Here is a 144,179-nt window from a genome sequence, read left to right on the forward strand (position 1 = left end):
TAACCCTAACCCTAACCCTAACCCTAACCCTAACCCTAACCCTAACCCTAACCCTAACCCTAACCCTAACCCTAACCCTAACCCTAACCCTAACCCTAACCCTAACCCTAACCCTAACCCTAACCCTAACCCTAACCCTAACCCTAACCCTAACCCTAACCCTAACCCTAACCCTAACCCTAACCCTAACCCTAACCCTAACCCTAACCCTAACCCTAACCCTAACCCTAACCCTAACCCTAACCCTAACCCTAACCCTAACCCTAACCCTAACCCTAACCCTAACCCTAACCCTAACCCTAACCCTAACCCTAACCCTAACCCTAACCCTAACCCTAACCCTAACCCTAACCCTAACCCTAACCCTAACCCTAACCCTAACCCTAACCCTAACCCTAACCCTAACCCTAACCCTAACCCTAACCCTAACCCTAACCCTAACCCTAACCCTAACCCTAACCCTAACCCTAACCCTAACCCTAACCCTAACCCTAACCCTAACCCTAACCCTAACCCTAACCCTAACCCTAACCCTAACCCTAACCCTAACCCTAACCCTAACCCTAACCCTAACCCTAACCCTAACCCTAACCCTAACCCTAACCCTAACCCTAACCCTAACCCTAACCCTAACCCTAACCCTAACCCTAACCCTAACCCTAACCCTAACCCTAACCCTAACCCTAACCCTAACCCTAACCCTAACCCTAACCCTAACCCTAACCCTAACCCTAACCCTAACCCTAACCCTAACCCTAACCCTAACCCTAACCCTAACCCTAACCCTAACCCTAACCCTAACCCTAACCCTAACCCTAACCCTAACCCTAACCCTAACCCTAACCCTAACCCTAACCCTAACCCTAACCCTAACCCTAACCCTAACCCTAACCCTAACCCTAACCCTAACCCTAACCCTAACCCTAACCCTAACCCTAACCCTAACCCTAACCCTAACCCTAACCCTAACCCTAACCCTAACCCTAACCCTAACCCTAACCCTAACCCTAACCCTAACCCTAACCCTAACCCTAACCCTAACCCTAACCCTAACCCTAACCCTAACCCTAACCCTAACCCTAACCCTAACCCTAACCCTAACCCTAACCCTAACCCTAACCCTAACCCTAACCCTAACCCTAACCCTAACCCTAACCCTAACCCTAACCCTAACCCTAACCCTAACCCTAACCCTAACCCTAACCCTAACCCTAACCCTAACCCTAACCCTAACCCTAACCCTAACCCTAACCCTAACCCTAACCCTAACCCTAACCCTAACCCTAACCCTAACCCTAACCCTAACCCTAACCCTAACCCTAACCCTAACCCTAACCCTAACCCTAACCCTAACCCTAACCCTAACCCTAACCCTAACCCTAACCCTAACCCTAACCCTAACCCTAACCCTAACCCTAACCCTAACCCTAACCCTAACCCTAACCCTAACCCTAACCCTAACCCTAACCCTAACCCTAACCCTAACCCTAACCCTAACCCTAACCCTAACCCTAACCCTAACCCTAACCCTAACCCTAACCCTAACCCTAACCCTAACCCTAACCCTAACCCTAACCCTAACCCTAACCCTAACCCTAACCCTAACCCTAACCCTAACCCTAACCCTAACCCTAACCCTAACCCTAACCCTAACCCTAACCCTAACCCTAACCCTAACCCTAACCCTAACCCTAACCCTAACCCTAACCCTAACCCTAACCCTAACCCTAACCCTAACCCTAACCCTAACCCTAACCCTAACCCTAACCCTAACCCTAACCCTAACCCTAACCCTAACCCTAACCCTAACCCTAACCCTAACCCTAACCCTAACCCTAACCCTAACCCTAACCCTAACCCTAACCCTAACCCTAACCCTAACCCTAACCCTAACCCTAACCCTAACCCTAACCCTAACCCTAACCCTAACCCTAACCCTAACCCTAACCCTAACCCTAACCCTAACCCTAACCCTAACCCTAACCCTAACCCTAACCCTAACCCTAACCCTAACCCTAACCCTAACCCTAACCCTAACCCTAACCCTAACCCTAACCCTAACCCTAACCCTAACCCTAACCCTAACCCTAACCCTAACCCTAACCCTAACCCTAACCCTAACCCTAACCCTAACCCTAACCCTAACCCTAACCCTAACCCTAACCCTAACCCTAACCCTAACCCTAACCCTAACCCTAACCCTAACCCTAACCCTAACCCTAACCCTAACCCTAACCCTAACCCTAACCCTAACCCTAACCCTAACCCTAACCCTAACCCTAACCCTAACCCTAACCCTAACCCTAACCCTAACCCTAACCCTAACCCTCCTAACCCTAACCCTAACCCTAACCCTAACCCTAACCCTAACCCTAACCCTAACCCTAACCCTAACCCTAACCCTAACCCTAACCCTAACCCTAACCCTAACCCTAACCCTAACCCTAACCCTAACCCTAACCCTAACCCTAACCCTAACCCTAACCCTAACCCTAACCCTAACCCTAACCCTAACCCTAACCCTAACCCTAACCCTAACCCTAACCCTAACCCTAACCCTAACCCTAACCCTAACCCTAACCCTAACCCTAACCCTAACCCTAACCCTAACCCTAACCCTAACCCTAACCCTAACCCTAACCCTAACCCTAACCCTAACCCTAACCCTAACCCTAACCCTAACCCTAACCCTAACCCTAACCCTAACCCTAACCCTAACCCTAACCCTAACCCTAACCCTAACCCTAACCCTAACCCTAACCCTAACCCTAACCCTAACCCTAACCCTAACCCTAACCCTAACCCTAACCCTAACCCTAACCCTAACCCTAACCCTAACCCTAACCCTAACCCTAACCCTAACCCTAACCCTAACCCTAACCCTAACCCTAACCCTAACCCTAACCCTAACCCTAACCCTAACCCTAACCCTAACCCTAACCCTAACCCTAACCCTAACCCTAACCCTAACCCTAACCCTAACCCTAACCCTAACCCTAACCCTAACCCTAACCCTAACCCTAACCCTAACCCTAACCCTAACCCTAACCCTAACCCTAACCCTAACCCTAACCCTAACCCTAACCCTAACCCTAACCCTAACCCTAACCCTAACCCTAACCCTAACCCTAACCCTAACCCTAACCCTAACCCTAACCCTAACCCTAACCCTAACCCTAACCCTAACCCTAACCCTAACCCTAACCCTAACCCTAACCCTAACCCTAACCCTAACCCTAACCCTAACCCTAACCCTAACCCTAACCCTAACCCTAACCCTAACCCTAACCCTAACCCTAACCCTAACCCTAACCCTAACCCTAACCCTAACCCTAACCCTAACCCTAACCCTAACCCTAACCCTAACCCTAACCCTAACCCTAACCCTAACCCTAACCCTAACCCTAACCCTAACCCTAACCCTAACCCTAACCCTAACCCTAACCCTAACCCTAACCCTAACCCTAACCCTAACCCTAACCCTAACCCTAACCCTAACCCTAACCCTAACCCTAACCCTAACCCTAACCCTAACCCTAACCCTAACCCTAACCCTAACCCTAACCCTAACCCTAACCCTAACCCTAACCCTAACCCTAACCCTAACCCTAACCCTAACCCTAACCCTAACCCTAACCCTAACCCTAACCCTAACCCTAACCCTAACCCTAACCCTAACCCTAACCCTAACCCTAACCCTAACCCTAACCCTAACCCTAACCCTAACCCTAACCCTAACCCTAACCCTAACCCTAACCCTAACCCTAACCCTAACCCTAACCCTAACCCTAACCCTAACCCTAACCCTAACCCTAACCCTAACCCTAACCCTAACCCTAACCCTAACCCTAACCCTAACCCTAACCCTAACCCTAACCCTAACCCTAACCCTAACCCTAACCCTAACCCTAACCCTAACCCTAACCCTAACCCTAACCCTAACCCTAACCCTAACCCTAACCCTAACCCTAACCCTAACCCTAACCCTAACCCTAACCCTAACCCTAACCCTAACCCTAACCCTAACCCTAACCCTAACCCTAACCCTAACCCTAACCCTAACCCTAACCCTAACCCTAACCCTAACCCTAACCCTAACCCTAACCCTAACCCTAACCCTAACCCTAACCCTAACCCTAACCCTAACCCTAACCCTAACCCTAACCCTAACCCTAACCCTAACCCTAACCCTAACCCTAACCCTAACCCTAACCCTAACCCTAACCCTAACCCTAACCCTAACCCTAACCCTAACCCTAACCCTAACCCTAACCCTAACCCTAACCCTAACCCTAACCCTAACCCTAACCCTAACCCTAACCCTAACCCTAACCCTAACCCTAACCCTAACCCTAACCCTAACCCTAACCCTAACCCTAACCCTAACCCTAACCCTAACCCTAACCCTAACCCTAACCCTAACCCTAACCCTAACCCTAACCCTAACCCTAACCCTAACCCTAACCCTAACCCTAACCCTAACCCTAACCCTAACCCTAACCCTAACCCTAACCCTAACCCTAACCCTAACCCTAACCCTAACCCTAACCCTAACCCTAACCCTAACCCTAACCCTAACCCTAACCCTAACCCTAACCCTAACCCTAACCCTAACCCTAACCCTAACCCTAACCCTAACCCTAACCCTAACCCTAACCCTAACCCTAACCCTAACCCTAACCCTAACCCTAACCCTAACCCTAACCCTAACCCTAACCCTAACCCTAACCCTAACCCTAACCCTAACCCTAACCCTAACCCTAACCCTAACCCTAACCCTAACCCTAACCCTAACCCTAACCCTAACCCTAACCCTAACCCTAACCCTAACCCTAACCCTAACCCTAACCCTAACCCTAACCCTAACCCTAACCCTAACCCTAACCCTAACCCTAACCCTAACCCTAACCCTAACCCTAACCCTAACCCTAACCCTAACCCTAACCCTAACCCTAACCCTAACCCTAACCCTAACCCTAACCCTAACCCTAACCCTAACCCTAACCCTAACCCTAACCCTAACCCTAACCCTAACCCTAACCCTAACCCTAACCCTAACCCTAACCCTAACCCTAACCCTAACCCTAACCCTAACCCTAACCCTAACCCTAACCCTAACCCTAACCCTAACCCTAACCCTAACCCTAACCCTAACCCTAACCCTAACCCTAACCCTAACCCTAACCCTAACCCTAACCCTAACCCTAACCCTAACCCTAACCCTAACCCTAACCCTAACCCTAACCCTAACCCTAACCCTAACCCTAACCCTAACCCTAACCCTAACCCTAACCCTAACCCTAACCCTAACCCTAACCCTAACCCTAACCCTAACCCTAACCCTAACCCTAACCCTAACCCTAACCCTAACCCTAACCCTAACCCTAACCCTAACCCTAACCCTAACCCTAACCCTAACCCTAACCCTAACCCTAACCCTAACCCTAACCCTAACCCTAACCCTAACCCTAACCCTAACCCTAACCCTAACCCTAACCCTAACCCTAACCCTAACCCTAACCCTAACCCTAACCCTAACCCTAACCCTAACCCTAACCCTAACCCTAACCCTAACCCTAACCCTAACCCTAACCCTAACCCTAACCCTAACCCTAACCCTAACCCTAACCCTAACCCTAACCCTAACCCTAACCCTAACCCTAACCCTAACCCTAACCCTAACCCTAACCCTAACCCTAACCCTAACCCTAACCCTAACCCTAACCCTAACCCTAACCCTAACCCTAACCCTAACCCTAACCCTAACCCTAACCCTAACCCTAACCCTAACCCTAACCCTAACCCTAACCCTAACCCTAACCCTAACCCTAACCCTAACCCTAACCCTAACCCTAACCCTAACCCTAACCCTAACCCTAACCCTAACCCTAACCCTAACCCTAACCCTAACCCTAACCCTAACCCTAACCCTAACCCTAACCCTAACCCTAACCCTAACCCTAACCCTAACCCTAACCCTAACCCTAACCCTAACCCTAACCCTAACCCTAACCCTAACCCTAACCCTAACCCTAACCCTAACCCTAACCCTAACCCTAACCCTAACCCTAACCCTAACCCTAACCCTAACCCTAACCCTAACCCTAACCCTAACCCTAACCCTAACCCTAACCCTAACCCTAACCCTAACCCTAACCCTAACCCTAACCCTAACCCTAACCCTAACCCTAACCCTAACCCTAACCCTAACCCTAACCCTAACCCTAACCCTAACCCTAACCCTAACCCTAACCCTAACCCTAACCCTAACCCTAACCCTAACCCTAACCCTAACCCTAACCCTAACCCTAACCCTAACCCTAACCCTAACCCTAACCCTAACCCTAACCCTAACCCTAACCCTAACCCTAACCCTAACCCTAACCCTAACCCTAACCCTAACCCTAACCCTAACCCTAACCCTAACCCTAACCCTAACCCTAACCCTAACCCTAACCCTAACCCTAACCCTAACCCTAACCCTAACCCTAACCCTAACCCTAACCCTAACCCTAACCCTAACCCTAACCCTAACCCTAACCCTAACCCTAACCCTAACCCTAACCCTAACCCTAACCCTAACCCTAACCCTAACCCTAACCCTAACCCTAACCCTAACCCTAACCCTAACCCTAACCCTAACCCTAACCCTAACCCTAACCCTAACCCTAACCCTAACCCTAACCCTAACCCTAACCCTAACCCTAACCCTAACCCTAACCCTAACCCTAACCCTAACCCTAACCCTAACCCTAACCCTAACCCTAACCCTAACCCTAACCCTAACCCTAACCCTAACCCTAACCCTAACCCTAACCCTAACCCTAACCCTAACCCTAACCCTAACCCTAACCCTAACCCTAACCCTAACCCTAACCCTAACCCTAACCCTAACCCTAACCCTAACCCTAACCCTAACCCTAACCCTAACCCTAACCCTAACCCTAACCCTAACCCTAACCCTAACCCTAACCCTAACCCTAACCCTAACCCTAACCCTAACCCTAACCCTAACCCTAACCCTAACCCTAACCCTAACCCTAACCCTAACCCTAACCCTAACCCTAACCCTAACCCTAACCCTAACCCTAACCCTAACCCTAACCCTAACCCTAACCCTAACCCTAACCCTAACCCTAACCCTAACCCTAACCCTAACCCTAACCCTAACCCTAACCCTAACCCTAACCCTAACCCTAACCCTAACCCTAACCCTAACCCTAACCCTAACCCTAACCCTAACCCTAACCCTAACCCTAACCCTAACCCTAACCCTAACCCTAACCCTAACCCTAACCCTAACCCTAACCCTAACCCTAACCCTAACCCTAACCCTAACCCTAACCCTAACCCTAACCCTAACCCTAACCCTAACCCTAACCCTAACCCTAACCCTAACCCTAACCCTAACCCTAACCCTAACCCTAACCCTAACCCTAACCCTAACCCTAACCCTAACCCTAACCCTAACCCTAACCCTAACCCTAACCCTAACCCTAACCCTAACCCTAACCCTAACCCTAACCCTAACCCTAACCCTAACCCTAACCCTAACCCTAACCCTAAGGTACCCTAACCCTAACCCTAACCCTAACCCTAACCCTAACCCTAACCCTAACCCTAACCCTAACCCTAACCCTAACCCTAACCCTAACCCTAACCCTAACCCTAACCCTAACGGTAACCCTAACCCTAACCCTAACCCTAACCCTAACCCTAACCCTAACCCTAACCCTAACCCTAACCCTAACCCTAACCCTAACCCTAACCCTAACCCTAACCCTAAGGTACCCTAACCCTAACCCTAACCCTAACCCTAACCCTAACCCTAACCCTAACCCTAACCCTAACCCTAACCCTAACCCTAACCCTAACCCTAACCCTAACCCTAAGGTACCCTAACCCTAACCCTAACCCTAACCCTAACCCTAACCCTAACCCTAACCCTAACCCTAACCCTAACCCTAACCCTAACCCTAACCCTAACCCTAAGGTACCCTAACCCTAACCCTAACCCTAACCCTAACCCTAACCCTAACCCTAACCCTAACCCCTAACCCCTAACCCTAACCCTAACCCTAACCCTAACCCTAACCCTAACCCTAACCCTAACCCTAACCCTAACCCCTAACCCCTAACCCTAACCCTAACCCTAACCCTAACCCTAACCCTAACCCTAACCCTAACCCTAACCCTAACCCTAACCCTAACCCTAACCCTAACCCTAAGGTACCCTAACCCTAAGGTACCCTAACCCTAACCCTAACCCTAACCCTAACCCTAACCCTAACCCTAACCCTAACCCCTAACCCTAACCCTAACCCTAACCCTAACCCTAACCCTAACCCTAACCCTAACCCTAACCCTAACCCTAACCCTAAGGTACCCTAACCCTAACCCTAACCCTAACCCTAACCCTAACCCTAACCCTAACCCTAACCCTAACCCTAACCCTAACCCTAACCCTAACCCTAACCCTAACCCTAAGGTACCCTAACCCTAACCCTAACCCTAACCCTAACCCTAAGGTACCCTAACCCTAACCCTAACCCTAACCCTAACCCTAACCCTAACCCTAACCCTAACCCTAACCCTAACCCTAACCCTAACCCTAAGGTACCCTAACCCTAACCCTAACCCTAACCCTAACCCTAACCCTAACCCTAACCCTAACCCTAACCCTAACCCTAACCCTAACCCTAAGGTACCCTAACCCTAACCCTAACCCTAACCCTAACCCTAACCCTAAGGTACCCTAACCCTAACCCTAACCCTAACCCTAACCCTAACCCTAACCCTAACCCTAACCCTAACCCTAACCCTAACCCTAAGGTACCCTAACCCTAACCCTAACCCTAACCCTAACCCTAACCCTAAGGTACCCTAACCCTAACCCTAAGGTACCCTAACCCTAACCCTAACCCTAACCCTAACCCTAACCCTAAGGTACCCTAACCCTAACCCTAACCCTAACCCTAACCCTAAGGTACCCTAACCCTAAGGTACCCTAACCCTAACCCTAACCCTAACCCTAACCCTAACCCTAACCCTAAGGTACCCTAACCCTAACCCTAACCCTAACCCTAAGGTACCCTAACCCTAACCCTAACCCTAACCCTAAGGTACCCTAACCCTAACCCTAACCCTAACCCTAACCCTAAGGTACCCTAACCCTAACCCTAACCCTAACCCTAAGGTACCCTAACCCTAACCCTAACCCTAACCCTAACCCTAAGGTACCCTAACCCTAACCCTAACCCTAACCCTAACCCCTAACCCTAACCCTAACCCCCTAACCCTAACCCCTAACCCTAACCCTAACCCCTAACCCTAACCCTAACCCCTAACCCCTAACCCTAACCCTAACGTACCCTAACCCTAACCCTAACCCCTAACCCCTAACCCTAACCCTAACCCCTAACCCTAACCCTAACCCTAACCCTAAGGTACCCTAACCCTAACCCTAACCCTAACCCTAACCCTAAGGTACCCTAACCCTAACCCTAACCCTAACCCTAACCCTAACCTACCCTAACCCTAACCCTAACCCTAACCCTAACCCTAACGTACCCTAACCCTAACCCTAACCCTAACCCTAACGTACCCTAACCCTAACCCTAACCCTAACCCTAACCCTAAGGTACCCTAACCCTAACCCTAACCCTAACCCTAACGTACCCTAAGGTACCCTAACCCTAACCCTAACCCTAACCCTAACCCTAAGGTACCCTAACCCTAACCCTAACCCTAACCCTAACGTACCCTAACCCTAACCCTAACCCTAACCCTAACCCTAAGGTACCCTAACCCTAACCCTAACCCTAACCCTAACCCTAACCCTAAGGTACCCTAACCCTAACCCTAACCCTAACCCTAACCCCTAACCCTAACCCTAACCCTAACCCTAACCCCTAACCCCTAACCCCTAACCCTAACCCTAACCCTAAGGTACCCTAACCCTAACCCTAACCCTAACCCTAACCCTAAGGTACCCTAACCCTAACCCTAACCCTAACCCTAACCCTAACGTACCCTAACCCCTAACCCCTAACCCTAACCCTAACCCTAACCCTAACCCTAAGGTACCCTAACCCTAACCCTAACCCTAACCCTAAGGTACCCTAACCCTAACCCTAACCCTAACCCTAAGGTACCCTAACCCTAACCCTAAGGTACCCTAACCCTAACCCTAACCCTAACCCTAACCCTAACCCTAACCCCTAACCCCTAACCCTAACCCCTAACCCCTAACCCTAACCCTAACCCCTAACCCTAACCCTAACCCTAAGGTACCCTAACCCTAAGGTACCCTAACCCTAAGGTACCCTAACCCTAACCCTAAGGTACCCTAACCCTAAGGTACCCTAACCCTAACCCTAACCCTAACCCTAAGGTACCCTAACCCTAACCCTAACCCTAACCCCTAACCCTAACCCTAACCCTAAGGTACCCTAACCCTAACCCTAAGGTACCCTAACCCTAACCCTAACCCTAACCCTAAGGTACCCTAACCCTAACCCTAAGGTACCCTAACCCTAACCCTAACCCTAACCCTTCGGGATCCCTCGCTTGAGTAAACCCTAACCCTAACCCACGACTTGGGATCCCTTGCTTGAGTAAACCCTAACCCTAACCCACGACTCGGGATCCCTCGCTTGAGTAAACCCTAACCCTAACCCACGACTCGGGATCCCTTCGGGATCCCTCGCTTGAGTAAACCCTAACCCTAACCCATGACTCGGGATCCCTTCGGGATCCCTCGCTTGAGTAAACCCTAACCCACGACTCGGGATCCCTCGCTTGAGTAAACCCTAACCCTAACCCACGACTCGGGATCCCTTCGGGATCCCTCGCTTGAGTAAACCCTAACCCTAACCCACGACTCGGGATCCCTTCGGGATCCCTCGCTTGGGTAAACCCTAACCCACGACTCGGGATCCCTTCGGGATCCCTCGCTTGAGTGAACCCTAACCCTATCCCTAACCCACGACTCGGGATCCCTCGCTTGAGTAAACCCTAACCCACGACTCGGGATCCCTTCGGGATCCCTCGCTTGAGTAAACCCTAACCCTAACCCACGACTCGGGATCCCTTCGGGATCCCTCGCTTGAGTAAACCCTAACCCTATCCCTAACCCACGACTCAGGATCCCTTCGGGATCCCTCGCTTGAGTAAACCCTAACCCTAACCCACGACTCGGGATCCCTCGCTTGAGTAAACCCTAACCCTAACCCACGACTCGGGATCCCTTCGGGATCCCTCGCTTGAGTAAGCCCTAACCCACGACTCGGGATCCCTTCGGGATCCCTCGCTTGAGTAAACCCTAACCCACGACTCGGGATCCCTCGCTTGAGTAAACCCTAACCCACGACTCGGGATCCCTCGCTTGAGTAAACCCTAACCCTAACCCACGACTCGGGATCCCTTCGGGATCCCTCACTTGAGTAAACCCTAACCCTAACCCACGACTCGGGATCCCTTCGGGATCCCTCGCTTGGGTAAACCCTAACCCACGACTCGGGATCCCTTCGGGATCCCTCGCTTGAGTGAACCCTAACCCTATCCCTAACCCACGACTCGGGATCCCTCGCTTGAGTAAACCCTAACCCACGACTCGGGATCCCTTCGGGATCCCTCGCTTGAGTAAACCCTAACCCTAACCCACGACTCGGGATCCCTTCGGGATCCCTCGCTTGAGTAAACCCTAACCCTATCCCTAACCCACGACTCGGGATCCCTTCGGGATCCCTCGCTTGAGTAAACCCTAACCCTAACCCACGACTCGGGATCCCTCGCTTGAGTAAACCCTAACCCTAACCCACGACTCGGGATCCCTTCGGGATCCCTCGCTTGAGTAAACCCTAACCCACGACTCGGGATCCCTTCGGGATCCCTCGCTTGAGTAAACCCTAACCCTAACCCACGACTCGGGATCCCTCGCTTGAGTAAACCCTAACCCTAACCCACGACAAACCCTAACCCACGACTCGGGATCCCTTGCTTGAGTAAACCCTAACCCACGACTCGGGAACCCTTCGGGATCCCTCGCTTGAGTAAACCCTAACCCTAACCCACGACTCGGGATCCCTCGCTTGAGTAAACCCTAACCCTAACCCACGACTCGGGATCCCTCGCTTGAGTAAACCCTAACCCTAACCCACGACTCGGGATCCCTTCGGGATCCCTCGCTTGAGTAAACCCTAACCCTAACCCACGACTCGGGATCCCTTCGGGATCCCTCGCTTGAGTAAACCCTAACCCTAACCCACGACACGGGATCCCTTCGGGATCCCTCGCTTGAGTAAACCCTAACCCTAACCCACGACTCGGGATCCCTTCGGGATCCCTCGCTTGAGTAAAACCTAACCCTAACACTTGGGGATCCAGCCCAAACCCCAAGGGTTAGGTTTAGGGCTGGGAAATGGGAGAGTATAGAAACCCTAACTCGGGATCCCTTCGGGATCCATCACTTGAGTAAACCCTAACCCTAGTCTTCACATGATCATCACCACACACAAACTGACTTGTCCAGCCCCTGTCCTCCCCAGCCCTCTCCTTATGTCCAGGGGTAGTCAGACAAGTTGAGGTGATTTTCCGGCCTCCCAGATGTGACAAAGGAGCCTTGTGGATTCAGAAACTACAGGGGGTCATCAAGAGACATACATACAGTCAGGCTATAGACATACAAAGCAACAAGAAAAACACTATCAAAATTAGTGAAATCGAAATATATACAAAATGATATCCACATAGCACATCACACCATCACAACCTCTCACCCCATAATAAGTGACCATGCCAGGAGGTCTACACTGGCCTCTGGCCTGCTCATTTTAGTCCACATTGCTCAAATCCTTTATAATTCCTTGTACAGTGGCAGGGGTAGGTCAGCCTGTGGATCCTATGGTTCTTCTTGTCGAGACAGTCAAACAGCATTCTGGTGTTGGCTTCCCTGCTTATATTGGATGGAGAAGCTGTAGGATTGTAAGGATAAGTTCCACCACAGCAATCTTCCATTCTCCCCAGATACGCGCTTCAGCCATGTGAGGGGGTTGTCTGTACCATTTGTAAAGTCTCTGCCATACAAGTATGGCTGCAATTTTTTTTTAGTACCCATACGATGGCAAGGCACTCCTTTTCAATAGTGGCATAGTCAAATTCCCAATCCAGTTGTTTCCAACTGGCAAAAGCAACAGGATGTTCTTCTCGGGTGGCATTCACTTGGCCAAGTATTGCCCCAATTCCAAAGGTGGATGCATCTTTCTGCACGAGGAACCTGTGCTTATAATCAGCGGCAGCCAAGACAGGAGCAGTGATGAGGGCGGTCTTTAATGCTGAAAAGGCATCCTTACATGCAGTCGTCCATGTCGCAATCCGAGACATGTTCTTGCGGGTCAGGTCGGTTAGGGGCTTGGCCAAGGTGCAGAAGTCAAAACTAATTTGCGATAGTAACCAGCAGTTCCTAAAAATGCAAGTACCTGCTTTTTAATCTGGGTTCTACACCAGTTGCTTATGGCTTCCACCTTGGGAGGCTCAGGCCTTAGGGATGGCTGAGGTGCAATACCTTGGGCATAGAGTAGGGGGTGGGACCCTATTTGGCACTTATCTGGGTGAATGGTCAGTCCTGCAGTAAGGATACAGTCAAACACTTGGGCATAGTGCTAAACATGTTCCTCCCAGGCGGTGCTAAAAATGGCAATGTCATCCAAGTAAGCACAGGCAAAGTCCTGACATAGATCGACTGTTAGAACAACCAACCAGTCTCTGGAAAGTAGCAGGAGCAGTTTACATCCCAAAGGGCATTCCCAGGAACTCAAAAAAAACACAAATGGAGTAAGATAGGCCAAGCGCCCTCCGTTAGGGATATCTGCCAGTTCCCCTTGCTCAAGTCTAACGTGGTCACAAATTGGGCACTGGCCAGACAATTTAATAGATCACCAATCCTGGCCATGAGGTAAGGAACACTCTTGGTGGCATCATTTAATCATCTGTAATCAACACAGAATCGTGTTGTACCATCCTTCTTGGGGACTAGGATGACAGGAGAGGCCCAAGAACTGTGAGATGGATGAATAACTCCCAGTCATTTCATCTCCTCCAGTTCATTTTTTATCATACCTTGAACAGCCTCTGGAACCCAGTAGGCAGCTTGCTGGATGGAGCGTTGTCCGGGGGTTTCCACATGGTGGCTGATGAGAGTAGTCGTCCCCAGCTTTGAGAGGAAAGCAGCAGCCCTCAGCCTTAGTACTGCAAAAATATCGTTCTTTTGTATATCCGATAAATCGGAGCCCAGAGGGACTTATTCCTGTGATCCTCCCACTTGGGCAGCCTAGAAAAGATCATAGAGACACTCATTGCCGGCGCTAACACTAGGGGGTTGACAGACGGCTACACCAGGCAGAGATCAGTCATGGTAGTCTTTCAGCATGTTAACGTGGATGGTTTTCTGTTGTCGACTACTAGAGTCCAGAGTCAAAACATAGTTAGGCTCATTAATTTTCTTGACAACCTGATAAGGGCCTTCCCACACTGCTTGAAGCTTATTGGCTGGGGAAGAAGTTATCATGAGCACTTGTTGTCCTTCCATTAATTCTCAGTTCCTCGCATTATGGTCATGCCAAGATTTTTTTGGTTGTCTAAAGAACGACAGAAAATGGCCAGTCCAAAGTAGCTAGCTGGGAGAAAATCTCTGAACTCTAAAACATAGGGAACGATGGGCATTCTGGTATCGGAGATCTCTCTCTCTAAATTAAATGTTCTTTCAGAATAGTGAGGTCCACAGACCTTCTGGCTAAGCAGTAGTTTGAAGGGAGAGAACCCTGTGGACTCTTGGGGAACCTCCCAATAGGCGAAAAGGAGATGTGGCAGGTACTTTTCCCAGTCTGTCAACATCAGCAAGAACCCTTACCACATTTTTTAAGGTTCCATTAAAGTATTCACATAATACATTGGTCTGAAGTTGGTGTGAATGGCTCTAACACCACAGGTATGCCATAGGGACTGGACCAGATCTGACATGAACTGAGGGCCTTGAGCCCATAATATTTCACTAGGAAACCCTACACGGGTAAAGATGGTAGCAAGGGCCTCGGCTACCTTTACTGCTGTAAAACTGGACAGGGCCACAGCTTCAGGATACCTAGTGGCATAGTCCACCACGGTCAGGATATATTTTTTCCAAGACCAGCTGGGGTGGGCCAGAAGACCTGTGATGTCGACAGCTACACGTTGAAATACTTCAATTATGGGCAGGGATTGCAGGGGTACCTTATGTCGAGCTCCCAGATGACACATTGGCTGGCACACATCGCAGGTGCGGCAATAATGGGCTACTGAGTGCAAGATGCCAGGCCAGTACAAACTTTAGGCAAGTCAATTTTTAGTCCTTTTCCTCCCTTGATGCCCACCCAAGGAGATGTCATGGGCCAGTTAGAGTAGCTGTGCCCTGTACTTCTGAGGGACAAGGAGTTGCCTGGTCGTTGCATCAGGGTTGTCCTCGTCAATGACCTTTGTTACACAACAGTGCAGTCAGTTTTCTTCAGTGAAGCCATCCCCATTATCTCCCATGTGCCCATTTTCTGCCTTTCGCCTAAGGGCTGCTAAGGTAGTGTCACCCTCTATTTCTCTCAAAGACTCCTCTCTGTCCCAAGACTCTCCCAATGTAGTAGCTATACAGTAGATAACATAGGATCCACCATACAAAATAGGTGATATCACAGCCCACCTACTCCTCCCTGGACAATCACGTCTGCCCATCACACTCTAACTCTGCATAAAAAATTCTATTTAAAAAAAGGAACCTACAATTGATCAGAAGCTTCTGTGAGGAGGACGAGGAGTGCAACGAAGGGACAGCACAGAAGTGTATGTGCTGCATATGGTTTCCACGTCGCCCACATAGAGATCTCCCTACTAATATATACGGAGTACACTGAAGACTGGCCAATGGTGGAAACAAGACTCCTAAACACAAGACCCCGACCCAAACTGTTCCCTTTAAACACGACGCCTGCATGGATGGTTCCCTTTAAATGAGACCCCTCCACAGACAGCTCCCTTTAAACGAGACCCCTCCACAGACAGTTCCCTTTAAACGAGACCCCTCCACAGACAGTTCCCTTTAAGCGAGACCCCTCCACAGACAGTTCCCTTTAAACGAGACCCATCCCTGGCAGTTTCTGCATTTTTTCTGCACATCAATAAAGAGTCTCAAAATGAAAACAGAGTTTATTAATTGCATCCAACTTGTTACAAAAATACAAAACATCAGTTTAGAGGGTCTGCGTTACTCTGAGAATTTTATGTGTGTAATTACCCTGCAGAGATGAGATCCCAGCCCACAGACAGACGCGGCTCCCTTCAGAGATGAGATCCCAGCCCACAGACAGACGCGGGTCCATGCAGAGATGAGATCCCAGCCCAAAGACAGACGCGGGTCCCTGCATAGATGAGATCCTAGCCCACAGACAGACGAGGATCTGTGTGCAAGAACAAAGTCAGGAGAGTTTCAGCGTGAACCAATCACTGCAGTGCAGGTTAGAAATGCAGCGATCTGATTGATTAGATTAAATTACTGGCATGAATAGCTCAGGAAAGTAATAGGAATGGACTTAAAGGGAACCTGTCAGCAGGATTGTGCTCAGTGACTACAGACAGTGTTATGTCAGCACCGTTATACTGATTACACTGATACCTGTCAGCAGGATTGTGCTCAGTGACTACAGACAGTGTCATGTCAGCACCGTTATACTGATTACACTGACACCTGTCAGCAGGATTGTGCTCAGTGACTACAGAGTCAGGTCGGCGCCGTTATATGGATTACACTGATACCTGTCAGGATTGTGCTCAGTGACTACAGACAGTGTCATGTCAGCACCGTTATACGTTATACTGATTACACTAATACCTGTCAGCAGGATTGTGCTCAGTGACTACAGTGTCAGGTCAGTGCCGTTATACTGATTACACTGATACCTGTCAGCAGGATTGTGCTCAGTGACTACAGACAGTGTCAGGCCGGCACCGTTATACTGATTACACTGATACCTGTCAGCAGGATTGTGCTCAGTGACTACAGACAGTGTCCGGTCAGTGCAGTTATACTGATTACACAGATACCTGTCAGCAGGATTGTACTCAGTAACTACAGATAGTGTCCGGTCAGCGCCGTTACACTGATTACACTGATACCTGTCAGCAGGATTGCGCTCAATGACTACAGACAGTGTCAGGTCTGTGCCGCTATACTGATTACACTGATACCTGTCAGCAGGATTGCGCTCAGTGACTATAGTTTCAGATCAGCGCGGTTATACTAATTACACTGATACCTGTCAGCAGGATTGCGCTCAGTGACTACAGGCAGTATCACGCTGACGCCGTTATACTGATTACACTGATACCTGTCAGCAGGATTGTGCTCAGTGACTACAGTGTCAGGTCAGCGCCGTTATACTGATTACACTGACAATGTGATCAGGATTGTGCTCAGTGACTACAGACAGTGTCAGGTCAGAGCCCTTATACTGATTACACTGATACCTGTCAGCAGGATTGTGCTCAGTGACTACAGACAGTGTCAGGCTGAGGCCGTTATACTGATTACACCAATACCTGGTGATGAATCCCTCTTGTGGTGGTGTTTAATCTTTATTATCATTAACTCAAAACTTAAAATAACGATTCCACAATAACCACAAGACGGATTCATCACCAGGTATCGGTGTAATCAATATAAAAGTGCTGACCTGACACTGCCTGTAGTCACTGAGCACAATCCTGCTGATAGGTATGATTGTAATCAATATAACGGCGCTGACCTGACACTGTCTGTAGTCACTGAGCACAATCTTGCTGACAGGTATCAGTGTAATCAGTATAACGGCGCTGACCTGACACTGTCTGTAGTCACTGAGCACAATCCTGCTGACAGGTATCAGTGTAATCAGTATAATGGCTCTGACCTGACACTATCTGTAGTCACTGAGCACAATCCTGCTGACAGGTATCAGTGTAATCAGTATAATGGTGCTGACCTGACACTGTCTGTAGTCACTGAGCACAATCCTGCTGACAGGTATCAGTGTAATCAGTATAATGGCTCTGACCTGACACTATCTGTAGTCACTGAGCACAATCCTGCTGACAGGTATCAGTGTAATCAGTATAATGGTGCTGACCTGACACTGTCTGTAGTCACTGAGCACAATCCTGCTGATAGGTGTCAGTGTAATCGGTATAACGGCGCTGACCTGACACTGCCTGTAGTCACTGACCACAATCCTGCTGACAGGTTCCCGTTAATAAATAATTGTAACCTTCGATGTACTTGGCAGACGACTCACCGACAACACACAAATACAAACCCTGATGTAACATAAAACAATACTATTAAGTATCCCGGGGAGGTCAGAGGTCTCCGCTATATTTTGGGTGTGCCGATAATTAGGAGTCCCCGGAGACCGGCAACATGTACTACACTTACCCTTGAAATTTTTATTTGTACCCACCCACCAAGTAGTCGGAGAGAGGCAGGGAATAAAACGGGCAAAAGGAAAGGGCGTTAAAGGGTCTGTCGATTCTTGGAAACCCCCTTGTAAAGACTGGGCATATTGAATTTCAGCATGCCTTATCCTTTTCCCCCAGAAGAAAGTATAAAGATGTCATGCAGCAGCTCCCTCCCCATTCAGAACACATGCATGATCGGCCAAGACGAGCGTGTATGTGTATAGGGAGTGTAGGAGCCATAGGAACTATATATATATATATATATATATATATATATATATATACACACACACAAGAGTTAGAATTTGTTGAAACACCCCTTAAATTCTCAAAATGAACAAACCCCACTATATGCAAAATAGAGCGCCCATCTTGGCTGATTGGCTAATAGGGAGCGTGATTACTTTAGACTGAAGGTCATCCTTCATGGCCAACCATCAGAGGTGGAAGCGCAGCTACACAGCAAGGAATAAGATGGAGCAGGTGTAAAGGGTTAACATCTACACAGACTCTTATCGCTGCCATGTATGCTATACTGAGAACGGCTTTAAATGAGCAAGAAATACTCAGAACGCTCAGCGCGCCGATAATGTGGATTAGGCGGGACGTGTGTGACGGCTGCCGGGTGTCGTATAAAGCTATAAATACAGACAGAACACATGGAGACATTCAAAATCCTCGCCATCATGTACCAGGTCCGGTCCAGTCAGGAAGACACAGGAAGGATGATCCCTGACAGAAGGGGGCGCCATCCACAGGGGCTGCAGAGCAATGTCAGAAGTTGGGACCGGGAGAAGACGGCTCCGAATGGAAAGGAAAGCGTCGCAGCTGCTGCTCTATTGCCGGCTTCAGGGACTGAAAACACAAAACAATAGCTTAAAGGGATGTAGTTTAATATCAGTAGATATCAGCAGAAAACAATTATTAGTTTACAAATAACTATAATATATTCTATATAGGGGGAGCACCCTGTATACAGAGATACACGATAAGATCCCATCTGCAGCCACCACTAGGGGGGAGCTCCCTGTATAGAGATACATGATAATATCCCATCTGCAGCCACCACTAGGGGGAGCTCCCTGTATACAGAGACACATGATTAGATCCTGTCTGCAGTCACCACTAGGGGGAGCTCCCTGTATACAGCGATACATAAGATACTGTCTGCAGCCACCACTAGGGGGAGCTCCCTGTATACAGAGATACATGATAAGATCCTGTCTGCAGTCACTACTAGGGGGAGCTCCCTGTATACAGAGATACATAAGATCCTGTCTGCAGTCTCCACTAGGGGGAGCTCCCTGTATACAGCGATACATAAGATCCTGTCTAGTCACCATTAGGGGGAGTTCCCTGTAAACAGAGATACATGATGAGATCTTGTCTGCAGTCACCACTAGGGGGAGCTCCCTGTATACAGAGATACATAAGATCCTGTCCGCAGTCTCCACTAGGGGGAGCACCTTGTATACAGCGATACATAAGATCCTGTCTAGTCACCATTAGGGGGAGCTCCCTGTATACAGAGATACATGATGAGATCTTGTCTGCAGTCACCAATAGGGGGAGCTCCCTGTATACAGAGATACATGATAAGATCCTGTCTGCAGTCTCCACTAGGGGGAGCTCCCTGTATACAGAGATACATGATAAGATCCAGTCACCACAAGGGGGAGCTCCCTGTATACAGAGATACATGATGAGAATCTGTCTTCAATCAGTACTAGGAAGAGCTCCGTGTATACAGAGATACATGATGAGATCCTGTCTGCCATCACCACTAGGGGGAGCTCCCTGTATACAGAGATACAAGATAAGATCCTGTCTGCAGTCACCACTAGGGGGAGCTCCCTGTATACAGAGATACATGATAAGATCCTGTGTTATGAATGAGTCACCGAAGGAGGAAAAAACAAAAAAAAAAAACAAGCCAAAGTCCAGAAAACCGGAGAGGTTAGACCGGGATGGCTGAACTCCATAAAACAAGGTAAACAAAACTAAAAAGTTCAATAGCAGAGCAAAAACTTATCTTCGGGAAGCAGGAATCAGACTGGTCTCCAAGAATCCAGCAGAGAAATCACCAGCGACTCAGAAGGGCGTCGGCTGCCTTATATCCAGTCAGAATTTCCTGTTACCCAGTCATCATCTAGCAGACTAGGTGTTTGGTAATCAGCCTCAGTACCTTCCTTCGCCAGAAGAGGGAGTTCATCAGACATCGACGGTGAAGGGGAAAATGAACTCACAACAGTACCTCCCCCTTGAGGAGGGGTCACCGAACCCTCATCCACGCCACCAGGGCGATCAGGATGGGCCCGATGAAAGGCACGAACCAATCTTTCGGCATGAATATCGGATGCAGGGACCCAAGAATTATCCTCCTGGCCATAACCCTTCCATTTAACCAAACACTGGAGTCTCCGCCTAGCCAGGCGAGAATCCAGTATCTTCTCAACCTCATATTCCACATTACCTTCAACCAATACCGGGTCAGGAGGTGCCACCACAGGAACTACTGGCTCAACAAACCTCTGTAACAGAAACTTATGAAACACGTTGTGGATCTTAAATGTAACAGGAAGAGCCAATCGAAAAGAGACTAGATTAAGAATCTCCAAAATCTTGTAAGGTCCAATAAATCTAGGTTTAAACTTTGGAGAAGCCACCTTCATAGCGATATTCTTTGATGACAACCAAACCATATCACCCACCTTAAACTGGGGACCAATGGTCCTATGCCGGTTGGAAAACCGCTGGGCCTTTTCCTGGGAGAGAGACAACTTATCCACCACTTGGTCCCAGATCTGGTGCATTCTCTCCACCACAGTGTCAACACCTGGGCAGGCAGAAGGCTCCACCTGCCCTGAAGACAATCGAGGATGAAACCCAAAGTTACAAAAAAAAAAGGTGACATCAAAGTGACAGAACTAGCTCTATTATTTAAAGCAAATTCGGCCAAGGGCAAAAATGAAACCCAATCATCCTGATCAGCAGAAATAAAACATCTCAAATATGACTCCAAAGTCTGGTTTGTTCTCTCCGTCTGCCCATTGGTCTGAGGGTGAAACGCAGAGGAGAAGGACAACTGAATTCCCAGCTTGGAACAGAATGTCCTCCAAAATCTAGACACAAACTGAACTCCTCTGTCAGATACACTGTTCTCAGGAATCCCGTGCAAGCGAACCACCTGTTGTAAAAACAAGGGCACCAACTCTGAGGAAGATGGCAACTTAGGGAGTGGTACAAGATGGACCATCTTAGAGAATCTATCACAAATCACCCAAATAACAGTCATTCTCTGAGAGACAGGCATATCAGAGATAAAATCCATTGAAATATGGGTCCATGGCCTCCTGGACACCGGCAAATGCATCAACAACCCACTAGAGCGAGAACAAGGTTTAGACCAAGAGCAAGTCCCACAGGACTGCACAAAATTCCTGACATCACGAGACAAGGCAGGCCACCAAAAAGCCCGGCTCACCAAATCTCTAGTACCAAAAATACCTGGATGACCAGCCAATGCAGAGCAATGAACTTCAGACATCACTCTCTTCCTCCACTGGTCAGGAACATACAATTTTCCAATGGGACAACGCTCAGGTTTGTCCTCCTGAAACTCTTCCAGAGCACGTCTCAAATCGAGCGAAATGGCAGAAAGAACTACCCCCTCACCCAAGATGGTAGCAGGCTTGGTCACAACAGGAGAATCAGCAAAGAAATGCCTAGAGAGGGCGTCTGCCTTGACATTCTTAGTGCCCGGAAGAAAAGAGACCACAAAATCAAAACGTGTGAAAAACAAGGCCCACCTAGCCTGTCTAGGATTCATGCGTTTGGCCAACTCCAGGTAAATCAAATTCTTGTGGTCAGTAAGGACCACGACTTGATGTTTAGCTCCCTCCAACCAATGTCTCCACTCCTCAAATGCCCATTTCATGGCTAACAGTTCCCGATTCCCCACATCATAGTTACATTCGGATGGGGAGAACTTTCGGGAAAAGAAAGCACAGGGATTCATTTTAGATGTTACAGGATCTTTTTGGGACAAAACAGCTCCTGCACCAATCTCAGAAGCGTCCACCTCTACCTGAAACGGGAGTGAGACATTAGGTTACCGCAAAACCGGAGCAGAAGTGAACCTTCGCTTCAGCTCCTGAAAGGAAGAAACAGCCTCCGGAGACCAATTCAGCACATCAGCACCCTTCTTAGTCAAATCAGTCAATGGTTTGGCAATACCAGAAAAATTAGCTATAAATTTATGATAAAAATTTGCAAAACCCAAAAATTTCTGGAGGGCCTTCAAAGAAGTGGGCTGAACCCAATCATAAATGGCCTGTACCTTGGCCGGGTCCATTTCAATAGTTGACGGAGACAAAATAAATCCCAAAAATGAAATCCTCTGTACACCAAAAAGGGATTTCGATCCCTTGACATACAGGGAATTCTCCCTCAAAATCCGGAACACAGTCCGAACATGTTCCACATGAGAGTCCCAATCCTTGGAAAAGATCAAAATATCATCCAAATAGATGATCAAAAATTTATCCACCAAGTCTCGGAAAATATCATTCATGAAGCACTGGAAGACAGAAGGGGCATTAGTGAGCCCAAAAGGCATCACCAGGTACTCAAAATGTCCCTCCGGAGTATTAAACGCCGTCTTCCATTCATCCCCATGCTTAATGCGAATAAGATTATACGCCCCCCTGAGGTCAAGCTTTGTAAACCAGCAAGCACCTTTAACTCTGGAGAATAGATCAGAAATCGGGTAACGGATACTGATATTTAACAGTAATTTTGTTGAGGGAACGATAGTCAATACAAGGCCTTAATGACGCATCTTTCTTAGCCACGAAAAAAACCCAGCACCTAAGGGTGAAGAGGATGGTCTAATATGACCCTTCTCCAACGACTCCTTAATATAGGATCGCATAGCCTCGTGTTCGGGTACAGATAAATTGAAAAGTCGACCCTTGGGAAATTTACACCCAGGGCTCAGCTCAATTGCACAGTCATAACTCCTATGAGGAGGCAAAGACGCAGACTCATTCTCACTAAATACATCATAATAATCAGCCAAATAGTCAGGAACATCATGCGACTGGGGAGAGGTGGAGAAAACAGGAGCATCACTAAGGGCACACCGACAACCCCAACTCACCACAGACACAGATTTCCAATCCAAAACTGGATTATGGATTTTCAACCTGGGAAACCCCAGAACAATGGTATCATGCAAATTATGCAACACCAAAAATCTGCAATTCTCTTGATGTCTGGAGCGACCCACATTACCACCTGGGTCCAAAACTGAGGTTTATTTTTCGCCAAAGGAGTAGCATCAATACCCCTCAAAGGGATAGGCGTCCGCAGAGGTGTCATAGGAAATCCACAACGTTTAGCAAAATCCAAGTCCATCAGGTTCAGAGCTGCTCCCGAATCCACAAAAGCCTTAGCGGAAAATGTGGACAGGGAGCAGATCAGAGTAATAGCCAGAAGAAACTTAGGTTCAACACCACACACAGCAAATGTGTGTGCAAAACGTTTCTCTCGTTTAGGGCAGACAGAAATAATATGCGAGGCATCACCACAGAAGAAACACAGCTTATTACGCCTTCTGAACTCCTGACGTTGCGCCCTAGACAAAACTCTATCACATTGCATAGGTTCAGACATTTGTTCAACAGGTGGCAACACCTCTCATGCGCCGATCAACCTGAATGGCTAATGACATAGAATCGTCAAGACCAGAGGGAACAGGAAATCCCCCCATAGTATCTTTTACGGTTTCTGACAAACCCTTCCGAAAGAGAGCTGCCAAGGCACCATCATTCCAGGTAGTAAGGACCGCCCACTTTCGGAATTTTTGACAGTACAACTCTGCAGAATCCCGACCCTGGTTCAATGCCAACAGGGCCTTTTCAGACTGATCAATAGCATTAGGTTCATCATACAACAACCCCAAGGCTTGAAAAAATGTGTTTACATTAGTAAGAATAGGATCATCAGGTTTCAAAGAAAACGCCCAATCCTGGGGATCGCCGCGCAGCAAAGAGATGACAATTTTAACCTGCTGCGCGGAGCTCCCCGACGAGTTAGGCTTCAAGGCAAAAAATAATTTACAATTATTCTTAAAATTCAAAAATTTAGACCGATCCCCAAAAAACACATCAGGAGTAGGGATCTTTGGTTCAGCAGCATGTGAATGAGCAAGATAGGCGGAAATTCCCCGCACTTCAGCAGTGAGCTGCTCCACACGATCAGACAATTGCTTCATCTCCATTGAGGAAAAAAAAAAAAAAAATTCCCCCTACGGCCTCAGAGACATAAAGGAAAAAATATACACAAAGAAAAAAAAAAAATTCTGACAAACTCTTTTTTCTTTACAATTCTTTCCTGCTAATTAGTACCCTAGGATCTGCGGTATGGCTGGTGATTCTGTTATGAATGAGTCACCGAAGGAGGAAAAAACAAAAATACAAGCTAAGTCCAGAAAACCGGAGAGGTTGGTAGCTATCGGATTGCAGACCCCTGATCCTATCCACAACAACTAACAGTAGCCGTTGGGGGTTCCTACGATGCCCTAGACCCCTCGATCACAGCCGGAGAACTAAATAGGCCTAAAGAAAGAAAGGGGAAATCTAAACTGCCCCAGAGCAGACCCCAAAGCAATAGGCAGTCCCCAACATACAATGACGGTGAAGCAAGATGAAAACACTAACACAGATAGAAAGATAGGTTGAGCAAAGGGGGAGCTCCCTGTATACAGAGATACATGATGAGATCCTGTCTGCAGTCACCACTAGGGGGAGCGCCCTGTATACAGAGATACATGATAAGATCCTGTCTGCAGCCACCACTAGGGTGATCTCCCTGTATACACAGATACATGATAAGATCCTGTCTGCAGTCACCACTAGGCGGAGCTCCCTGTATACAGAGATACATGATAAGATCCTGTCAGCAGTCACCACTAGGGGGAGCTCCCTGTATACAGAGATACATGATGAGATCCTGTCTGCAGTCACCACTAGGGGGAGCACCCTGTATACAGAGATACATGATGAGATCCTGTCTGCAGTCACCACTAGGGGGAGCACCCTGTATACAGAGATACATGATAAGATCCTGTCTGCAGCCTCCACTAGGGGGATCTCTCTGTATACAGAGATACATGATAAGATCCTGTCTGCAGGCTCCACTAGGGGGATCTCCCTGTATACAGAGATACTGTACATGATAAGATCCTGTCTGCAGTCACCACTAGGGGGAGCTCCCTGTATACAGAGATACATGATAAGATCTTGTCTGCAGTCACCACTAGGGGGAGCACCCTGTATACAGAGATACATGATAAAATCCTGTCTGCAGTCACCACTAGGGGGAGCACCCTGTATACAGTTACATGATAAGATCCTGTCTGCAGTCACCACTAGGAGGAGCTCCCTGTATACAGAGATACATGATGAGATTCTGTCTGCAGTCACCACTAGGGGGAGCTCCCTGTATACAGAGATACATGATAAGATCCTGTCTACAGTCACCACTAGGAGGAGCTCCCTGTATACAGAGATACATGATGAGATCCTTGCATGCAAAGAGGAGAACAGAGCAAACGGGTGGATAGAGTAAAAAATCATTTTTTATTAATTTAGTGCATACAAGTAAGACTGCAAGTAATGATAGATAAAATCATGAAAAAACACCACAGGATAAGGGAACAGAGACCCCCAGGGAAACAGACAGCCACCATGCATGAAGTGGCACGCAAGTGCGTAAGGTTCAATAATAAATGCCACCTCGCTTCATCCACCTAAGGATCCCTGCACCGCAATATGTAAGCATAGTGGTACTCCAAAAGCGCTGAGTGCGCCAAATATAAAGAGCAGTATCTTACCGGGGATGGAGGCAGGAGCTGAGTAAACCCGGGGCCAGGTGGGGGAAAGCCCGACGCGCGTTTCGTGTGTGTATAGACACACTTTCTCAAGGGAAGTATCGCGGGAATAGGTGAAGGACCTTCTTATGCCCCATGTGACTATGTCACGTGGTTACCAGTGAACCAATCAGAATGGTTTAAAGCGGCGCATGCGCGCTGGGCACTCCAAGTGCCGGCGATGCAGAGGCAAAGCGTCACACATTACCCCGGGCTAGGGGGAAGGGGAAAGTTCCCGAAAGCCCAGAGGAAGGCGAATTCATTGGTTCATGCGTCCTCTGCCCACAACCCTTCCAACATAGGGGCCGTCCCGGTCGGACAGTTCTTACGGATGAGGTGGATCTGCTCGTCAGATGCCAAGTTCGAGGTGCAATCGGCCTACTTGAAGACACGGTTCTCGAGCCGAGGGTACTCCAACAGAAGCATCAAAAAAGGCTATTTAAGAGCAAGAGCTACTCCACGCGGTAGTCTTTTGGAATCTCGTAACAAGGCCTCTCGATCAACCATTGAAGGACCTATTAGGTTTATTTCTACATTTAATCATCAATGGGAAAACATGAGGCAGATCCTTATTAAGCATTGGTCGATTCTTGGGACCGAACCTTCCTTGGGTCCATCGTTGGGACAATATCCCTCAATGACTGCAAGGAGGTCTAAAAATCTCAATGACCTCCTTGTTAAGAGTCACTATCTCCCTGTGTCAACTAATCCGTTTGGATCTAGGGGTCCTACATTTGGCTCCATACCTTGCGGTCACTGTCTTGCATGCACAAATGTCCTACGCTGCACCACTTTTACCTCTTCCGATGGACGGAGACAGTTCGATATTCGCCATCGAATTTCATGTAGCAGCACAAACGTGATTTATTACGCCACATGTGGCTGCTCAAAAATCAATATCGGTCTCACGTCCAGAGAACTTAGGAAGAGGGTGCGTGAACATGTGCGGGACATTTGTGCATCCAAGACAGTGACGGACCTCTCTCTTCTCAAAACTTTGCCTCGTCATTTTCGGCAGTACCACAATGGTGATCCCATTTCTCTTAAAATCAGAGGTATTGACCAAGTCCATTCTAGGGGTGAGAGGTGGCAATTATAAACGGAGATTGGCCCAAGTCGAAGCTAAATGGATCGTCACAATGGACACCATGACCCCTAGGGGCCTCAATGAATCGTTATCCTTCTCCTCTGTTTTGTAGGTGACCCCCTCTTTTTTGCAATATCCATATATAAATTTTTTTCAATAATTTTGTTCTATATTTTTGCCCTTTCATTGTCCTTTGTTATTTCCCATTCCAGCTATTGGGGTTTCCTTTTATTTTAATATATATGTTTTATTCATTGTTTTATTTTTAATTCTCTTTTTCCCTAGTTTTCTTCTGGACCTATTTGTGCCTCGATGTATACCTATTGTTTTGTTGACCTGCTCATGGCGTGTCCCTTCTTTTTATACTATTGTATGGACACTACATTTCGCACATGGATACAAGATTGGCATTTGGAGGACATCGCACTTTTATATATATGTATATTGTATTTTTTGTATGATTATTTGTATTTTTCTATTATGATCTTATAGTCCCATATATACATACATGGAGGACACTGCGCCCTTTATATGGATATGGGATTTGGTATTTTGAATGTTTTCTATGCATTATATATAATTGTATCTTATATATTGTATGATCTCCGATATATGCTTATTATGCTAATATTGTCTCCTGTTACTTGTCTAACTATGCATGTGTGTCCATAGTGGTTGCATCCATCCAGTTTATGTCCATCTTTGTGAACCTTTCTATTGTTAATGCCTGCTACTTCATGGCCTTGGTTGTGCGCATGCCCGTTGTGCCTGCTTTTATTCGGCGATGGGGTGAGCGTCTCTTCGCCTTCCTCTGGGCTTTCGGGAACTTTCCCCTTCCCCCTAGCCCGGGGTAATGTGTGACGCTTTGCCTCTGCATCGCCGGCGCTTGGAGTGCCCAGCGCGCATGCGCCGCTTTAAACCATTCTGATTGGTTCACTGGTAACCACGTGACAGTCACATGGGGCATAAGGTCCTTCACCTATTCCCGCGATACTTCCCTTGAGAAAGCGTGTCTATACACACGCGAAACGCGAGTCGGGCTTTCCCCCACCTGGCCCCGGGTTTACTCAGCTCCTGCCTCCATCCCCAGTAAGATACCGCTCTTTATATTTGGCGCACTCGGCGCTTTTGGAGTACCACTATGCTTACATATTGCGGTGCAGGGATCCTTAGGTGGATGAAGCGAGGTGGCATTTAATATTGAACCTTACGCACTTGCGTGCCACTTCATGCATGGTGGCTGTCTGTTTCCCTGGGGGTCTCTGTTCCCTTATCCTGTGGTGTTGTTTTTTCATGATTTTATCTATCATTACTTGCAATCTTACTTGTATGCACTAAATTAATAAAAAATGATTTTTTACTCTATCCACCCGTTTGCTCTGTTCTCCTCTTTGCATGCATAGATTGACTCTGGAGTGGGTACTTTGGGCTTCTCTGCCTAAGGGGGGCTGTTTGTACAGCCTCACCTCTTTGTTGACATTTGATAATGTCACTGAGGTTTGTGCATAAAATGATGAGATCCTGTCAGCAGCCACCACCTGGGGAAGCTCCCTGCATACAGAGATACATGATAAGAACCTGTCTGCAGTCACCACTAGTGGGAGCTCCCTGTATACAGAGGTACATGATGAGATCCTGTCTGCAGTCACCACTAGTGGGAGCTCCCTGTATACAGAGGTACATGATGAGATCCTGTCTGCAGTCTCCACTAGGGGGAGCTCCCTGTATACAGAGATACATGATAAGATCCTGTCTGCAGTCACCACCAGGGGGAACTCCCTGTATACAGAGATACATGATAAGATCCTGTCTGCAGTCACCACTAGGGGGAGCACCCTGTATACAGAGATACATGATAAGATTCTGTCTGCAGTCACCAATAGGAGGAGCTCCCTGTATACAGAGATACATGATGAGATCCTATCTGCAGTCACCACTACGGGGAGCTCCCTGTATACAGAGATACATGATGAGATCCTGTCAGCAGTCAGTACTAGGACGAGCTCCCTGTATACAGAGATACATGATAAGATACTGTCTGCAGTCACCACTAGGAGGAGCTCCCTGTATACAGAGACACATGATAAGATCCTGTCTGCAGTCACCACTAGGGGGGAGCTCCCTGTATACAGAAATACATGATAAGATCCTGTCTGCAGTCTCCACTAGGGGGAGCTCCCTGTATACAGCGATACATAAGATCCTGTCTACAGTCACCATTAGGGGGAGCTCCCTGTATACAGAGATACATGATGAGATCCTGTCTGCAGTCTCCACTAGGGGGAGCTCCCTGTATACAGCGACACATAAGATCCTGTCTACAGTCACCATTAGGGGGAGCTCCCTGTATACAGAGATACATGATAAGATCCTGTCTGCAGTCTCCACTAGGGGGAGCTCCCTGTATACAGCGACACATAAGATCCTGTCTACAGTCACCATTAGGGGGAGCTGCCTGTATACAGAGATACATGATGAGATCCTGTCTGCAGTCACCACTAGGGGGAGCTCCCTGTATACAGAGATACATGATGAGATCCTGACAGCAGTCACCACTAGGGGGAGCTCCCTGTATACAGAGATACATGATGAGATCCTGTCAGCAGTCTCCACTAGGGGGCGCTCCCTGTATACAGAGATACATTATAAGATCCTGTCTGCAGCCACCACTAGAGGGAGCTCTCTGTATACAGAGATACATGATGAGATCCTGTCTGCAGTCTCCACTAGGGGGAGCTCCCTGTATACAGAGATACATGATGAGATCCTGTCAGCAGTCACCACTAGAAGGAGCTCCCTGTATACAGAGATACATGATGAGATCCTGTCAGCAGTCACCACTAGGAGGAGCTCCCTGTATACAGAGATACATGATAAGATCCTGTCTGCAGTCATCACTAGGGGGAGCTCCCTGTATAGAGATACATGATAGGATCCTGTCTACAGCCATCACTAGGGGGAGCTCCCTGTATACAGAGATACATGATAAGATCCTGTCAGCAGTCACCACTATTGTGAGCTCCCTGTATACAGTTACATGATAACATCCTGTCTGCAGTCACCACTAGGGGGAGCTCCCTGAATACAGAGATACATAAGATCCTGTCTGCAGCCACCACTAGGGGGAGCTCCCTGTATACAGAGATACATGATAAGATCCTGCCTGCAGCCACCACTAGGGGGAGCTCCCTGTATACAGAGATATACATGATAAGATCCTGTCTGCAGCCACCACTAGGGGGATCTCCCTGTATACACAGATACATGATAAGATCCTGTCTTCAGTCACCACTAGGGGGAGCTCCCTGTATACAGAGATACATGCTAAGATCCTGTCTGCAGTTACCACTAGGGGGAGCTCCCTGTATACAGAGATACATGATGAGATCCTGTCAGCAGTGAGTACTAGTGTGAGCTCCCTGTATACAGATACATGATAAGATCCTGCCTGAAGTCACCACTAGGAGGAGCTCCCTGTATACAGAGATACATGATAAGATCCTGTCTGCAGTCTCCTCTAGGGGGAGCTCCCTGTATACAGAGATACATGATAAGATCCTGTCAGCAGTCAGTACTAGGGGGAGCTCTGTTGTGAACTCATTTTCTAGTTTACCTCTGGCTTCTGGTGAAGGTGGTGGAGCTAGCTGTGTTGACAGAGGAGTCGTGAGTTCTCCAACCGGGCTCCCTCTAGTGGTGACAGTAGGTAATGAAGCTGATCTAAATGGCACCTGCCACCTGAGGAGGAGGACTGTGAGTGGACATCAGGAGTCTCTGACTGGATTTACGACAGTCGAATCCCTAATTTTGTGCTGGTGATTTTTTCCTGCCCTGAGGTTGTGGTTTCCAGTTCTGTTCCTGCCTTCTCAAGCTAAGTGTGCTCTGCTATTTTTTCACATGAGATTTGATCTGATTTACTCAGTTTTTGTGGTCAGCCAGCCCCTGCTGGGGCTGTGCTGAATTTCCATTCTTATGTCTCTGTTTATGACAGTTTGCTTTTTGTCCCTGATCAGAATGGTCACTTTTTGCTCTGTCTTCAGAATATACCAGAGTGCTGATATAGGGAACTGAAGTCTAGCGACTTCAGGGTTTTTGTTATCAGAAAGTGTTGGACATTTTTTGGCAGGGTTTTGTGCGTGATTGCAGACAGCACCTTTCCTTTCCCTTCTAGTTAGTGTGGGCCCCATCGTTTGTTCAGCCTATTTTTCTATCTGTGTTTGTGTTTTCATCTTGTCTCACCGACAATACATGTTTGGGGGCTGTCTATTGCTTTGGGGTCTGCTCTGGGGCAGTTTAGATTTCCCCTTTTCTTGCTTTAGGCTTAATTAGTTCTCCAGGTGTGACGAGGCGTCTAGGATCATCGTAGGTACGCTCCACGGTTACTGCTAGTTGTGTGGATAGGATTAGGGGTCTGCAATCCGCTTAGTTGCCAACCTCTCTGGTTTTCTGTGGCTTAGCTTGTTTTTCCTCCTCGGTGACTCATTCATAACAGAGCTCCCTGTATACAGAGATACATGATAAGATCCTGCCTGCTGTCTCCACTAGGGGGATCTCCCTGTATACAGAGATACATGATAAGATCCTGTCAGCAGTCTCCACTGGGGGGAGCTCCCTGTATACAGAGATACATGATGAGATCCTGTCAGCAGTCAGTACTAGGAGGTGTCATTTCCTTGGCACAGATACAATGCAGTAAGCGATCAGGTGCGGTGACTTCAGACCTGACAACTTACTCGCTATTAATGACGATAGACAGTTATGATTTTCCAGTTCTTTTCCGTAGATTTTCCTTGGAGCGCTCGTCCCTTGTCGCCTCCCCGTCTTCTTCCCCATCCTGCTCTTCCTCCAGCTCTTTCAGGAGTCTTGCAGCTTCAGGAGTAAGATTTTCTGCAATAACACGGGGATATAAACTTTTACAGCGAGGAGTTATTGCATATAGATGGCAGATGACAGTGATCAGTTTCCGTATACCGGAGGTGCAGAACCTTCTCTGCATGCCTCTGCTGACACCAGGTCGCAGCTGCACCAGTCCCAACTCATTAAACCCAAACTTACAGAATTACCTTGGACAAGAGAAGTACTGGGGGCGACTCTCTTCCTTTAGGCTAAGTGCACACGTTGCAGAAATGCTGTGGAATTCGCCTGCGTTCTCCCACTAAACACAAGCGTTCTGCAAGTGATTGACAGGTCACACACAAGCACAGCGTCTGACAAGTGTCACCACCTGTTCACTATTGATACGGCCTAGCAGCATCAATAGAAAAAGATATTAACATTCTAATAAAAAAAAATAAATTCATAAAAAAAAACGGGGATATACTCACTCTCTGTCGTCCCCCGGAGCCCTCCCGCTCCTCTTTGGCGCTGGCGGCAACTTCCGCTCCCAGGGATGCATTGCGCGAATGACCTCTGATTTAGCATCTCGCACAACCACTACGTCATTCGCACAATGCATCCCTGGGACCGGAAGTTGCCGCCAGCGCCAATGAGGAGCGGAAGGGCTCCAGGGGCCGACAGAGGGTGAGTATATCCCCATTTTTTATTTTAATTCTATTTTTTACAGGGATATGGTACCCTGGGCCTGGAGGACAGTCTCCTCTCCTCCAGACCCTGGGTACCATCCGCACATGAAGCGCTCACATGCGTAAAGTGTGCGTTTCAATGCAACCCTATGGCGGTGGAATCGCCGCGATTCCGCAGGATGGACATGCTGAGGATTTTACCGCTATGCGATTCCGCAGTGGAAAAATCTGCAGCATTGGCACTGCAACTGCAGAATCCCATAGGATTGCATGGGAATGCATTTTTTTAAGCGTTTCCACTGCGGTAAAATACGCAGCGGAAACGCTTAAAAAACGCAACGTGGGCACACAGCCTTAAGGTAATCTGTCCCCGGGACGTGTATGACCTAATAATATGGGCATACAGGTGGTAGAAATGTTACACTCGTCCTACCTGTCTCCTCATATTAATGGTCTTGTTACATTCTGTCCCCTCCCCGGGACGTGTATGACCTATTAATATGGGCATACAGGTGGTAGAAATGTTACACTCGTCCTACCTGTCTGCCTCATATTAATGGTCTTGTTACATTCTGTCCCCTCCCCGGGACGTGTATGACCTATTAATATGGGCATACAGGTGGTAAAAATGTTACACTCGTCCTACCTGTCTCCTCATATTAATGGTCTTGTTACATTCTGTCCCCTCCCCGGAACATGTATGACCTATTAATATGGGCATACAGGTGGTAGAAATGTTACACTAGTCCTACCTGTCTGCCTCATATTAATGGTTTTGTTACATTCTGTCCCCTCCCCAGGACGTGTATGACCTATTAATATGGGCATACAGGTGGTAGAAATGTTACACTTGTCCTACCTGTCTGCCTCATATTAATGGTTTTGTTACATTCTGTCCCCTCCCCAGGACGTGTATGACCTATTAATATGGGCATACAGGTGGTAGAAATGTTACACTTGTCCTACCTGTCTGCCTCATAATAATGGTCTTGTTGTGGAGAAATTTTATATTCTGTCTTTATGGTAATGATTTCCTCCAGTCTCCGGGGCGTGTGGCGCTGTAAGAAATCCCTGCCCTCATTGTAATACTACCTCCCTCCCATCAGTGTCAGTTTTGGCCTGGAATCCCACACCTGCGCCCTGCACTCCCTCCACAATACGTACCTTATCCTCTCTTCTGTGGGGAATGCATTGTGATCTTCTGTGCAGGCGACTTCCATTCCAGTGACCTCCAATGTGCGCACCGCTAATCTGCTCTCCCCACTTCCTCCCTGCATAGTCATGTAGACATGGTTCCTAGTGATGACTATGCAGGGAGGAAGTGGGGAGAGTACATTATCGGCACACACACAGAAGGTCACAGTGACTCGCCTGAGCAGAAGATCCTGGAGTGCAGGGCCAACAGAAGGGAGGAAGAGGTATTTATTGTGGAGAAAGTGCAGGGCGCAGGCGTGGGATTCCAGGACCGTAACTGACGCTGATGGGGGGGTAGTATTACAATGAAGACAAGGTAGGACTGGTGTAACATTTGTCACCTGTATGTCCATATTAATAGGTCGTACATGTCCCGGGGGGGTGACAGATGCCCTTTAAAAGTATTATATTTGTCCAGAAATTATTTTTGCAATAGGATTTCATCATAAACGTTGGGGCGTTTGGATTCTGCATCCTCTATGCATCACCGTCCATAGACTGCAAGTACTGTGATACACAGCGGCTGTACAAGACAATCGCTACAACATTTTTAGTTAAGTCCTGTGACAAAATTTATTTTTAAGACAAAATATGCAAATAAGAAAAAAAAAAAAAAACAAAGGTCCAGAAATTTTTTTTTTTTTTTTTTAAAAAAAAAAAAAAAAAAAAAAAAAAAGAAAAGTTATGGACACATTCAGGGACTTTCAAAGTGCATCTAAATAAGTTTGGCAATTGGGTTTCCCCCATGATTTTTCCACAGTGGTCGGCGCTCAAAGCACTGCAGTAAATCTGCTACATATGGGTGATCTGCTCATCGCCCATATGTAGCAGAGCCGTTCGAGTTGTGCATGCGTCAAGCCTCCCATGGAGACTACTGAAGCATGCCAAAAGTAAAAAAAAAAAAAAAAGTTTAAAAATAAAAAAAAATAAATTAAAAAAAAAAAACGTTCAGATCACCCTCCTTTCGCCCCAATCAAAATAAAATTTAAAAAAAAAAAAAAAAAAATCACATGCACATATTAGGTATCTCCGCGTTCAGAATCGCCCAATCAATAAAAAAAAGGAGTAACCCGATCGCTAAACAGCGAAGCGAGAAAAAAATTAAAAACGCCAGAATTACTTTTTTTGGTCACCGCGACATTGCATTAACATGCAATAACAGGCGATCAAAAGATCCTATCTGCACTAAAGTGGTATCATTAGAAACGTCAGCTCGGCGAGCAAAAAATAAGCCCTCACCCAACCCAGATCACGAAAAATGGCGCAATTTTTTTTTTTTTTAGCAAAATTTGGAATTTTTTGTCACCACTTAGATAAAAGAGACCCTAGACATGTTTGGTGTCTATGAACTCGTAATGACCTGGAGAATCATAATGGCAGGGCAGATGTAGCATCTAGTGAACCTAGCAAAAAACAAGCGTGGGATTGCACTTTTTTTGCAATTTCACCACTCTTGGAATTTGTTTCCCATTTTCGAGTATACGACATGGTAAAACTAATGGCGTCATTTAGAAGTACAACTCGTCCCGCAAAAAATAAGCCCTCACATGGCTATATTGACGGAAAAATAAAAAAGTTTTGGCTCTGGGAACGAGAGGAGCGAAAAATGAAAACGCAAACTAGAAAAAAGCTCTGGGAGAGAAGGGGTAAAAGTCCCCTTTCAGCTGATTTAAGACCACAGACCACACTGGAGCGGAGCTGAACTTTGATGCGGTCGTAGATTAGTTAGGCTATGTGCACACGCTGCGGTTTTTGCTGCAGATCCGCTGTGGTTTTGGCCGCTGCGGATCTGCAGCAATTCTGCAGACAGTGTACAGTAGCATGTAAATCTATGGGATTTACATTCCGCTGTGCACATGCTGCGGATTTTTAACTGCGGAAAAGCTGCGGCTTTGAATCCACAGAATGAAATGACATATCACTTCGTTTCTGTGGATTCTGCTGCGGTTTACCATCTCCTCCATTGTAGAGGTGATAAACCGCAGGTCATTTTACGTGCGGTTCCGCAGATAAAAATCCGCAGCGTGTGCACATAAAGACTGAAAAAAAGGAGTCACAGATCTCCCGGAGATTCTCAATTCACTTGTTCTGCAGCGAAACAGATCTTGTAAAGAACAACGGGGGGGGGGATTTCTTTTTTATTGAAAACCAATGGCAAAAATTCTCTTCCAACCCAAAATCCACAAGCAGCACGCGTTCCTGTGGATGGCGCGCTGGCGGCAGATGTGGCCACTCACTTGGGTAGCTGAAGCCTTGAGGTCGCTGTCTCTTAGTTGGACACAGATAATCTGCAACAAACACCAAAACCTGCAACCAAGCGAAGAAATGATTAACCGTACGGCCCCGGAGAGTCACGAACGATGACAGTCTGATGCCCACTATTCCTGCAAGACCCCCACTCCAAGGTGGTGCCCACTCCTGATGCCAGCCGTGCGAGTCAGCGATGGGAGCGGTCGCAGCTTAGAGCTCTCCCGCCTGCAAAACGGCTTGTAAGCAGAGAGCGCCGCAGTGCTGCGCCCACTGAACACCGGAGCCAGCATGAGGAATAGCCCTGGACCCCGAGGGTGTAACTGGAGCCATGGGGGACGCAGCTATGACCCGCAGACAGCAGCGGGATGCTGAGGGCGGCAGGCTCCAAGATGGCGCCGAGGCGCTGGAGGACGTGACAAAGGAGGATGCAGCCTGTGCCAGAAGGATGGCGGCGGCCGGCCCTGAAAGGTTTGCGCGGGTGGAGGTGGAGGAGTGGTCCGTGCATGAGGAAGGGGGAGCTGGAGGCAGGGACAGAAGAGGATGAGGAAGATCATGAGCAGGTCTGGGGAGAGCCCATGGTGGGGGATAGTGACGAATCTGAAAGCCCACATGGGAGAGTAGGAGCTGGCCGGTCAGGAGTTAATGCTGCCTCCGCTATCCGTGAGCCCACTATAAAGCAGGTCTTTTGTAAGCAAACCCTTACCGCGCTGACTCAGCAGGTGCATGGCATTCAAGCTGAGAAGCTGAACATGAGGGCGGCTATGCCACGAGCAGATGCCAGGACTGGAGAGGTGGAGGAACGGGTGGGTCCTGCAGAAGGCCCAGAAACAATGTGCCACACAACTGGCTGAGGGTACTGCCAAAAATGATGGCGAACCGCTCGCGGCGGAACAATACACGGATTGTGGGATTCCCGGAGAGAGCTGAAGGCCCCAATCCTACTGAATTCATAGAGAACAGGTTATTACAAAAAACTGGCGCTGACGCACTCCCCAAAGTGTTTGTGGTGGAAGGAGCCCACAGAGTACCACTGAGACCCCTGACCACCGGCGCAGCCCCTCGCACCATTCTGGCCGAGATCTTGGACTATCGTGATAGAGACATCATTCTGAGGAAAGATTTTAAAGACATGATGACTGATGGTCAGAACATCTCCATTATTCTGATTATTCTGCAGCGGTTCAGAAACTAAGGATGAGGTTTGGTGAAGAAGAGGCCGACAGGTTTCGGCATCGCCGAGGGTGGTGGCCTTTGAGAAGGTGCGTTTTTTCCAGTCCCCGGGGGAAGTCACGGAATGGATCGAACGCAACAACAAACAGCTGCGAGTCTTGGGAGCTGGCTGAGTGGTGTCGGTCCTGAATGGTTTTTCTGTTTATGAACATCTCATTTTTAGGACTGTCACCTGTTGGGTGGTGACGCGACGGCGGCGGCGAGCTACTGTAGCTTACCAAGAGGATTGTTGGTGTTTGAACTGTTTACTAAAGGCGGGAGGAGAGGCGTAGTCACAAACTTTATAGTCTACTAGCTGAAGAGCCCAGCGCTGCCCGGGCATAGAAACTGGTTAGTTATAGCAAATTATAATTATCCTCCATCCCATAGTCCCATGCCCATATACCCATCATACATATCCACCATCCCATAGTCCCGTGCCCATATACCCATCATACATATCCTCCATCCCATAGGCCCGTGTATCCTCCATCCCATAGTCCCGTGCTCATATACCCATCATACATATCCACCATCCCATAGGCCCGTGTATCCTCCATCCCATAGTCCCGTGCCCATATACCCATCATACATATCCACCATCCCATAGGCCCGTGCCCATATACCCATCATACATATCCGCCATCCTATAGTCCCGTGCCCATATACCCATCACACATCCTCCATCCCATAGTCCCGTGCCCATATACCCATCATACATCTTCCATCCCATAGTCCCGTGCCCATATACCCATCATACATCTTCCATCCCATAGTCCCGTGCCCATATACCCATCATACATATCCTCCATCCCATAGTCCAGTGCCCATATACCCATCACACATCTTCCATCCCATAGTCTCGTGCCCATATACACATCATATATATCCTCCATCCCATAGTCAACCATTATGACATCATAATGAGGGGCGGGGCTTGCAACCTATGACGACATCAGCGTCGCCATGGCAACCATTATGACATGATAATGAGGGGCGGGGCTTGATACACACATTTTCCCCCATTATGTAGATAGGGGCAAAACTGTTTGGTGAATTGGAAGGCGCAGGGTTTATATTAGATATAAGGCCAGGTTCACATTGCGTTTAACCAGCCCGTTCAACGCATAGCGTTATGCTATACCCGCTAGCGCAGATGATTCATCAGCATAGCGGTGACGGAGCCTCAGACGCTGCAGCCCGCGTCCGAGGCTCCGTCTTTGCGGCATGAGTCGCGATGCACCCGACAATGGAGGGCAATGGCAGCGTTAACGGACTGCTAAACGCAGGGTGACCCCGGCCTAAGAGAGCGACTTGTTAGGGTGTAACCGTAGAGGAGGGTGAAGGAGGCTGGATTTAGGCGCTTTTACCCCCTCAGAGAGACGATAAACTTTCTAGGGTGAAAGGGGTTAGGAGTATAAGTTTGAATGGGGGTTTTGTTTGGTGCGAAGGTAGGGGAGGCGGAGAACGAAGGGGGAGAATAGACTGTGAGAACTGGAGCTCTTTTGGGTACTAATGTCGGTCATACAATATGGCTAGACAAATCAAAGTAATTGGCTGGAATATTCGGGGCCTTGCTGACAGGAGTAAGAGAGCGGCTGTACTGCGACATGTGCTCTCTCCTTTAAACTGTCCATTTTGCGTCTGATAGAAAAACACACCGGGTCAGATACAGGATTGGGGTTTTTGGCTAGAAAGTGGATTCGGCATTCCTACCATGCTGCATACTCTAACTACACAAGAGGGGTCTCGGTCCATACCTCGGTGCCGTATGAGGAGGTGGACCTGCGGCTAGATAAGGATGGACAGTATGTGTATACAGCGTGCCGTGTGTATACAGCGTGCCGTGTGTATACAGCGCGCCGTGTGTATACAGTGTGCCGTTTGAAATTTGATGAAATACTACAATCCAGCCATGGCCGATGCTGAAATACCATCGGGGATGGCTGGAGACACCGATCTGACCCCCCACCACCACCACCGACTGACGCGGGCAATCAGCCACCGCCGTCATCATTTGCTAACCCCCCCAAGACCTGCTGTGGCTCCCGGTGTGCCGCCATCCTGGACCATTGGCACCGCCATCTTCCAAAATTGGGGGCGCATGCGCAGTGTGCCTGTCGATTAATCCTATCACAGTGATTAAAAATAAAAAACAATAAATCACCCCCCTCTTATCACCCCCATAGGTAGGGACAAATAATAAAATAAATAAAATATTTTTATTATTCTATTAGGGTTGGAATTAGGGTTAAGATTAGGGTTAGGGGTGTGTTTGGGGTTAGGGTTGGGATTAGGGTTAGGCTTGTGGTTGGGATTAGAGTTACAACTGAGGAGTTTCCACTATTTAGGCACATCGGGGGCTCTCCAAAAGCGACATGGTGCCACCATTGATTCCAGCCAATTTTGCGTTCAAAAAGTCTAACAGTGCTCCCTACCTTCCGAGCCCCGACGTGTGCACAAACAGTGGTTTGCCCCAAAATATGGGGTATCAGTGCACTCAGTAAAAATTGCACAACAACTTTTGGGGTCCAATTTATCCTGTTACCCTTGTGAAAATAAACTGCGGGCTAAAAAAATCATTTTTGGAGGAAAAAAATGATTTTTTATTTTCACGGCACTGCGTTATAAACTTGTGTGAAGCACCTGGGGGTTCAAAGTGCTCACCACACATCTAGATAAGTTCCTTGGGGGGGGTCTAGTTTCCAAAATGGGGTAATTTCTGGGGAAGCTCCAGTGTTTAGGCGCACAGGGGCTCTCCAAACGCGACATGGCAAGTGCTAAATATTCCAGCATATTTTCCATTCAAAAAGTCAAATGGCGCTCCTTCCCTTGGGAGCCCTGCCGTGCGCCCAAACAGTGGTTTATGACCACATATGAGGTATCAGTGTACTCAGGAGAAATTGCCCAACAAATTTTAGGATCCATTTTATCCTTTTGACCATGTGAATATATTGATGCTAAAAAAATTTGTTGGAAAAATTAAAATGTCCATTTTTTCCTTCCACGTTGCTTTAGTCCCTGTGAAGCACCTGAAGGGTTAATAATCTTCTTGAATGTAGTTTTGAGCACCTCGAGGGGTGTAGTTTTTAGAATGGTGTCACTTTTGGGTATTTTCTGCCATATAGACCCCTCAAAGTGACTTCAAATGTGAGGTGGTCCCTAAAAAAATGGTGTTGTAAATTTTGCTGTAAAAATGAGATATCGCTGGTCAACTTTTAACCCTTATAACGCCCTAACAAAAAAAAAAATTTTGGACCAAAATTGTGCTGATGTAAAGTAGACATGTGGGAAATGTTACTTATTAAGTTTTTTGTGACATCTCTGTGATTTAAGGGCATAAAATTCAAAGTTGGAAAACTGCAAAATTTTTAATCTTGTTGCCAAATCTCCATTTTTTTCACAAATAAACTCAAGTTATATGAATGAAATGTTCCCACTAACATGAAGTACAATATGCCACGAGAAAACAATGTCAGAATCACCGGGATCCATGGAAGCTTTTCAGAGTTATTACCTCATAAAGGGACAGTGGTCAGAATTGTAAAAATTTTCGGGGTAAATGGGTTAAAAGAGGTCTGGATCCACATGATGAGAGCATTATACTGCCTCTGTACAAATCCCTGGTTAGACCGCACATGGAGTACTGTGTACAGTTTTGGGCACCGGTGCTCAGGAAGGATATAATGGAACTAGAGCGGGTACAAAGGAGGGCAACAAAATTAATAAAGGGGATGGGGGAACTACAATACCCAGAGAGATTAGCAAAATTAGGATTATTTAGTCTAGAAAGAGACGACTGAGGGGCGATCTAATAACCATGTATAAGTATATAAGGGGACAATACAAATATCTCTCCGAGGATCTGTTTATACCAAGGAAGGTGACGGTCACAAGGGGGCATTCTCTGCGTCTGGAGGGGAGAAGGTTTCTCCACCAACATAGAAGAGGATTCTTTACTTTTAGGGCAGTGGGAATCTGGAATTCATTCCCTGAGGAGGTGGTAATGGCGAACTCAGCCAAGGGGCTCAGGAGAGGCCTGGATGTCTTCCTGGAGCGTAACAATATTGTATCTTACAGTTATTGTTAGGTTCTTTAGAAGGACGGAGATCTGGGGATTTATTCTGACAGAATTTTATAGGCTGAACTAGATGGACAAATGACTTTTTTAGGCCTAACTATGTTACTATGTTATATGGGGGTCTCCAGTAAATAGATGGACAGGGGTTGGGGCATATTGGGGCCACCTGAACTCCATAAAAGCTTCGGCCCTATGAGCACCGATGCAATACCAGCCCCGTACAGATGGGAGCAGCACTGTGGCAGGTACTCCTCTCTGCAGACCGTGGGGTCCTGTGAATCAGAGGGGGTTTCCGGGTAGAGACCCGCTAGGAAGTCACAATCTCCATTTCATAGATCTTATAAGATACCAATGACTTACCATCCCCAGGACCAGACCGAGGAACAGGGTCATGAACCCGAATACGATGTAAGACCCCCAGACGGGAAGGCCAACGTCTTCCACTAAATAGTTGTGGCAGTACTGCAAAGAAACGGATGATCAGGACGGGAACGATCCGCAACAACCTGCGGCTGCTGAGTGACTACGACTCGCAGCTAAGGGCCTGCAACCGCTGTGTAACTGTCAGGATCTCTGCTGGCTGTCAGTCGTGGGTGTGTAACTGTCAGGATCTCTGCTGGCTGTCAGTCGTGGGTGTATAACTGTCAGGATCTCTGCTGGCTGTCAGTCGTGGGTGTATAACTGTCAGGATCTCTGCTGGCTGTCAGTCGTGGGTGTGTAACTGTCAGGATCTCTGCTGGCTGTAGCTCATGGGTGTATAACTGTCAGGATCTCTGCTGGCTGTCAGTCGTGGGTGTATAACTGTCAGGATCTCTGCTGGCTGTCACTCGTGGGTGTATAACTGTCAGGATCTCTGCTGGCTGTCAGTCGTGGGTGTATAACTGTCAGGATCTCTGCTGGCTGTCAGTCGTGGGTGTGTAACTGTCAGGATCTCTGCTGGCTGTAGCTCGTGGGTGTATAACTGTCAGGATCTCTGCTGGCTGTTAGTCGTGGGTGTATAACTGTCAGGATCTCTGCTGGCTGTTAGTCATGGGTGTGTAACTGTCAGGATCTCTGCTGGCTGTCAGTCGTGGGTGTGTAACTGTCAGGATCTCTGCTGGCTGTCAGTCATGGCAGAATCTGTGCTGTAAACCCGCGAACCCTCCCGGCTGAGAGTACAATACTGTGTGTACCGAGCACCCAGACTATTACACTGGAGCAAACTTGATGTACTTGGCTCCCCCACAGCCGCTGCTGGTACATTGGAGCCCACCGGAATGTACCTACCCGAATCCACACCGACAGCTGGAACAAGGTGGACATACCGCTCATCCTGCAGGGAAGCAGATGGGGGGGGGGGATACATTATCTTACTATATCGCACGGCCGAGGCAGACGAGCCCCCCCGCTACCATGAGCCCATACCTAGGTCGTAGCGGGCTTCCTCCCCCAAGGGGCTGGATGCTGGTATCTACTTACAGCAGTGAATCGGGGCTGAACCAGGAGGACACGGCCTCCACCGCCTCCCACTCCTTCTCATTCACAAAGCTGATGAAGTCCTTGTGGGTCCGGGGGCCCTGGTACTTCCGGAAGACGCCATCTTTACAGCTAGACATAAGGTAAGAAATGATGCGAGTCCTCCGCCGCTCACAGATTACGGGGGTGCTCTATAGTACCTCTCAGCTTCCAGATTTTCTTTAATGGGGTTGTTTCAAGAAGGTGACCACCTGTCCATATAAAAATTAGAGACATCCCCATCTTCGGCCTGCCTCAGCGAGCTGTCCAGCCTTCTTCATCTTAGGCTAAGTGCACACGTAGCAGAAAATTTCTGCTGGAAAACCTGACTCCATTCCCAGAAACCGCGCGTTTTTTCTGCACGTTTTCAGCGCGATTTTTGCGCAGAGAATGCGCATTGTAAGCTTTTTTTCCGTGCGTTTTCAAGACGCATATAAATAGCCAGAAACGTGGAAAAATCCGCGAAATTAATGAGCATGCTGCGTTTTTTACCGCAAAGCAGTTTTTTCACGGTAAAAAACGAATCAATATGCACAAAATGTGCAAAATGCATAGAAATGAATGGAAAGCTTATTTTTAGCGGTTTTATTGGGAAAACCGCTAAAAAATGCTGTGTGTGAACACAGCCTTACTCATCTGCCTTCCATCTGAAAGGCTGCGGTGTAATCCTACATTTCTCCAGCAGAGGTCACTGCAGGGAAAACATCTGGTTGGCAGAGGCTTCCCCTGATAAGAATGTGGTCGGAGGCGATCAGATGATCACCATGGAATTACATTCTTTTTTTTAAGGGGTTGACTAATGACACAACCCCTTTAATACAGTAACATACTGCTGCTCAGGATGTAGGTTCTGAACATGATTTATTCTAAAACCAAACCGGGTTTACAGCTTGAAGTGTCGGAGTTATTTAGTATAAGCGCCAAGCCCCGCTCCAGGATGATCCTTATAAGAGGGGTTTGCTTTAAGGCAGCAAGGCCTGTACATCTGCACACCTCGGGGTACACGTACGGCTCGGCCACCCTTAATTGTGCAACCTGTAAACTTAGAGAGGAGGATAGAAAACCTGACCCAATACAAAGGCTGCGTTCACACGTCACATTTTTTTGCGTTTTCTCAGCGGTTTTTAACTCGTGATTTTGCCGCGAAAACGCAAAAAAACAGCATCCCATACAATCCTATGGGATTCCGCAATGCTGTGCTAATGCTGTGGATTTTCCCGCAGTGGAATCGCATTGCGGGAAAAAACCGCAGCATGCTCATTAATTTGCGGAATCGCGGCGATTCCGCCCACATAGGAATGCATTGTTCTGCTTACTTTCCACATGTGGCTGTGCCCACCATGCGAGAAGTAAGCAGAACATGTGTGGATGGTACCCATGGTTCGGAGGAGAGGAGACTGTCCTCTGGGCTCTGGGAACCATATCCCTGTAAAAAAAAAAAAAAAGGGGTATATTCACCTTCCGACGTCCCGCGCAGCATCCTCAGGCCTCAGCGATACATGCAGCAGGCCCCGTTCCCAGTGATGCCTTGCGATGACCTTTGCTGACGTCGCTGTCTCGCGATGCTGTAGTGGCCTCGAAAGAACGCAACGTCAAAGGTCATTGCCGCAATGAATCCCTGGGAACGGACCTCCGGAGCATCGCGGAGGCCTGGGGACGCAGCACGGGATGCTGGACGTTGAGAAGAACACCATTTTTTATTTTTTTTTAAATTATTTTTAACATTAAATCTTTTTACTACTGATGCAGCACAGGCCGCCTCAATAGTAAGAAGTTGGTCACACTTGTTTGACGAGTGTGACCAACCTGTCAATCAGTTCTCCAAGCAATGCTACAGATCGCATGGAAAACGCTAGCAAATCGCTAGTTTTTCCGCGGGAATTTAAAATGCGATTTTCCCGCAGAATGGAACTCCGGAATTCTCGTGGTAACTTCCGCGGGAATTCCGCTACGTGTGAACTTAGCCTAATACTGCTGGCAAGACGCCTAATAGTGCTGGCAAGACCGGTACACGGGGCGTTGCTGAGTGGGAAGCATGACATATACAGAGCTCATACCCACATCCACCCTGTCTGTATACTGGGGGTCAGATCCCCATCTAGTATATGAACCCCATCCTTTTTCAGGTTGTCAGGCTGAGGATTCATGCAGTAATATACAAACACACAAGAAGAATAAGTCTTTTGCATCTGTTTTCTCTCAGAAAGGAAATGTAACATCAACTGTTCTTCACTGTCCTATTAAGGGAATAGAAGAATCCAGGATATCTATAAACAGAAAGATAGTGAGGAAACACTTAGCTAACCCAGAGTACTGAAGGAGATAGCAGAAGAAATTTTTGAACCCCTCTTCATAATCTTTGAACATTCTTGGAGAACAGGAGAAGTCCCAGAAGACTGGAGAAGAGCAAATGTTGTTCCTATCTTCAAAAAGGGGAAGGTGGACCCAGGCAACTATAGGCCGGTGAGCCTGACTTCTATACCAGGAAAGATCTTTGAACAAATTATTAAACAACATGTATGTCAGTACCTGGATAAGAATGAAGTGATTAAACAGTCAGCATGGGTTTGTAACTAATAAGTCATGTCAGACTAACTTAATTTCCTTCTATGATGGAATCACTGATTGGGTGGATCAAGGAAATTCTGTAGATATAGTATATCTTGACTTCAGCAAATCATTTGACAAAGTATCTCATACAATCCTTATTGAAAAAATGACTAAGTATGGAATGGATAAGGCAACTGTTAGGTGGATTCATAACTGGCTTAGTGATCGGACCCAAAGAGTGGTCGTAAATGGCTGCACATTCAGTTGGAAGAATGTCTCAAGTGGGGTACCACAGGGCTCTGTCCTGGGCCCTGTATTGTTCAACATCTTTATCAACGATTTAGATGAAGGAATTGAGGGTAAACTGATTAAATTTGCTGATGACACAACGCTAGGAGGGATAGCTAATACTAGAGAAGAGAGAGAGAGGATTCAAAAAGATATAAATAAACTGGAGAAGTGGGCAGCAACTAACAGAATGGTTTTAACAGGGAAAAATGCAAAGTACTACATCTGGGCAATAAAAATGAAAAAAGCATATACAGAATGGGAGGAATAGGCCTAAGCAACAGCACATGTGAAAAAGACTTGGGTATACTAATAGATCACAGACTGAATATGAGTCAACAGTGTGATGCAGCAGCAAAAAAGGCAAATGCAATTCTAGGATGTATTAACAGAAGCATACAGTCCAGATCACGTGAAGTCATAATTGCCCTCTACTCCTCTTTGGTCAGACCTCATCTGGAATATTGTGTCCAGTTTTGGGCACCACATTTTAAAAAAGACATCAACAAACTGGAGCAAGTTCAGAAAAGAGCGACCAGAATGGTGACCGGTCTGCAAACCCTGTCTTATGAGGAAAGGTTGCAGGATTTGGGAATGTTTAGTTTGCAAAAGAGAAGACTGAGAGGAGACTTAATAGCTGTCTACAAATATCTAAAGGGCTGTCACATTGTAGAAGGATCAACTTTATTCTCATTTGCACAAGGAAAGACTAGAAGCAACGGGATGAAACTGAATGGGAGGAGACACAGGTTAGATATTAGAAAAAACTTTTTGACAGTTAGAGTGATCAATGAGTGGAACAGGCTGCCACGAGAAGTGGTGAGTTCTCCTTCAATGGAAGTCTTCAAACAGAGGCTGGACAGACATCTGACTGGGATGATTTAGCGAATCCTGCTTTGAGCAGGGGGTTGGACCAGATGGCCCAGGAGGTCCCTTCCAACTCTACGATTCTATGATTCATCCCAAAGCAGCGCCTCACCTGTCTTCAGGTTCCATGTGGTATTGCAGCTCAGGATCATTCACTTTAAGCTGCAATACCGGACACAACCCACGGACAGTGGCAGTGCATAAAGGTGCCCCCCTGCACCCCACCATCGGCAGGACCCCCGATACTCACTGATAGATGGTCGGCAGCGCAGTGATGATAAATCGGCCGCTCAGACCTGGAAAGACAAGAAAGGTGGGATGAGTGTGGGGGGCTCTGTGTGCTGAGGGGACCTAGCTTTAAGAAGGGTGGGATGAGCGTGGGGTGCTCTGTGTGCTGAGAGGACATAGCTCTAAGAAGGGTGGGATGAGCGTGGGGGGCTCTGTGTGCTGAGAGGACATAGCTCTAAGAATGGTGGGATGAGCGTGGGGGGCTCTGTGTGCTGAGGGGACCTAGCTCTAAGAAGGGTGGGATGAGCGTGGGGGGCTCTGTGTGCTGAGGGGACCTGGCTCTAAGAAGGGTGGGATGAGCGTGGGGGGCTTTGTGTGCTGAGGGGACCTGGCTCTAAGAAGGGTGGGATGAGCGTGGGGGGCTGTGTGCGCTGAGGGGACCTAGCTCTAAGAAGGATGGGATGAGCGTGGGGGGCTTTGTGTGCTGAGGGGACCTGGCTCTAAGAAGGGTGGGATGAGCGTGGGGGGCTCTGTGTGCTGAGGGGACCTAGCTCTAAGAAGGGTGGGATGAGCGTGGGGGGCTTTGTGTGCTGAGGGGACCTGGCTCTAAGAAGGGTGGGATGAGCGTGGGGGGCTTTGTGTGCTGAGGGGACCTGGCTCTAAGAAGGGTGGGATGAGCGTGGGGGGCTTTGTGTGCTGAGGGGACCTGGCTCTAAGAAGGGTGGGATGAGCGTGGGGGGCTCTGTGTGCTGAGAGGACATAGCTCTAAGAAGGGTGGGATGAGCGTGGGGGGCTCTGTGTGCTGAGAGGACATAGCTCTAAGAATGGTGGGATAAGCGTGGGGGGCTCTGTGTGCTGAGGGGACCTAGCTTTAAGAAGGGTGGGATGAGCGTGGGCTGCTCTGTGTGCTGAGAGGACATCAATCAATCAATCAAATTTATTATCGCCAAGTACATATTACATATATACAAGGAATTATTTGTGGCAAAGAGGCAACATAATATATAACAACAGATACAACAAGTAACATCTAACAAGACAGATACAGTATATAGTCTACACATGACGATTTAATTGTTGAACAGAGAGTGGATAGAAGCTGTTCATATGGCGGTTGGTGCTGCATTTGGGGACTCTGAAGCGACGTCCTGAAGGGAGTAGTTGGAATGAGTAGTGTCCCGGGTGAGAGGGATCGGATGAAATTTTCAATGCGTGGGATCGAATACTCTTATCATAAAGATCCTGGATTTTAGGCAGGGGGGAGACTATAATTCTCTCTGCTGTTCTGAAAGTCCTTTGTAAGCGGAGTTTGTCATGCGCAGTGGCTCCCCCATACCAGACTATCAGAGAGGAACAAATCACAGATCTGATGACAGCATTAAAGAATAAGATCAGCAGATTCTTAGACAAACCATATCTTTTCAGCTGACGCAGGAAGAACATCCTCTGTTGTGCTTTTCTTATAACAGCATCCACGTTTTTCCCCCATTTAAGATCATGAGAGATGATAACACCAAGGAATTTGGTCTCCGTGACCCTAAGAACCACTTCGTCATGGATGTAGATTGGAAGTATCTCATGTTGATCTTTCCTAAAATCCACAACCATCTCAGCAGTTTTTTTAGTGTTGAGTACAAGATTATTGGCTTTACACCAGTCACATATTCTTTCCACCTCACTCCGATACAAGTCTTCAGCATTTCCCCTGATGAGACCAATCAGTGTCATATCATCGGCAAATTTCAAGATTTTTACTGAGTCTGCTGAAGAGATGCAATCATTCGTATAGAGAGAAAACAGTAACGGGGACAAAACACACCCCTGAGGTGCCCCGATGTTTGTGACCAAGGTGTCCGAAGTGAATGGTCCAACTTTTACACTCTGTATCCTGGCTGTCAGGAAGTTATAAATCCACAAGCATAAGTTAAGAGGGACTCCAAGAGCTACCATTTTCTTATGAAGTAAATTCGGATCAATGGTATTGAACGCTGAGCTAAAGTCCATGAAAAGAATCCGGACATATGAGTGCCGTTCATCTGTATGATCCAAAATGTACTTCAGTGCCAGATTGACAGTGTCGTTTGCCGAACGATTCTCCTTATAGGCAAACTGAAGCGGGTCCCATAGCTTCTGCGTGAATTTTATCAGGTGGGACATCATAATTCTTTCGAAGACTTTCATAGCTACAGATGTGAGTGCTACTGGTCTATAGTCGTTCAACTCAGAGGATCCCACTTTCTTAAGGACAGGGATAATTGTGGAATTTTTCCAACACTGAGGTACAACGCACTCTTTCAGTGACACATTGTATATATTTGTCAGTATAGGGGCAAGCTGGGTAGCACATACTTTCAGACACATTGGAGATACACCATCAGGGCCAGCTGCCTTTTTGACCTTAAGTCCCTTCAGGATGCGTATCACCTCTGCCTCGGAGATCACTACTTGGGTGTTGCACAATGAATGATCTTTATATGAACAGACTGAGGAGCTTAGAGATGAATAGCCACTGTGTGTAGAGCTTGCCTCAAATCTGCAGTAGAATTCATTTAACTCTGCTGCCAGACTTCTGCTGGGGTTCACTATAGTGGGGTGGCTTTTATAATTGGTGACCTCTCTTAATCCTCTCCATGCAGATCTAGTATCTTTTGATGAGAACCTTTCCTCCAGAATCTTTGCATACTCGTGTTTGGCTAACTTGATCTCTTTAGATAGCGAGTTCCTAAGTTTCTTGAATTCAGTAATATCGCCTGCTTTATAAGCCTCCTCTTTTCTCTTACAGATCAACCTGACTTTATTTGTAAACCACGGCTTGTTGTTTCCCCGAAAGTGGACAGATTTGGATGGAATAAACGTGTCTTCACAAAAACGGATATATGAGGACACTGCATCAACCCATTCATCCAGACCAGAGCATGTTTCCTGGAATACCTCCCAGTCCGTGCATTCAAAGCATGCTTGTAGTTGCAATTTTGCCTCCTCAGACCATGTCTTCTTTGTATAAACTGTAGGTTTGGATGTTTTCAAACTTTGCCTGTAGGCTGGAATTAAATGAATTAGACAATGATCTGAAAAGCCCACTGCTGCTCTCCTCACTGCCCTGTAGGCCCCTTTTAAGACAGTATAGCAGTGATCAAGCGTATTGTTCTCTCTCGTGAAGCAGTTTATATGTTGAGTAAATTTGGGGAGATCCAGGTTGAGTTTTCCTTTGTTAAAGTCCCCCATTACGATCACAAATGCTTCAGGAGATCCTTTCTCCCATTCTGATATTTTGCAAGCTAATTCACCAATAGCAGCTTTAACAGATGCTTGAGGAGGAATATATACTGCAACCAGAGCCATAGATGAAAACTCTCTTGGAGTAAAATGGTCTACAATTGAGTGCAAGGTACTCTAGATCTGGAGAGCAACCTTTTCCCAGTATGTTAACATCACAGCACCAGCTAGTGTTGATGTAGAGACATACCCCCCCCCCCTTTGTTTACCTGAAGCTACACAATCACGGTCAGCTCTGTAGATAACAAAACCAGGTAGATCCAGACTACAATCAGGGATGGTGTCATTCAACCAGGTCTCAGTAAAACAAAGAGCAGCTGAATTGGCCATATCAGATCTCATGTTACAAAGTAAGTTCAGTTCCTCCATTTTGTTAGATAAGGAACGGACATTAGCCAAGTGGAGTGAAGGAAGAGCTGTTCTGAACCCTCTCCTCCGAAGGCGTGCCAGGACTCCTCCTCTCCTACCTCTCTTGCAGTACACCTCCACAGGTTTCACAGAAGTAATGGATTTTATGTACTCAATTGTTGAATTAGCAATCATGCTCCAAGAAGGGGAGTCCATGAGAAATTGCGGATGATTCCAGAATAATAAATCGTCCCTTGAAATCATAAGAGTAGGTTTACAGAGTGCAGTGGCCATGACTACACTCAGCTTGTAGCTATAAAGACTGAACAGTCACAGCTTAGCAGAGTTAAATGTACAACTTTCCATAAAGGGTGCTCCCAGCACTGCTGGGGGGGAGGGCATGGGTGCAACAAGACAGGGACATCAGGGGACACACCAACAGTCAGTCCAAACCTGCCCAGCTCACCCTTTCAGCTCCACCTGGATCACAAGATCTCCAGAACATCTCCAGCACCGCACACTCCACCAGCTTTCCTATCCCGGGATCATCTGCATGCTGGAAATGGGTACAAGGCAGGTAGCAAGCAGCTTCACTCTCTCCCAGCTGAAACCAGGCACGGAGCTCCACGAGGACAGAAAGACACCGGTCCCAGCTGGTCGCAGTCTCCACACTACTCCCAGCTCTGCCGAATCCTGTAGCCCTACAGCACCATGTGGACCACAAGATCTCCAGAACAACTCCAGCACCGCACACTCCACCAGGTTTCCTATCCTGGGATCATCTGCATGCTGGAAATGGGTACAAGGCAGGCAGCCAGCAGCTTCACTCTCTCCCAGCTGAATCCAGGCACGGAGCTCCACGAGGACAGAAAGACACCGGTCCCAGCTGATCGCAGTCTCCACACTACTCCCAGCTCTGCCGAATCCTGTAGCTACGCAATGGTGAGTGAACCAAAGGGAGAATTAACAATTAAACGGGGTAAAAAAACTAAAAAACTCAGGAGCCTCATGCCAGAGCAGCCATCTCTCGGCGCTCCTCCTCCTTCTTCTCCATAGCTCTAAGAAGGGTGGGATGAGCGTGGGGGGCTCTGTGTGCTGAGAGGACATAGCTCTAAGAATGGTGGGATGAGCGTGGGGGGCTCTGTGTGCTGAGGGGGCCTAGCTCTAAGAAGGGTGGGATGAGCGTGGGGGGCTCTGTGTGCTGAGGGGACCTGGCTCTAGGAAGGGTGGGATGAGCGTGGGGGGCTTTGTGTGCTGAGGGGACCTGGCTCTAAGAAGGGTGGAATGAGCGTGGGGGGCTCTGTGTGCTGAGGGGACCTAGCTCTAAGGATGGGATGAGCGTGGGGGGCTTTGTGTGCTGAGGGGACCTGGCTCTAAGAAGGGTGGGATGAGCGTGGGGGGCTCTGTGTGCTGAGGGGACATAGCTCTAAGAAGGGTGGGATGAGCGTGGGGGGCTTTGTGTGCTGAGGGGACCTGGCTCTAAGAAGGGTGGGATGAGCGTGGGGGGCTTTGTGTGCTGAGGGGACCTAGCTCTAAGAAGGATGGGATGAGCGTGGGGGGCTTTGTGTGCTGAGGGGACCTGGCTCTAAGAAGGGTGGGATGAGCGTGGGGGGCTCTGTGTGCTGAGGGGACCTGGCTCTAAGAAGGGTGGGATGAGCGTGGGGGGCTTTGTGTGCTGAGGGGACCTGGCTCTAAGAAGGATGGGATGAGCGTGGGGGGCTCTGTGTGCTGAGAGGACATAGCTCTAAGAATGGTAGGATGAGCGTGGGGGGCTGTGTGCTGAGAGGATATAGCTCTAAGAATGGTGGGATGAGCGTGGGGGGCTTTGTGTGCTGAGGGGACCTAGCTCTAAGAAGGATGGGATGAGCGTGGGGGGCTTTGTGTGCTGAGGGGACCTGGCTCTAAGAAGGGTGGGATGAGCGTGGGGGGCTCTGTGTGCTGAGGGGACCTGGCTCAAAGAAGGGTGGGATGAGCGTGGGGGGCTTTGTGTGCTGAGGGGACCTGGCTCTAAGAAGGGTGGGATGAGCGTGGGGGGCTCTGTGTGCTGAGGGGACCTGGCTTTAAGAAGGGTCGGATGAGCGTATGGGGCTCTGTGTGCTGAGGGGACCTGGCTCTAAGAAGGGTGGGATGAGCGTGGGGGGCTCTGTGTGCTGAGGGGACCTAGCTCTAAGAAGGGTGGGATGAGCGTGGGGGGCTCTGTGTGCTGAGAGGACCTGGCTCTAAGAAGGGTGGGATGAGCGTGGGGGGCTCTGTGTGCTGAGGGGACCCAGCTCTGCCTATTGATCATGAGATGGGAGGGGGTCCGGCCGCTGGGACCCCAATTATTAAAAGGGATTCTAGTAGGTGATGGCTTTGCCAAGTGGCAGCACAAGCCTGCGGGCGACTGTGGAGACCCCTGACAGCAGTGACCACCACCATGTTACCTTACAGGACAGCAGAGGAGCCGGGCATGGCGCGGAGACCCCGGACTGGGGGGGGGGATTACCTGGCTGTGCCGTGACGTCCACCTCGGCGATGTTCACACTGAGATCATCTCCCCATTCTGCAAACTCCTTCCACTCCAGCTGCAGCTTGTGGCAGGCCGGGCACCAGGGGGCGTAGCTGCGGGGGGGCAACACTCGTGTTACAGGGGCTCCCGGGACATGAAGCTTCACCCGGCGAGAGAAAGGTTCTGCTCCAGTCTGGCCAACGGAAACCTCCTATGCCGGTCACAGCTGAAGATCTGTTACAATGGTATCCAGCCCGGACAATCACTGAGCGGAGCCTCAGCTGCACGACACATGGTAACAGACAGAAGGGAGCGGGGTCACCCTACGCAGGGCTGTCGGGGGGGCACGGGAAACCCTGCAGCTGTCAGTGACAGCAGGGTGGAAATCTAACCCCGCTGGAGAACTACAAGACCCAGGGAGCTTAGGACAGCAGGTCCCTGGAGGCTGCTGGAGAACTACAAGTCCCAGGAAGCTTAGGACAGCAGGTTCCTGGAGGCTGCTGGAGAACTACAAGTCCCAGGAAGCTTAGGACAGCAGGTTCCTGGAGGCTGCTGGAGAACTACAAGTCCCAGGAAGCTTTTGACAGCAGGTTCCTGGAGGCTGCTGGAGAACTACAAGTCCCAGGAAGCTTAGGACAGCAGGTTCCTGGAGGCTGCTGGAGAACTACAAGTCCCAAGAAGCTTAGGACAGCAGGTTCCTGGAGGCTGCTGGAGAACTACAAGACCCAGGAAGCTTAGGACAGCCGGTTCCTGGAGGCTGCTGGAGAACTACAAGTCCCAGGATATCTGAGAGACTACCTGTGGCTTCCCTACAGGCATTAGGGTAGGAGCGCACAGTCAGTAAACGCTGCGGGTAGGACGTGGCGCCCCGTCTCTCCAGACCGCAGCGGCACGTGGCGCCCCGTCTCTCCAGACCGCAGCGGACACGTGGCGCCCCGTCTCTCCAGACCGCAGCGGACACGTGGCGCCCCGTCTCTCCAGAACGCAGCGGACACGTGGCGCCCCGTCTCTCCAGACCGCAGCGGACACGTGGCGCCCCGTCTCTCCAGAACGCAGCGGACACGTGGCGCCCCGTCTCTCCAGACCGCAGCGGCACGTGGCGCCCCATCTCTCCAGACCGCAGCGGACACGTGGCGCCCCGTCTCTCCAGACCGCAGCGGACACGTGGCGCCCCGTCTCTCCAGACCGCAGCGGACACGTGGCGCCCCGTCTCTCCAGACCGCAGCGGACACGTGGCGCCCCGTCTCTACAGACCGCAGCGGACACGTGGCGCCCCGTCTCTACAGACCGCAGCGGACACGTGGCGCCCCGTCTCTCCAGACCGCAGCGGACACGTGGCGCCCCGTCTCTCCAGACCGCAGCGGACACGTGGCGCCCCGTCTCTACAGACCGTAGCGGACACGTGGCGCCCCGTCTCTACAGACCGTAGCGGAAACGTGGCGCCCCGTCTCTACAGACCGTAGCGGACACGTGGCGCCCCGTCTCTACAGACCGTAGCGGACACGTGGCGCCCCGTCTCTACAGACCGTAGCGGACACGTGGCGCCCCGTCTCTCCAGACATGTGCGGCCAATTACTGACCATGCGCACATACGGTTTCCTGTAATTTGTAGTTCTACAGGAGCTCTGTTAGGCTTCCTGTCACCTATAGTCCTAGCAGGAGCCAGTACATGCCGCAAAGCTTTCTGGGATTGGTTGTAGAACTAGAAGTGCCAGCAAGCCCCGCAGCAGAGCTTAGTCTACATCTGGAGAATTACAAGTGTGTTACAAGATTAGAGCAGAGACTCACACTGGTAGAACCACAAGTCCTAGGAGCCCGGCACAGGCTGAGAGACAGGTATCGGCTGCTGGGGTGGTAAAACTACAAGTGCCAGCAAGTCTAGAAGAGCAGGAATAGTCAGCATCTGTCATAGTAGAACTACAAGTCCCAGAAAAGCCAACAGTGAGGCAGAGAGTAATGTCTGTAGGACTACAAACCCCAGAAGCCACAGACGTCAGTCTCTGCTTTACTCCCAGGTCTCCTGGGACTTGTAGTTCTACACTATTCCCGACTCGTGCTGCTCTACACTTGATGGCACTTGTAGTTCTCCTACACTAACAGCGGATACCGTCTCCTCAGCAGTAAGCCAGCATCAGCCTGTGCCGGCTTCCTGGGACCTGTGGTTCTACCACGGCACAACATTCCCAGCTCCTACGCCTGCAGGAACTTGCTGGTGCTTGTAGTCCCCCAATAGTAGCCTGTACCTGGGTCCTCGGCTTGCTGGCGCTTGTAGTCCCCCAATAGTAGCCTGCACCTGGCTCCTCGGATTGCTGGTGCTTGTAGTCCCCCAATAGTAGCCTGCACCTGGCTCCTCAGCTTGCTGGTGCTTGTAGTCCCCCAACAGTAGCCTGCACCTGGCTCCTCGGCTTGCTGGCACTTGCAGTCCCCCAATAGTAACCTGTACCTGGCTCCTCGGCTTGCTGGCACTTATAGTCCCCCAACAGTAGCCTATACCTGGCTCCTCGGCTTGCTGGCGCTTGTAGTCCCCCAATAGTAGCCTGTACCTGGCTCCTAGGCTTGCTGGCGCTTGTAGTCCCCCAATAGTAACCTGCACCTGGCTCTCGGATTGCTGGTGCTTGTAGTCCCCCAATAGCAGCCTGTACCTGGCTCCTCAGCTGGCTGGCACTTGTATTCCCCCAATAGTAACCTGCACCTGGCTCCTCGGATTGCTGGTGCTTGTAGTCCCCCAATAGCAGCCTGTACCTGGCTCCTCAGCTGGCTGGTGCTTGTAGTCCCCAATAGTAACCTGCACCTGGCTCCTTGGATTGCTGGTGCTTGTAGTCCCCCAATAGCAGCCTGTACCTGGCTCCTCAGCTGGATGGTGCTTGTAGTCCCCAATAGTAGCCTGCACCTGGCTCCTCGGATTGCTGGTGCTTTTAGTCCCCCAATAATAGCCTGTACCTGGCTCCTCAGCTTGCTGGTGCTTGTAGTCCCCCAATAGTAGCCTGTACCTGGCTCCTCAGCTTGCTGGTGCTTGTAGTCCCCCAATAGTAGCCTGTACCTGGCTCCTCAGCTGGCTGGTGCTTGTAGTCCCCAATACCAACTTCTCCACCATTACAGAAGATCGACTCTCCACTCTACTCTCAAGATCACATCTCACCACCTGTGCACTCGACCCGATCCCATCCCACTTCATCCCAAACCTCACCACAGTCTTCATCCCAACCCTAACCCATCTCTTCAACCTATCACTAACAACTGGTGTTTTCCCCTCAAGCTTTAAACATGCCTCCATCACACCTATCCTCAAAAAGCCCTCTCTTGACCCATCCTCTGTATCTAGCTATCGCCCTATATCACTTCTCCCATACGCCTCCAAGCTACTGGAACAACACGTCTACCTTGAACTGTCCTCCCATCTCTCTTCTTGCTCCCTCTTCGACCGCTTACAATCTGGCTTCCGGTCACACCACTCCACTGAAACAGCCCTTACTAAGGTCACCAATGACCTCTTAACTGCCAAGAGCAAGCGACACTACTCTGTCCTCCTCCTCCTGGACCTGTCGGCTGCCTTTGACACAGTGGACCATTCCCTATTATTACAGACCCTCTCATCCCTCGGCATCACAGACTTGGCCCTCTCCTGGATCTCATCATACCTAACAGACCGGACATTCAGCGTCTCCCACTCACACACCACCTCCTCACCTCGCCCCCTATCTGTCGGAGTCCCACAAGTTTCAGTCCTTGGGCCCCTGCTGTTCTCTATTTACACCTTTGGCCTGGGACAGCTCATAGAATCTCATGGCTTTCAGTATCATCTTTATGCTGATGACACACAGATCTACATCTCTGGACCAGATATCACCTCCCTACTAACCAGAATCCCTCAATGTCTGTCCACTATTTCATCCTTCTTCTCCACTAGATATCTGAAACTCAACATGGACAAAACAGAATTCATCATCTTTCCCCCATCTCACGTGACCCCCCCTACGAACCTATCAATTACAGTAAATGACTGCCCACTCTCCCCAGTCCCACAAGCTCGCTGCCTCGGAGTAATCCTTGACGCTGATCTCTCCTTCAAACCACATATCCAAACCCTTTCCACTTCATGCCGACTTCAACTCAAAAATATTTCACGCATCCGTTCATTCCTCACCCAAGAATCTGCAAAAACCCTAGTCCATGCCCTCATCATCTCTCGCCTTGACTACTGCAACCTCATGCTCTGTGGCCTCCCCTCAAACACTCTCGCACCCCTCCAATCTATTCTAAACTCTGCTGCCCGACTAATCCACCTGTCCCCCCGCTATTCCCCAGCTTCTCCCCTCTGTCAATCCCTTCACTGGCTCCCAATTGCCCAGAGACTCCATTACAAAACCCTAACCATGACATACAAAGCCATCCACAACTTGTCTCCTCCATACATCTGTGACCTCGTCTCCCGGTACTTTCCTGCACGCAACCTCCGATCCTCAAAAGATCTCCTTCTCTACTCCCCTCTTATCTCCTCTTCCCACAATCGCATACAAGATTTCTCTCGCGCATCACCCCTACTCTGGAACTCTCTACCACAACATATCAGACTCTCACCTACCATCGAAACCTTCAAAAAGAGCCTGAAGACCCACCTCTTCCGACAAGCCTATAACCTGCAGTAACCACCGATCGACCAAACCGCTGCACGACCAGCTCTACCCTCGCCTACTGTATTACCACCCATCCCTTGAAGATTGTGAGCCCTCGCGGGCAGGGTCCTCTCTCCTCCTGTACCAGTTATGACTTGTATTGTTTAAGATTATTGTACTTGTTTTTATGTATACCCCTCCTCACATGTAAAGCGCCATGGAATAAATGGCGCTATAACAATAAATAATAATAATAATAATAGTAACCTGCACCTGGCTCCTTGGATTGCTGGTGCTTGTAGTCCCCCAATAGTAGCCTGTACCTGGCTCCTCAGCTGGCTGGTGCTTGTAGTCCCCAATAGTAACCTGCACCTGGCTCCTTGGATTGCTGGTGCTTGTAGTCCCCCAATAGTAGCCTGTACCTAGCTCCTCAGCTGGCTGGTGCTTGTAGTCCCCAATAGTAACCTGCACCTGGCTCCTCGGATTGCTGGTGCTTTTAGTCCCCCAATAGTAGCCTGTACCTGGCTCCTCAGCTTGCTGGTGCTTGTAGTCCCCCAATAGTAGCCTGTACCTGGCTCCTCAGCTGGCTGGTGCTTGTAGTCCCCAATAGTAACCTGCACCTGGCTCCTTGGATTGCTGGTGCTTGTAGTCCCCCAATAGCAGCCTGTACCTGGCTCCTCAGCTGGATGGTGCTTGTAGTCCCCAATAGTAGCCTGCACCTGGCTCCTCGGATTGCTGGTGCTTTTAGTCCCCCAATAGTAGCCTGTACCTGGCTCCTCAGCTTGCTGGTGCTTTTAGTCCCCCAATAGTAGCCTGTACCTGGCTCCTCAGCTTGCTGGTGCTTGTAGTCCCCCAATAGTAGCCTGTACCTGACTCCTCAGCTTGCTGGTGCTTGTATTCAGGGCTGTGGAGTTGGAGTCGTGGAGTCGGTGCTCATTTTGGTGGAGTCGGTATAAAATGGACCGACTCCGAAAATATATAATAAATTGGGTACAGTAATTCAATGCAGGATGTGATGAATATTTTTTCATAGGAATTTGGGAAAGTTATGAAATGTCCTATAAATGGCTGTTATATTCCTGATCTAAGGCTACATTCACACAGTGTTTTTCCTACGTTTTTTGAGGATACGTTTTTCAGCTGCAAAAGCCGATCAGCTTTTTAAAAAACTGCATCACCTGAAAGGTTTTTGAGCTCATAGATAGTTTTCAATAGCAAAAACAGATTAGAAATCTGCTCTATCTATATATCCATATCGTATCTGTACCAAAAAATATGAAAACCGGATAGTACACAGACTAACACTCCTTTTTTTTAGCACCAGTCAGGTACACCTCATAGCTGCCAAAAAGGACGCCCAGGACAGGCATTGCTCGTCTTCAGTAACATCAACTGATAGTTGGAATAAATAGCCTGCATTCTCCACCACATCTTCTTAAGGTGCAGGCTTTATTTTCAAGTGTAGGGGTGTGCAGTATGAGGTTCTGCAGCAGCTGAGGTGTGCAGTATGAGGTTCTGCCCCCCCACGATTGATCCTGGCTACGCCCATGGTATGAATGTAGACTGAGGATCTAGGCTTTGTCTTGGCTGAGATAAGTCACAGTGTTAGTGTATATATATATATATATATATACACACATACACACACACAGTACAGACCAAAAGTTTGGGCACACTTCATTCAAAGAGTTTTCTTTATTTTAATTACTATGAAAAATGTAGATTCAGTCTGATGTCATCAAAACTATGAATTAACACATGTGGAATTATATAATTAACAAAAAAGTGTGAAACAACTGAAAATACTGTATGTCTTATATTCTAGATTCTTCAGAGTAGCCACCTTTTGCTTGATTACTGCTTTGCACACTCTTGGCATTCTCTTGATGAGCTTCCAGAGGTAGTCACCGGAAATGGTTTTTACTTCACAGGTGTGCCCTGTCAGGTTTAATAAGTGGGATTTCTTGCCATATAAATGGGGTTGGGACCATCAGTTGTGTTGTGCAGAAGTCTGGTGGATACACAGCTGATAGTCCTACTGAATAGACTGTTAGGATTTGTATTATGGCAAGAAAAAAGCAGCTGAGTAAAGAAAAACGAGTGGTCATCATTACTTTAAGAAATGAAGTGTCCCCAAGTGCAGTGGCAAAAACCATCAAGTGCTACAAAGAAACTGGCTCACATGAGGACCGCCCCAGGAAAGGAAGACCAAGAGTCACCTCTGCTGCGGAGGATAAGTTCATCCGAGTCACCAGCCTCAGAAATCGCAGGTTAACAGCAGCTCAGATTAGAGACCAGGTCAATGCCACACAGAGTTCTAGCAGCAGACACATCTCTACAACAACTGTTAAGAGGAGACTTTGTGCAGCAGGCCTTCATGGTAAAATAGCTGCTAGGAAACCACTGCTAAGGACAGGCCACAAGCAGAAGAGACTTGTTTGGGCTAAAGAACACAAGGAATGGACATTAGACCAGTGGAAATCTGTGCTTTGGTCTGATGAGTCTAAATTTGAGATCTTTGGTTCTAACCACCGTGTCTTTGTGCGACGCACAAAAGGTAAACGGATGGACTCTACATGCCTGGTTCCCACCGTGAAGCATGGAGGAGGAGGTGTGATGGTGCTTTGCTGGTGACACTGTTGGGGATTTATTCAAAATTGAAGGCATTCTGAACCAGCATGGCTACCACAGCATCTTGCAGCGGCATGCTATTCCATCCGATTTGCGTTTAGTTAGACCATCATTTATTTTTCAACAGGACAATGACTCCAAACACACCTCCAGGCTGTGTAAGGGCTATTTGACCAAGAAGGAGTGATGGGGTGCTACGCCAGATGACCTGGCCTCCACAGTCACCAGGCCTGAACCCAATCGAGATGGTTTGTGGTGAGCTAGACCGCAAAGTGAAGGCAAAAGGGCCAACAAGTGCTAAGCATCTCTGGGAACGCTTTCAAGACTGTTGGAAGACCATTTCGGGTGATTACCTCTTGAAGCTCAACAAGAGAATGCCAAGAGTGTACAAAGCAGTAATCAAAGCAAAAGGTGGCTACTGTGAAGAACCTAGAATATAAGACATATTCTCAGTTGTTTCACACTTTTTTGTTAATTATATAATTCCACATGTGCTAATTCATAGTTTTCGGAATCCACATGAAGAAATGGTCGCACTCATCGAGTTTGAAGGAATTCATGGGTTTATTGACATGTATATCACATGTCGGGCCGGGGGAGTGACATAAGGAGTGCAAAAAGGCTGACAACGGCCGTTTCGTGCTACCTGAGCGCTTCAAACTCGACGAGTGCGACCATTTCTTCATGTGGATTCCGAGTATTGTCTATTTCAGGTCAAGTACCCGAGTTCACCAGCCGTCTGCTTCCTGCATACCGCACACCTTCTGAGAATATACGGTAACAGCGGTGCCATCCGCGTTTTTTCTTGATTGTTGCTATAATTCATAGTTTTGATGCCTTCAGAATGAATCTACAATTTTCATAGTCGTGAAATAAAAGAAAACTCTTTGAATGAGGTGTGTCCAAACTTTTGGTCTGTACTGTATATATGTAATAGATATTATAGTGTATTACATATTTACAATTTATTACAGTTTTGTGTTCTAAAGTTGTATTCCAATAAATATTCTGTTCTATCTAAATATCTTGATTATTGATCATAAAAATGATTAAATGTCTGATGTTCACATTGTACTACAATAACATTTTCACTTAAATATAAGCAATATATGTGTGGGAGTCTGAGTCGGTGTAAGGGAAATTGAGGAGTCAGAGTCGCAGCATTGGCTTACCGACTCCACAGCCCTGCTTGTATTCCCCTAATAGTAGCCTGTACCTGGCTCCTCAGCTTGCTGGCACTTGTAGTCCCCCAATAGTAGCCTATACCTGGCTCCTCGGCTTGCTGGTGCTTGTAGTCCCCCAATAGTAGCCTGTACCTGGCTCCTCGGCTTGCTGGCGCTTGTAGTCCCCCAATAGTAGCCTGCACCTGGCTCCTCAGCTTGCTGGCGCTTGTAGTCCCCCAATAGTAGCCTATACCTGGCTCCTCGGCTTGCTGGTGCTTGTAGTCCCCCAATAGTAGCCTGCACCTGGCTCCTCGGCTTGCTGGCGCTTGTAGTCCCCCAATAGTAGCCTGTACCTGGCTCCTCAGCTTGCTGGCACTTGTAGTCCCCCAATAGTAGCCTATACCTGGCTCCTCGGCTTGCTGGCACTTGTAGTCCCCCAATAGTAGCCTATACCTGGCTCCTCGGCTTGCTGGTGCTTGTAGTCCCCCAATAGTCCAGACATAGCATTGTCACACTTCAATAATACACTGAAGAATGCCCTAGATGAAGCAGCACCTTCTATACGCAGAAAGACCCGACATAGACAATGGCAGCCCTGGCACACAACGCAAACACGCTTTCTTCAGCGCTGCTCGAGGTGTGCAGAGCGGCAGTGGAGAAAATCTCTCTTAGCAGAAGACTTCATCCACTATAAGTTTATGCTCAAAACCTATAACTCTGCCCTTCATCTGGCCAAACAATCCTACTTCACCACCCTCATCACCTCACTATTCAACAACCCAAGACGACTTTTTGAAACCTTAAACTCCCTCCTGAAACCTAAAGTACAGGCCCCCATCACCAACCTCAGCGGTGAGGATCTGGCCACTTATTTCCTAGAAAAAATCAACCACATCCATCAGGATATCTCAGCCCAATCTCCTCAGTGCCTGGATCCCCTTCCCTGCCGCACCTCAAGCCCACTAGACATCTTTGAGCCTGTTTCAGAAGAAGAAGTTTCCAAGCTCCTCGCTTCTGCTCGGCCTACAACCTGCAACAGTGACCCTATTCCTTCACAGCTCCTGCAGTCTCTCTCACCAGTGGTCACCACTCACCTGACTAAAATATTTAACCTCTCTCTTTCTTCAGGTATATTTCCCTCCTCATTTAAACATGCCATCATAACCCCTTTACTTAAAAAGCCATCCCTGGACCAGAACTGCACTGCTAACTACAGACCTGTCTCTAACCTTCCCTTCATCTCTAAACTCCTGGAACGCCTGGTCCACTCCCGTCTAATCCGCTATCTCTCTGATAACTCTCTTCTCAACCCCTTACAATCTGGTTTCCGCTCTTTACACTCCACTGAAACTGCCCTCACTAAAGTCTCTAATGATTTAATAACAGCTAAATCTAAAGGTCGTTGCTCCCTGCTGATTCTCCTGGATCTCTCTGCCGCATTTGACACTGTGGATCACCAGCTCCTCCTCACTATGCTCCGCTCTATAGGCCTCAAGGGCACAGCCCTCTCCTGGTTCTCCTCCTACCTCTCTGACCGCTCCTTCACTGTATCTTTTGCCGGCTCCTCTTCCTCTCCTCGTCCCCTTACTATCGGGGTCCCGCAGGGCTCAGTCCTAGGCCCCCTCCTCTTCTCTTTATACACTGCCCCTATTGGACAAACAATCAGCAGATTTGGGTTCCAGTACCACCTCTATGCTGATGACACCCAATTATACACTTCTTCCCCTGACATCACCCCTACCCTAATTCAAAATACCAAGGATTGTCTGTCTGCTGTCTCTAGCATCATGTCCTCCCTCTATCTGAAACTAAATCTCTCTAAAACTGAACTTCTTGTGTTTCTCCCCTCTACTAACCTCACTCTACCTAACATCGAAATAACCCTGGAGGGTTCAACCATAACTCCCGAGCAGCATGCCCGCTGTCTTGGGGTCATATTCGACACTGAACTTTCCTTTACTCCGTACATCCGATCACTCAGTCGCTCTTGTCACCTGCATCTTCAAAACATCTCCAGAATCCGACCTTTTCTCACGTTTGAAACTGCTAAAACTCTTACTGTCGCTCTTATTCATTCTCGCCTGGACTACTGCAACTCTCTTCTGATCGGTCTCCCTCTTACCAAACTTTCTCCTCTCCAATCCATCTTGAATGCGGCAGCCAGGGTCATATTTCTGTCCAGCCGCTTCACCGATGCCTCCATCTTGTGCCAGTCATTACACTGGCTACCTATTCGCTACAGGGTCCAGTGTAATCTCATCTCTCTCACCCACAAAGCTCTCCACTGTTCTGCACCGCCTTATATCTCATCTCTGTCTATCGCCCTACACGTGCCCTCCGTTCTACAAATGACCTAAGACTAACATCCCCCGTAATCCGAACCTCGCACCTCCGTCTCCAAGACTTCTCTCGTGCTGCTCCAGCTCTCTGGAATGCACTTCCCCAGACGATCAGACTGATACCTAGCCCTGACCTATTCAAGCGTGCTTTGAAAACCCATCTCTTCAAACAAGCCTACCACATCAACTACCCAGCAAGCTAACTTTGCCCTGTTCCCTCCTTCCAAATATTATTCTGAATCTGCACCCTACTATTCATCTGTCTCCACACCCTTCATGCACATGATAACTGCACTTGATACATGTCTATTGCACTTAAACACACGGGCTGATGACCGGATCATGCAGCTTTATATGAAAATCCCTATTATAATTGCCAGACCTGAATTAACAAGCATTTCTCACCTACTGTGTCCCCCCATTTCCTTGTAGATTGTAAGCTTGCGGGCAGGGACCTCACTCCTAATGTCACTGTTTGAATTGTCTTAACTTGTATTGAATTTATTGTCTGTACATGTCCCCGCTTAATTGTAAAGTGCTGCGGAATATGTTGGCGCTATATAAATAAAAATTATTATTATTATTAATAGTAACCTACACCTGGCTCCTCGGCTTGTTGGCACTTATAGTCCCCCAATAGTAGCCTGCACCTGGCTCCTCGGCTTGTTGGCACTTATAGTCCCCCAATAGTAGCCTGCACCTGGCTCCTCGGCTTGTTGGCACTTATAGTCCCCCAATAGTAGCCTGCACCTGGCTCCTCGGCTTGCTGGCACTTATAGTCCCCCAATAGTAGCCTATACCTGGCTCCTCGGCTTGTTGGCACTTATAGTCCCGCAATAGTAGCCTGCACCTGGCTCCTCGGCTTGCTGGCACTTATAGTCCCCCAATAGTAGCCTATACCTGGCTCCTCGGCTTGCTGGCGCTTGTGCTCCCCCAATAGTAGCCTATACCTGGCTCCTCGGCTTGCTGGCACTTATAGTCCCCCAATAGTAGCCTGTACCTGGCTCCTCGGCTTGCTGGTGCTTGTAGTCCCCCAATAGTAACCTGCACCTGGCTCCTCGGCTTGCTGGCACTTGTAGTTCCCCAATAGTAACCTGCACCTGGCTCCTCGGCTTGCTGGTGCTTCTAGTCCCCCAATAGTAGCCTGTACCTGGCTCCACGGCTTGCTGGCACTTGTAGTTCCCCAATAATAACTGGCACCTGGCTCCTCGGCTTGCTGGCACTTGTAGTTCCCCAATAGTAGCCTGTACCTGGCTCCTCGGCTTGCTGGTGCTTCTAGTCCCCCAATAGTAGCCTGTACCTGGCTCCACGGCTTGCTGGCACTTGTAGTTCCCCAATAGTAACCTGCACCTGGCTCCTCGGCTTGCTGGCACTTGTAGTTCCCCAATAGTAGCCTGTACCTGGCTCCTCGGCTTGCTGGTGCTTCTAGTCCCCCAATAGTAGCCTGTACCTGGCTCCACGGCTTGCTGGCACTTGTAGTTCCCCAATAGTAACCTGCACCTGGCTCCTCGGCTTGCTGGTGCTTCTAGTCCCCCAATAGTAGCCTGTACCTGGCTCCACGGCTTGCTGGCACTTGTAGTTCCCCAATAATAACTGGCACCTGGCTCCTCGGCTTGCTGGCACTTGTAGTTCCCCAATAGTAGCCTGTACCTGGCTCCTCGGCTTGCTGGTGCTTGTAGTCCCCCAATAGTAGCCTGTACCTGGCTCCACGGCTTGCTGGCACTTGTAGTTCCCCAATAATAACTGGCACCTGGCTCCTCGGCTTGCTGGCACTTGTAGTTCCCCAATAGTAGCCTGTACCTGGCTCCTCGGCTTGCTGGCACTTGTAGTTCCCCAATAGTAGCCTGTACCTGGCTCCTCGGCTTGCTGGTGCTTCTAGTCCCCCAATAGTAACCTGCACCTGGCTCCTCGGCTTGCTGGTGCTTGTAGTCCCCCAATAGTAGCCTGTACCTGGCTCCTCGGCTTGCTGGCACTTATAGTCCCCCAATAGTAGCCTGCACCTGGCTCCTCAGCTTGCTGGTGCTTGTAGTCCCCCAATAGTAACCTGCACCTGGCTCCTCGGCTTGCTGGTGCTTGTAGTCCCCCAATAGTAACCTGCACCTGGCTCCTCGGCTTGCTGGCACTTATAGTCCCCCAATAGTAGCCTGCACCTGGCTCCTCGGCTTGCTGGTGCTTGTAGTCCCCCAATAGTAACCTGCACCTGGCTCCTCGGCTTGCTGGTGCTTGTAGTCCCCCAATAGTAACCTGTACCTGGCTCCACGGCTTGCTGGCACTTGTAGTCCCCCAATAGTAACCTGCACCTGGCTCCTCGGCTTGCTGGTGCTTGTAGTACTACAGGGCCCTGGAGCCAGAACTACAAGTGCCGGGAGCCGGGGACAGACTGCTGGCAGAACCACAAGTAGCAGGAGGCACGACTGTCTCTAAAATTCCCACAAGCGCCAGCAGCACACCGAGTCGCGCAGGGCATGCTGGGACTTGTAGTGCGGCGCCATCAGGTCAGGGCCCTTACAATTTGATCATCCATTCCCCCTGCAGGATGTCCCTCCAGCTGCCGTCAGTGATCTCTATCACGTCTCCCTTCTTGGCCAGCAGCGCTGCCGGGAGCAGGACAAGCATGAAGCACCGAAGCCAGTACAGCGCCATGACACCGCCGGCCCCGCCCTCACTGAGAGAGGCCTCCGCAGGCAGCAGATGGACAGCCCGGGGGGAGGAGCTAGGGGGCTTTCACTCAGCGCCGCGCCCAATGACGCCACCTTGTGGTTGGCAGACGGTCACGTGGTGTGCCCGAACTATACAGTATTGCACGATGGCGCCACCTTGTGGTTGGTAAAATTACATGTAGGATTGAAGGACAAGGTTTGAGCAATTCAGTGATTTTTACTTTGTTTTACTCACAAGTAACATTTTTTTCTCCACAATTTTCTGATCAACAGTCCATTCATAAAATGTAAAAAAAAATATGCACAGATGATGCGATCATCGCTTTCCCCATTGGGGCTCACAGTCTTCTGCTGAGCAGTGCATAAAGTATTAGGACACAAGTATACCAGCATTACGTAACAAGTACATGTGGGCAGGTCAGGTACGTCAGTCACTGAGTACACCCGCAGGCAGCCATTGTCCTCTACCACCCTTATAATAATAATTTATTTCTATAGCGCAGACATATTCCGCAGCACTTTACATTTCGGAGGGGACTTGTACAGACAATAGACATTACAGCATAACAATAATCACATAGATCATAACAGATACCAAGAGGAGTGAGGGCCCTGCTCGCAAGCTTACCGTCTATGAGGAAAGAGGGGAGACACGAAAGGTGGGTGGTAACAGTTGCCCTGATTGTATGGACCAGTCATAATGTTAAGTGTGTAACAGTACAGACACAGAGGGCTAATGGATGCATAAAGCATGTGAGAACATGATGCGGGAAACCTGGTTATGGTAAAACTTTTGGCTCTGCCACACAGGGATAGATTAGGTTAATGTGTTGAGGCGATAGGCCAGGCTGAATAAATGCGTTTTCAGGGCACGCTTAAAATTGTGGGAATTGGGGACTAATCGTATTGACCTGGGAAGTGCATTCCAAAGAATTGGCGCAGCACGTGTAAAGTCTTGGAGACGGGAGTGGGAGGTTCTGATTATTGAGGATGCTAACCTCAGGTCATCTGCAGAATGGAGGGAGCGGGTAGGGTGGTACACTGAAACAAGGGAGGAGATGTAGGGTGGTGCTGAGCCGTGGAGAGCTTTGTGGGTGAGGGTAATAAGTTTATACTGAATTCTGGAGTGGATGGGTAGCCAGTGTAATGACTGGCACAAGGTAGAGGCATCTGTGTAACGATTGGTGAGGAATATGATCCTGGCTGCAGCATTCAAGACAGATTGGAGAGGGGAGAGTTTGGTAAGAGGGAGACCAATTAGAAGGGAGTTACAATAGTCCAGACGAGAATGAATAAGAGAAACAGTAAGAGTTTTTGCGGAGTCAAAAGTAAGAAAGGGTCGAATTCTAGAAATATTTTTGAGGTGCAGATGACAAGAGCGAGCCAGTGATCGAATGTAGGGGGCGAAGGAAAGCTCGGAGTCAAGCATGACCCCAAGACAGCGGGCATGTTGCTGGGGAGTAATAGTGGAATCACACACGGAATTGGCAATGTCGGGTATAGGTACATTAATACTAAAGAAACACAAAAAACTGAACTGTAGGCATTTACTACAGGCCGCCTGTGCAAGCTGAAGATATGGATGAACTCTTTATGCATCAAATGGCCAAGTTCTCCAAAAAATATGACATGGTTGTCATGGGAGATTTCAACTATCCAGACATTTGTTGGGAATCTCTCTCAGGCAAAACTAACAGGTCAAGGAAATTCTTATCCTCTCTTGCTGACAACTTTATCTTCCAAAAGGTAGGGGATAAAACAAGGGGAACTGCTACCTTGGATCTAATCCTTATAAACAGGGAGGAAATGGTTGAGGAGGTAAAAGTGGCTGGGACTCTAGGAGGTAGCGACCATGCTATTTTAGAATTTTGGATAACTAGAGGAGGAAGACCTGTGAAGACTCAGACGTCAAGGTTAGATTTCAGAAAGGCAGATTTTAAGGGATTCAGAAAGAGAATTGGAGGGATCCAATGGCTGGATATCCTTAAAGACAAAAATGGCCAGGAAGGATGGGAAATCTTGAAAAATGAAATTCTCAAAGCACAATTGTTAACAATTCCGAAAAGAGGGAAGAATAGGAAGCATTTAAGGAAGCCAGGATGGATGAACACAGAACTTAAGCACATGCTAAAAAGGAAGAAAAAAATGTTTATAAAATGGAAAGAGGGAGGCATATCTAAAGAAGAATATAATGCTGTCTGCAGAACCTGCAGGGCAAAAATCAGATTATCTAAAGCTGACAATGAAATGAGGCTTGCAAGAGATGTCAAAAGCAATAATAAAGGATTTTGGGGATATGTCAAAAGTAAAAGAAAAGTCAAAGATGCTATAGGATTTTTACAGGATGAAAATGATGAAATGGTAAGACAGGATGTTGAGAAGGCCGAACTTTTAAATTTCTATTTTGCATCTGTTTTCTCTCAGAAAGGAAATGTAACATCAACTGTTCTTCACTGTCATATTAAGGGAATAGAAGAATCCAGGATATCTATAAACAGAAAGATAGTGAGGAAACACTTAGCTAACCTAAATGAATTCAAGTCTCCAGGTCCAGATGAATTACACCCCAGAGTACTGAAGGAGATAGCAGAAGAAATTTTTGAACCCCTCTCCATAATCTTTGAAAATTCTTGGAGAACAGGAGAAGTCCCAGAAGACTGGAGAAGAGCAAATGTTGTTCCTATCTTCAAAAAGGGGAAGAAGGTGGACCCAGGCAACTATAGGCCGGTGAGTCTGACTTCTATACCAGGAAAGATCTTTGAACAAATTATTAAACAACATGTATGTCAGTACCTGGATAAGAATGAAGTGATTAAACAGAGTCAGCATGGGTTTGTAACTAATAAGTCATGTCAGACTAACTTAATTTCCTTCTATGACGGAATCACTGATTGGGTGGATCAAGGAAATGCTGTAGATATAGTATATCTTGACTTCAGCAAAGCATTTGACAAAGTATCTCAAACAATCCTTATTGAAAAAATGACTAAGTATGGAATGGACAAGGCAACTGTTAGGTGGATTCATAACTGGCTTAGTGATCGGACCCAAAGAGTGGTCGTAAATGGCTGCACATCCAGTTGGAAGAATGTCTCAAGTGGGGTACCACAGGGCTCTGTCCTGGGCCCTGTATTGTTCAACATCTTTATCAATGATTTAGATGAAGGAATTGAGGATAAACTGATTAAATTTGCTGATGACACAAAGCTAGGAGGGATAGCTAATACTAGAGAAGAGAGAGAGAGGATTCAAAAAGATATAAATAAACTGGAGAAGTGGGCAGCAAGTAACAGAATGGTTTTAACAGGGAAAAATGCAAAGTACTACATCTGGGCAATAAAAATGAAAAAAGCATATACAGAATGGGAGGAATAGGCCTAAGCAACAGCACGTGTGAAAAAGACTTGGGTATACTAATAGATCATAGACTGAATATGAGTCAACAGTGTGATGCAGCAGCAAAAAAGGCAAATGCAATTCTAGGATGTATTAACAGAAGCATACAGTCTAGATCACGTGAAGTCATTATTTCCCTCTACTCCTCTTTGGTCAGACCTCATCTGGAATATTGTGTCCAGTTTTGGGCACCACATTTTAGAAAAGACATCAACAAACTGGAGGAAGTTCAGAAAAGAGCAACCAGAATAGTGACCGGTCTGCAAACCCTGTCTTATGAGGAAAGGTTGCAGGATTTGGGATTGTTTAGTTTGCAAAAGAGAAGACTGAGAGGAGACTTAATAGCTGTCTACAAATATCTAAAGGGCTGCCACATTGTAGAAGGATCAACTTTATTCTCATTTGCACAAGGAAAGACTAGAAGCAATGGGATGAAACTGAATGGGAGGAGACACAGATTAGATATTAGAAAAAACTTTTTGACAGTTAGAGTGATCAATGAGTGGAACAAGCTGCCACGAGAAGTGGTGAGTTCTCCTTCAATGGAAGTCTTCAAACAGAGGCTGGACAGACATCTGACTGGGATGATTTAGCGAATCCTGCTTTGAGCAGGGGGTTGGACCAGATGGCCCAGGAGGTCCCTTCCAACTCTACCATTCTATGATTCTATGAACTGGAGTAGACTTGAATGACATGCATGATGTATCAATACAAAAAATGGTGGGGGGAACAAGAGGCGCAATAGTGCCCTATCACTAGTGACACTTGAAGTATGAGCGGTATAATACAGTTCCACTCACCTATACCAGTTGTGTCACCCACAACTGGCTTGAGAGCATATCACAGAATCAGCTGCTGCAGGGCCTCCACCAACCACTCACACGTGGAAAAACCTTCAGAAAGTTGTGGGAAGCAGGGTGTGTTGCAGTCCACGCTGCCGAGATTGACAAATCACCTGGGAAACAAGATGTTGTAGCAGTGTACTCCTTTATTTCCTCCTACGCGTTTCGGCGCCCTTCCTGGCACCTTCCTCAGGGATATATGCTTCCCACAACTTTCTGAATGCATGATGTAAAAGCATGTTCACACTGGCCATAAAAGCAAGCAAAACCAAAGGATAAAACAATGTGTGTATATACCCTTATGAAAATGAATAAGTAAAAAAGCAAGTGCATTAAATAACATGGGGTACTTGGTAAACACTATTTTGATAAAAAAAAGTATAAAGCTGGCCCACCACGGCAAGGTGTACCCATATGAGACAGTGAGTACACTAACTGTAGTTACTAACATTAGTAGCGGGAGGAAACACAAGGAGTTCAGTCTTTGACAGGTTCAGTTTCAGATATAGTGAGGACATGATATTAGACACAGTGTTTAGACAATTGCCGGTGTTTTCTAGAGAGACTGGCGTGATGTCAGGAGAAGAAGCGTATAATTGGGTGTCATCAGCATAGAGATGGTCCTGGAAACCAAATCTACTGATTAATAATAATAATAATAATAATAATCTTTATTTATATAGCGCCAACATATTCCGCAGCGCTTTACAGTTGAACAGTTTCAAACACAACAGTCATAAGTAACAACGTTAACAATACAATAATTAAAGCGAAATAAGACGACCCTGCTCGTGGAGCTTACAATCTACAATGAGGTGGGGGGGATACAAAGCACAGGTTTGTATTTACAATGATGTATTTACAATGACGGTCCAGCCATCTTCAGGGGGTGGGGGTTAGATGGAGATAGTGAATGGGCTACACACACACAAACATGACTTTGATTACTGAATGTGATAGGCCGCTCTGAACAAATGTGTTTTGAGCGAGCGCCTAAAACTATGCAAATTGTGGATGGTCCTAATATTTTGGGGTAGAGCATTCCAGAGGATTGGCGCAGCACGGGAGAAGTCTTGGAGTCGGGAGTGGGAGGTACGGATTAGGGCAGAGGTTAGTCGAAAGTCATTTGCAGAGCGCAGCGGTCGGTTAGGCCGATAGACAGAAATGAGGGAGGAGATGTAAGGGGGTGCCGCACTGTGGAGAGCTTTGTGGGTGAGAACAAGTACTTTGAATTGTACCCTGTAATGAATGGGCAGCCAGTGTAACGACTGGCGAAGAGCGGACGCGTCTGAGAAACGATTAGCCAGATGGACAACCCTGGCTGCTGCATTAAGGATAGACTGGAGACTGATTGTGTGACCAATAGGGGCAGTGTACAAGGAGAAGAGGAGGGGGCCTAGAACCGATCCTTGAGGGACCCTAACAGTAAGGGGAAGGTGAGAGGAGGAGGAACCGGCAAAAGATACAGTAAAGAAGCGGTCAGAGAGATAGGAGGAAAGCCAGCAGAGAACGGTGTCCTTGAGGCCAATGGAACGGAGCATAGTGAGGAGGAGCTGATGATCCACAGTGTCGAATGCTGCAGAGAGATCCAAGAGAATTAGCATGGAGTAATGACCATTTGATTTAGCTGTTAGTAGATCATTAGAGACTTTAGTGAGGGCTGTTTCAGTAGAGTGTAAAGAGCGGAAACCGGATTGGAGAGGGTCGAGAAGAGAGTTATCAGAGAGATAGCGGATCAGACGGGAGTGGACCAGGCATTCCAGGAGTTTAGAGATGAAGGGAAGATTAGAGACAGGTCTATAGTTAGCAGCACGGTTTTGGTCGAGGGATGGTTTTTTAAGTAGTGGATGTATGATGGCATGCTTAAATGAGGAGGGAAAGATACCAGAAGAGAGAGAGAGGTTAAATATTTTAGTTAGGTGAGTGATGACAGCAGGGGAAAGGGACTGGAGGAGATGTGACGGAAATGGGTCACTGGTGCGAGTGGTTGGGCGAGAAGATGCAAGGAGCCTGCTTACTTCTTCTGTGACTGGTTCAAAATCAGAGAGTGAGCTAGATGCAGTGGGGGAGGGAGGACAGTGCATGGTATGAGGTGATTGGGAGATAATTTCCTGTCGGATCTGGTCAATTTTATCTTTGAAGTAATTGGCCAGATCGTCAGCTCGGAGCTCCGTGGTTGGGGCCTGTACTCTTGGGTTGAGCAGGGAATGAAAAGTGTCAAAGAGACGTTTTGGGTTATTGGACAGTGAGGTGATGAGGGTGTCGAAATAGGTTTGTTTGGAGAGGTGAACGGCATAATGGTTGAAATCTTCATGTAGATTGGATTTTCTCCACAGACGTTCAGCGCACCTGGCGACCGCTGCAGGAAATGTGTTTGCAGGGTGTGCCAGGGTTGTCGCCGTCTGTGTTGTGGTGTTCTATTTATAGGGGGTGCAAATTCATCCAGGGCGCTTTGAAGTGTTTCATTGTAATGCGTCAATGCAGAATCAGGACATGAGAGGGAGGAGATAGGGGCCAATGAAGACTGCAAGTTCTACATAAGTTTCTGGGTGTTAATGGCCTGTATGTTTCTGTAAGTATGGACAGTGAGGGTGACCTGAGCAGCCTGGCAGTTCTTGATAGAGAATGAAAGAAGGTTGTGGTCATGTTAGGCGGCGGATTCCTGACACTGCACAGCGGGAATCCAGAGCCAGACATCCAGCGGTCTCCCATTATCTTCCGACCTCCCCGGGTGCTGCTCAGCAATCACGGTGAGCCAGGCGTGCTGCTCAGACTTGCTCTGACAGCCTGGATGTTGCTGCCACCTCTGGTGCAGCAATGGTAGCACAACCTGTTCTGCAGGGAACCGCTCCAGAGGATAAGTCCTCGTGCCGTGCTACTGGGCATGCCCGCAAGGTGACCTCTCACTGGAGAGCAGGGGTCACATGCTCAGGTCCTGCGTCGGATCTGATTGGTTCTTTCCAGGGTACTGGAAGGTCCCGGAAGCACATGACTATAAAAAGCCCGCATGGCGGCTCGGCCATGCGCTAGTGTAGCATATCATGCTGTGTGTGTATGGTGATGGATGCATGGACTGGTGACTGACTTATTATGAAACCCCTTCCCTTGGATACTACGAATGGTGACTGTGTGTTGGGTTAGTCAGCTCCAGATTGTGGCAAGCTACGCGCCACTGTGCTTTCCACGACAACACTAGCGTCCGTCGGTGCCTGGTTCTCGGCGCCGACGCTTGCGGCTTTATTTGCCGCTGCGCTGCATTAACAGCAGCTATTGGTGTTCGCGGCTGCGACGCCATACGCCGGCTACTGTGACGTTAACAGGGCCAGCGTCTTTACATTTATTTCTGCCAAGCGACTCTGTGTCTGAACAGAGCCGCTCCTAGCGTTCGGGTGACGTTAACCCGTGCGCACTACTTCACCTTCTGGTGCATCTGCCATTGCCCAGCAGCGGTCTTACCATCTACTGCACGGTGGACCCCGGGCGGCGAACGCACCTCCTATTATTTTATATCTGGTGCGTTCCGTAGACCATAACATTACACTAGCGCCAGGGTCCGGCTGGCAATGGCAGACGTGCAGCAGTTGCAGCGCTATATTCGGCGGCTAGAGAGCAGGTTGGCGGCTATTGAGAGCGCCAACTCAGCTGCGAATACCGCGCTAGCTGCTGTCCAGACTGTCGCCGAGGCTGTCTCACGTGCGCCCGCTCTTTTGCCCATGCCGACACTTTCTCGCCTCCCACTTCCCGACAAGTTTTTGGGTGACAGCGCCACCTGTAGGGGATTCGTCAGTCAGTGCTCATTTCAGCTCGAGTTACTGGCTGCACGGTTTCCTACAGAGCGGGCTAAGGTGGGGTTTATTGTGTCACTTTTGTCTGGCAGAGCATTACAGTGGGCCACGCCATTGTGGGAACGTGATGATCCCGTTGTTCAGGGTGCTGCACAGTTCCTCGCGGCCCTGAAGCAGGTCTTTCTGGGACCACGGATCACGCACGACACCTCTATCCAATTACTCTCTCTAACACAAGGGTCGCTCTCGGTTAGCCATTATGCCGTCCGGTTCCGGACACTGGCTTCCGAATTAGAGTGGCCGGACAAAGCATTGGTCCCGGTGTTTTGGAGAGGGTCAGCTGAGCACGTCAAAGACGCTCTAGCTATCAGAGAGGTTCCCACATGTCTGGAGGAATTAATTGCCGTCGCCACCCGTATTGACCTCCGGTTTACGGAGCGCGGGCTGGAATGTGCACAATCCAGACGCAGGGTTAAATTGGCTCCCACATTCAGTGAGCCGCTAACATACCCCACACAGGAGCTTTCACCCTCCGAACCTATGGAGGTGTCTTGCACCGGCCCTAAGCCACGTCCGATGCGAAGCTCTATACGTTGCTATCAGTGCCGACAATTTGGTCACTCGGCTAGCACGTGTCCTCTGCGGGCGAAAAAACGCCCACGTCCTGTGGCCGTAAGTGGTGGGCAGTCCAATACGAAACCCTTCTCACCCAAACCGGTATTCCGGGGTACCCTAGACAGTGGGGCCTCCACCTGGGAGGCAGAGGTTACCGTGGACTCTGGGGCCGAGGGTAGCTTTATGTCTTCTACCTTCGCCCAGAAACACACCATTCCCCTGGTACGATTACCTCAGCCTCTGACCATCAGGGTGGTTAGCGGAGCTCCGTTACCTTCTCAGGTGACCCATCAGACAGCTCCACTAGGGCTCACTATCTCACCCCCTCATCATGAGACTCTGTCCCTGCTAATCCTGCCAGACGGCATCGATCAGGTTCTGCTCGGGGTTCCCTGGCTTCGGTGCCACTCTCCTCATATCGAGTGGGCGACAGGGAAGATACTGGCCTGGAGCAAGGACTGCGAGGGGAGATGTCTAAGGGGCAGTCTTCAGGTGGCTTCCACTGAAGTGCCTGCGGATCTCTCCGCGCTACCTAAACCCTACCACCAATATGCGGACGTCTTCTCCAAAAAATCTGCAGAGACGCTCCCACCGCACCGTCCTTATGACTGCCCGATAGACCTCATGCCAGGCACAGAACCTCCTAGAGGCTGTGTGTATCTACTATCTCTCCCTGAGACAGAAGCTATGTCACAATATATCCGGGAGAACCTGGCTAGAGGCTTTATCAGAAAGTCGGTGTCACTGGCTGGTGCAGGGTTCTTCTTCGTTCAGAAGAAGAGCGGAGAGTTACGCCCTTGCATTGACTACCGAGGTCTAAATGCGATCACGGTTAAAACAAATACCCTCTACCGTTGATCTCTGAGTTGTTTGACAGGTTGCGAGGGGCCCGGATCTTTACTAAGTTGGATCTGCGAGGGGCATACAACCTGATCCGCATTCGCGAAGGAGACGAATGGAAGACAGCTTTTAATACCAGGGATGGCCATTACGAATATCTGGTTATGCCTTTTGGCCTTTGTAATGCGCCAGCTGTCTTCCAGGATTTTGTCAATGACGTCTTCCGCGACATGTTTTCTACCTCGGTGGTGGTATATCTGGATGATATACTCATCTTTTCGCCAGACTTGACTACCCACCGGAGGGACGTCCGCAGGGTCTTCGACCGTCTGCGGGCAAATTCCCTCTTTGCCAAGCTGGAGAAGTGTCAGTTTGAACAGGAGTCCTTGCCTTTCCTGGGCTATATCATCTCGGCCCAGGGGCTGGCCATGGATCCTGCCAAACTACAAGCGGTAATGGACTGGCAGGAACCTCATTCACTTAAAGCGGTGCAGCGCTTTTTGGGGTTCTTGAATTACTACCGCCAGTTTAAAACACATTTTTCCACACTGGTGGCTCCTTTGGTTGCTCTCACCAAGAAAGGAGCTAACCCCAACGCTTGGTCTGAACAGGTCTCCAAGGCTTTCTCGGCTATAAAATCTCATTTTGCTGGCGCTCCCATTTTACATTGTCCCGATGTGAATAAACCGTTTATTCTGGAGGTAGATGCCTCTTCCGTCGGTGCAGGAGCAGTCCTGTTCCAGAAGGATGCTCAAGGTCGGAAGCATCCATGCTTCTTCTTCTCGAAGACCTTCTCACCGGCGGAGAAGAATTACTCCATCGGTGACAGGGAGCTGCTGGCCATGAAGTTGGCCTTTTCAGAGTGGAGACATCTCCTGGAGGGGGCTCGCTTTCCCTTACAGGTATATACGGATCATAAAAATTTGGTCTACTTGCAGACGGCCCAGCGCCTGAACTCACGTCAGGCTAGGTGGTCACTATTCTTTTCTCGCTTCCGCTTCACCCTGCACTACCTATCAGGGGAAAAGAACATCCGTGCGGATGCTCTCTCACGCTCGGTGGTCTCAGCAGAAGAAGGAGAGGCTGAGCCTCGGTTAATTCTCCCGCCGGAGAGTTTTACGACCGTGGCTCCAGTCGCTCTCGAGTCAGTGCCACCAGGCAAGACCTTGGTGCCTCCTCAGCTACGGCCGGAGGTTCTCGCCTGGGCACACGCCTCCAGGGTAGGTGGCCATTTTGGCAATAAATGGACCACCGAACTCCTGGCTAGGTCATACTGGTGGCCACATATGGCTCGAGATGTTAAGGATTACGTGCAAGCATGCATCTCATGTGCTCGGAACAGACCCTCTATGCAGAGGCCGGCGGGGCTGTTGTATCCCTTGCCAGTGACGGATAGACCGTGGGAGATGGTTGTGTTGAGGTAGGGCTAAATTAACCCTTCACGGTTGATCAAGTGATTTCCAAATTAATTCACAGGGCGTTGCTAGCAACTAGTAATGACCACACGGAGACGGGGGTCTCTGTACGGGAGGATCGAGGCAGATCACTGAGCCCCTTTACTGAATCTCACATTACATAGCATTCTGCTTAATTATGCAAAGTATACAGCTACCAATAGAATCGTAATACATTTAAGCCAATAGTATTGCAAGAAAATCGGAATATGTCCCTAGCTGCGTGATGTAGAATATAGAACAATAGCACATTCTTTTAGGGTCTCATCTCATATCTCATATCTTGTACAAGCTGGAACAGTCTGGTTTCATAACAGCCGTGAACTTTCATCTAGTTAAGTTACAAAATTTAACTCGTAAACAGCAAAATGGCGTCGCAAGCACAAAAATGGAGTCTAAAGAACAAGATGTCCCGTACATCTGAATACTGTACTTCACAATTCCCCCCTAGATAAATTTTGATAACACATATGCAGCATCAGAGGTGCTATCCCAAGCCATAAGCTCGAGGCGTACTGGTCTTCACATGACTGATGCCGTGTTATCAGTCATGGCTGTCGCGGCGCACCCGTCCCCCCTGTATACTACAATTTACGAATAACAATTTTTGATGACGGTGGTGGGGATCTTTTGTAGGTAGTCATGCGCTTGGCTTCAACATCTTCATCAAGTAGCCTTTTGAGATCGGTGCAGAGAAGAGCAGGGGCAACGACACTTTTGGTATCATCATTAGCTGTCTTAGTGTAGAATTTCCTAATACATACAGAAATACACCAAAGAACAAGTTTTAGTATCACATATACAACAAGGATACAGACAGCAATATGCAACAAGCTTTGTAAGATCCCAGCTATCCAGCCCTCTATTCCCTTGAACCAATTGGCTGGATTGAGAAAGGAGAAGGTGTCTGACCACCAACTGTCCTTATTACGATCATTGTCTTTATCATATTGCTCTCTGAGTCTTTGAATATCTTCTAACTTTAACCTTAACTTCATAGTACTGTTAGGATCTATACAGTATAATGACAGCAAGCGGGTCCAATGACCTGACACATACCGCCTTGTGCTGCTGTTAAGTAGTCCAGCACTATAGTATGTTGATTAGTGACTATAATAAGTTGATTTTGGACAGCAACAGTAGTATTAAGTATGTCCAATATATCCCAAATTTGATCATCTAGATAGTCTGTGGCTCTAACCAATTTATCCCACATTTGTGTAATCATTGGGTAAATGAAAATAGAACTGACAATTTTATTGGCCACACTCATCTGCACTATATGTGGTCTCCCTGAAGGGTGGGGTGAATTGTCCGCAGCTCTTTTGTATAATGTATGTTTGGGTATAGCCTGTGTATCCAACTTTTTGTTCGGAATAACAAAGGTTGCCGGGGTCAAGTGACCCAGAGTACAAGTACCTCTTACCCCTACTGGCAACCATTTATAAGCATTGTCTCCACATACCCAGAACATATCATCAGGTAAATCCCATAGGGCTGAATGTTGCAGTACCAATCTATGAACTAAGTCTATGAATGCAGATGCATTCTGAAGCATGCACCAAGCTGGAGATTGTCCTAAAGGACTACAATAACCTACATGGGGATTTCCACAAGTGGGGGTTCCTGGCACATATTCAGAGGACTCATTACAAGATATATTGCCAGGAATACTGGCACAGGTTTCGTTAGAACCCTGGGGAAACAAATTAGAATATTCTCATGACGTGTTATGTAACCTTCTTTCTAGCAACATTGGTTTGAAGGCATCAGTAGAGTGTGAAGTTACATTGAAACTGACTTGTAAACCATACGTTGGAATTTGCCCTAGATTGGTTAGACTAGTCTTATTCTTAGGGACCCATGCCTCTCCTTTGTAGGCCAAATATTGAAGTTGGGTATTACTTCCTGAATGGTTACCTTGCCACCAGGGGTATCCCACCCATCCCACAATGGGTATACCAACAGTTAAATTCCATAACTTAGCATTATCTGTGGCATTATTAGCGAGTGTGTCAGAACAGTCAGTCCAAGCAAATAACTCCTTGGGTGGAACAGGGATAGCCAAAAAGGGGATGCTTGTGGCTGACACTGGTGAATACGTGCAGATCCATCAGTCTGCCAGAGACTGGGAATTGTCCAACAAATCTCTCAGTAATTTTTCATGATGTTGTATAAACTTATTATTCAAGGACGTTGGGGAATTTAGGCTGTCCCATGCAGTTACCAATAATATGAAAAATGCGAAAAACCAAAACATTATGCCCCTTTATTTGCTATTGACTTGTTGGGTGATGAGGAGGACTTCATAGGGACCGTCATACAAGGGTTCTAGTCCGTGCTTTCTGACATGCCTTTTCACGACTACCAAATCACCAGGCTTCAGGTTATGACAGGTGTCGGTTTCTGCTGAATCTGGAGAAGAAAAGGAAACTAGAACATGGGTGTTAGCAAGATTTTTACTAAGCAGAATAACATATTGAACAGCACGGTCAGTTTCTTCTGATAACTGCTGGGGCTGGAAGTTTGCAACTGGGGGCCTAGTACCAAACAATATCTCATATGGGGAAAGGCCATGTTTTGCAATAGGGGTAGTACGGATGTGGTATAGCACAATGGGTAGGAGCTCTGGCCATGGAGCCGTAGTCTCCTGCATCATTTTGGTCAATTGTCCCTTCAGTGTGCCGTTCAGCCTCTCAACTTCCCCACTGGATTGTAGGTGGTACGGAGTATGGAGGGCTACAGTGGATCCAAGTATTGTCATAACTTTTTGGTACACATGAGAAGAAAAGGCAGGACCTTGATCACTTTCAACAACTTCTGGAACCCCATATCTGCATATAACTTCCATCACCAGTTTCTTCGCTGTGGTTTTTGCAGTCATATTGGTAACGGAATGCTTCCGGCCAACTGGAGAACCGGGGCCCAGTAGAATTTTTGCACCAGTGCGAGGGTCTGATTCTTTCCTCGATATATAGGCCCATGTGCCCATATGGCAATAACAGGGTACATCCGCTTAGGGAGACACACGAGTTGGTCCTTTTTCCAGAGACCATTATCCATACGTGCCCCATCAGTCTTCCATTGCTTCACCTCTTCCTTTGGAGACATTCTCTGCATCGTCATTAAGTGGTCTCGCGGGGTCCGACAGAAAACTTCAGTCTGTTGTAGATCATCAGGTTCTTGTAGGGTCAATGCTTCTTGTAACTGTTTACGCTGAGAGCGTGTGGTCACCATAGTTGGTATGGTTGGTTCAACGGGTAAAAGAGCTGCTGCTTTTGCTTGCATATCCGCAAATGCGTTGCCAACAGTCTGTGGACTGGTCCTAGGACCGTGCGCCTTAACTTTGATAATAGCCACCTGAGTAGGTAATTTGATCGAGTCCATGAGGGCTTTAACAGCTTCAGCATTTTTCACTGGGGTTCCAGCAGTAGCAATAAACGCTCGATTGGCCCATAGAGCCCCAAAATCGTGAGCAATACCAAATGCATACCGTGAGTCCGTGTATATATTAGCCCGTCTTTTCTTGGCCAAAGTACATGCAGTAGACAGAGCCTGGAGTTCTGCTTCTCGTGCTGACTGTGAGGGCGGGAGCACAGCTGCGTGCACTACAGTGTCCTCTGTGGTAGCAGCATATCTCGTGTGGAATCTACCAAACTCGTCAGCATATCTTGAACCATCCGTGTATAACACCAGATCAGGATTTGGGAGTGGGTTCTCACTGACATTTGGTGGAGTAGCTGTTTCTTCAGTCAGAAGTTGGGAACAATCATGTTGGAGGTAATCCTCATCACTGCCATCTTTCCTTCTAGTTCATTATACCGTCTTTCAAGGCGTTGTAAAGGGGTTTTGCATTATGCGGGATGCATCCGGTATCCACTGACAACAATAAGTACATAAGAAAACGCTGGAGTTCAGTTTCATCTTTTGGGAAAAGAAGGGAGCTGACAGCTATTTTTCTTTCTTCTGCGAGGTGTCTGACACCCTGAAGGAGACAGTGACCCAAGAAGATCACTTGACCAAGGCAGAACTGAAGTTTCGAGGCCAAAACCCGACAGTTCAGTGCTGCTAGATACTTAAGGAGGCTAACAATGGCAGAAATGGCAAAAGACACCGGCTCATATTTTTTTGCAAACTGGTTGGGACTGTTTTGGGCCCCTTGTTGCATAACTGTCCATGTTAACTGTTGACCCTGATAAATGAAGGCAAATAGAAACTGGCAGTCTGGGTGTAACGGAATGCTAAAGAAGGCATTGGTAAGATCAATAACTGTAAACCAAGCAGCATCCTGGGGTATTTGGGACAAAAGAGTATGAGGATTAGGCACCAGGTTTGAGAAACACTTTTACTGGTTCTACGGGCATTTTCCCTATATCATTTGGCCCTTTTTACCAGAGTTTAGATAGTATCTCTGAGAGGTATGAGGTGAGTCATTGATCCTCAGGCAATATTGGGGGTGAATCTGAGCCTATCAGGGCCATCATAACTGTAGGAAGGGCATGCAAAATACAGATTTCCTCACTGTCTTCATCTACATAGGGATTTTATAACATAAGAACCATCTGACCATCATCTTGGAATTGTATTCCGGAGCGGAACTGTGATAATAAATCTGCCCCTAGTAAATTTACTGGACATGTGGGAGAGATTACAAACTGAACAGTAACCTTGGGAAAAGGTCCCACAGAAATAGGGTTTATGAAAGAATATTAATTGGGTCTACCATCTACTCCGATCAAAACAGCAGCAGAATGACAATCTCTGAATGTGTTCGAGTCTGGCACAGCGCCATAATTAGCAGGGAGGGGCTGAGGAGCAGGGTTACCAGTAGCTGAAGTCTGGGGGGGGCGAGAGTTTGCTGTGTGGGCTGAAGGGCACACTGTGTGCTCGCAGCTGCAGTGGGGGCTGGAGGCTGCTGTTTGCTTTTGTTTTTTTTTTTCTGTACGCTGAACAGACGGGTTAAATTCTTCTGAAAACTTTTTTTTTCTTTTTCCTCTGGATCGGGTGAATGGGGATTGAGGCTGGCAGCAAAGGTGGGGGCTGCAACTCTCGGTCTCCTTGTACAATTGTCATCTAGCAGGGAGACCTCTTCTTTCAAATCATTCTTTTAACTATTCGACTGCCTGACACATTGTCTGGATCTTAGTTCCTTCTTTAATCAATCACATTCTCACACCACAGTCACTTGCTTGAACCACAAACAATCCGTCTTTTCCATAATAATAGACAATTTTTCCATCTTCAACATAGCAGTAACAGAAACAATCAGAATTCACTTTCTCGGTTCTTCCTAACACCTTCGTTACACAATTCATGTGCCAAGCCACAAAATTCTTCTTTTCCTTCCACGGATTCTCTCATTTAGAGCTAAATATCCTGACAAATTGTGCACAATACTGGAGCGGCCGTACAGTTTGTTCCACAGGGTCAATAATCCCCCTCTGGAATTGCCCAAAATTCGCGGTACTCAATGAAAGGAGGAGGGCGTCTCAGTCTATCCCTCCGGACACCTCTGGTTATATATATATCTATGTATACCTGAGTTACGTATCCTACCCATCTTCGATCACATGACCACGCCTGATTACTAACAATGATCAGGAATTCAGGATATTTTGACTATAAAGAGAGTCATAATCACTGGTCAATCCGGGGTGTCCGTCCCTTATGAGGTACGGTTCGAGCACTGGGCCCCAACGGGACTGCACCTCTATATGATTCCACCCATGAATCACCCCACCAGGGGACAAACCTCAGATCCTCTTTGCAGCAACAAGCACAGGAAAACCACACCAACGGTCAGTCTGAACAGTATAACTGCCAACTTACCGTGGTTGTCGTGGGGGGTGATCAGTCCCAATTTTCCAGCACCTGTGTCCGCTCCGAGGGTCCTTTGTCTTGTTGTCCTCCGGGGGGGCAGAGGCGTCCCTACTCGGGGGCCCCACGTATGGGTGCCAAGCTGTTGAGGTAGGGCTAAATTAACCCTTTACGGTTGATCCAGTGATTTCCAAATTAATTCACAGGGCATTGCTAGCAACTGGCAATGACCACACGGAGATGGGGGTCTCTGTACGGGAGGATCGAGGCAGATCACTGAGCCCCTTTACTGAATCTCACATTACATAGCATTATGCTTAATTATGCAAAGTATACAGCTACCAATAGAATCGTAATGCATTTAAGCCAATAGTATTGCAAGAAAATCGGAATATGTCCGAATATGGAGTATGGAGGGCTACAGTGGATCCAAGTATTGTCATAACTTTTTGGTACACATGAGAAGAAAAGGCAGGACCTTGATCACTTTCAACAACTTCTGGAACCCCATATCTGCATATAACTTCCATCACCAGTTTCTTCGCTGTGGTTTTTGCAGTCATATTGGTAACGGAATGCTTCCGGCCAACTGGAGAACCGGGGCCCAGTAGAATTTTTGCACCAGTGCGAGGGTCTGATTCTTTCCTCGATATATAGGCCCATGTGCCCATATGGCAATAACAGGGTACATCCGCTTAGGGAGACACACGAGTTGGTCCTTTTTCCAGAGACCATTATCCATACGTGCCCCATCAGTCTTCCATTGCTTCACCTCTTCCTTTGGAGACATTCTCTGCATCGTCATTAAGTGGTCTCGCGGGGTCCGACAGAAAACTTCAGTCTGTTGTAGATCATCAGGTTCTTGTAGGGTCAATGCTTCTTGTAACTGTTTACGCTGAGAGCGTGTGGTCACCATAGTTGGTATGGTTGGTTCAACGGGTAAAAGAGCTGCTGCTTTTGCTTGCATATCCGCAAATGCGTTGCCAACAGTCTGTGGACTGGTCCTAGGACCGTGCGCCTTAACTTTGATAATAGCCACCTGAGTAGGTAATTTGATCGAGTCCATGAGGGCTTTAACAGCTTCAGCATTTTTCACTGGGGTTCCAGCAGTAGCAATAAACGCTCGATTGGCCCATAGAGCCCCAAAATCGTGAGCAATACCAAATGCATACCGTGAGTCCGTGTATATATTAGCCCGTCTTTTCTTGGCCAAAGTACATGCAGTAGACAGAGCCTGGAGTTCTGCTTCTCGTGCTGACTGTGAGGGCGGGAGCACAGCTGCGTGCACTACAGTGTCCTCTGTGGTAGCAGCATATCTCGTGTGGAATCTACCAAACTCGTCAGCATATCTTGAACCATCCGTGTATAACACCAGATCAGGATTTGGGAGTGGGTTCTCACTGACATTTGGTGGAGTAGCTGTTTCTTCAGTCAGAAGTTGGGAACAATCATGTTGGAGGTAATCCTCATCACTGCCATCTTTCCTTCTAGTTCATTATACCGTCTTTCAAGGCGTTGTAAAGGGGTTTTGCATTATGCGGGATGCATCCGGTATCCACTGACAACAATAAGTACATAAGAAAACGCTGGAGTTCAGTTTCATCTTTTGGGAAAAGAAGGGAGCTGACAGCTATTTTTCTTTCTTCTGCGAGGTGTCTGACACCCTGAAGGAGACAGTGACCCAAGAAGATCACTTGACCAAGGCAGAACTGAAGTTTCGAGGCCAAAACCCGACAGTTCAGTGCTGCTAGATACTTAAGGAGGCTAACAATGGCAGAAATGGCAAAAGACACCGGCTCATATTTTTTTGCAAACTGGTTGGGACTGTTTTGGGCCCCTTGTTGCATAACTGTCCATGTTAACTGTTGACCCTGATAAATGAAGGCAAATAGAAACTGGCAGTCTGGGTGTAACGGAATGCTAAAGAAGGCATTGGTAAGATCAATAACTGTAAACCAAGCAGCATCCTGGGGTATTTGGGACAAAAGAGTATGAGGATTAGGCACCAGGTTTGAGAAACACTTTTACTGGTTCTACGGGCATTTTCCCTATATCATTTGGCCCTTTTTACCAGAGTTTAGATAGTATCTCTGAGAGGTATGAGGTGAGTCATTGATCCTCAGGCAATATTGGGGGTGAATCTGAGCCTATCAGGGCCATCATAACTGTAGGAAGGGCATGCAAAATACAGATTTCCTCACTGTCTTCATCTACATAGGGATTTTATAACATAAGAACCATCTGACCATCATCTTGGAATTGTATTCCGGAGCGGAACTGTGATAATAAATCTGCCCCTAGTAAATTTACTGGACATGTGGGAGAGATTACGAACTGAACAGTAACCTTGGGAAAAGGTCCCACAGAAATAGGGTTTATGAAAGAATATTAATTGGGTCTACCATCTACTCCGATCAAAACAGCAGCAGAATGACAATCTCTGAATGTGTTCGAGTCTGGCACAGCGCCATAATTAGCAGGGAGGGGCTGAGGAGCAGGGTTACCAGTAGCTGAAGTCTGGGGGGGGCGAGAGTTTGCTGTGTGGGCTGAAGGGCACACTGTGTGCTCGCAGCTGCAGTGGGGGCTGGAGGCTGCTGTTTGCTTTTGTTTTTTTTTTTCTGTACGCTGAACAGACGGGTTAAATTCTTCTGAAAACTTTTTTTTTCTTTTTCCTCTGGATCGGGTGAATGGGGATTGAGGCTGGCAGCAAAGGTGGGGGCTGCAACTCTCGGTCTCCTTGTACAATTGTCATCTAGCAGGGAGACCTCTTCTTTCAAATCATTCTTTTAACTATTCGACTGCCTGACACATTGTCTGGATCTTAGTTCCTTCTTTAATCAATCACATTCTCACACCACAGTCACTTGCTTGAACCACAAACAATCCGTCTTTTCCATAATAATAGACAATTTTTCCATCTTCAACATAGCAGTAACAGAAACAATCAGAATTCACTTTCTCGGTTCTTCCTAACACCTTCGTTACACAATTCATGTGCCAAGCCACAAAATTCTTCTTTTCCTTCCACGGATTCTCTCATTTAGAGCTAAATATCCTGACAAATTGTGCACAATACTGGAGCGGCCGTACAGTTTGTTCCACAGGGTCAATAATCCCCCTCTGGAATTGCCCAAAATTCGCGGTACTCAATGAAAGGAGGAGGGCGTCTCAGTCTATCCCTCCGGACACCTCTGGTTATATATATATCTATGTATACCTGAGTTACGTATCCTACCCATCTTCGATCACATGACCACGCCTGATTACTAACAATGATCAGGAATTCAGGATATTTTGACTATAAAGAGAGTCATAATCACTGGTCAATCCGGGGTGTCCGTCCCTTATGAGGTACGGTTCGAGCACTGGGCCCCAACGGGACTGCACCTCTATATGATTCCACCCATGAATCACCCCACCAGGGGACAAACCTCAGATCCTCTTTGCAGCAACAAGCACAGGAAAACCACACCAACGGTCAGTCTGAACAGTATAACTGCCAACTTACCGTGGTTGTCGTGGGGGGTGATCAGTCCCAATTTTCCAGCACCTGTGTCCGCTCCGAGGGTCCTTTGTCTTGTTGTCCTCCGGGGGGGCAGAGGCGTCCCTACTCGGGGGCCCCACGTATGGGTGCCAAGCTGTTGAGGTAGGGCTAAATTAACCCTTTACGGTTGATCCAGTGATTTCCAAATTAATTCACAGGGCATTGCTAGCAACTGGCAATGACCACACGGAGACGGGGGTCTCTGTACGGGAGGATCGAGGCAGATCACTGAGCCCCTTTACTGAATCTCACATTACATAGCATTATGCTTAATTATGCAAAGTATACAGCTACCAATAGAATCGTAATGCATTTAAGCCAATAGTATTGCAAGAAAATCGGAATATGTCCCTAGCTGCGTGACGTAGAATATAGAACAATAGCACATTCTTTTAGGGTCTCATCTCATATCTCATATCTTGTACAAGCTGGAACAGTCTGGTTTCATAACAGCCGTGAACTTTCATCTAGTTAAGTTACAAAATGTAATTCGTAAACAGCAAAATGGCGTCGCAAGCACAAAAATGGAGTCTAAAGAACAAGATGTCCCGTACATCTGAATACTGTACTTCACAGTTGGCATGGGTTTCATAGTTGGCCTGCGCAAGTCTGGTGGCAGTACAGTCATCTGGGTGGTCACCGACCATTTTTCCAAAATGGTACATCTGGTGCCACTCGCACGCTTGCCTTCTGCTCGTGGTCTTGCCACGTTGTTCATTAAGCACGTATTCCATTTGCATGGCATGCCGGACAAAATCGTGAGTGACCGAGGTCCCCAGTTTGCGTCTCGGTTTTGGAGAGAGCTCTGCAGCTTACTCAGCATCGAGCTAAATCTGTCCTCCGCTTACCATCCCGAGACGAATGGCTTGGTCGAGAGAGCCAATCAGACCTTGGTTACCTACCTGCGGCATTTTGTCTCTGCCAGGCAGGATGACTGGGCATCCTTGCTACCTTGGGCTGAATTTGTCCTAAACAATGCGGTGGCTGATTCCACTGGTCAGACGCCCTTCCTCCTAAACTACGGCCAACATCCACGCGTCCCTGTTCCGATGCCAGTGTCCTCCACTGACGCCAGAGTGGCAGACTGGGCAGTGGAGGCCCGGGACATTTGGGATCGCACTCAGGATGCTATCCGTGCTTCTAAGGAAAGTATGAGGGCGTCCACCGACATGCATCGGCGACCCGCTCCTAGCTTCTCCCCTGGTGACATGGTGAAATATCAAACTACGGGTCGAGTCCCCTAAGTTCGCGCCGCGATATATTGGTCCGTTCAAGGTCCTCGAGCGAATTAGCTCGGTGGTCTCCCGTCTGGCTCTTCCTCCACATTTAGCCATTTCGGACGTGTTTCATGTGTCCCTCCTCAAACCAGTTCCCATGGCCCGGTTTTCTGAGTCATTGGCCGGGTCGTCAGACTTGTCGTCTGGCGAGTTTGAGGTTAATGCCATCATTGGGCGCAGGTTTGTCCGTGGCAAAAAATTTTATTTACTGGATTGGAAGGGTCATGGGCCCGAGGCTCGGACCTGGGAGCCGGTGGAAAACATCCACGCACCACTCCTGATCGCGGCTTTTGAGCGCAGTGAAGCGCAGAGGGGAGGGGAGAGGGCCTTGGGAGGGGGGGTAATGTTAGGCATCGGATTCCTGACACTGCACAGCAGGAATCCAGAGCCAGACATCCAGCGGTCTCCCATTATCCTCCGACCTCCCCGGGTGCTGCTCAGCAATCACGGCGAGCCAGGCGTGCTGCTCAGACTTGCTCTGACAGCCTGGATGTTGCTGTCACCTCTGGTGCAGCAGTGGTAGCGCAACCTGTTCTGCAGGGAACCGCTCCAGAGGATAAGTCCTCGTGCCGTGCTACTGGGCATGCCCGCAAGGTGACCTCTCACTGGAGAGCAGGGGTCACATGCTCAGGTCCTGCGTCGGATCTAATTGGTTCTTTCCAGGGAACTGGAAGGTCCCGGAAGCGCATGGCTATAAAAAGCCCGCATGGTGGCTCGGCCATACGCTAGTGTAGCATATTATGCTGTGTGTATGGTGATGAATGCATGGACTGGTGACTGACTTATTATGAAATCCCTTCCCTTGGATACTACGAATGGTGACTGTGTGTTGGGTTAGTCAGCTCCAGATTGTGGCAAGCTACGCGCCACTGTGCTTTCCACGCCTACACTAGCGTCCGGGTGAACAGAGCCGCTCCTAGCGTTCGGGTGACGTTAACCCATGCGCACTACTTCACCTTCTGGTGCATCTGCCATTGCCCAGCAGCGAGCGGTCTTACCATCTACTGCACGGTGGACCCCGGGCGGCGAACGCACCTCCTATTATTTTACATCTGGTTTGTTCCACCGACCATAACAGGTCAGAGAGCGGGAGAGGGGTGTTAGCAAAATCATCCACTGCACAAAGCCGGGAGAAGAACAAGTCGAGGGAGTTTCCGTCTTCATGCATTGGAGAATTAGTAAGCTGCGAAAGGCCAAATGAGGAGGTTATAGATAAAAGGTGAGTAGCAGATGGGGAGAGAGGAAGAGCAATGGGGATGTTGAAATCGCCCATGATTGGGGTATGAGAGAAGTGTAGTCCACCATGTGAAAGAGCAGCAGCAGCGGTAGTGTCAGACTGCTGGATCAAGGTTTCACTAAGAGCCAGAAGGTTAAGAGAATTAGAAAAGTAGAAGTCATGGATGAAGGACAGTTTGTTAAACACTGAGCGAGAATTCCAAAGGGCACAATTAAGAGAGACAGATGGCATGCAGGGAACGTTAATAAGATTAGAGGGGTTTCTGAGTGTAGCAGTTGGGGGGTTTGACTTTCTATAACATGGGGACCAGGGTTGGGAGCAATGTCTCCTGTGACTAGGAGAAGGAGGATAGAAAGAGTGAGCAGATGGTTAAGTGATTTGTGAGAGCGTCTCTGATGTTGAATGGTGGGACTGAATGTATCTGTGCTGTGTAGCAATGTGAAAAGAGCGTGAGTGCTATAAATGAGAGGAAAGGAGTGAGGGGCCGATATGGATTGAGTGTAGAGAGTTAGTGCCAGGGCGGTGAATGTGTATGAATGCAGCGGCCAGGATATAAATTATACAAATGCATATTGTCAATGTTTGTTGCATTCCAGATGTACAGGGAATAGATGTATATATATATGTCTTACCTGTCTCCTTGTTATAACTGCCTCATACTTTGATCAAATGTACTTCGATTAAAAGTGCATAAATGCCCCCTGCATAAATGCCTTCCCCAAGCTATGTCTGAATATATAGGAGGCTAAGGCTTAGATCTCTTTTTTTTTTTGCTCTCTCTTCTCGATAACCAATCAAACTAAACTAAGACAGCAGGGCACAATACATGCTGGGCTCAGATAAACCAATGACCAGGCCCACATGCATCATAAACCACTTTGAAAAGTTTCTAGCCCTTGTTATAGATCCCCATAGCATGATGCACAGACGATTTCCTGAGTTTCTCCTACTTGCACCTTAGTAGGATTAGCCGGCTGCTGAATGTGCCCGTATAGTGGGTGTGCATTATTGATCATTATAGCCCTGCACCTCTTCTGAATCCTATACTCCACGACCTCCTCAAAGATGGAGGCCAACATCCGCGCTTGCCTTCTTCATAAGTTTGTTGAGCTAATTAGCGCTCGCACACTGCTGTTACTAGGCAACCAGCCCCTCCATGGTCTGGTAGGTGTGGGGTGGCTGTTTTGTCAGTAGTTTGCACCTGTGCTGCCCCTTGCCTTTATTAGTGGAGGCCTGCTGCATCCTGCTAGATGGGCATTTGTCATCAGACAGGGTTTTGTGAAGGCCATATCTTGTGGTATGAGTTTTTTTTATTTTTTTCTATGTTAGCTATTCGCACACTACTGCCCCAGCAAATGATAGCAAAAAAGATGGCACTTGCCACAATGGACTGGTAGAACATTTCCAGCATTTTACTGCACACATTGAACGACCTGAGCTTCCGCAGAAAGTACAGTCTGCTCATTCCCTTCTTGTGAACCTTCTCTGTATGACACCTCCAATCAAGTTTGCTGTCAAGGTGAGCCCCCAAATATTTGTAACTCTCAACCATCTCCACCTCCTGGCCAGCAATAGTGATCGGTGAGTAATCGTCCTTTTTCCTTCTATAACTCACCACCATCTCCTTGTTTCATTTTACATTTAGTTCTAGACAGTCTGGCACCAATCTGTCATGGTTTACTGAGGCTTCAGGTTAAGTGGTGCAGAGGTTAATCTGGGAAGCCTCTCTATGGATTTGGGGAGGGTTCTTATAGCCTCATGGAGGAGCTGTCCCCTGTCGTTTATACTCCTAGCTGAGTGTGCCTGACCCTGTTCTGTCTGTGCTTCATGCCTGTCTTCGTATGCTTGCTTGGTGTTTGATTCGGTCCTGTCACGGTTAATGTCTCTTGCATTCTGACTCTGTACCTCTATGCCCGCCCTGTGTATGACCCCTGGCTACGTATTGACCGCTCTGTGATTATTCCTCATGTACCTCGCTGCCTGCACTGTGTATGACCTCCTGGCTTGCCTGACCTGAGTTCCCCTCTCCTCTACTTCAGTATTCCTGTAGTAAGTATACTACATCATCTGTAGCAGTAGGACACTAAGGCCTGTTTCACACTTGCTTTTTTTTGCAGCGCGTTTTTCCCGCAAAAAAACGCATTGAAAAACGCATACAAAAGCATACAACTGCTGCGTTTTTTTCAAGCATTTTTATGAGCATGCATGAAAAAAACACAGCGTTTTTATGCGTTTGTATGCGTTTTTAGTGCGTTTTTACCGCGTTTGCGTTTTTTTCCAACATTAGGTGGCCCCTCACACTAACCCAAACCATGACTTTACTAACCCTAACCCTGACCCTAACCCTAACCCTAACCCTGACCCTAACCCTAACCCTTAACCAAACCATACTTAACCCTAACCCTGACCCTAACCCTGACCCTAACCCTAACCCTGACCCTAACCCTTAACCAAACCATACTTAACCCTAACCCTGACCCTAACCCTAAACCTAACCCTAACCCTAACCCTTAACCAAACCATACTTAACCCTAACCCTGACCCTAACCCTGACCCTAACCCTAACCCTAACCCTGACCCTAACCCTTAACCAAACCATACTTAACCCTAACCCTGACCCTAACCCTAACCCTAACCCTTAACCAAACCATACTTAACCCTAACCCTGACCCTAACCCTGACCCTAACCCTAACCCTACCCCTAACCCTAACCCTAACCCTGACCCTAACCCTTAACCAAACCATACTTAACCCTAACCCTGACCCTAACCCTAACCCTGACCCTAACCCTTAACCAAACCATACTTAACCCTAACCCTGACCCTAACCCTAACCCTAACCCTGACCCTAACCCTGACCCTAACCCTTAACCAAACCATACTTAACCCTAACCCTGACCCTAACCCTAACCCTAACCCTGACCCTAACCCTTAACCAAACCATACTTAACCCTAACCCTAACCCTAACCCTAACCCTGACCCTAACCCTTAACCAAACCATACTTAACCCTAACCCTGACCCTAACCCTAACCCTGACCCTAACCCTGACCCTAACCCTTAACCAAACCATACTTAACCCTGACCCTAACCCTAACCCTGACCCTAACCCTAACCCTAAACCCCCTTAACTAACCCCCAAACCCCTAAATTCCATGGTTAACAAAAAAAAAACGCATGTGCAAAAAAACGCATACATAAGCATGCCAATGCGCACATATGCGCACCCATAGACTTATATTAGGTGTCTTGCTGTAAAAAAACGCATTGCGCGCGCATGCGTTTTTTTGAGGCAAATCGGACGCACAAAAAATGCAACAAGTTGCATTTTGTGCACCTGAGCGCATACCGCAAAAAAACGCATGCGTGGTAAAACGCGTACAAACGCATGTGTATGTGCACATAAGCGCATCCCATGCAAAGTATAGGAAAAAAAAACGCATGCGCTATTTAGCGCTAAATTACCGCGAAAAAAACGCAAATGTGAAACCAGCCTAAGCCCCGCCCCCTGCGGTCACATGATCGTAGGTCCTGTGTGCACCTAGCTCTTCATCTTTGCTCCACCTCCCACAGGTCCTCAAGCTACTCTGCTCCTACCTACGTTAGACGCCAGGACTCCCGTGGCTGCGGGTAAGAGTCCTTCACGTGCACTCTGTGTCCTTGTTTCTTGAGGTGGCGGTGCTGCTGAACCGCCCCTGATATTATAAACGACCTGTACAGTCTTTTCTTTTGCTGCTGGGGAAGGAGATTGTCTGGGGTATTTTCAGATTAGTGTCATGGATCCCATGCCAGCACTATCAGATCAAGTGAATCATTTGACTCAAATATTCCAAAAAATGAATGTGGAACAGCGCTCTATGGCCTATACCCAGCAGCAGCTAGTAGACACAGTGCAGGGGGTTGTTGCTGCAGGTGCCCGCAGTCCTGAGATTAAAAATGTGTCCCTTTTGTCCCCTGAATCTCCTGTCAAACTCCCTGACCCCTTCTCTGGGGATAAAAAAGAATTCAGGGCTTTCAGGGAAGGATGTAAATCGTTTTTTTCACTGAGAGCCCGTGTCAAGATCCAGCGTGGATCTGACAGTTTAAATGGATGAGTGAACTTTTTTTCCTTTGGCTAGGTGACAAAGTGATGTAATTGCCCCCGGTGGCCATTAGAATTATTACACGTGGTGCCGTTCATTCTAAGTTGCCGCGGTGGTGGTGAGTGGTAGTGCACTTTAGTTTCTTTGGTTTAGTGCACGTAATTATAAATCAGGTGTGAGCCTCTATAAAAGAGAGCCAGGTGTGTTCAATCACTGTTGGTGATATTGTGTTCGTCATTGGGGAAGCAAACCTGGGTGAGGAAGGAGCTGAACATGAGTCCTGCGCAGCCCAGCCAGAGGGAATGAGTGGCAGCTATGTGGTCTGCAAGAAGGGCTGGCATGGTGTGGTGGAGTCACAGCTTAATAGTTTATGGTGTCGGCAGGAAGTGCTTGCATGGCTTGGTGGAGTGGCGACTGTGGAGAGAGTTGCACTCAGCATGCGGGACTTGGTTGCTGAGAGCTGGACTCAAGCATGCTTGACTTTTTGGGCAGGAGCTGAACTCATCTTTGGGACTCTGTTACTGAACTTCTGCAACTGGTGGTGGACTCTGCTCCAAGGCTACACTATGGTGAAGGATCCAGTTATGGTGATGGATCCGGGTGGAGGAGAAGATGCACACAGGTGGTGGGCTCTGTTGCTAGGAGCGTACGCAACAGAGCAAAGCTAAGTGGTGTTTTCCCTGTATTGTCATTTTCCCTCATGTGTGTTTAGTGCAGTGGTGGGATTAGTTTTCGCACCGACCAATTCCCTAGTGAGGGTTTAGGTTCAGGGCGATCTAGGGTTTTTAGGTTCCTGTGCATCGCCCAGTACGGAACCGGCATAGGGAACGTTAGGAATGCAGGGACACTGGCTCAGGGGAGTACAGGAGGTCTCCACTTCCCTATTCCCTATTGCAGGGCCCACCATTGTTAATGTTACCCAGGTTCCCCCTTTATTATTTAAATTCGCCTTACTGGAGGCGGGGTTTCCAGACTACAGTATGTATATGTGTAATACCTAAATTCGCCAGTTGGAGGCGGTGTATCCAGCTGAACGTTGTATTATTTAAATTCGCCCAACTGGAGGCGGTGTATCCAGGGTCATGTGTGTCATATGGGTTCGCCTTGCGGTACTCGCTGCGTCCAGACACACGTGACCGTGACACCCCGGTCTTCCGGGGATGAATGTCAGAGGGTGGGGGTCATTATTTCCTTACTTTGGGATGCCCCACAAGCCTGGGCATTCTCTCTTGCCTCCATGGCCCCAGAACAAATGACTGTGGATGCTTTCTTTGAGGCCCTGGGTCGTATTTATGATGAACCAGACAGGGTTCAAATGGCTGAGGATATGGTGATGAATGCACGTCAGGGTCGGCACTCAGCAGAGTGGTTCTGCTCAGAGTTCCACCGGTGGGCGGCAGAGGTCTCCTGGGATGATGCCGCTCTTCGGGGGTTATTCCGTAGAGGCCTGTCAGAACGCCTTCAGGATGCCTTAGCCCTGCATCCACCACCTGACACTCTGGAGGATGCCATGACCCAAGCAGTGCGGATGGATCGCCGATTAAGGGCCAGAGGAGTTATGTGCTCGGAAACGTCACTATTTTCTGGCAGTAAGGAAGCCGGTGCCAGCCCTGTGCCCATGGAGATTGGCGTCACCTCATTTAAAGAGAAAGAGAGAAAACGCCGTCGGGAGAAGCAGCTTTGTTTCTACTGTGGAGAATCAGGACATTGGAGAAGGGATTGTCCGTCATGTCCGTCATCCTCTAAGGCGATGGGAAACTACTAGGTCTCGGTAGTGGTCGAGGAGGCTGCCCAGACCTTCAGGTACTTCTTTCCTCATGCACAAAAATCTTGCTTAAGGTTGAACTATTAGTAGACAATTGTCATTTTGTTTCCACAGAATTGGTGGACTGTGGTTCATCCCTCAATTTGGTCAGCTCCTGTATCGTCTCCCAATTCAAGATAAGGACAGTCAGGCTGGAGACCCCCTTGAAAATTGTGGCCATCGACTCCCCCCCCTCACCCGTTTGGAGATTCATTATGTTTCTGAAAGTTTTGTTCTACAAATTGGTCCGTCTCATCGGGAAGAAATAAAATGTTTTGTGATGGACAAATTGCCAGCAGGGCTGGTACTGGGCATGCCGTGGCTTCAATGGCACAATCCAGTAATTGATTGTGAAAAAAGGGAAATTGTCAATTGGGTGTCCAATTGTATTGATTGTTGCTATAAATCTGTTCTTTGTGTGACATCCGCAAAACCTGTCTGCGAGTCTTCTGTCAGTCTAGAGGGTATTCCAGAGTACCTTAAGGACTTTGAAAGTGAGGCTGAGGCATTGCCACCGCATAGGCCATTTGATTGCACTATTGATTTGATTCCTGGGGCCAAATTGCCCAAAGCCCGTTTGTTTAATTTGTCAGGCCCTGAGCGCCTGGCTTTGAAAGAATACATCGCTGAAAGTCTCCGTAAAGAGCATATAAGACCTTCAGTGTCCCCAGTTGCAGCGGGGTTCTTCTCTGTTAAAAAGAAGGATGGTGGCCTGCGTCCCTGTCTCGACTTTCGAGAACTCAACAAAATTACCATCAGGAACACATACCCCTGATTCCAGATTTGTGTAACCAGGTCTCAGGGGCTAAGTGGTTTTCCAAATTAGACCTCAGAGGTTATAACCTGATAAGAATAAGGGAAGGAGACAAATGGAAGACAGCTTTTCTTACGTCAGAGGGATTGTTTGAAAATTTAGTAATGCCATTTGGGCTTACTAGTGCACCAGCTGTCTTCCAGAACTTCATTAATGTGGTGTTTGCGGATCTCATTGGCCGCTTTGTTGTTGTCTATTTAGATGATATTCTGATATGTTCTGCCGACAAGGACTCTCACTTATTGCATGTCAGAACTGTTTTGCAAAGGTTCAGAGAAAACCAGCTGTTCGTCAATGTAATGTACTATAAGATCTGTATGTTAAGGTATGATGTTTCTAGAACCTTCTAGAAATCTCCCATTTCACACTACTGAGGACATTGTAAACTGTCAGCTGGCAGCACTTCCCCCCTCCTTTACAGCCTTCTGCCGGTTGGTAACAAGATACCATCCATTTCCTGTGGGAGAAAGGAATGTGGAGTAGTTAAGGGAAGCGTCTCTGTGTGTGAAACATGTGACTGAATTAAACAATAGGAAATATTAAAGATGCTCTAACGGGCACTTCCCTCGTGCCAGAGATATAATAACCATATCGCTGCGTAGGCAACGAAACCAGCTTACCTGTTGTGAGCTCATTTTCGGGTTTGCCTCTGGCTTCTGGTGAGGGTTATGGAGCTGGCTGTGCTGACAGAGGAGTAGTGAGTTCTCTGTCTGGACTCCCTCTGTTGGTGAAGGGAGGTAATGAAGCTGATCTAAATGGCAGAGACCGGCCACCTAAGGAAGAGGACTGCGATTGGACATCAGGAGTTTCTGATTGGATTTAAGGCAGCCGACTCCCTAGTTTCTTGCTGGTGATTTTCCTGACTGTGGCTCCTGGTTTCCAGTTTGGTTCCTGCCTTCCTAAAGCTAAGTTTTCTCTGCTATTGTTCATATGAGTTTTTGTCTGGTTTACTTAGTTTTTGTGTTCAGCCAACCCTGGCTGGGACTGGGCTGAATCCCCATTTTGTCTCTGATCAGTTGATCTCTTTTGCTCTGTCTTCAGAATATACCTGAGTGCTGATATAGTGATTTGAAGTCTAGCGACTTCAGGGCCTTTTTCTATCAGACGTGTTTGACATTCTTTTTGGCAGGGTTTTTTGCGTGATTGCAGACAGTAGCTTTCCTTTCCTGTCCTTTCTAGTTAGTGAGGGCCCCATCGTTTGCTCAGCCTATCTTTTTACCTGTGTCTGTGTTTTCATCTTGTTTCACCGACAATACATGTTGGGGGCTGTCTATTGCTTTGGGGTCTGCTCTGGGGCAGTTTAGATTTTCCCTTTCTTTCTTTAGGCTTATTTAGTTCTCCGGCCATGATGAGGTGTCTAGTACCACCGTAGGCACGCTCCACGGCTACTGCTAGTTGTTGTGGATAGGATCAGGGGTCTGCAATCTGCTAGTTACCAACCTCTCCGGTTTTCTGGGCTTAGCTTGCTTTTTGTTTTTTCCTCCTCGGTGACTCATTCATAACAGGTTGCCTAACACCAACTAAGCACATGTAAGTGTACTTTCTGCTTTCATCCCTGTTATGTTATATTTGTATTGTACATATTTTATGTCTCAACTTTATAGCAACTTTTATCTATGTAATTACTGCCCACATTTTTTGAATAAATGATAAAATCTATTAGCTCCGTCTCCATGCTCTAAGAAGCGAACTATGCGCCTTTGTTAGCTAATCGCTACTAATTTGGGGATTGTCACGGACCCTCTTAATTAACTCTGTGATTAAGTAAAGCGTGGCTGGTGGCAGCGTAGTGTGTGCGGTTGGTTAGGCTAGTTGGCAGTACGGAAAGGGTCTTATATGCTAAATAAGGGGGGCTGCGGCCACAGCATTGATAATTCCCTTACTGCAGTAGTCTAATTGGCCGGGCACAACAAGCAGCCCGCCGACTAATTATCCTAGGTGAAGTTCCCTGACTGACCTGAGGGTAAGGGGAGCGCCGGAGAGCTGCGAGTTCCAAAGTGGAACTGAGAAAGTGGGATATACATAAATCCCTGCAGTTCTTGGAAGGTTGTTAGCAGTGGTGGGGCATCCAAAATACCCCCCTGTGGTAAATTGTTAGAGCAAGATTAGCTTGCTGTGTTTTGGTCACACGGTGCCAGTGGTGGGATAACTAAGATAAGCCCCCACTGTGCCTGTGATATCCGTGTGCCAGCAGTATGTCGCGTCCCTCCGTCCACTGACATACCCGTGTCAGTGGTGGAACCGTGGTGTATTGTGGCACCGGCCGTGCTGTTCGTCACAGTCAAGCTTGTGAAATATACATTTTTTGTCCAGGAACTAACATTTTTAGGGCTCATAATCTCACCACAGGGGTTTCGAATGGATCCCAAGAAGGTGCAGGCCATCATGGAGTCGGTCCAACCTCAGGACCTTAAAGGACTCCAGCGCTTCTTGGGATTCGCGAATTATTATCGCAGGTTCATCAAAGGCTTCTCGCAGATAGTTAAGCCCCTTACTGATCTCACGTGCAAAGGGGCTGATATTAGGAATTGGTCTTCTGCAGCTAAACAATCTTTTCTTGATCTAAAAAACCATTTCATGTCTGCTCCAGTATTGATTCAACCAGACCCATCTATGCCATTTTGTCATGATCTCAGTGCGGGTTTGACTCGCACACGTGGGGTTAATGTCTGGAACCAGTGCTGATGACTGGCATTTCTGGGGTTAAAGGTTGTGATCCCGGTGCAGACTTACCTGCACACCTGGGGCTATGATTGTGGCCTCTCCCTGGTTCTGGGAGAGGCTTCTTATAGCCTCAGGACGCTCCCATCCCCGTCAGTTATACTTTCGCCCTTGGCATTGTGTGGTGACCCCTGAGTGTGTTTGTGCTGTGTTCTGGTTGCTGGATTCTCTGTGTACAACTTGGTCTGTTCTCTGGATATTGCTTTGGATTCTGCTTGGTACCGTCTATGTCTGTTTGGTTTTGACTTCTGCTTGGCCTTGACTATCCTTTCTGTCTCATCCCTGGTGCTTTACTGATATCTCTGTGTATGACCTCCGTTTTGCCTGACTGAGTATTTCTGTATAGTGTCCTGCCATCTCTGAAACCAGGACGCTAAGCCCCGCCCCCTTGCAGTCACATGACCGTAGACTTCAGCAACCACAGGTCCTGTGTAACTGTACTTTCTGGCTGTACCAGACCCCGGGCCCCCCTACAGTACGGGTGAGTCCCTGCTCAGCGGAGGCTGCACACCGGCGCTGACAGAATCCTGACATTATAACTGACCATTAAGTTTTTGGGTTTTTTTTTCTTTTTCTCTGCTGAGAAATATGGATCCCATACAATCTCTTGCTGAGTAAATGAAAAATCTGAGTCAGATGTTTCAGGGTTTATCTCTGGAGCAGCAAGCTCTGGCTCATTCTCAGCAGCAGGTTTCTGAGACAGTGCGGGGGGGCTTTAGCTGCTGGGTCTCTGGGGGCTGGGGCGAGTGATGTTGTCTTGGTGTCCCCAGAACCACCTGTTAAACTGCCTGATTTCTTTTCTGCGAACAAAAAGGAGTTCAGGGTCTTCATGGAGGTGTGCAAACTCTTCTTTAGTTTGAGGCCACGTTCCTCTGGGGATGAAAGCCAGAAGGTTGGGGTCATTATGTCTCTGTTAAGAGGGTCCCCACAAGCTTGGGCTTTCTCCCTTCTTCCCACTGCCCCTGAGAGTGTGTCTGTGAATGCGTTTTTTGAGGCCCTCGGGCAAATATATGATGAGCCGGACTGAGTGCGATTGGCAGAGGACATGGTGATGAGTGTCTGTCAGTGGAAATACTCGGCTGAGTGGTTTTGTACAGAATTCCACCGCTGGGCCGCAGAGGTCTCTTGGGATGACAACGCAGTCCGAGGACTCTTTCGCAGAGGCTTGTCTGAGTGGTTACAGGATGCCTTGGCATTACATCCCCCACCTAACTCACTCGAGGATGCCATGACCAAGGCCGTCCGGATGGACCGCAGGCTGCGGGCCAGGGGGGTGATGCAGGTGGAGACTCCATTGTTCCCTAGTGGAAAAGAGACTGTTTCTGTGCCCGTGGACATAGGGGCTCTCTCCCTGAAGGAAAAGGAGAGAACGCCGGAGAGAAAAGCAGTTATGCTTCTACTGTGGTAAAACGGGACATTGGAAAAGGGAGTGTCCTGATTGTCCATCCTCAACCCGGTCGAGGGGAAACGACTAGGTCTGGGTAGTCAGCGAGGAGACTACTCAAACCCCCAGGTACCCTTTTCCTCGTTTTCTAAGGTGTTGTTTCATGTGGAACTGTTAGGCCTGTTTCACACTTCAGTTTTTTGTCAGTCAAAATCCACCAAAAAGGCGGAAAGCGGATCCGTTCCTAACTGATGTGAACGGATGCCACCGGATCCGTTTTTTTGACGGATCCGCCGAATGAAGAATTTTAAATGAACCGCTGCCCGGGAAGGGGAGAGAGAGAGATTTTTTTCGTCCGCCAGAAAAGAATTTCAGGGTTAAATTCCCGGCTGACTTCCTTTCTCTGGGCAAGCGCACTGTAAAATGCGGCTCCTGCAGCAAAAAAGACGTTGCAGGGTCAGTCCAGGCATGTCGGCGGACGCAAAACATTTGGCGGATCCGCAAAAAAACGTATCCAAAGGATGGCCATCCGTCAAGATCCGCTGGCAATGCAACTCAATGGGGAAAAAAACGTATCCACCAAAAAAAATGGCGGGTCCGTTTTTTTAAAAAAACGGAGGATTTTGACTGATGGTCAAAAACGGAAGTGTGAAACAGGCCTTAGTGGACAATTGATGTTTTCCATCTAGAGCTTTCGTGGACTGCGGATCATCCATCAATCTTATTGACTCCCAATTGGTCACACGCTGTAAGATAGGGACAGTTAGACTTAGGGTTCCGATCAAAGTGGTGGCCATTGACTCCTCCCCCCTCACTTAAGAGGGAATTCTCTTTAAGTTTGACTTGTTTTCACTCAAAGTGGGCGCTACTTGGTCGCCCCTCACAACCAGGGCTGCGGGGTACTCGGTACCGGGCCGGTGTTAGGGGGAATGTGTGTCACAGCAGCGGTGACCCGGTCCATGGCCCTGGGCGCCCAATATCAATGGCGGTGATGTTAATGGTGTAATAGTTTATTTGGATAGTTCGTGACGCCACCCGTGGTGTTTGGCAAGTAACATGTTGAGCAAACGCTGCATGCAGATCTGCTGGGACTGATGGTGTGGTGCAGCAATGATGGTGTAGCTCCCCACAGGTGGAGCTGTAGTCCCAGGGCAGTGTAGGTGCAATGGATGAGGAGAGGCGCAGAATGGTATAGATGCTGGTACTCAGGTGTAGCGGTGCTGGAATAACTGGAGGACACCAGAGTATGCGGTTCTAAAGCTTTACTCACTGTTTGCAGTTCACACAAATGCCTGCCTCCACACCATGCTCTTCAGATCAGGGCTGCAGCCAACCTCCAGGCAGGATAGGACTCTCCCCCCCACACTCCGCCAATATGTACCTTACTGAACGACTCCTCCAATGCGCCTTTAGGTGCGAAGCACTCCAGTACTTAGTTACCCTGGAATGCCTCTCTCTAGGTGTTCCTAGTCTCTACTTGTATGACAGACAGCTGTAGTCTGCTTCGGGGACTCCTCTCTGCGTCCCGGCTCACTATCCAGTTGCTGTTGTGTCCCAAGTCTATGATGGGAGTAAGGCGTTAGTGGCTCACTACTCCTCCGGTGTCTGTTGCCAGACATAAAGATCCAATCAACCTCGGGGACCGGGCCCCGGCCATTGCGCTCTGGACTGGAAGGGTTCTCTCTCTTTCTCAACCTGCTTCCCACCGTCCTTCTATTCTCCTTCGTTCTGATCTGTTCTATCTCTCTTATGGAATCTGTAGTCTCCAGTCTACATCTCCTTCCTTCTGTTCCTTTCCCATGCCAGCTGGCTCAGGTCACTGAGGCAGCTGCAGCACTCCTTCCTCCATCCCTCTTCCAGGGATCCTCCTGTCAGACTGACCTCCTTCTCTGGGACTCACCCCAGACTGACTTGAAATCCTACACCTTCCCTCTCTTTTATATCTAACTCCACCTGCCTCCCCAGCACCTCCCATGTTACGAAGCCAGGGACCATAAAAGGCACCCTATGACCTTTCCAGCATAAAGCATGGATGGGTCCCTGCTGAACTATCCTGTGTGTGGGGTGCAGGTGTGGGAATGCGAAAGGGAGTTCTCACCCTACCTGGATGGTGGGGTACCACACCTTAGGAGAAGGTGCAGTACCTCTGTGGCTACTGAAGCCTCAGGGGCGCCACACTACCCATGTGGAAAAATGAAGTTGTTTGGTTCTGGACAATCTACCAGCAGGATTGGTGTTGGGCATGCCCTGGTTATAATGCCATAACCCAGTCATTAACTGGAAAATGGGGGAGATTGTTCAGTTGGGGTTTAATGATTTGATGTTATGTGATAAGTCTGCACTATTGGTTGAACCTGTTAAATCTGTATCTGTGTCATCTGTCGAGCTGGAAGGCATTCCGGAGTACCTGAAAGAATTCGAAGATGTGTTCTCTGAAAGCGAGGCCGAGACGTTGCCACCACATAGACCCTTTGACTGCGCTATCAGTCTCTGTCTCACCTGTGGCGGCAGGTTTTTTTTGGTAAAGAAAAAAGATGGTGGTTTATGTCCCTGCCTCGATTTTCGTGAGCTCAACAAGATTACTGTACGAAATACGTATCCCCTTCCGTTGATTCCCGATTTGTGTAACCAACTTTCTGGAGCAAAATGGTTCTCCAAACTGGATCTTCGGGGGGTATATAATTTGATAAGGGTCCGGGAGGGGGATGAATGGAAAACCGCGTTCCTCATAACCGAGGGACTGTTTGAAAATTTAGTCATGCCGTTTGGTCTTACCAATGCCCCAGCCATATTTCAGAATTTCATCAACGTGGTATTCTCGGATCTCATTGGTCGTCTTGTTGTCATTTACTTATATTCTGATATTGTCATGATCCAGGACGGGGTTTCGCTTTGGCCCGTCCCGGTCAGACTGGGGGTTAATTGTTCTGCCTCTCTCTGGTGGAGGGTGGCTATTTAATGCTCACTGGACCTAGGTCCGGTGTCAGTTATTCTCCTGCCCTCGGCTGAGTTAGTTGACCTCTTGTATATGTGTGCTTTGTGCCTGATTACTTGTTGCTTGTTTGGTTGAGATCCGGTTCTGTCCCTGTTACGAGTTCTGCCTGCCCCTCTTGTACCGCACCGCTCTCTCGTGTATGACTCTCTGCTTGTGACTCGACTGCTCTTTGCTCGTCCCTTTGGTACTGCACCGCCCTCTTGTGTATGACCGTTGGCTTTGTCTGACCTCCCGTCTGTTTATCCCTCCTGTACCTCTGTCACGGCCCCCGGCCTTGCCATCACGGCCCCCGGTCCCCCTGCCACGCTCCCAGCCCGGCGTCCCAGTGCGCGCGGCTATACTTACCTTGCCCGGCAGCTGCACTCCCTCCAGCCCCGGCGTCAGTGTCTCTCTCCGTCCGGCCCGCGGCTGGTGACGTCACCGCAGGCCTCGCGCATGCGCCGTAGGCCGCGGCCGGCTCCCCACAGCTGAGCCGGTCTCTGGCGGTGCCCTGCCCCGATTGCACCGCTGGACCAATGAGGGCACAGCGGCAGCTATATCAGGCCGTCCTCCCCTAGTGGAGGCGCCTGACCGTGGTTGTTTCTTGCAGCACCTTAGGCCCTGTGTTCTCGCCTGGCATCTGGCTCCCTGCCTAATCTTTGTGTTTCCTTCCAGCTCTGCTCCTTGTGTCCGTGCCTGCTCCAGTCCCTGTGTCCGTGCCTGCTCCAGTCCCTGTGTCCGTGCCTGCTCCAGTCCTTGTGTCCGTACCTGCTCCAAGTCCTGTGTCTGTACCTGTTCCAGTCCTGCCTACCGGTGTCCATACCTGCTCCAAGTCCTGTGTCCGTACCTGCTCCAAGTCCTGTGACCGTACCTGCTCCAAGTCCTGTGACCGTACCTGCTCCAAGTCCTGTGTCTGTACCTGCTCCAAGTCCTGTGACCGTACCTGCTCCAAGTCCTGTGACCGTACCTGCTCCAAGTCCTGTGTCCGTACCTGCTCCAGTCCTGTGTCCGAGCCTGTTCCAGTCCTGTCTCCGTACCTGCTCCAGCTCTGCCTACCCGAGTCCATACCTGCTGTCAGCCTCAAGCCTTGCCTACACGGGCCTCAACCTGCTGTCCTGTTCTAGTCTAGGCTACCAGTGCCTGTTCCAGCCGTCCTTATGCAGTCCTTCTTCCCGTCTGCAGCTCTGTGATCCATTCCGAGCCGCCCCTCTTGGTTCCGGCTGCCGTGGCATTCGAGTCTCTGGACTTGTGCCAAACGGTCCCTGTATAGGGGTCGGCCACACCTGGATGCTCGTCCAGGGCCCCTCGGTGCCATGGCCCAGAGGGTCCACTCCAGGGAATTCCGCCTTGCCGTGTGCGGTGCTAACAGTACGGTCAGGCCATGAATCCCGCCGGTGTTTCAGCTCCCGGTCAAAAGGAGTTCCTCTTTTTACGGGAGAACCAGGGGCGCATCATGTCGGTCATGAAGGCCATGGAGTCCCGCCTGTCCGCTCTTCAGGCGGCCGATCCGGGGAATGCCGCTCAGCTGGCCGGCCTCCAGCAGGAGTTGAGCCAGCAGCGGGACGCTCAGACCCATATTTTGTCTTATATGGCCTCGGTAGACAGCCGTCTGGGAGATCTCCAGTCCGCCGCCGCGGTGTCGGCCGCCATCCCCAGTCCCGCTCCGTTTCCCTCTCCTCGCCTTGCCAAACCACCCCGATACGGTGGGGACCCCAAACAGTGTAGAGGGTTCCTAAACCAGTGTGGCTTGCATTTCGAGCTTCAGCCTCACCAGTATCCCTCCGATAGGGCCAAGGTGGCCTTTATCATGTCCCATCTGGAGGGAGAGGCCTTATCCTGGTTAAATCCGCTCTGGGAGAGGGACGATCCCATAGTCTCTAACATCCCGGTTTTCCTGGACACCTTTCGTAAGGTGTTCGATGAGCCCGGACAGGTAGCCTCGCTTACTGAATCACTTTTCAACCTCCACCAGGGCACCCTGACAGTTGGTCAATACGCCATTCGGTTCCGCACCATGTCCTTCGAATTGGGTTGGAATAATGCGGCATTGGTCGGGGCCTTTTGGCGTGGGTTGTCGGGCAGAATTAAGGATGAGTTGGCGGGGCGGGATACGCCCACCACCCTCGAGGACCTCATCTCCCTGGCCACTCGAATAGACCTCCGGTTCCAGGAGCGCGCCCGAGAATCGGCGAGGGACAGGAGGCCCATTAGGCCTGCCCCGACCGCTAGTCGGTCCTTTAATCCACGCTCGCCTGGTCCTGTACATACTCCGCCTCCTGAGCCCATGCAGGTGGATCGGGTCCGGATGGCTGAGAGACGTCAGAGGGAGAGACGGGAGCAAGGTCTTTGTCTTTATTGTGGGGGAGCATCCCACTTCATCCGCTCTTGTCCTGAGAGACCGGGAAACTCTTCCACCTAGGCCAGATAAGAGAGGCCTTCCTAGCTGATTATGATTCCTCTCAGGCCCTCACACTTTCTGTTCTTCTACTTTCAGGGGAGTGGCGTGGGTCCGAGGTGGCCTATGTGGATTCGGGCTCAGCAGGCAACTTCATCCGGCGTGAAGTTGTGGACAAATATCGTATTCCCGTGGTCACCCTGAAGAACCCCCGGATTATCGCTTCCGTTGACGGCCGACCGCTACTGGAATCCATCACCGCGGTCACTGAGGAGGTTGTCTTGCAAGTCGGCGCTCTCCACCGTGAAAAAGTGGCCTTCTACGTGTTGCCCGACTTGTCTCATGCCATTCTACTTGGTCTTCCGTGGTTACGGACACACCAGCCGGTACTCAACTGGTCGACCGGGGAGGTCTTGCGCTGGGGAGATCCGTGTCATGGTCGCTGTCTGAACCCCATTCATCCAGTGGTTCCCGCCGCCCACCTCAGGAGCTCTCTGGGCTTCCCTCAGCCTATTGGGCTTATGCAGATGTTTTCGACAAGAAGGAGTCGGAGGTCCTTCCACCACATCGGCCCTTCGACTGCCCGATCGAGCTAATCCCAGGTTCTACTCCTCCCAGGGGCAGGATCTACCCGCTGTCCCCTGCAGAATCCGCAGCCATGTCTGAATACGTCACGGAGAACCTCGCCAAGGGATTCATTCGTAAGTCTTCGTCTCCTGCAGGCGCCGGGCTCTTCTTTGTTAAAAAGAAGGACGGTTCGCTGCGCCCATGTATCGATTATAGAGGATTGAACAACATCACTATCAAAAACCGGTACCCACTTCCTCTTATCCCGGAGTTGTTTGACCGTCTCAGAGGGGCACGCATCTTCTCCAAATTGGACCTCAGGGGGCGTACAACCTCATCCGCATCTGTGCTGGCGATGAATGGAAGACTGCCTTTAACACCCGTGACGGTTATTATGAGTACTTAGTGATGCCATTCGGTCTGTGCAATGCCCCGGTGGTGTTCCAGGAGTTCGTCAATGAAATCTTTCGGGATCTCCTGTACTCCTGTGTCATAGTATACCTGGATGACATCCTGGTCTTCTCCTCAGATCTTCCATCCCACAGGAGGACTGTCCGCCTTGTTCTTCGGCGTCTTCGAGAGAATCGTTTATATGCCAAGATGGAGAAGTGCCTGTTCGAGCAGACCTCACTGCCTTTTCTGGGCTACATGGTCTCCGATGCCGGGCTGCAGATGGATCCCGAGAAACTGTCCGCCATTCTCAAGTGGCCTCGCCCCGTTGGCTTAAGAGCCATTCAACGTTTTCTGGGGTTCGCGAACTACTATTGGCAGTTCATTCCGCATTTTTCCTCACTCTCCAAGCCGATCTCGTCCCTTACCCGATAGGGGATCTCTGCTAACTCTTGGACACCCGAAGCCGAAGAGGCCTTCCAGTCGCTAAAACAGGCTTTTTCCACAGCTCCCGTGTTGATCCGTCCTGAGAGCAGCAAGCCTTTCGTGCTGGAGGTGGACGCTTCCTTGACTGGCGCCGGGGCTGTCTTATCCCAGAGGACCAGTTCGGGCCGCCTACGTCCCTGTGGATTCTTCTCCAGAGCCTTCTCCCCTGCTGAGTGTAACTATTCAATTGGCGACCGCGAGCTTTTGGCCATCAAATTGGCATTGGAGGAGTGGCGTCACCTTCTGGAAGGAGCAGTTCACCCATTTGTTGTTTACTCTGACCACAAAAATCTAGCCTACCTCCAGACCGCCCAGAGACTCAATCCTTGACAGGCTAGATGGTCCCTGTTTTTTGCTCGCTTTGATTTCGAGTTGCACTTCCGCCCTGGAGACAGGAACTCTAAAGCCGATGCTCTATCCAGAGTCTTTCAACCAACTGAGTCTGGGGAGGAACCTTCCCATGTTATCGAGCCTACGAGGATAATCACAGTGGCCCCGTTGTCTCTGCTTTCTCCACCTCCGGGCAAGACTCTCGTGCCAGAGAACGTCAAGAGGAGAGTTCTTCTGTGGGGGCATTCCTCCAAAGTGGCTGGTCATGCTGGAATTGGGAAGACCCTGGCTCTCATAACGCGGTATTACTGGTGGCCCACTCTTCGTCAAGATGTGGCAGACTTCGTCGCCTCCTGTTCCTCCTGTGCTAGGAATAAGACACCTCGTCGTCCTCCATTTGGCCTGCTGCTTCCCTTGCCGGTACCGAAGTCACCTTGGGACAATATCACCATGGACTTTATCACGGATCTGCCCCGCTCGTCTGGCTGTACGGTGATTCTTGTGGTGGTGGACCGCTTTTCTAAAATGGCGCATTTCATTCCGTTAAGCGGCCTTCCCTCCGCACCCGGATTAGCCAAGATCTTCGTCCATCAGATTTTCAGACTACATGGTCTACCTCAACGAATTGTCTCTGATCGTGGAGAACAGTTTACAGCTAAATTTTGGAGAGCGCTTTGCAAACTTCTGGATATTTCCTTGGATTTTTCATCTGCCTATCATCCGCAGACCAATGGGCAAGTGGAACGAACTAGCCAGACCCTGACTGCATAGCTTCAACATTTTTCCAACGCCCACCAGGATAGCTGGGTTGATCTGCTTCCTTGGGCGGAGTTCGCCTATAACAATCTTGCCGGCGAACCCTCTACTAAATCGCCCTTTTTTGTGGTATTCGGCAAACATCCTAACATACCTCTTCCTGTCACCCCAACCTCCGAAGTACCGGCAGCCAACTCCCTGTTCCAGGAATTCTCTGAAATCTGGCCCGAGACCAACTACGCCCTCAAAAGGGCCAGCGAGAGAATGAAGAACCACGCAGACAAGAGAAGGCTGGATCCTCCACCGTTTCACATTGGGGATAAGGTCTGGCTTTCATCCAAGTACATCCGACTAAAACTACCCTCTTACAAGCTGGGCCTCCGGTACATAGATCCTTTTGAGATCCTGGAACGAGTCAACGAAGTCGCCTACAAGTTGAGGTTGCCTGCTTCGCTCCGTATCCCGAACACCTTCCACGTCTCTCTCCTGAAACCAGTGGTCCTGAATCAGTTCCATCCTTCACCTACTGCAGCCCCTCAGCCGGTGGGCTCGGATGACACTTTCGAGGTAAGGGATATTCTCGCCATGAGGAGAGTTAGAGGGAAGACCTTTTTCCTTGTTAACTGGGAGGGTTTTGGTCCTGAGGAGAGATCCTGGGAGCCCAGGGAGAACATCAACACCCACCACATTCTCAGCAAATTTTTTGCCAACCGCAGCAGGGGGCGGTGTTGTGAGTTCATTTTCCCCTTCATTACTGAGGCCCGAGGAACTCCCTCTTCTGGTAAAAGAAGGTAGTGATCCTGATTGTCAAACACCTGAGGCTGATGATTGTGACTGGCTGAGTGGAGTTACGGACTGGATATAATGCTGCCGACGCCCTTCTGCCCTGCGGGTGATTTCTCTGTGGGATCCTTGGAGACCAGTCTGAATTCCTGCTCCTCCAAAGCTAAGTTTGCTGCTCGGCCTTTTGCTTTTGTGCTTTGACTTTGTTTTTGCTTTGTTTTTCTGGATTCCTGCCATTCCCTTCTGGGGTGTGCTGAATTCATTTAGCTCTGTCTTCTGAAAATACCTGAGTGCTGATTCAGTTTTTGAAGCCTAGCTGCTTCAGGGCCTTTTTCATATCAGCTGGTTGGCTTATGTCTTTGATAGGGTTTTGGCAGATTGCAGACAGCAGCCTTCCTGTCCCTTTCCTATCTAGGTAGTTTTGGGCCCCGTCTTTGCTCAGTCTATCTTTCTGTCTGTGTTAGTATTTTCATCTTGCTTCACCGTCATTATATGTTGGGGGCTGCCTATTGCTTTGGGGTCTGCTCTGGGGCAGTTTAGATTTCCCCTTTCTTTCTTTAGGCCTATGTATTTCTCCGGCTGTGATTGAGGGGTCTAGGGCATCGTAGGAACCCCCCACGGCTACTGCTAGTTGTGTTGATAGGTTCAGGGGTCTGCAATCTGATAGTTGCCAACTTCTCTGGTTTTCTGGACTTAGCTTGTATTTCTGCTTTTGCCTCCTACGGTGACTCATTCATAACAGAATCACCCGCCGTACCGCAGATTCTAGGGTACTCAATAGCAGGAAAGAATTGTTAAAAAAAAAAAAAAAAGTGTATATTTTTTCCTCTATATCTCTGAGGCCGTAGGGGGAATTTTTTTTTCTCTCAATGGAGATAAAGCAATTGTCTGATCGTGTGGAGCAGCTCGCTGCGGAAGTGCGGGGAATTTCCGCCTACCTAGCTCATTCACATGCTGCTGAACCAAAGATTCCTACACCTGATGTATTTTTTGGGGATCGGTCTAAATTTTTGAATTTCAAAAATAATTGTAAATTATTTTTTGCCTTGAAGCCTAACTCGTCAGGGAGCTCCACGCAGCAGGTTAAAATTGTCATCTCTTTGCTGCGTGGCGATCCCCAGGATTGGGCGTTTTCTTTGAAACCAGATGATCCTATTCTGATTAATGTGAACGCATTCTTTCAAGCTTTGGGGTTGTTGTATGACGAACCTAATGCCATTGATCAGGCTGAAAAGACCCTGCTGGCATTGAGCCAGGGTCGTGATTCTGCAGAATTGTACTGTCAAAAATTCCGAAAGTGGGCAGTACTTACTACCTGGAATGATAATGCCTTGGCTGCTCTCTTTCGGAAGGGGTTGTCAGAAGCCGTAAAAGATACTATGGTGGGATTTCCTGTTCCCTCTGGTCTTGACGACTCTATGTCATTAGCCATTCAGGTTGATCGGCGTTTGCACGAACGCAAAGCTGCACGAGAGGTGTTGCCACCTGTTGAACAAATGTCTGAACCTATGCAATGTGATAGAGTTTTTTCCAGAGAGCAGCGTCAGGAGTTCAGAAGGCGTAATAAGTTGTGTTTTTTCTGTGGAGATGCCTCGCATATTATTTCTGTCTGTCCCAAACGAGAGAAACGCTTTGCACACACGTTTTCTGTTGGGGGTGTTCAACCTAAGTTTCTTCTGGCTATTACTCTGATCTGCTCCCTGTCCACATTTTCCGCCAAGGCGTTTGTGGAATCGGGAGCAGCCCTAAACCTAATGGACTTGGATTTTGCTAAACGTTGTGGATTTCCAATGACACCTCTGCAGACGCCTATCCCTTTGAGGGGAATTGATGCTACTCCTTTGGCTAAAAATAAACCCCAGTTTTGGACCCAGGTGGTAATGCGGGTCGCCCCAGACCATCAAGAAAATTGCAGATTTCTGGTGTTGCATAATCTGCATGATACTGTTGTTCTGGGGTTTCCCTGGTTACAGATTCATAATCCAGTTTTGGATTGGAAATCTGTGTCTGTGGTGAGTTGGGGTTGTCGGTGTGCCTTTAGTGAGGCTCCGGTGTTTTCCACCTCTCCTCAGTCGCATGATGTTCCTGATTATTTGGCGGACTTTTATGATGTATTTAGTGAGAATGAGTCTGCGTCTCTGCCTCCTCATAGGAGTTATGACTGTGCAATTGAACTGAGCCCGGGGTGTAAATTTCCCAAAGGTCGGCTCTTCAATTTATCTGTACCCGAGCACGAGGCTATGAGATCCTATATTAAGGAGGCGTTGGAGAAGGGTCATATTAGACCATCCTCGTCACTCTTTGGTGCCGGTTTTATTTTGTAGCCAAAAAGGATGGATCATTAAGACCTTGTATTGATTATCGTGCCCTCAACAAAATTACTGTTAAATATCAGTATCCGTTACCCCTGATTTCTGATTTATTCTCCAGAGTTAAAGGTGCTTGCTGGTTTACCAAGCTTGACCTCAGGGGGGCGTATAATCTTATTCGCATTAAGCATGGGGATGAATGGAAGACGGTGTTTAATACTCCGGAGGGACATTTTGAGTACCTGGTGATGCCTTTTGGGCTCACTAATGCCCCTTCTGTCTTCCAGTGCTTCATGAACGATATTTTCCGAGATTTTGTGGATAAATTTTTGATTATCTATCTGGATGATATTTTGATCTTCTCCAAGGATTGGGATTCTCATGTGGAACATATTCGGACGGTGTTCCGGATCTTGAGGGAGAATTCCCTGTATGTCAAGGGATCTAAATGCCTTTTTGGAGTACAGAGGATTTCTTTTTTGGGATTTATTTTGTCCCCGTCAACTATTGAAATGGACCCGGCCAAGGTACAGGCCATTCACGATTGGGTTCAGCCCACTTCTTTGAAGGCCCTCCAGAAGTTTTTGGGTTTTGCTAATTTTTATCGGAAATTTATAGCAAAATTTTCTAGTATTGCCAAGCCATTGACTGATTTGACTAAAAAGGGTGCTGATGTGTTAAATTGGTCTCCGGAGGCTGTTTCTTCCTTTCAGGAGTTGAAGCGAAGATTCACCTCCGCCCCGGTTTTGCGGCAACCTGATGTCTCACTTCTATTCCAGGTAGAGGTGGATGCTTCTGAGATTGGTGCAGGAGCTGTTTTGTCCCAAAAGGATCCTGTAACATCTAAAATGAATCCCTGTGCTTTCTTTTCCCGAAAGTTCTCTCCATCTGAACGTAACTATGATGTGGGGAATAGGGAACTGTTGGCCATGAAATGGGCATTTGAGGAGTGGAGACATTGGTTGGAAGGAGCTAATCATCAAGTCGTGGTCCTCACTGACCACAAGAATTTGATTTACCTAGAGTCGGCTAAGCGCTTGAACCCTAGACAGGCTAGGTGGGCCTTGTTTTTTACACGTTTTGATTTTGTGGTTTCTTTTCTTCCTGGAACAAAGAATGTCAAGGCAGACGCCCTCTCTAGGAGCTTCCTTGCTGATTCTCCTGTGGTGACCAAGCCTGCTACCATCTTAGGCGAAGGGGTAGTTCTTTCTGCCATCTCGCCCGATTTGAGACGTGCTCTGGAAGAGTTCCAGGAGGACAAACCTGAGCGTTGTCCCAGTGGAAAGTTGTATGTTCCTGACCAGTGGAAGAAGAGAGTGATGTCTGAAGTTCATTGCTCTGCTTTGGCTGGTCATCCAGGTATTTTTGGTACTAGAGATCTGGTGAGTCGGTTTTTTTGGTGGCCCTCCTTGTCTCGTGATGTCAGGAATTTTGTGCAGTCCTGTGGGACGTGCTCCCGGTCTAAATCGTGTTCTCGCTCTAGTGGGTTGTTGATGCCTTTGCCTGTCCCCAAGAGGCCATGGACCCATATTTCAATGGATTTCATCTCTGATATGCCTGTCTCTCAGAGGATGACTGTTATTTGGGTGATTTGTGATAGGTTCTCTAAGATGGTTCATCTTGTACCACTCTCTAAGTTGCCGTCTTCCTCTGAGTTGGTGCCCCTGTTTTTACAACAGGTGGTTCGTTTGCACGGGATTCCTGAGAACATTGTATAGGACAGAGGAGTGCAGTTTGTGTCTAGATTTTGGAGAACTTTCTGTTCCAGGCTGGGAATTCAGTTGTCCTTCTCCTCTGCTTTTCACCCTCAGACCAATGGGCAGACAGAGAGAACAAACCAGACCTTGGAGTCATATTTGAGATGTTTTATTTCTGCTGATCAGGATGATTGGGTTTCATTTTTGCCCTTGGCCGAATTTGCTTTAAATAATAGAGCTAGTTCTGCCACTTTGATGTCACCTTTTTTTTGTAACTTTGGGTTTCATCCTCGATTTTCTTCAGGGCAGGTGGAGCCTGCTGCCTGCCCAGGTGTTGACACTGTGGTGGAGAGAATGCACCAGATCTGGGACCAAGTGGTGGATAAGTTATCTCTCTCTCAGGAGAAGGCCCAGCGGTTTTCTAACCGACATAGGACCATTGGTCCCCAGTTTAAGGTTGGTGATATGGTGTGGTTATCATCAAAAAATATCACTATGAAGGTGGCTTCTCCTAAGTTTAAGCCTAGATTTATTGGACCTTACAAGATTGTGGAGATTATTAATCCGGTCTCTTTTCGTTTGGCTCTTCCTGTCACATTTAAAATCCATAATGTGTTCCATAAATCTTTGTTGAAGAGGTTTGTTGAACCTGTTGTTCCGGGGGTGGCACCTCCAGACCCTGTATTGGTTGAAGGTAACATGGAGTATGAGGTAGAAAAAGTACTGGATTCCCGTCTGGCTAGACGGAGACTCCAGTATTTGGTTAAGTGGAAGGGTTATGGTCAGGAGGATAATTCCTGGGTCTCCGCCTCTGATATTCATGCCAAACGATTGGTTCGTGCCTTTCATCAGGCTCACCCTGATCGCCCTGGTGGCATAGTTGAGGGTTCGGTGACCCCTCCTCAAGGGGGAGGTACTGTTGTGAGTTCATTTTCCCCTTCATTACTGAGGCCCGAGGAACTTCCTCTTCTGGTAAAAGAAGGTAGTGAGCCTGATTGTCAAACACCTAAGGCTGATGATTGTGACTGGCTGAGTGGAGTTACGGACTGGATATAATGCTGCCGACGCCCTTCTGCCCTGCGGGTGATTTCTCTGTGGGATCCTTGGAGACCAGTCTGAATTCCTGCTCTTCCAAAGCTAAGTTTGCTGCTCGGCCTTTTGCTTTTGTGCTTTGACTTTGTTTTTGCTTTGTTTTTCTGGATTTCTGCCATTCCCTTCTGGGGTGTGCTGAATTCATTTAGCTCTGTCTTCTGAAAATACCTGAGTGCTGATTCAGTTTTTGAAGCCTAGCTGCTTCAGGGCCTTTTTCATATCAGCTGGTTGGCTTATGTCTTTGATAGGGTTTTGGCAGATTGCAGACAGCAGCCTTCCTGTCCCTTTCCTATCTAGGTAGTTTTGGGCCCCGTCTTTGCTCAGTCTATCTTTCTGTCTGTGTTAGTATTTTCATCTTGCTTCACCGTCATTATATGTTGGGGGCTGCCTATTGCTTTGGGGTCTGCTCTGGGGCAGTTTAGATTTCCCCTTTCTTTCTTTAGGCCTATGTATTTCTCCGGCTGTGATCGAGGGGTCTAGGGCATCGTAGGAACCCCCCACGGCTACTGCTAGTTATGTTGATAGGTTCAGGGGTCTGCAATCTGATAGTTGCCAACTTCTCTGGTTTTCTGGACTTAGCTTGTATTTCTGCTTTTGCCTCCTACGGTGACTCATTCATAACAGGGCGGCTTAAGGGGGAGGGTACTGTCACGGCCCCCGGCCTTGCCATCACAGCCCCCGGTCCCCCTGTCACGCTCCCAGCCCGGCGTCCCAGTGCGCGCGGCTATACTTACCTCGCCCGTCAGCCGCGCTCCCTCCAGCCCCGGCTGTTGTGAGTTCATTTTTCCCTTCACCATTGAGGTCTGATGAACTCCCTCCTCTAGTGAAGGAAGGAAGGTAGTGAGACTGATTACCAAACACCTGGGCATCTAGATGATGACTGGGTGGCTGGAATTGAGGACTGGATATAAGACTGCCGACGCCCTTCTTCCTGGCTGGTGATTTTCCTGCTGGATTCTTGGAGACCAGTCTGATTCCTGCATCTCAAAGCTAAGTTTTTCTGCTCTGCTTTGTACTCTTCAGTTTTGTTTTTGTTTTGCCTTGTTTTTTGGGAGTTCTGCCATCCCCGGCCGGGGGTGAGCTGAATTCCATTTTTGTCTCTGATCTGTTGATATTTTGCTCTGTCTTCAGAATATACCTGAGTGCTGATATAGTCTTTTGAAGCCTAGCGACTTCAGGGCCTGTTTTTCCTATCAGTCGGTTGGCTTATTTTGATAGGGTTTTTGCGGATGGCAGACAGCAGCTTTCCTATCCTGTCCTATGTAGTTAGCTTGGGCCCCATCATTTGCTCAACCTATCTTTCTATCTGTGTTAGTGTTTTCATCTTGCTTCACCGTCATTATATGTTGGGGGCTGCCTATTGCTTTGGGGTCTGCTCTGGGGCAGTTTAGTTTTTCCCCTTTCTGTCTTTAGGCTATATAGTTCTCCGGCTGTGATCGAGGGGTCTAGGGCACCGTAGGAACCCCCCACGGCTACTGCTAGTTGTTGTGGATAGGTTCAGGGGTCTGCGATCCGATAGCTGCCAACCTCTCTGGTTTTTCTGGACTTAGCTGGTATTTTGTTTTTTCCTCGTTCGGTGACTCATCATAACACCCGGCGTCGGCGTCTCTCTCCGTCCGGCCCGCGGCTGGTGACGTCACCGCAGGCCTCGCGCATGCGCCGTAGGCCGCGGCCGGCTCTCCACAGCTGAGCTGGTCTCCGGCGGTGCCCTGCCCCGATTGCACCGCCGGACCAATGAGGGCACAGCGGCAGCTATATCAGGCCGTCCTCCCCTAGTGGAGGCGCCTGACCGTGGTTGTTTCTTGCAGCACCTTAGGCCCTGTGTTCTCACCTGGCATCTGGCTCCCTGCCTAATCTTTGTGTTTCCTTCCAGCTCGGCTCCTTGTGTCCGTGCCTGCTCCAGTCCCTGTGTCCGTGCCTGCACCAGTCCCTGTGTCTGTGCCTGCTCCAGTCCTTGTGTCCGTACCTGCTCCAAGTCCTGTGTCCATGCCTGCTCCAGTCCTGTGTCCGTACCTGTTCCAGTCCTGCCTACCGGTGTCCGTACCTGCTCCAAGTCCTGTGTCCATACCTGCTCCAAGTCCTGTGACCGTACCTGCTCCAAGTCCTGTGTCCGTACCTGCTCCAAGTCCTGTGTCCGTACCTGCTCCAGTCCTGTGTCCGAGCCTATTCCAGTCCTGTCTCCGTACCTGCTTCAGCTCTGCCTACCCTAGTCCATACCTGCTGTCAGCCTCAAGCCTTGCCTACACAGGCCTCAACCTGCTGTCCTGTTCTAGTCTAGGCTACCAGTGTCTGTTCCAGTCCTTCTTCCCGTCTGCAGCTCTGTGGCCCATTCCGAGCCGCCCCTCTTGGTTCCGGCTGCCGTGGCATTCGAGTCTCTGGACTTGCGCCAAACGGTCCCTGTATAGGGGTCGGCCACACCTGGTTGCTCGTCCGGGGCCCCTCGGTGCCACGGCCCAGAGGGTCCACTCCAGGGAATTCCGCCTTGCCGTGTGCGGTGCTAACAACCTCGTTTACCTGTACTGTGCATGACCTCCGTTTTGCCCGACTCTGAGTTTTCTGCCTTCTCTGAAAGCAGGATGTTAAGCCCCACCCCCTTGCATTCACATGACCATAGGTCCTGTGTCGGCTTGCTAAACTTCAGCGTTCAGGTCGTCCTGTGCGTCTGTGTTTTCGACTGTTCTTGTCCTCAGGGGTCCCTACAGTGCGGGTGAGTCCCTGCTTAGTGGAGGCTGTACGCCGGCGCTGTCAGGATCCTGATATTATAACTGACCTGAATACCATTCTTTTTTCTCTGCTCCCCTCCTCCTGTGTGTGTGATGGATCCTATGCACGCTCTTTCTGAGCAGGTAAAGCACCTGACTCAGTTGTCTCAGAAACTCCTTGGAGAACAACAAGTCCTGGCTAAGTCTCAGCAGCTGATCACTGACACTGTGCAGGGGGTTTTTTCATCAGGGGCTCGGGAGGTTACATTAATTTCCCCTGAGTCTCCGATTAAGTTACCGGATACTTTTTCTGGAGACAAAAAAGAATTCAGAGTTTTCAAGGAGGGCTGTAAGCTTTTTTTTTCTTCATTAATACCACACTCTTCTGGGGATGAAAGTCAGAGAGTGGGGGTCATTATGTCTCTGTTAAGGGGAGCCCCCAAGCTTGGGCTTTCTCCCTTCCAACCACGGCCCCTGAGCATAGGACTGTGGATGCATTTTTTGAGGCCCTGGGACTTATTTATGATGAGCCTGACTGGATGTGTATGGCTGAGGACACGGTGATGAGTGTGTGCCAGGGGAAGCATTCAGCCGAGTGGTTTTGCTCAGAGTTCAGACGATGGGCTGCTGAGATCTGCTGGAATGATGCCGCCCTCCGGGGTTTGTTCCATAGAGGCCTGTCTGAACATCTGAAAGATGCCTTGGCTCTCCACCCTCCGCCTGATTCCCTGGAGGAGGCTATGACTCAGGCCGTCCGAATGGATCACAGACTACGGGTGAGGGGAGTGATGCAAATTGAGACACCATTATTCTCCCTAGGAAGGGGAGGCAATCCTACATTGGAAATCACGGAGATGGGGACCATCAACCTCAGAGAGAATGAAAGGAGACAACGGCGCGTGAGTAAAGGCTGTTTTCACTGTGGCGATTCTGGACATTGGAAAAAGGATTGCCCCTCCCGTCCACTAACCAACAAGCGACTGAGCCCGGATGATTGTCGTGGAGGTCACCCAGGCTCTCAGGTACCCTTTTCTGCCTTCTCTAAAATGTTGTTGCAAGTAGAACTTTGTTGTGGGAATGTCTCCACATCCACTTCTGCCTTCGTGGATTGCGGATCATCTTTAAACTTTATTGACTCTGACTTGGTGTCCAGGTGTAAGTTAGGGACAGTTAGATTGGAGACTCCTATTCACATTGTAGCCATTGACAAAACACCACTGGTTAAGAATGACGTTATGTTTCATACTGAAGAGTTTCTCCTTAAAGTGAGTTCCTTGCACCAGGAACAAATTTCATGTTTTGTGATGGACAACCTGCCTGCAGGACTGGTGTTGGGGTTCCACTGGTTACAATTGCATAATCCTGTGATCAATTGGGAATCTCGGGACATTGTTAAATGGGGTCCCTATTGTTCTGAAAAATGTCTGGCTACTGTGTCTGTGTCGTCCGTGGGTCTGGAAGGTATTCCGGAGTGCCTGAAAGACTATATGGACATTTTCTCCGAAAAAGAGGCTGAGGTTTTACCACCACACCGCCCATTTGATTGTGCCATTGACCTAGTTCCCGATGCTAAATTGCCCAAAGCCCGCTTGTATAACCTTTGGGGTCCAGAACGGGCTGCGATGAAGGAATATATTTCCGAGAGTCTCCGTAAGGGACACATTCGTCCTTCTGTTTCTCCCATGGTGGCGGGGTTCTTTTTTGTAAAGAAAAAAGACGGTGGTTTACGCCATGCCTCGATTTTCATGAGTTAAATAAGATAACTGTGAGGAATACGTATCCCCTTCCACTTATTCCTGATTTATACAACCAGTTATCCGGAGCTAAGTGGTTTTCGAAATTAGATCTACGGGGAGCGTATAACCTTATCCGAGTCCGGGACGGAGATGAGTGGAAAACCGCTTTTTTCACTACTGAAGGGTTGTTTAAAAATTTGGTCAGGCCTTTCGGCCTGACCAATGCTCCAGCGGTTTTCCAAAATTTCATAAATCATGTGTTTTCTGATTTTATTGGACGTTTTATGGTGGTATATTTGGATGACATATTGATCTACTCTCCTGATAAACAGGCTCACATTGGTCATGTTCGGGCAGTTCTCCAAGGGCTCCGGGAGAACTGTCTCTTTGCCAAACTAGAAAAATGTTTATTTTTTTGTTCAGGAACTGTCTTTCCTGGGGTTCATTGTGTCTGCTGAAGGGTATCGCATGGATCCTAATAAGGTGCAGGCCATTGTCGAGTGGGTTCAACCTTGTGATTTGAAGGCTCTGCAGCGTTTCCTAGGATTCGCCAATTATTATCGTAAATTTATAAGGGGGTTCTCACAGGTGGTTAAACCCCTCACAGACATGACTCAAAAGGGGGCCTGTTATTATGAGTCACCGAAGGAGGAAAAAACAAAATACCAGCTAAGTCCCGAAAAACCAGAGAGGTTGGCAGCTATCGGATCGCAGACCCCTGAACCTATCCACAACAACTAGCAGTAGCCATGGGGGGTTCCTACGGTGCCCTAGACCCCTCGATCACAGCCGGAGAACTATATAGCCTAAAGACAGAAGGGGAAAAGCTAAACTGCCCCAGAGCAGACCCCAAAGCAATAGGCAGCCCCCAACATATAATGACGGTGAAGCAAGATGAAAACACTAACACAGATAGAAAGATAGGTTGAGCAAATGATGGGGCCCAAGCTAACTACATAGGACAGGATAGGAAAGCTGCAGTCTGCCATCCGCAAAAACCCTATCAAAAAGAGCCAACCGGCTGATAGGAAAAACAGGCCCTGAAGTCGCTAGGCTTCAAAAGACTATATCAGCACTCAGGTATATTCTGAAGACAGAGCAAAATATCAACAGATCAGAGACAAAAATGGAATTCAGCTCACCCCCGGCCGGGGATGGCAGAACTCCCAAAAAGCAAGGCAAAACAAAAACAAAACTGAAGAGTACAAAGCAGAGCAGAAAAACTTAGCTTTGAGATGCAGGAATCAGACTGGTCTCCAAGAATCCAGCAGGAAAATCACCAGCCAGGAAGAAGGGCGTCGGCAGCCTTATATCCAGTCCTCAATTCCAGCCACCCAGTCATCATCTAGCTGCCCAGGTGTTTTGTAATCAGTCTCACTACCTTCCTTCACTAGAGGAGGGAGTTCATCAGACCTCAATGGTGAAGGGAAAAATGAACTCACAACAGTACCTCCCCCTTGAGGAGGGGTCACCGAACCCTCATCCATGCTACCAGGGCGATCCGGGTGAGCCCGATGAAAGGCACGCATCAATCTTTCGGCATGAATATCAGAGGTAGAGACCCAGGAATTATCCTCCTGACCATAACCCTTCCACTTAACCAAATACTGGAGTCTCCGTCTAGCCAGACGGGAATCCAGTATCTTCTCTACCTCATATTCCATGTTACCTTCAACCAATATAGGGTCAGGAGGTGCCACCACAGGAACTACTGGTTCAACAAACCTCTTCAACAAGGACTTATGAAACACATTATGAATTTTAAATGTGACAGGAAGAGCCAACCGAAAAGAGACCGGATTAATAATCTCCAAAATCTTGTAAGGTCCAATAAATCTAAGCTTAAACTTAGGAGAAGCCACCTTCATAGCGATATTTTTTGATGACAACCAAACCATATCACCCACCTTAAACTGGGGACCAACGGTCCTACGCCGGTTGGAAAACCGCTGGGCCGTTTCCTGGGAGAGAGACAACTTATCCACTACTTGGTCCCAGATCTGGTGCATTCTCTCCACCACAGTGTCAACACCTGGGCAGGCAGAAGGCTCCACCTGCCCTGAAGAAAATCGAGGGTGAAAACCAAAGTTACAAAAAGAAGGTGACATCAAAGTGGCAGAACTAGCTCTATTATTTAAAGCAAATTCGGCCAAGGGCAAAAATGAAACCCAATCATCCTGATCGGCAGAAATCTCAAATATGACTCCAAAGTCTGGTTTGTTCTCTCCGTCTGCCCATTGGTCTGAGGGTGAAACGCAGAGGAGAAGGACAACTGAATTCCCAGCTTGGAACAGAAAGTCCTCCAAAATCTAGACACAAACTGAACTCCTCTGTCAGATACAATGTTCTCAGGAATCCCGTGCAAGTGAACCACCTGTTGCAAAAACAAGGGCACCAACTCAGAACAACTTAGGGAGTGGTACAAGATGGACCATCTTAGAGAATCTATCACAAATCACCCAAGTAACAGTCATTCTCTGAGAGACAGGCATATCAGAGATAAAATCCATTGAAATATGGGTCCATGGCCTCCTGGGCACCGGCAAAGGCATCAACAAGCCACTAGAGCGAGAACAAGGTTTAGACCGGGAGCAAGTCCCACAGGACTGCACAAAATTCCTGACATCACGAGACAAGGCGGGCCACCAAAAAGATCGACTCACCAGATCTCTAGTACCAAAAATACCTGGATGACCAGCCAATGCAGAGCAATGAACTTCAGACATCACTCTCTTCCTCCACTGGTCAGGAACATACAACTTTCCACTGGGACAGCGCTCAGTTTTGTCCTCCTGAAGCTCTTCCAGAGCACGTCTCAAATCGGGCGAGATGGCAGAAAGAACTACCCCCTCGCCTAAGATGGTAGCAGGCTTAGTCACAACAGGAGAATCAGCAAGGAAACTCCTAGAGAGGGCGTCTGCCTTGACATTCTTAGTGCCCGGAAGAAAAGAGACCACAAAATCAAAACGTGTGAAAAACAAGGCCCACCTAGCCTGTCTAGGATTCAAGCGCCTGGCCGACTCCAGGTAAATCAAATTCTTGTGGTCAGTAAGGACCACGACTTGGTGTTTGGCTCCCTCCAACCAATGTCTCCACTCCTCAAATGCCCATTTCATGGCCAACAGTTCCCGATTCCCCACATCATAGTTACGTTCGGATGGGGAGAACTTTCGGGAAAAGAAAGCACAAGGATTCATTTTAGATGTCACAGGATCTTTTTGGGACAACACCGCTCCTGCACCAATCTCAGAAGCGTCCACCTCCACCTGAAACGGGAGTGAGACATCAGGTTGCCGCAAAACCGGAGCAGAAATGAATCTTCGCTTCAGCTCCTGAAAGGAAGAAACAGCCTCCGGAGACCAATTCAGCACATCAGCACCCTTCCTAGTCAAATCCGTCAATGGCTTGGCAATACCAGAATAATTAGCTATAAATTTCCGATAAAAATTAGCAAAACCCAAAAACTTCTGGAGGGCCTTCAAAGAAGTGGGCTGAACCCAATCATAAATGGCCTGTACCTTGGCCGGGTCCATTTCAATAGTTGACGGAGACAAAATAAATCCCAAAAATGAAATCCTCTGTACCCCCAAAAGGCATTTCGATCCCTTGACATACAGGGAATTCTCCCTCAAAATCCGGAACACAGTCCGAACATGTTCCACATGAGAGTCCCAATTCTTGGAGAAGATCAAAATATCATCCAGATAGATAATCAAAAATGTATCCACAAAGTCTCGGAATATATCGTTCATGAAGCACTGGAAGACAGAAGGGGCATTAGTGAGCCCAAAAGGCATCACCAGGTACTCAAAATGTCCCTCCGGAGTATTAAACGCCGTCTTCCATTCATCCCCATGCTTAATGCGAATAAGATTATACGCCCCCTGAGGTCAAGCTTGGTAAACCAGCAACCACCTTTAACTCTGGAGAATAGATCAGAAATCAGGGTTAACGGATACTGATATTTAGCAGTAATTTTGTTGAGGGCACGATAGTCAATACAAGGCCTTAATGAACCATCCTTTTTAGCCATGAAAAAAAACCCAGCACCTAAGGGTGAAGAGGATGGTCTAATATGACCCTTCTCCAATGCCTCCTTAATATAGGATCGCATAGCCTCGTGCTCGGGTACAGATAAATTGAAAAGCCGACCCTTGGGGAATTTACACCCCGGGTTCAGTTCAATAGCACAGTCATAACTCCTATGAGGAGGCAAAGGCGCAGACTCATTCTCACTAAATACATCATAAAAGTCAGCCAAATAGTCAGGAACATCATGTGACTGGGGAGAGGTGGAGAAAACAGGAGCATCACTAAGGGCACACCGACAACCCCAACTCACCACAGACAAAGATTTCCAATCCAGAACTGGATTATGGATTTGCAACCAGGGAAACCCCAGAACAATGGTATCATGCAAATTATGCAACACCAAAAATCTGCAATTTTCTTGATGGTCTGGGGCGACCCGCATTACCACCTGGGTCCAAAACTGAGGTTTATTCTTCGCCAAAGGAGTAGCATCAATACCCCTCAAAGGGATAGACGTCCGCAGAGGTGTCATAGGAAATCCACAACGTTTAGAAAATCCAAGTCCATCAGGTTCAGAGCTGCTCCTGAATCCACAAAAGCCTTGGCGGAAAATGTGGACAGGGAGCAGATCAGAGTAATTGCCAGAAGAAACTTAGGTTGAACACCACCCACAGAAAACGTGTGTGCACAATGTTTCTCTCGTTTAGGGCAGACAGAAATAATATGCGAGGCATCTCCACAAAAAAACACAGCTTATTACGCCTTCTGAACTCCTGACGTTGCGCCGTTGACAAAACTCTATCACATTGCATAGGTTCAGACATTTGTTCAACAGGTGGTAACATCTCTCGTGTAGTTTTGCGTTCACGTAAACGCCGATCCACCTGAATGGCTAATGACATAGAATTGTCAAGACCAGAGGGAACAGGAAATCCCACCATAGTATCTTTTACAGTTTCTGACAAACCCTTCCGAAAGAGGGCTGCCAAGGCACCATCATTCCAGGTAGTAAGGACCGCCCACTTTCGGAATTTTTGACAGTACAACTCTGCCGAATCCCGACCCTGGCTTAATGCCAACAGGGTCTTTTCAGCCTGATCAATAGCATTAGGTTCATCATACAACAACCCCAAGGCTTGAAAAAATGCGTTCACATTATTCAGAATAGGATCATCAGGTTTCAAAGAAAACGCCAAATCCTGGGGATCGCCGCGCAGCAAAGAGATGACAATTTTAACCTGCTGCGCGGAGTTCCCCGACGAGTTAGGCTTCAAGGCAAAAAATAATTTACAATTATTCTTGAAATTCAAGAATTTAAACCGGTGCCCCAAAAACACATCAGGAGTAGGAATCTTTGGTTCAGCAGCATGTGAATGAGCAAGATAGGCGGAAATTCCCCGCACTTCAGCAGCGAGCTGCTCCACACGATCAGACAATTGCTTCATCTCCATAGAGAGAAAAATTCCCCCTACGGCCTCAGAGATATAGAGGAAAAAATATGCACACAAAAAAAAAAATATTCTGACACTTTTTTTTTAATTTTTTTTTTTAATTTGATTTTTTTTTTACAGTTCTCTCCTGCTATTGAGTACCCTAGGATCTGCGGTATGGCTGGTGATTCTGTTATGATGAGTCACCGAAGGAGGAAAAAACAAAATACCAGCTAAGTCCAGAAAAACCAGAGAGGTTGGCAGCTATCGGATTGCAGACCCCTGAACCTATCCACAACAACTAGCAGTAGCCGTGGGGGGTTCCTACGGTGCCCTAGACCCCTCGATCACAGCCGGAGAACTATATAGCCTAAAGACAGAAGGGGAAAAACTAAACTGCCCCAGAGCAGACCCCAAAGCAATAGGCAGCCCCAAAAAATATAATGACGGTGAAGCAAGATGAAAACACTAACACAGACAGAAAGATAGACTGAGCAAAGACGGGGCCCAAACTACCTACATAGGAAAGGACAGGAAGGCTGCTGTCTGCAATCCGTGAAAAACCCTATGAAAATAAGAGCCAACAGACTGACAGTGAAAAAGTCCCTGAAGACGCTAGGCTTCAAAAAAGCTATGTCAGTACTCAGGAATATTCTGAAGACAGAGCTACAGGCAAAAGGAGATTCAGCTCACCCCAGCAGGGAATGGCAGAATCCAGAAAAGCAAGGAAAACAAAAACTAAACACTAATGCAAACAGGCAAAGCAGAAAAACTTAGCTTAGAGGAGCAGGAATCAGACTGGTGTCCTAGAAGTCCACAGAGAAATCACCCGCAGGGCAGAAGGGCGTCGGCAGCCTTATATCCAGTCCGTGACTCCACTCAGCCAGTCATCCTCATCAGGCTCAGGTGCCTGATAATCAGGCTCATTACCTTCACCAGAATAGGGAGTTCACCAGACCTCAGTGACGAAGGGGAAAATAAACTCACAACACAGCCCCCAACATATAATGACGGTGAAGCAAGATGAAAACACTAACACAGATAGAAAGATAGGTTGAGCAAATGATGGGGCCCAAGCTAACTACATAGGACAGGATAGGAAAGCTGCTGTCTGCCATCCGCAAAAACTCTATCAAAAAGAGCCAACCGGCTGATAGGAAAAACAGGCCCTGAAGTCGCTAGGCTTCAAAAGACTATATCAGCACTCAGGTATATTCTGAAGACAGAGCAAAATATCAACAGATCAGAGACAAAAATGGAATTCAGCTCACCCCCGGCCGGGGATGGCAGAACTCCCAAAAAACAAGGCAAAACAAAAACAAAACTGAAGAGTACAAAGCAGAGCAGAAAAACTTAGCTTTGAGATGCAAGAATCAGACTGGTCTCCAAGAATCCAGCAGGAAAATCACCAGCCAGGAAGAAGGGCGTCGGCAGCCTTATATCCAGTCCTCAATTCCAGCCTCCCAGTCATCATCTAGCTGCCCAGGTGTTTGGTGATCAGTCTCACTACCTTCCTTCACTAGAGGAGGGAGTTCATCAGACCTCAATGGTGAAGGGAAAAATGAACTCACAACAGGGGCCGATATCAAGAATTGGTCAACCGCAGCGATAGCGGCATTTCAGTTTTTGAAAAAATGTTTCATGTCTGCCCCGGTTTTTAATCAACCGGACCCGTCTGAACCATTTATTGTTGAGGTAGATGCCTCAGAGGTGGGGGTGGGGGCGGTATTGTCCCAGGGACCCGCCACTTTGACCAATTTGAGACCTTGCGCCTTTTTCTCAAAGAAATTCTCCCCTGCGGAGAGAAACTATGATGTTGGGAATCGAGAACTTCTGGCCGTAAAGTTGGCCTTTGAAGAATGGAGGCATTTTTTGGAGGGGGCTGTCCATCCTATAACCGTAATTGCGGACCACAAAAACCTAGCTTACATTGAGTCAGCTAAAAGGTTGTCTCCGAGGCAGGCTAGATGGTCACTTTTCTTTTCCCGATTCAACTTCTCGATCACTTTTCGGCCAGGATCCAAAAATGTCAGAGCTGATGCCTTGTCACACAGTCTAGATCCGGTGTCCTCCCCAGAACCTCTATCCTCCATTCTTCAGCCTGGTTTGGTGGTGACAGGTATTTCTAATATGCTTGAATGGGAGATTCGGGAAGCCCAGTCTCTTGCACCTCCGGCTAAGCCAGTGGATAAACTTTTTGTGCCAGCTCAGTTGCGTCTCAAGGTCCTCCAGGAGTTCCATGACTCAGTTCTGGGTGGACATCCAGGGATCTCGGCTACCCGGAAGGCCATTGCTAGAGTATTCTGGTGGTCTTCTTTAGCCTCTGATGTTGGGGAATATGTGTCTGCATGTGATGTTTGTGCCTGTGCAAAAACCCCCCATAACCAGCCGGCCGGGGAATTGGTACCACTGCCAATTCCTGAGAGACCATGGACTCATCTGTCCATGGATTTCATCACCAACCATCCCCCCTCCAAGTGTAATACCGTCGTCTGGGTTGTGGTGGACAGGTTTAGTAAGAAGGCACATTTTGTACCTTTGTCAGCTCTACCTAATGCGGAAACATTGTCCAGATTGTTTGTTGAGCATGTGGTGCGGTTGCATGGGGTACCCTTGAATGTGGTGTCTGATAGGTGAGTGCAATTCGTTTCCAGATTTTGGAGAGCTTTTTGTAAAAGGTTAGGTATTGGTCTGTCCTTTTCATCTGCTAATCATCCGGAGACTAATGGGCAGACCAAGCGGACCAATTAGTCTCTGGAACAAATTCTGCGTTGCTTGACCTCAGCCCGACAGGATGATTGGTGTTCTGTGTTACCGTTGGCCGAGTTTGCATTTAACAACCGCATTAACCAGTCTACTGGAACATCTCCCTTTTTCTGCAATTATGGGTTTCATCCTCATTTTGGAGAATTTTCCCATTTGAATTCTGGGTGTCCTGGGGCGGATGAGACTATCCAGCGGTTGGGGGAGGTATGGCGGGAGGTCCAGGTAACATTACGAAGGCCCAGGACAAATTTAAATTTTTTGCGGACAAAAAACGATCCGCGGGACTGGTGTTTCAATTTGGGGATAAGGTATGGTTGTCCACCAAGAATATAAGGCTCAAGGTCCCCTCTGCGAAGCTTGGACCCAAGTTTATAGGTCCCTATGAAATTACCGAAGCAGTTAACCTGGTGTCTTTTCGGTTGCGTCTCCCGCCATCTCTGCGGATCCCAAATGTTTTCCATAAGGCCCTTTTGAAACCGGTGAGGTCCGGTGGGGAGGGATCATCAGCTTCCCCGCCACCGGTTTTGGAAGACGGGCAGTTGGAGTACGAGGTGGAACGAATTGTCGACTCCAGGTTGGTCCGTCGTACCCTTCAATATCTGGTACACTGGAAAGGCTACGGTCCTGAAGAACGCTCGTGGGTTCCTGCTCGATCGGTTCATGCGGATCGGTTGGTCCGGGCTTTTCACGCCAAGTATCCCGAGAGACCTGGGGGTCCGGTGGCCCCCCCATTGAGAGGAGGGTACTGTCATGATCCAGGACGGGGTTTTGCTTTGGCCTGTCCCAGTCAGACTGGGGGTTAATTGTTCTGCCTCTCTCTGACAGAGGGCGGCTATTTAATGCTCACTAGACCTAGGTCCGATGTCAGTTATACTCCTGCCCTCGGCTGAGTTAGTTGACCTCTTGTATACGTGTGCCTTGTGCTTGATTACTTGTTGCTTGTTTGGTTGTGATCTGGTTCTGTCCCTGTTACGAGTTCTGCCTGCCCCTCTTGTACCGCACCTCTCTCTCGTGTATGTCTCTCTGCTTGTGACTCGACTGCTCTTTGCTCGTCCCTTTGATACCGCACTGCCCTCTTGTGTATGACCTTTGGCTTTGTCTGACCTCCTGTCTGTTTATCCCTCCTGTACCTCGTCTGCCTGTACTGTGCATGACCTCCGTTTTGCCCGACTCTGAGTTTTCTACCTTCTCTGAAAGCAGGACGTTAAGCCCCGCCCCCGCCCCACCATAGGTCCTGTGCCGGCTTGCTAAACTTCAGCGTTCAGGTCATCCTGTGCGTCTGTATTTTCCGGCTGTTCTTGTCCTCAGGGGACCCTACAGTGCGGGTGAGTCCCTGCTTAGCAGAGGCTGTACGCCGGCGCTGTCAGGATCCTGATAGATATACTCTCCCGACAGTCAATCTCATCTGAATCATGTACGAACCGTTCTCCAAAGACTGAGGGAAAATCATTTGTATGCCAAATAGGAGAAATGTGTGTTTTTTGTTCAAGAATTGTCTTTTTTGGGATTAATTGTGTCCTGTGAGGGTTTTCGCATGGACCCCAAGAAGGTGCAGGCCATTGCGGATTGGGTGCAACCCTGAGACCTTAAGGGTCTTCAGCGCTTCTTGGGGTTCACCATTTATTACCGCAGATTTATTCAGGGGTTTTCACAGGTGGTCAAACCACTCACAGATTTTACTTGTAAAGGTGCGGATGTGAGAAACTGGTCCACGCTCGCAAAAGAGGCCTTTGCGACCCTGAAAAGAAGCTTTATGTCTGCTCCCTTGCTAGTACAGCCAGATCCGTCCAAACCATTCGTCGTGGAAGTAGACGCCTCTGAGGTGGGGGTGGGGGCGGTGTTGTCCCAAGGGCCTGCCACTCTAACAAACCTCAGGTCATGTGCTTTCTTTTCCAAGAAGTTCTCTGCTGCGGAAAGAAATTACGACGTAGGCAATAGAGAGCTTCTTGCGGTCAAATTGGCATTTAAAGAATGGAGGCACTTTTTGGAGGGGGCCCGTCACCCGGTTACGGTGATCACGGATCAAAAAAATTTGTCATACTTTGAGTCTGCTAAAAGACTAATGCCCAGACAAGCCCGTTGGTCACTTTTTTTTCCCGTTTTCAGTTTACGATTACATTTCGTCCAGGGTCTAGGAATGTCAAGGCTGACGCCTTATCGCGCAGTTTTCAGCCGGTGTCACCCCCTGAGCCACCGTCCTCCATTCTTCACCCTGGGGTTTTGATAGCTGAGGTCTCGTCTGAATTGGAACGGGAGATTCAGGGGGTCCAGTCGCGGGTCCCGGCGGCCAAGCCGGAGGGGAAGTTGTTTGTCCCAGAGCATCTTCGCCTGAAACTCTTGCAGGAGTTCCATGAATCCAAGCTGAGTGCTCACCCTGGTATTTCAGCCACGCGTCTGGCGGTGGCTAGGATCTTTTGGTGGCCTACCCTTGGTTCGGACATAAAAAAATTAATTGCTGGTTGTGGGGTCTGCGCTCATTCTAAAAGCTCTCATAGTCGGCCGGCAGGGGAGCTGATGCCCTTGGCAGTGCCCGAAAGACCATGGACTCACTTATCCATGGATTTTGTTACCAATCTCCCTCCATCTAAGGGTAATACAGTGGTATGGGTAGTGGTGGACAGGTTTTCTAAGCAGGCTCATTTCGTACCCCTGTCCGCACTACCGTCAGCTGAGACGTTGTCCAGGTTGTTTGTGCAGCATGTGATCCGGTTGCATGGGGTACCCCTGAATGTGGTGTCTGATCGTTGTGTGCAGTTTGTGGCTAAGTTTTGGCGTGCTTTCTGCAAAAAATTAAGGATGTCTCTGTCCTTTTCGTCTGCATACCATCCTAAGAGCAATGGTCAGACGGAGCGCACTAACCAGTCCCCGGAACAGATCCTCAGGTGTCTAACCTCTGCTAGACAGAATGACTGGTGCGATGCACTGCTGTTGGCTGAATTTACCTTCAATAGTCGGGTGAGTCAATCCACGGGTATGTCTCCTTTTTTGATCAATTATGGGTTCAGTCCTCATTTTGGTGAGTTTTCTCGTCTGGTTCGGGGTGTCCCAGGGCTGAGGGCTCTGTTCAGAGATTACAGAATACATGGGCAGAAGTTCAGCGGAGTATATCTAGGTCTCAGGGCAGGTATAAGTTTTTCGCGGACAGGAAACGAACACCAGGGCCCACGTTTCAGGTTGGAGACAAGGTTTGGCTCTCCACGCGAAACATTAAGTTGAAGGTTCCTTCAGCCAAGTTGGGGCCCAAATTCATTGGCCCACACAAGATTGTGGAAAAAATCAATCCAGTGGCGTATAGGCTGTGCCTTCCACCCTCTGTCAAGATCCCTATCGTCTTCCACAAATCTCTACTGAAACCTTTTGAAGCAGTCCGGGGAGACTCCGAGTCCGCTGCTCCTCCTGTTTTGGTCGAGGGGCAGGTGGAGTACGAGGTTGGTCATATCGTAGATTCCAGGTTGGTACGGCAGTCGGTACAGTACCTGGTTCATTGGAAGGGGTATGGACCGGAAGAGAGGTCCTGGGTACCGGCCCGGTTGATGCATGCTGATCGCCTGGTGCGGGCTTTCCATGCTAAGTACCCAGACCAGCCTGGGGGTCCAGAGGCCCCCCGTTGAGAGGGGGGTACTGTCATGATCTCAGTGCGGGTTTGACTCGCACACGTGGGGTTAATGTCTGGAACCAGTGCTGATGACTGGCATTTCTGGTGTTAAAGGTTGTGATCCCAGTGCAGGCTTACCTGCACACCTGGGGCTATGATTGTGGCCTCTCCCTGGTTCTGGGAGAGGCTTCTTATAGCCTCAGGACTAGAGTTGAGCGAAACGGGTCGAAAAAATTCAAAAGTCGCCGACTTTCGCCAAAGTCGGGTTTCATGAAATGAAACCCGACCTCAGCGTGAGGTCGGCTACGAGGTCGGCAACTTTATTGCCAAAGTCACGTTTCAAAACATGCTTCAGCGCCCTTTTTCAGCCAATGAGGAAGAACGGACACTGTGGGCAACGTGATGACATAGGCAGCGGTCCCCACCATCTTTGAGATGGGCATGCAAGTGATTGGCATGCTTTGGGGGCGTCACAGGGGGTATAAAAGGACGGGCACGCTGACCGCCATCTTACTTCTGCTGATCTCAGTATAGGGAGAGATGCTGCTGCTGCAGATTCTGTAGGGAGAGCGTTAGGCAGGGAAGAAGAAAAAAAATCAGCTGCTGCTGCTAGCAATTTTGCCTCTACAACACACCAGTCACTGTGCAGTGCAAGGGGGGCTATATTTTGGTGGATCAGCTCTGTTGGTTGTTAGGCTGCCTTATAAGGCTACCTGATAGCTGCATTGCTGGTTTCACACTGCTTTGCAAGCTGCTTTTTTAAAAGCAATCCTTTTTTTTTTGTCCTGGTGAGATACTGAGCGTGCATTTTTTCACACCGTACAGCGGTGTATGCTGCTCTCTCAGTACCGTGTAACGGCTGTTATCACGGCCACAGTGAAGCTAAGGGTGTGACTCTGTAAGGATAAGTCAAGGAGTTGTTCCGTTCTTACAGACCTCCACCTTATAGTTTTGTCTGTTTTTCAAACAGTCTAGTCTATTTGCTCTTTGATTACATTCAAAACTATAGAGAGACAGCGTGTGTCAGTCCGTATACTAAAAAAACACAGAGCTTGACAATTTAACATACACCGGACAGCGGTGTACGTGCACGCTGCTCTCTCAGTACCGTGTAACGGCTGTTATCACGGCCACAGTGAAGCTAAAAGTGTTACTCTGTAAGGATAAGTCGAGGAGTTGTTCCGTTCTTACAGACCTACACTCTAGGGAGATTCCAATCCTGCCCTGTCCTATATAACATTTTTCACACCTGCCAAATTCATCCTGTCATACAGCGGTGTGATATACACTGGGCCTGACACAATACATCAGTGTCCAGAAGTGTGTAAGGACATTCCATTTCTCCCGTCCTATATAACATTTTTCACACCTGCCAAATTCATCCTGTCATACAGCGGTGTGATATACACTGGCCTGACACAATACATCAGTGTCCAGAAGTGTGTAAGGACATTCCATTTCTCCCGTCCTATATAACATTTTTAACACCTGCCAAATTCATCCTGTCATACAGCGGTGTGATATACACTGGCCTGACACAATACATCAGTGTCCAGAAGTGTGTAAGGACATTCCATTTCTCACGTCATATATCACATTTTACACACCAACCAAATTCAGCCTGTCATACAGCGGTGTGCTATACACTGGCCTGACACAATACATCAGTGTCCAGAAGTGTGTAAGGACATTCCATTTCTCCCGTCCTATATAACATTTTTCACACCTGCCAAATTCATCCTGTCATACAGCGGTGTGATATACACTGGGCCTGACACAATACATCAGTGTCCAGAAGTGTGTAAGGACATTCCATTTCTCCCGTCCTATATAACATTTTTCACACCTGCCAAATTCAGCCTGTCATACAGCGGTGTGATATACACTGGCCTGACACAATACATCAGTGTCCAGAAGTGTGTAAGGACATTCCATTTCTCCTGTCCTATATAACATTTTTCACACCTGCCAAATTCAGCCTGTCATACAGCGGTGTGATATACACTGGCCTGACACAATACATCAGTGTCCAAAAGTGTGTAAGGACAATCCATTTCTGCCGTCCTATGTCACATTTTTCACACCAGCCAAATTCAGCCTGTCATACAGCGGTGTGATATACACTCGCCTGACACAATACATCAGTGTCCAGAAGTGTGTAAGGACAATCCATTTCTGCCGTTCTATGTCACATTTTTCACACCAGCCAAATTCAGCCTGTCATACAGCGGTGTGATATACATTGGGCCTCACACAATACATCAGTGTCCAGAAGTGTGTAAGGACAATCCATTTCTGCCGTCCTATGTCACATTTTTCACAGCAGCCAAATTCAGCCTGTCATACAGCGGTGTGATATCCATTGGGCCTCACACAATACATCAGTGTCCAGAAGTGTGTAAGGACAATCCATTTCTGCCGTCTTATGTCACATTTTTCACACCAGCCTAATTCAGTCTGTCATACAGCGGTGTGATATACATTGGTCCTCACACAATACATCAGTGTCCAGAAGTGTGAAAGGACATTCCATTTCTCCCGTCATATATCACATTTTACACACCAGCCAAATTCAGCCTGTCATACAGCGGTGTGATATACACTGGCCTGACACAATACATCAGTGTCCAGAAGTGTGTAAGGACATTCCATTTCTCCCGTCATGTATCACATTTTACACAACAGCCAAATTCAGCTTGTCATACAGCGGTGTGATATACACTGGCCTGACACAATACATCAGTGTCCAGAAGTGTGTAAGGACATTCCATTTCTCCCATCATATATCACATTTTACACACCAGCCAAATTCAGCCTGTCATACAGCGGTGTGATATACACTGGCCTGACACAATACATCAGTGTCCAGAAGTGTGTAAGGACAATCCATTTCTGCCGTCCTATGTCACATTTTTCACACTAGCCAAATTCAGCCTGTCATACAGCGGTGTGGTATACACTCGCCTGACACAATACATTAGTGTCCAGAAGTGTGTAAGGACAATCCATTTCTGCCGTCCTATGTCACATTTTTCACACCAGCCAAATTCAGCCTGTCATACAGCGGTGTGATATCCATTGGGCCTCACACAATACATCAGTGTCCAGAAGTGTGTAAGGACAATCCATTTCTGCCGTCCTATGTCACATTTTTCACACCAGCCAAATTCAGCCTGTCATACAGTGGTGTGATATACATTGGGCCTCACACAATACATCAGTGTCCAGAAGTGTGTAAGGACAATCCATTTCTGCCGTCCTATGTCACATTTTTCACACCAGCCTAATTCAGTCTGTCATACAGTGGTGTGATATACACTGGCCTAACACAATACATCAGTGTCCAGAAGTGTGTAAGGACATTCCAATTCTCCCGTCATATATCACATTTTGCACACCAGCCAAATTCAGCATGTCATACAGCAGTGTGATATACACTGGCCTGACACAATACATCAGTGTCCAGAAGTGTGTAAGGACATTCCATTTCTCCCGTCCTATATAACATTTTTCACACCTGCCAAATTCAGCCTGTCATACAGTGGTGTGATATACACTGGCCTAACACAATACATCAGTGTCCAGAAGTGTGTAAGGACATTCCAATTCTCCCGTCATATATCACATTTTGCACACCAGCCAAATTCAGCCTGTTATACAGCAGTGTGATATACACTGGCCTGACACAATACATCAGTGTTCAGAAGTGTGTAAGGACATTCCATTTCTCCCGTCATATATCACATTTTACACACCAGCTAAATTCAGCCTGTCATACAGCGGTGTGATATACACTGGCCTGACACAATACATCAGTGTCCAGAAGTGTGTAAGGACATTCCATTTCTCCCGTCATATATCACATTTTACACACCAGCCAAATTCAGCCTATCATACAGCGGTGTGATATACACTGGCCTGACACAATACATCAGTGTCCAGAAGTGTGTAAGGACATTCCATTTCTCCTGTCATATATCACATTTTACACACCAGCCAAATTCAGCCTGTCATACAGCGGTGTGATATACACTGGCCTGACACAATACATCAGTGTCCAGAAGTGTGTAAGGACATTCCATTTCTCCCATCATATATCACGTTTTACACAGCAGCCAAATTCAGCCTGTCATACAGCGGTGTGATATACACTGGCCTGACACAATACATCAGTGTCCAGAAGTGGTAGGAGAATTAAATTCTCCCCTGTCCTATATACACCTTGTACCTTGTTTTACAGTTCCATATCGTTGGTGGAATTGTGGGTACATTTTTCAAAAAAATGAGGAAGTGTGGTGTAAGAGGCCGTGTTAGTGGGAGGGGGTTGCCAGCTGTTAATGATGGTGTTGGTGCTGGATCTGCTGGTATTGGCAAAAGCAAAATAACACCTAATGCAGGAGGTGTTAAGCCTGCATCATCGTCTGGCTCCACAAGGCCTCGAAGGCTCCCTTTTCTGGGAGTAGGTAAACCGCTTTTAAAGCCGGAGCTTCAGGAACAAGTTTTGGCCTACATTGCTGACTCGGCCTCCAGCTCTATCGCCTCCTCTTCTGAACTTGTAAAAAATAAAAGCACTGAGTCGTCTTTGGAGGCTCATGGTCATGAACCACACCTTTCTTTGTGTCCTTCACCTCAACCAAAATTGAAGGATGCGGCAGGCCACACAACAGATTACTCCATGGAGCTGTTTTCACATACCATGCCTGGGTTATCAAGTGAAATGGTGAATTACCCAGGCCAAGATGAATCTGACATGGAGTGCACTGATGCACAGCCACTGATAGATGATTCTGCTGGTACATTCACTCAGAGCACGACATTGTCCTCGCAGTGTACTGAGCCAGATTCTGACCCTGATGAAACTCAGGTGCCCCTTCCCGCATACTATACCACCGTACACGGTGACACAGAGGAAGGTGCACATGACATTGAAGAGGAGGTGATGGATGACCCAGTTGACCCAGATTGGCATCCATTGGGGGAAGAGGGTGCCGCTGCCAATAGCTCCGAAGAGGAGGAGGAGCATCCGCAGCAGGCATCGACATTGCAACAGCTGTTATCTGGCAGGCACGGAGCAGTCCAAAAACGGGTTACAAAAAGCCAAAAAGTTGCTGGACTGCTTGGCCAGACGGTCAAAATAGCACAGCGTGCAAGGACGCAAAATGTCTTCCATAGTAGGAAGAGTGCAGTGTGGCACTTTTTGGAACAAAATCCTAATGATCAGGCCAAGGTTATCTGTAAGAAGTGCGCAAAGACCTTTAGCCGAGGGAAAAATCTGAAAAATTTGAATACCAGTTGCATGCTTAGACATTTAACCACCATTCACTTGCAAGCGTGGATGGAACACCAAACCTCAAGTACCACATGTGCAAATGCTCCCAAAGAAGGTAGTCAGCAACGCTACATTGTTTCCCCCACTGTAAGCCCACCGGTTAGCACAGCAGCAAATGTTGAGGTGTCGTCGCAAGACCACAGCAGTCAGGGAATCCCACTGTTATATCAACGAAAGACTGAATCTAGGCCATCAGAAAGAACACCAACTCCATCACCATCATCAACCCTCTCTCAGTCTGCCCTGTCCACCGCTAGTTCCACCATAGGCATCTCTCAAGTCCAGCTCACCCTGCCAGAGACTATGAGTAGGACAATAAAGTACTCATCCTCTCATCCGCGTACACTGGGTTTGAACGCCCACATTGCCAAACTAATCTCATTAGAGATGATGCCCTATCGGTTGGTGGAAAGCGCGGCTTTCCTCGAACTCATGGCCTACGCAGTACCACGCTATGAACTACCCAGTCAAAACTTCTTTTCTCGCAAAGCCATCCCAGACCTCCACCTTCATGTGAAGGACCTCATTGTCCATGCACTCAAGCAATCAGTGAGTGGAAAGGTGCACCTCATAACTGATGCATAGTAACATAGTAACATAGTAACATAGTAATTAAGGTTGAAGGGAGACTTTAAGTCCATCTAGTTCAACCCATATCCTATCCTAACTTGTTGATCCAGAGGAAGGCAAAAAAACCCCATGTGGCAAACAGTAAGCTTCACATTGGGGAAAAAAATTCCTTCCCGACTCCACATACGGCTGCCACGAGAAGTGGTGAGTTTTCCTTCAATGGAAGTCTTCAAACAGAGGCTGGACAGACATCTGACTGGGATGATTTAGCGAATCCTGCTTTGAGCAGGGGGTTGGACCAGATGGCCCAGGAGGTCCCTTCCAACTCTACGATTCTATGATTCTATGATTCTACGGCAATCAGACTAGCTCCCTGGATCAACGTAACACTAAGGAAACTAGTGTATATACCCTGTAATATTATACTTTTCAAGAAAGGCATCCAGTCCGTTCTTAAATTTTAGTAGGGAATCACTCATTACAACATCATATGGCAGAGAGTTCCATAGTCTCACTGCTCGTTCAGTAAAGAATCCGCGTCTGTTATTATGCTTAAACCTTCTTTCCTCCAGACGTAGAGGATGCCCCCTTGTCCCCGTCACAGGTCTAAGAGTAAAAAGATCATTAGAACGGTCTTGGTATTGTCCCCGCATATATTTATACATTGTAATAAGATCACCCCTAAGCCTTCGATTCTCCAAACTAAATAACCCCAAGTGTAATAACCTGTCTTGCTATTGCCGACCCCCCAGTTCCCTAATAACCTTGGTCGCTCTTCTCTGCACCCGCTCCAGTTCAGCTATGTCTTTCTTATACACCGGAGACCAGAACTGTACACAGTATTCTAAATGTGGTCGCACTAGTGATTTATATAGAGGTAAAATTATGTTCTCCTCCTGAGCAGCTATGCCTCTTTTAATGCATCCCATTATTTTATTTGCCTTTGCAGCAGCTGCCTGACAATGGCCACTAAATGTGAGTTTCTCGTCCACCCATACACCCAGGTCTTTTTGAGTGACAGTTTTGCCCAGTGTTTTACAATTAAGCACATAATTATACATCTTGTTCGTTCTACCCAAGTGCATGACCTTACATTTATCCCCATTAAAGCTCATTTGCCATTTATCAGCCCAAGCTTCTAGTTTACATAAATCCTCCTGTAATATAAAATTGTCCTCCTCTGTATTGATTACCCTGCAGAGTTTAGTGTCATCTGCAAATATTGAAATTCTACTCTCTATGCCCCTTACAAGGTCATTAATAAATATGTTAAAAAGAAGCGGGCCCAAAACTGACCCCTGTGGTACCCCACTGCTAACCGTGAACCAGTCCGAGTGTGCTCCATTAATAACCACCCTTTGTTTCCTATCCCTGAGCCAGCTCTTAACCCACCTACACATATTTTCCCCTATCCCCATTGTTCTCATTTTATGTGCCAACCTTTTGTGTGGCACCGTATCAAAAGCTTTTGAAAAGTCCATGTACACCACGTCCACTGCATTCCCTTGGTCCAGTCCGGAACTTACCTCTTCATAAAAGCTTATCAGATTAGTCTGACAGGAATGGTCCCTTGTAAACCCATGTTGATATTGGGTCATAACGTTATTCTTCTCTAGATACTCCAGTATAGTATCTCTTAGAAAACCCTCCAGGATTTTACCCACAGTTGAGGTTAAACTTACTGGCCTATAATTTCCAAGTTCAGCTTTTGTCCCCCTTTTGAATATTGGCACCACATTTGACAAAATTTGGCCGGTGCAAAAGTATGGGCATCCTTATCATTTTCTTGATTTGAACACTCCTAACTACTTTTTACTGACTTCCTGAAGCACTAAATTGGTTTTGTAACCTCATTGAGCTTTGAACTTCATAGCCAGGTGTATCAAATCATGAGAAAAGGTATTTAAGGTGGCCACTTGCAAGTAGTTCTCCTATTTGATTCTCCTATGGAGAGTGGCATCATGGGCTCCTCAAAACAACTCTCAAATGATCTGAAAACAAAGATTATTCAACATAGCTTTTCAGGGGAAGGATACAAAAAGTTGTCTCAGAGATTTAACCTGTCAGTTTCCACTGTGAGGAACATAGTAAGGAAATGGAAGAACACAGTTATAGTTCTTGTTAAGTCCAGAAGTGGCAGGCCAAGAAAACTATCAGAAAGGCAGAGAAGAAGAATGGTGAGAAGAGTCAAGGACAATCCACAGACCACCTCCAAAGACCTGCAGCATCATCTTGCTGCAGATGGTGTCACTGTGCATCGGTCAACAATACAGCGCACTTTGCACAAGGAGAAGCTGTATGGAAGAGTGATGCGAAAGAAGCCGTTTCTGCAAGCACGCCACAAACAGAGTAGCCTGAGGTATGCAAAAGCACATTTGGACAAGCCAGTTACATTTTGGAAGAAGGTCCTGTGGACTGATGAAACAAAGATTGAGTTGTTTGGTCATACAAAAAGGTGTTATGCATGGAGGCTAAAAAACACAGCATTCCAAGAAAAACACTTGCTACCCACAGTAAAATTTGGTGGAGGTTCCATCATGCTTTGGGGCTGTGTGGCCAATGCCGGCACCAGGAATCTTGTTAAAGTTGAGGGTCGCATGGATTCAACTCAGTATCAGCAGATTCTTGACAATAATGTGCAAGAATCAGTGACGAAGTTGAAGTTACGCAGGGGATGGATATTTCAGCAAGACAGTGATCCAAAACACCGCTCCAAATCTACTCAGGCATTCATGCAGAGGAACAATTACAATGTTCTGGAATGGCCATCCCAGTCCCCAGACCTGAATATTATTGAACATCTGTGGGATGATTTGAACACCTTTCGTGTCTACCTCTTTCCTCATAGACTGTAAGCTTGCGAGCAGGGCCCTCACTCCTCTTGGTATTTGTTATAATCTACTGTATGTGATTATTGTTATGCTGTAATGTCTATTGTCTGTACAAATCCCCTCTGAAATGTAAAGTGCTGCGGAATATGTCGGCGCTATAAAAATAAAATTTATTATTATTATTATTATTATTATAAGCGGGCTGTCCATGCTCGGCGACCATCAAACTTATCTGAACTGGAATTGTTTTGTAAACAGGAATGGTCACAAATACCTTCATCCAGGATCCAGGAACTCATTAATAGCTACAGGAAGCGACTAGAGGCTGTTATTTTTGCAAAAGGAGGATCTACGAAATATTAATGTCACTTTTATGTTGAGGTGCCCATACTTTTGCACCGGTCAAATTTTGTTTAAATGCAGATTGCACATTTTCTGTTAGTACAATAAACCTCATTTGAATCCAGAAATGTAACTGAGTCCATCAGTTATTAGATATATGAAACTGAAATAGCTGTTGCAAAAACCAAAATTGTTGTAAAGAAAAAAGGTTAACATTAATAGGGGTGTCCAAACTTTAACATATGACTGTATTGTAGCAGCAGTAGTATAATTCAAATAAGCCCCTGCAGTAAATTGATAGGTCAAGACTAGCTTGCTGTTTTTTCATCACATTGTTAGCAGCGGTGGGGTAACTAAGATAAGCCCCCTGCACATGTGATAGCCACATGCTGGCCAAAAGGGTCAAAACCCCCGGTCTGTGACATACAGTGCTTTGCAAAAGTATTCAGCCCCCTGGAACTTTTCAACCTTTTCCCACATATCATGCTTCAAACATAAAAATACCAAATGTAAATTTTTGGTGAAGAATCAACAAGTGGAACACAATTGTGAAATGGTTATTTTAAATTTTTGTGGAAATTCAAAACCTGAAAAGTGGGGCGTGCAATATTAGTCAGCCCCTTTACTTTCAGTGCAGCAAACTCACTCCAGAAGTTCATTGTGGATCTCTGAATGATCCAATGTTGTCCTAAATGACTAATGATGATAAATATAATCCACCTGTGTGTAAGCAAGTCTCTGTACAAATACACCTGCTCTGTGATAGTCTCATGGTTCTGTTTGATGCACAGAGAGCATCATGAAGACCAAGGAACACAGCAGGCAGGTCCGTGATACTCTTGTGGAGAAGTTTAAAGCCGGATTTGGATACAATATGATTTCCAAAACTTTAAACATCCCAAGGAGCACTGTGCAAGCAATCATATTGAAATGGAAGGAGTATCATACTACTGCAAATCTACCAAGATCCGGCCATCCCTCTAAACTTTCATCTCAGACAAGGAGAAGACTGATCAGAGATGCAGCCAAGAGGCCCATGATCACTCTGGATGAACTGCAGAGATCTACAGCTGAGGTGGGACAGTCTGTCCATAGGACAACAATCAGTTGCACACTGCACAAATCTGGCCTTTATGGAAGAGTGGCAAGAAGAAAGCCATTTCTCAAAGATATCCATAAAAAGTGTTGTTTATAGTTTGCAACAAGACACACCAAACATCTGGAAGAAGGTGCTCTGGTCAGATGAAGCCAAAATCGAACTTTTTGGCAACAATGCCAAACGATATGTTTGGCGTAAAGACAACACAGCTCATCACCCTGAACACACCATCCCTACTGTCCAACATGGTGGTGTGTTATGATGAGTCACCGAAGGAGGAAAAACAAAATACTAGCTAAGTCCAGAAAAACCAGAGAGGTTGGCAGCTATCGGATTGCAGACCCCTGAACCTATCCACAACAACTAGCAGTAGCCGTGGGGGGTTCCTACGGTGCCCTAGACCCCTCGATCACAGCCGGAGAACTATATAGCCTAAAGACAGAAAGGGGAAAAACTAAACTGCCCCAGAGCAGACCCCAAAGCAATAGGCAGCCCCAACATATAATGATGGTGAAGCAAGATGAAAACACTAACACAGATAGAAAGATAGGTTGAGCAAATGATGGGGCCCAAGCTAACTACATAGGACAGTATAGGAAAGCTGCTGTCTGCCATCCGCAAAAACCCTATCAAAATGAGCCAACCGACTGATAGGAAAAACAGGCCCTGAAGTCGCTAGGCTTCAAAAGACTATATCAGCACTAAGGTATATTCTGAAGACAGAGCAAAATATCAACAGATCAGAGACAAAAATGAAATTCAGCTCTCCCCCGGCCGGGGATGGCAGAACTCCCAAAAAACAAGGCAAAACAAAAACAAAAATGAAGAGTACAAAGCAGAGCAGAAAAACTTAGCTTTGAGATGCAGGAATCAGACTGGTCTCCAAGAATCCAGCAGGAAAATCACCAGCCAGGAAGAAGGGCGTCGGCAGCCTTATATCCAGTCCTCAATTCCAGCCACCCAGTCATCATCTAGCTGCCCAGGTGTTTGGCAATCAGTCTCACTACCTTCCTTCACTAGAGGAGGGAGTTCATCAGACCTCAATGGTGAAGGGAAAAATGAACTCACAACAGTGCCTCCCCCTTGAGGAAGGGTCACCGAACCCTCATCCATGCCACCAGGGCGATCCGGGTGAGCCCGATGAAAGGCACGCACCAATCTTTCGGCATGAATATCAGAGACCCAGGAATTATCCTCCTGACCATAACCCTTCCACTTAACCAAATACTGGAGTCTCCGTCTAGCCAGACGGGAATCCAGTATTTTCTCTACCTCATATTCCATGTTACCTTCAACCAATATAGGGTCAGGAGGTGCCACCACAGGAACTACTGGTTCAACAAACCTCTTCAACAAGGACTTATGAAACACATTATGAATTTTAAATGTGACAGGAAGAGCCAACCGAAAAGAGACCGGATTAATAATCTCCAAAATCTTGTGAGGTCCAATAAATCTAGGCTTAAACTTAGGAGAAGCCACCTTCATAGCGATATTCTTTGATGACAACCAAACCATATCACCCACCTTAAACTGGGGACCAACGGTCCTACGCCGGTTGGAAAACCGCTGGGCCTTTTCCTGGGAGAGAGACAACTTATCCACTACTTGGTCCCAGATCTGGTGCATTCTCTCCACCACAGTGTCAACACCTGGGCAGGCAGAAGGCTCCACCTGCCCTGAAGAAAATCGAGGGTGAAAACCAAAGTTACAAAAAAAAGGTGACATCAAAGTGGCAGAACTAGCGCTATTATTTAATGCAAATTCGGCCAAGGGCAAAAATGAAACCCAATCATCCTGATCGGCAGAAATAAAACATCTCAAATACGACTCCAAAGTCTGGTTTGTTCTCTCCGTCTGCCCATTGGTCTGAGGGTGAAACACAGAGGAGAAGGACAACTGAATTCCCAGCTTGGAACAGAAAGTCCTCCAAAATCTAGACACAAACTGAACTCCTCTGTCAGATACAATGTTCTCAGGAATACCGTGCAAGCGAACCACCTGTTGCAAAAACAAGGGCACCAACTCAGAGGAAGATGGCAACTTAGGGAGTGGTACAAGATGGACCATTTAAGAGAATCTATCACAAATCACCCAAATAACAGTCATTCTCTGAGAGACAGGCATATCAGAGATAAAATACATTGAAATATGGGTCCATGGCCTCCTGGGCACCGGCAAAGGCATCAACAAGCCACTAGAGCGAGAACAAGGTTTAGACCGGGAGCAAGTCCCACAGGACTGCACAAAATTCCTGACATCACGAGACAAGGTGGGCCACCAAAAAGATCGACTCACCAGATCTCTAGTACCAAAAATACCTGGATGACCAGGCAATGCAGAGCAATGAACTTCAGACATCACTCTCTTCCTCCACTGGTCAGACACATACAACTTTCCACTGGGACAACGCTCAGGTTTGTCCTCCTGAAACTCTTCCAGAGCACGTCTCAAATCGGGCGAGATGGCAGAAAGAACTACCCCCTCGCCTAAGATGGTAGCAGGCTTAGTCACAACAGGAGAATCAGCAAGGAAACTCCTAGAGAGGGCGTCTGCCTTGACATTCTTAGTGCCCGGAAGAAAAGAGAACACAAAATCAAAACTTGTGAAAAACAAGGCCCACCTAGCCTGTCTAGGATTCAAGCGCCTGGCCGACTCCAGGTAAATCAAATTTTTGTGGTCAGTAAGGACCACGACTTGGTGTTTGGCTCCCTCCAACCAATGTCTCCACTCCTCAAATGCCCATTTCATGGCCAACAGTTCCCGATTCCCCACATCATAGTTACGTTCGGATGGGGAGAACTTTCGGGAAAAGAAAGCACAAGGATTCATTTTAGATGTCACAGGATCTTTTTGGGACAACACCGCTCCTGCACCAATCTCAGAAGCGTCCACCTCCACCTGAAACGGGAGTAAGACATCAGGTTGCCGCAAAACTGGAGCAGAAGTGAATCTTCGCTTCAGCTCCTGAAAGGAAGAAACAGCCTCCGGAGACCAATTCAGCACATCAGCACCCTTCCTAGTCAAATCCGTCAATGGCTTGGCAATACCAGAAAAATTAGCTATAAATTTCCGATAAAAATTAGCAAAACCCAAAAACTCCTAGAGGGCCTTCAAAGAAGTGGGCTGAACCCAATCATAAATGGCCTGTACCTTGGCCGGGTCCATTTCAATAGTTGACGGAGACAAAATAAATCCCAAAAATGAAATCCTCTGTACCCCCAAAAGGCATTTCGATCCCTTCACATACAGGGAATTCTCCCTCAAAATCCGGAACACAGTCCGAACATGTTCCACATGAGAGTCCCAATTCTTGGAGAAGATCAAAATTTCATCCAGATAGATAATCAAAAATTTATCCACAAAGTCTCGGAATATATCGTTCATGAAGCACTGGAAGACAGAAGGGGCATTAGTGAGCCCAAAAGGCATCACCAGGTACTCAAAATGTCCCTCCGGAGTATTAAACGCCGTCTTCCATTCATCCCCATGCTTAATGCGAATAAGATTATACGCCCCCCTGAGGTCAAGCTTGGTAAACCAGCAAGCACCTTTAACTCTGGAGAATAGATCAGAAATCAGGGGTAACGGATACTGATATTTAATAGTAATTTTGTTGAGGGCACGATA

General features: G+C 48.2%; 1 protein-coding gene across 2 annotated transcripts; it reads right to left on the reverse strand.

Moving 5' to 3' along the window:
• Positions 1 to 16,209: 16,209 nt before the first annotated feature.
• TMX1 (thioredoxin related transmembrane protein 1) lies at positions 16,210 to 66,753 on the reverse strand. Of its 2 annotated transcripts, none has more exons than XM_073565117.1 (9): positions 66,578 to 66,753; positions 53,320 to 53,435; positions 47,233 to 47,278; positions 43,242 to 43,370; positions 43,050 to 43,095; positions 42,144 to 42,245; positions 36,481 to 36,550; positions 32,261 to 32,414; positions 16,210 to 19,365 (listed from the first exon to the last, which is right to left on the reverse strand). In XM_073565117.1, the coding sequence occupies exons 1-8, from the start codon at positions 66,709 to 66,711 to the stop codon at positions 32,284 to 32,286; spliced, it is 774 nt and encodes a 257-aa protein (XP_073421218.1). In that variant the 5' UTR covers positions 66,712 to 66,753; the 3' UTR covers positions 16,210 to 19,365; positions 32,261 to 32,283. The 2 variants fall into 2 exon arrangements, with proteins under 2 accessions (XP_073421218.1, XP_073421219.1); XM_073565118.1 differs by lacking the exon at positions 66,578 to 66,753 and adding an exon at positions 64,474 to 64,675.
• Between the last annotated feature and the right edge of the window lie 77,426 nt (positions 66,754 to 144,179).

Source organism: Dendrobates tinctorius, unplaced genomic scaffold, assembly GCF_039654945.1.
Source record: "Dendrobates tinctorius isolate UK_male_01 unplaced genomic scaffold, ASM3965494v1 ptg000548l, whole genome shotgun sequence".
NCBI classification, from domain to species: Eukaryota; Metazoa; Chordata; class Amphibia; order Anura; family Dendrobatidae; genus Dendrobates; species Dendrobates tinctorius.

Excerpts from the sequence above, each read along its gene's own strand:
- TMX1 (XM_073565117.1), bottom strand. The coding sequence starts at position 66,711 with ATGGCGCTGTACTGGCTTCGGTGCTTCATGCTTGTCCTGCTCCCGGCA. Across the intron at positions 47,279-53,319 it reads GGACGTCACGGCACAGCCAG|GTCTGAGCGGCCGATTTATC; the intron begins GTAATCCCCCCC and ends TTGTCTTTCCAG. Across the intron at positions 43,096-43,241 it reads TTCAGCCCCGATTCACTGCT|GATGAGCGGTATGTCCACCT; the intron begins GTAAGTAGATAC and ends GCTTCCCTGCAG.